This window comes from Taudactylus pleione, unplaced genomic scaffold (assembly GCF_031769625.1).
Source record: "Taudactylus pleione unplaced genomic scaffold, aTauple2 ptg000481l, whole genome shotgun sequence".
Classification (NCBI taxonomy): domain Eukaryota; kingdom Metazoa; phylum Chordata; class Amphibia; order Anura; family Myobatrachidae; genus Taudactylus; species Taudactylus pleione.
The window spans coordinates 565,457-709,635 of NW_028284883.1; the positions used below are offsets into that span (position 1 = coordinate 565,457).

Here is a 144,179-nt window from a genome sequence, read left to right on the forward strand (position 1 = left end):
ATAGCATTCTATATACTCCCATCTGCTGAAAGTCCGGTCATCCTGGGTCTTCCTTGGCTCCGCAAGCATGCCCCCATTTTATTTCATCTGTCAAACCTCCACACCGTGCCATTCGGAGTTCAGTTTTCTCTCCGGAAGATCTGCTTCCAGCCCCATATCAATCCTTCAGAGATGTATTAAGCAAAAAGGCCGCTGAGATGCTTTCTGCCCACAGGGAGTGGGACTGTGCTATAGACTTGTTAACTTGGAAAGTGCCCCCTCTAGGAAGAATTTTTCCTCTCTCACTTCCCACATCCCAGTAAGTGACAGAATACATTAAGGAGAATCTGGAATGCTGGTTTATTAGGTAATCTTAATCCCCTGCCGGAGCTGGCCTATTTTTTGTTAAAAGAAGGATGGAGGATTGTGACCATGCATTGATTACCAGGATCTGAACACAATTACCATCAAGGACCGTTTTCCCCTACCTTTGATCTCTGATCTCTTTGATCGGACAAAGGCCCTCATTCAGAGCCGTACGCTCTGAGCAGAGCGCACGCTCTGAATGAGGGCCGCCCTCCATAAAAATGGAGCGTCCTCCTGGACGCTCGTATAGCTGTGGGTCACCACCCACAGCCTATACGAGCGTGCATTTTGATGGCCGCGATGGTCGTGACTATCGCGACCATCAAAACTGCGAGCCGGAGCCTGCGGTTGAGGTTTTCAACCACAAGCTCCGGAGTGATTTTGGCTCTATCACAGCCAAAATCACTCCCACTGACATCACTAGTGATGTCAGTGGGCCGGCTTCTGACGGGAGGCGTTCCCGTGGGAACGCCCCTGTCAGGGAGGCACGCCCCCGGCACGCCCACCAAAGGGGGCGTGCTGTCAGTCAACATCGACAGCACGCCCCCTTGGAAGAGACACTACGAGCGAAGAAAAATCCTTCGCTCGTCGCGTCTGGCGCATGCGCACGACGGAGCTCCCTCCGTCGTGCGCATGCTCAGTGCAGAACATCGACCCACTTGCGAGCGGACAGCCGCTCGTGAGTGGGTCTGTATCAGGCCCAAAATAGGCAAAGATTTTCACCAAGCTGGACCTTCATGGGGCCTATAACCTAATCAGAATCTTATCTGGGGATGAATGGAAGACAGACTTTAATACTCATGATGGCCACTACAAATAATTAGTCATCCCTTTTGGTTTAAGCAACGCCCCAGTTGTTTTCAAAAGTACATGAATTACATCTTCCGGGACTTATTATACAAGTATGTAGTGGTATACCTTGATGACATCCTGATATTTTCTGAAGATACAGTGAGTCATCGCCAACATAAAGTGCTTTCACGATTCAGGGCCAACCAGCTTTTCTGCAAGCTGGAAAATTGTTCCTTCGAGCAGGAGGAATTGACATTTCTGGGATACATCATTTCAGGATCATATCTTCAGATTGATCCAGAGAAGCTTTCCGCCATTGTCAACTGGCCTCATTGAGTTGGGTTGAAAGCAATACAATGCTTCCTGGGTTTTTGTAACTTCTATCGTCAATTTATTAGGAGCTACTCTTCCATTCCTTACCAGGAAGGGTAAGGATACTCGAGTATGGCCTTCTGAGGCAGAGGAAGCTGATTGTCCTTGGACTCACATTTCCATGGACTTTGTGCAGGATCTACCTTCATGCCAAGGGTTCAACACTATCCTGGTGAGGGTGGACAAGTTCTCCAACGCCACTCATTTTGGTCCAATAAAGTGTCTACCTTCAGCATAACAGTTGGCAAAAGTATTCATAAGATAAATTATTAGGTTACATGGGTTCCCTAAGGACATTGTTTTCGACAAAGAGGTGCAATTTACCTCTAGATTTTGGAGAGCATTATACAGGTGCTTTGGCATCAAACTGAGCTTCTCTTTCTCCTATCACCCCCAGAGTGATGGCCAGAGAGAGCGAGTAAACCAAGATTTGGAAAAGTTCATTTTGGATGTATGTTTCAGCCAATCAGGATGACTGGGTCTCTCTATTGCCTTGGGCTGAATTTGCCCACAATAATCTGTATCATAAGTTGTCAGGGAACTCTCCATTTTTTACTCAGTACGGTCTGTGGACCTGATTCGGACCAGCTAGCAAGGGCTTGAGCGCTCGCAAGCAGGTCAATAGTGGGCTCTGCGCACATGCAGCGGTCGCACTGCACGTGCGCAAGCCCCGGAGCGAGAAATTCTCTTGCTTCGTGGCTCACTAGAAAAGGGGTGGCTGTCGATGTTGATCGACAGCTCGCCCCATTTGTAGGCATGGTGGGGGGGTAGCTTCACAAATGGAGGTATTCCCAAGCGAACACCTGCCTTTTGTGGGCGACCCCACTGACATCACCTACCACAAGGGTCTCGTCGCAAGCCCCTATGGTCGTGATGGTCTTGACCATCACGAACATCATCCTGGCCACTCGCAATAGCTGTGGGTGATTACCCACAGCTATGCGAGCGGCCAGGGGGCCGCACACACAAGAAAAAAAAAATGCCCTGATTCAGAGCGAGCGCTCTTTCAGAACATCCGTCTCTGAATCAGTCCCTGTATCCGGTGTTACCTGACTTACCAGGTCTTCGATCAGTGTCACTTCCAGCCATTTGTGGTACAGTGAACCATTTTTTTTAAATTTGGAAGGAGGTAAAGAGAAATTTATGCAAAGCCTCCTCAAGGTATAAACTGTTTGCAGACAGGAAGAGAAAGGGTCTGGTACTGAGTCCTGGTGATGAAGTTAGATAGAGTTCCCACGATGAAGTTCACTCCAAGATACATCAGTCCCTTCCAGATTCTTAAGGTGATTAGTCCAGTGGCATTCTGTCTAAAACTTCCTGGTACACTTAAGATATCCAATGTATTTCATATGTCCCTCCTAAAACCCCTGGTGCTTAATAGTTTTCAGCACCCTGCAATCCTACCTCAGCAATTTCTGTAGACCATCAGGAAGAATAGGAAGTGAAGCAGATCCTGGACACCAGGATTTCTAGGGTATCTGTTCAGTTCTTGGTAGACTGGGAGGGGTATGGCCCTAAGGAACATTGTTGGGTGAAGGCTTCAGACATTCGCGCACCTCAACTTCTTCAGAAATTCCATCAGAAGTTTCCTGGCAAGCCACTTTTAGCATGTTCAGTGCACACCCCTAGAGGAGGGGGTAATGTCACAGTGCGCCAGACACCGGCAGGCACTTACCGCATCTGGCGGCATTGTTCTATGGCAGGGCAGTGGTTGGGGAGTCCCCGGCACCCACTGCTATGTAGTGCTCCTACCCCCCAGCATCATGGTACAGGCGGGCACGTACGCCAACCTGAAAGTATTTAAAGAGATATACACTCCTCCGTGAGACATCACAGAAGGCGCCCTAATTCAAGCCCTGCCTCTATAAGGAAGTCCTGGGAGCACTCCTGTACCAGAGTATAGGCTCTGAAACCTTACTCCAGCGTTCCTGTGTAAACTCATTGCTTGATCCTGACCTTGGCTTTGCTCATGACCCGATTTCGTCTGCTCCCTGGTACTATGCTTGGTAATCCAGTTTTGACCTTGGCTATCCTTCGTGACCTGTATATGTCTGTTCCCTGGTACTGCACTTGGTAATCAGGTTTTGACCTTGGCTATCCTTCATGACCTGCATATGTCTGCTCCCTGGTACAGAGAGCATCAGGGCTATGTTTATGTAGTCTCCAAACCTTAAAATATTCCCTAAAAACTAACCTCTTCAGACAAGCTTATCAGATTCCAGAACCTACCACTTAACCTTCATAGCTTCCATATCTAATTACATCCCCTCTTACAGTCCACACATAACCTCAGACATTTTCTTTCTTCACTTTTATATCCTCCTGACCTTTGGCCAGCATCCCTATGTGGCTGGATCATACAGCCCACAAATAACCTCTGCAATCAGGCTGGGCCAATATGCGATATGTAGCACTTATCCTTGTGTATCAATGCCTATTTCTCTATAGATTTAAACTTGTGAGCAGGGCCTTCCTTCCTCTATGTCTGTCTGTTATTACCCAATTTTGTTCTATTAATGTCCCCAATTGTAAAGCGCAGCAGAATATGTAGCGCTATTTTTGAAACTGTTAATAAAAAAAGAAATGAAATGGTGGCGGGTTTCAGGTGAAGATTTAACGCAGCATTAACATCTTGCTGGGCTTTACGCTTAATATTATTGTGCCGCTTTAAATTCTCACCTAAAACCTGCCAAGAAGCAACGGCTTCTTGTGTGACTGTAACACTTTTGAGAAATTTTTACTTAAAAATGTGAAGCAAAACCTTCGATCATAACTCTTGCATGTTTGATCCTTATTTCTGCACATGCCAGGTGTTCCAACTTGGCCACATTCTGCATTTAAAATTAGATCAGCAAGCCAGGCAATACGTGCAATTTTTTAAGAGTGCTTTGTACTTTTGAGTCCATCTCAGCATGGGCAGCACAGATGGTACAGTATAATGCAGTGATTGTCAAACTCAGTCATCAGGACCCCACACTGAACACGTTTTCCAGGTTACCCAGCAGGTGCACAGGTGTATTCATTACTCGCTGACACATTTTAAAAGATCCACAGGTGGAGCAAATTATTTCTGTGAGGAGACCTGGAACACATGAACTGTTTGGGGTCCTGAGGACCAAGTGTGAGAACCTGTGATGTAATCGTTAGCATTACTGCCTCACAGCACTGAGGTTGTGGGTTCGACTTTCACTATGTCCCTAACTGTGTGGAGTTTGTATATTCTCTCTGAGCTTGTGTGGGTTTCCTCCGGATACTCTGATTTCCTGCCACACTCCAAAAATATGCTAGCATGTTAATTGGCTCCTAACAAAATTAACCTTAGTGTGTATGTATGTGTGCGTGTGATAGGGAATATAGGTTGTAAGCTCTACTGGGGCAGGGACTGATGTCAATTGGCAAATATTATCTGTAAAGCGAGTGCTCGCTCTGAATGAGGGCAGACACTTTTTTTTAAAATCTGGCCTCCTGGCTGCTAGCTAAGCTGTGGGTGACCACCCACAGCTTTAGCAGGCGGCCAGGTGATGGTCGCAATGGTCTTGACCATCGCGACCATCGGGTAGGTGGTAGGGTCTCATCTGCCGCAAGCCCCAGTGAGCTTTTGGCTCTAATAGAGCCGGAAGCTCACTACTGACATCACTCGTGATGTCAGTAGGGCCGCCCCCAAATGGTAGGCGTTCCTTCTGGAACCCACCCCCTCCCCACCTACAAAACGGGGCAAGCTGTCGATCTACATCAACAGCCACCCCGTTTGTAGTGAGCCCTGGAGCGAGAGAGTTTCTCTCTCACTCCGGGGCTTGTGCACGTGCAGTGCACATGCGGCACGTGCGCAGTGCCCCACCATTGACCCACTTGCGAGCGCATATAGCGCTTGCAAGCGGGTCTGCATGAGGGCTTATGTGTGCACTAAATAAATGGTAATAAATAATAAGCCCCATTATTTGTTTGAATCACTAAAATCTCACACCATTGATTAAAGCTCCCCGAGTATCTCCTCAATAACTCTATTACCCTTTTGAGCAATTCAGGTCACAATTTAATTTATTAATCACAACCAAATCCCCATTAGTAATATGGGCCAGTTTATCCAAAGATTAAAGTATAGTAAATTGATTATTTCCACTTTATAACTGTTTAGTGTTGAATATAACTTACTGTTCAAACTAAACAATATCAAAACTTTGAGAGGATTGTATGGATGCTGTATAATTCAGTCTTTATTTTTAATGTGCTTATTTTATTTTATATTTACTCTAATTATAGTGATAATTCTTACACAAATTTTCAAAAAATTAAACAAAAGGTGGAAGTTGAATAAAGATATATCAATCCAGCGACAGGCGTCTCACAAACTTTAAAGTTGAAAGTGCACGTGCAAAATTTAAATAAACATAAGTGAAATATAGATACAATCTAAATTTTAAAAAAAAATGTATTCAAGAATTCAGACAAAGATAATGAAAGTATTTGATATATAAATAAATAACACATACAGAAATTACCAGAAGCTTAAAAATAGCTTATCTTGATAGCTCATTCAAGGCAAGAGTTCAGCTTTCTCAACGCGTTTCAGCCAATGGGACTTTTTCAAGGGATACTAGCTGTCACAAAGGAACTCATATTTATACTAGACTTAACAGGACTCATTATGCATCGTTAGGTGAAATGATTACATCACTTCCGGCGATCATGGTGCAATGTAACCATGGCACCCTTAAAAGAACACTATAAATTCATCACCAAACTATATCATAAACCAGTGATCTGGTAACTTGCATACATATGAAAAAAATTTATTACGAGTGATTGTGAAAATGAATTAAATATCTGTCCAACGGTGCTTCTGTGCCTCCGGAGGATGACTTCCGCCCTTCTTTACCGCTTCTGCCCTCATCGTAGTAAGATCGACTTCCGTTTGCTCTGTGTCATGCCGTCCTCTCTCGATGACCATGTGGTGCCCGGCAGATGACTTCCGCCATCCTCGTAAGGACTCCAGCACTCAGATCACCCTCTGCTCGCTCCATGCAACTTCCGCCCTTTGTTCACATAGTACCCGGCAGGTGGGTGAGCTTCCGCCCAACTCGTAATGTCATCGCGTGCCTTCAACGGGATGCCGCTCGCTGCAGTACACACCTATCTGCCTAGAAGGAGCCAATTGCATATTTTTAGTAGATGTTAGCACTCATGAGGTTGCGACCACCATATTTGAATAGGTTAATTTTTGCCCATATTACGTTAAAAATAAATAAATATATATATATATATATATATATACAAAAACTGGTATCGAGTTCAATAAATGTAAAATGGGACTATAGATGAAGGGGGGGTTATCAACATATACAAACAGATATAGACAGTAACCCAAGTAAATAAATATGAAATAATATATAGTATCAATTACAGCTTCTACAGATTGTTTTAATATAGATGTGTACAGCTCCACTAGTCATAGTATATCATTTACTAGGATAAAACAGTGAATGTATAGCATTAAAAAGTTGATAATTAAAAAATAAATGATGAAAAAATGAGTGAAAAAATATATGAAAAAAATGGAAAGAATGCTTATAACAGTATTCAGAAAATGGATAACAGCTGGGGAGATCTTGACTATGACCAAACAGCATCTTCTTGGATTTCATGTTCTTCCAAGGATTGAGTGGAAGTGTATGCCCTTATCTACGTATGTATGTATGTATGGACTCTACAACACCTGGTATTCCCAGTAGGTCTCCCATCCAAGTACTGGCCAGGCCCACATATGCTTTGCTTCCAAGATCGGACGAGATTGGGCATATACACACTGGTGTGGTTGTAGGTCACTATTTATACATATGCCTGCCAACTTGTCCTTTACAAGAATGGAGCAATTTCATAGCTGTCGTTAAATCCTCTTGCTGCCATAGTGTTGAGTTCAAAAATCCAAAACATTTCTCTTCTTGAAAGTTTTTTTTCCCAGATCTCCCCCTCTTTCTCCCAATGTCACATGTTCTATCACTTTGAAGGTAAGGTCCTCAGGGTTTGAGTCATGTTGAGCTGAAAAATGCTTCAATACCCCATGCTCTTCAATTTTATTCTTAATATTGCAGACATGTTCCTGAATCCTCAGTTTCAATGGTCTCTTGGTCTTGCCTAAATATTTAAGTCCGCATTTGCACTCCAAAAGATAGATTGTGGATGTGGTATTACAATTCCTATAGTTTTTTATTTTATATTCTTTGGAGTTATCAAAATTGCAGAAGATTTTCCTACGTGGATGAATGAATTTGCAAACATTGCAGTGCCCACACTTAAAACAACCTAGACATCTTGGTATAATCTCATTATTCCTGGATACCTCATCCTTAATCATACTTGGTGCAAGTAGGTCCTTCAGATTTCTTCCTTTCTTAAACAGAATGTCAGGCCTTGGGGGAAGAGCTTCTTTCAGTACTGGGTCCATAAGAAGTATGTGCCAATGTTTCTCTAATGAGCTCTTTATTCTATTTTCATGTCCGTTGTATGTGGTCACAAAAGGAACAAATTTATTTTCCACGTTCTTAATTTTATAGGTCATCAAATCATCCCTTACTAAACTCTTTGTTTTCTCTGCCGCTTGTGTGAGTAAATCAGTAGGATATACTTTGTTTAAGAATCTCTCAGTGTATACCTTGATTTGTTCTTCACAGTCCTGTTCCTATGTGCAATTGCGCTTTATTCTATGAAACTGGGAATAAGGAATGTTTTCTTTCCATTTTTTCAAATGGCCACTTTTAAAATGCAAATAGCTATTAGTGTCCACTCCTTTAATAAAGTTGCTTGTAATAATCTTCTCATTCTCATGGGTTAAAATCAAATCTAAAAATTCAACTGAAGTATTACTAAAATTGGACGTGAACTTCAGGTTAAAATTATTTATTGAAATGTGATTTAAAAACTGTTTAAAAAGACTTTCAGGCCCTTCCCAAATGATTAAGATGTCGTCAATGTTCCTTTTATAAAGTTTAATATTCTTTAAAAATGGGTTATTCTTATACACATAATTCTCCTCCCTGATTGCCCATAAAAATATTTGCGAAGCTGGGTGCAAAACTGGTACCCATAGCCGTGCCACAGATTTGTTGGTAAAAGACATCTAAAAATTTTAAATAATTGTGAGTAAGGATAAAAGACATCAAATAACATAAAAATTCCCGATGGATTGGGCTAATGCAAGCATCCACCTCTAAAACTTCTCTACAAGCATTAACTCCTTTTTGTGCTCGATGCAGGTATACAAAGCCTGTATATCAGTTGTGACCCAGGAATATGATTGTTGCCATGTAATCTCTTTAAGACATTGTAAGACATTAGTAGTATCTTTCAGGTATGAATCCAGTTTGATGACATATTTCTGTAAAAACACATTCACATACTCGGAAAGATGGGAGGTGAGAAAGTCAATGCCTGCCACTATTGGGCGACCTGGTGGTGATGTCATAGATTTGTGAATTTTGGGTAAGAAATAAAATATGGGGGTAATAGGGTTGGTCTGCATTAAATACTGGAATTCTTCTTTACTTAGAGTCCCCTTATGGAGACCATTAATCAATAGTGATCTCAACTCCTCCAAATAATCTTCCAAGGGGTCTCCTTTTAATGGTCTGTATGAATTTGCATCACTTAATAATTTTTCTGCTTCCTTAAGGTAGGCTGCATGATCCATGATGACCAACCCCCCCCTTTATCAGCTTGTTTTAAAATGACATCTTTATTCCTTTGTATTTCCTTTAAAGCATGTTTCTCATCATTCTTTAAATTAGATTTTTTCAATTTCTCCCCCTCCATTTCACATATGTCCTTTTTCACTTTTTCATAGAACACGTCTATATGGCTGCCTTTAGGTTCTAAGGGATAGTAGGTAGATTTGCATTTTAAACCTGATTTAGAAGGTGTATTTATATAATTCCTTATCGGTGCTGTTTCTTTCCTCATAAAATGTCTCTTTAACGTCAGATTTCTCACAAATTTATTAAAATCGATATATACATCAAACTTGTTCATATTTGATATGGGCGCGAAATTGAGTCCCTTGCTTAATAATTTAATCTCAAATTCTGTCAGTGCATGGCTTGATAAATTAAAAATGCCTTGTTGTTTGAGGTCTACTAGAGGTGTCTTCTTTTGAGGTAACTTCCTCCTGCCGCCCCATTTTCCTCTTCTTCTCTTAGTCTTCTTTTCAAAGGTGACGCTACTGTAGCTGTTTCTTTCAACGGTGGTTTTCTTTGATCATTGGGTGTATCTGGGCCCGGAAATAAAAAAATAGGCTGATGTGTGTCCACTTCACTATTGGAGTTAATTCTTTGTAGAGCTGTAAATCTGTTCCTTGTATATGTAGTTCTGTATCTTGGTGATGGTTCATCCCTGAAATTACTGTATCTCCTCCTTGGGACTTGTTTCCAGGTTTGATTAGTCCTTGTAGGTGTGAAATGGGATGTCTGATTTGAAGTCTGGAATCTCGTCCATTGTTTAATTCTATTGGTTTCATAGTCCTGTTTGTCCCTAACAAACTTTCTCTCTTTGCCTTTAATTACCAATTCTTCTGTTCTTTCTAATTTTTTCATTAGTACCAGGTGAAAGTTGAACTCGGGACAAAGACAATCTTGTATTGTGAAATATCTTGTTTGTGGCTTATGCAACTATTCCCTGGCATCCAGCACATTAAGCCTGACAACAATTTAACATTCTCAGAGAAAACTGCAACTTTAGATTGATAGATTCAGAATAAGCGTTTTAAGGTAAGTGACCTGATATGTTCTCTAAGTTTGTCCTTTTCCAGCCACAAGTTAGGTCACGTTAGAAATGTAATATTTAATTAAAGGCTGTTCCCGGCAATTATGAATGTAATGACAAATGTCAGATCAAAATACTTTTGTTCCCTACTGTTCCTTCCCTTCCAACTGTCATATTGAAATCATCTATGCTTAGAATGAATGAATGTGCCAATATATGCCATTTGTTATTGTAACCAAGTACTGTGGGCCTCATTCAGTAAGGATCACAAGTGCTAAAGTGCGCGCAGATGGCCAATGTATGCGTTCTGCGCATGCGTATGCATCGCAGTGCGCAAACTCTTCACTGCAATCAGGAAAGTGATGGCAGTGAGTATGATGTGGGGTGGTCAGCAAAACGAAGGCGTGCCAGTGTGTTTGAACACCGTTACAGGGTCATGCATAAATTAGCCACTGCAATGGCATACACAGCCTGAGCTCTCACTGCGTACAGGAAGTTTAGCAATTTCTGAGTAAGGTCTAACCTTGTGTAAGTGTGCAGGAGGCTCAGATGTTACTCGATGTTCCCGATGTTTCTGCAGACTTGCTAAGTATTATGAAAGTAACCCCATCCCCCTGTGATTACCACATTGCGATCACATTCACTTGCATAATTTTGCAGCAGAACTGCTATCTTACGATCCGTGCTGAATCAGGCCCTGTGTTTTGTGGATCCAGCCATGTTCTTGCATAAGTCATACAGCAGATAAATACATTGTCCAGGAACTAATGAATGCTACTTATAAGCCTTTTCCACTGCTGCAATAACCAGGGCCAGACATAGGAATGACCCGGGTAAGGGGCAGTGTAAACAGGTCACATGGGTGCAGTGTGACCGGTGCCAACCCGGGAATAACCCAGGTCAGCGCGGTGAGAAAGCGGTCTATCTCAGGTCTGATCCATTTTTTTTAAGCATGTTCTAAATCCCGGGTTGGACCCAGAATTGTGGTGGCAAAGGGGTATTACATATCCTGTGAGTGGGCCTGATGATAAATGGATTATCTAATCAGTGTAAATTGTAATTTTCAACAGACAAAATGTTATGTCTCTTGAACTTTGCTTAGATTGATCCAACTGTATTGTGCTCTGAATCTATGGGCATGATTTATTAATAATCACAGATTTGACATGATGGGTTTATGCTATCACTTTACTTCTGGGTTTGGACCTTGCCCATTAGCTAAGTTGAGTGGCTCTTAATTGTTCTAAGTTTGAGCAAGATAGACAGCCTGTAAGCATAACAGCACAGGGTTAGAGAAAAAAAAATTATTTTGTAATGTCTCCCAAACCAGCCCCTTTCTTTTCTTCAGCCAATCCCAGAAGAACACACCCAAATCTGCTTGGAAAGGGACAGAATAATTTGGGAATTTAGACCTTTTTAAAAAGGAAGGAACTTGAGAGTGAGGTTGCTGTTCCTGAGGAGGAAAGCGGAGTGTGGAGGGTGGTCTCCTATCAGTTAGAGTGTGCAACACAACCCTACAGTAAGGAGAAGTCTAGTAGGCTTCTGCTGGACTAAGAAACTCGCACATGCCTCTACAGATTATTGAATATAAGTGTCTTGTTTCTGGAGAGAGTGAATTTATCTGTCAGAATACTGGAACGTAGAGTGCTGTCTCCTCCCAGGTGAACTGTGTAGGTAAGATCTTAACTAGGTTTTTTTTTTAACCCTATCCTGACTATTGTTTAGTTTACTATTTACTGTTATATTGTTGCATTGTTACTTTGACATATATAAAATATACCATTGTATCTTCCCTGTTGTCTGTGCAATCTTGAACTTTAGGGTACTCCAATTGGAATAGTGAGCCCTTTCCCTAAAACCTGCCTCACAGTTTATGCGTTTTTATTTTACTTTTACATTTTTGGATTGAAAGCCTTGAAAACATACGGAACCTGCCTTGGATGTAGTTGAGTAAAAAAGGGGTGAATGAGGGTTTGTCTTGGGTCATTTTTATTAAATTTAAATACTTCTTTTACCTAAAGCAGCATGCTTTTGCAGTCATAATTATGCTGGTATTTATAGTTCTACAATAGTATATCATCATACTTTACTAGAACACATGTACAGTTCTTTATTCTGAGTTGAGGCTCTGCATATAGGAGCATACACACTATTTTGCGTATGCATTTTTCCGTGTAAAATATGGTCACTTTACATAACACTCTGAACCTGATTCAGACCCGCTCGCTAGATGCGAATGCTCGCTGGCAAAAGGGGCAGGATATGTAAATTAAGCGCTCGCACTGCATCGCATGTGGACGCCCACTGTGTGTTAGCGAGTTATGGCAAAGTGCGCTCACAAGTGTCTGAAGACGCCCCCTTGCCACTCGCAACACACATCATCTCCGGGCAATGTAGGATTAATCGGGACCATCGTGAGCCATTTGAGCTGCTCGCAACCCTTGGGGTTACCTTTCCCCGTCTCAAGCACTGCGATCAGTGTGGGCTCAAATACATGCAGGTGACGTGTACAATGAGGCAACTATGCTAATTATGCACGCCCTTTAAACAGCGTTTTGGCAGGCAGACACGCCTGCGTTCGCAACACCACTCCCCTGTTCACATGCACTTTCCCCTGTTCCCACCCACAAATGGTGCTGTCTGTCACTCAAAGCAGCGACCTGATAGTGGCTTACGAGCTACCAAAATCAGATCGCAACTAAGGCTGCGAATTATATGCATGCGCAGATGGGTGAAAATCGCTCACAACGAGCAATTGTGCCTTAGCAAACGGGTCTGAATCAGGTTCTCTGCGTCATGTCCCTTTATAGTAATTATATAGTGTATTTTACAAATCATATTTTTTTGTGCAGACTCGGATTAGTTACATTTTTCCCGCCAATATTAGATTTTTCCCGCCATAAATTGGGTCTCGGAAAGAGGCAAAACGTCATCTTTCATGAACAAACATCATCTTTCCTGGACAAAAGTCCAGGAAAGACCTGATTTTTGGCAGGAAAAATAGGAATTTGGTGGGAAAATCTGACCTAATCCGAGCCTGTACATCTCTATATATTTTGATTTCTCCAATATTAGTGTTATCAAGTTTGAATCTAACAGTGTACACTAATGTACCATTCCTAGGCTTTTCACAATAAATCCTTTAATAATAAAGTAAACAGGTAATTGTAAGGAAGACTGAGACTAGGGGCTTTATTTAGAAAGCAGGTGAAAATTAAAAATGGCACATCTCTACCTATAACACAGGATTCTTCTCTATATTGTAGATGGAATGATGAATTATTCTCAATAATTATGAATTATGCAATTAAAAGATATTCAAAAGACTGAATTTAAGATCTGTACCTATATACAAATTATGAAAACAGTACTGTATACCTTTAAAATGTAGGGATCTATGTACTAAGCAGTGATAAGTTACAGAGTGAAAAGTGATAAGTCTGTGATAAGTGCCAGCCAATCAGCTCCCAACTGTCATTTTTCAAACACAGCCTGTGAGATGACAGTTGGAAGCTGATTGGCTGGTACTTATGACAGACATCACTTTTCACTCTGTCATTTATCACTGCTTAGTACATAGACCCCATAGTCTTGTGTGCGAAGTTGATGGGTTTTCCATGTAAATGTACATGAATGAAGTTTCGATAGAATGAGATGGAATTTCAGTATAAGTTTCTAAATTTTTCATATATATCAGAAGTGGCATTTATTTTGAATAAGTAATCACTTTAACCATCTGCATTATTACCAGGTTCTAAGGCGTACTGTCTGACTGATTCACTATCTTCTTGACACCAGCAGCTGAAGCACACCGTGACAGAGGGGAAAGTGAGGTGGATTCTCCCTTTTTCCAGACACATTGATCAGGCTTTGTGAAGACACAACACTATTTTATTATAGTTCAAGTGATACAAAGTAAATTAGAATTTGCAATAGATTACTTCTCTCAGACTCATGCCCAGCTAAAGCAAGTTGATACAATTTAAAACAGTATCACGTAACTTAAAACAGTAATTTACGATAACAATTTTGACACAGTGGTAGAAATGATCGCGTGTCGGGTCAACCCTTGCTTCCAAACACTTAACTGACATTTTTTTCTGGCAAAACGGTCAGAACGGGCCAGGTCCGCAGGAGAGTCCGGGGAGTCAGAGGAGATCTATTCTGCACATGTGTAGAATGGATTTCCTCTGCAAAAGCACAGCAGGGTGGTGTGGTCGCACCTTGTCTGCTGAAGCACAGTTGACTGCGTTCGCATCCCATGCGATCACGTAGAACTGATGTGCAACCTCAGCTGGCTGGAAAACAGAAATAAAACCGTCAATTATGGCTTAATATACTTGCACAAAGACTAGAAATACGGCAGGGCACAGCCACTATAAAGCTGCTTTAGGCAATTCGAGCATGCACATGTAGAAATGACACAAAGCAGGCCTTTGGCAGATGAATGCTTGTATAATGGCGTTGTTTCCAAAAGATGATGAAGCGATACCACTATGTAGATTGCTTGACAATTTAACACACACACTGACGGAAGTGATTTGCAACAGGTCTCGAGCAATAGCACTTCAGGTGGGTATAGGCTGTTTTCCAAATGCCAAACAGAGTCTCTTTGCAGTAAGCATAGCAGGTATACATACACAATGGTGGGAACAATATGCCACCAACTTTAAGCAATAACAGTACAAGTGAATTCATGCACTGTTTCTAAAGAAAGACCTGGCAGAGTCTATTGTGTAGCTTGCCAGGTGTACACACACATGAGTAGAAACAACAATTAGCCAGACTTTGACAGGTGAATGCAGGTATTGACAAAGCAATGTCTCTAGGCAGATAGCTTGACAGGTATGCACAGACAATAGTGGGAAAAATATGCAGCCTACTTTAAGCAATAACAGTTTTAACAGTTCCCTATTACTGTTTCCACCAGCTGAGGTTCACACAACAGAAAGCGACCAGGTGATAAAGACAATTAGACTCAACCAGCAGACAAAAAGCCTAAGGTAATTCAAACAAAAGTAATAAATAGCAAAGGCTGGCAGATTGCAACACTGATTAGCATTTGTATGTAATTCTGGAATATCAAGACAGCATTGCATTAAATCTCATATTAGCATAAAACACTAAAGCTGGTCACACACTAGACCAACTTTCATCCAACCATCCAACTAGTTGATTGGTTGGAATGAAAATCTGGTAAGGAATGGTAGTAACTGATGATCAGCAATTTGCTCCTAAATGCCAGAAAACAGATGAAAATGGTCGTTCCGACAAGTTTGTTAAATGTTTGATGTAAACAATTTGTTCAAACAACAGTTTTTGTCCATTTTCCGGCGTTTGGGAGCAAATTGCTGATTATCATTTGCTTTCATACCTTACCAGATTTTCTTTCCAACCAATCAACTAGTTGGCTGGTTGGATGTAAGTTGGTCTAGTGTGTGGCCAGCTTTACCAGGCAGTAATGCAACTTCAACTAGCATTAGCAATTAGCATAAAACATTAGCAGACTGATTTGAACACTGTGACATAAAATGACTAGTAATGCAACGTCAATTAACATTAACATAACATAACATTAGCAGATGTTTCACACAATAACCTTAGATTATTAATAATGCAAATTAAATTGGCAATTAGTATAAAACATTACCAGAATTGCACCATGAAAACCCAGATCCACACCTAACAAACCACCATCACTTCCCACATGACACTTCCCACATGGCCTGGCACATGTGCAGTGCTTAAAGGTGACAGGATTGCAGTTACTCTAGGATCTTGCTCCTGTTCAGCTAAGTCCATCCGGCAGGTGCCTATGGGACGCCTAGTATTGGCTAAGAAACAAAGGCTACCAAGGTTTAACAAAGGCAGCTAAAGTTAACCCCTAAAGTCCCACAGAGTAAAAAGGGCAACGGTGCTCCTAATTGGACCAAGTTAGCCTGCCCTGTGCTGTGGAAAAGGCTACTACAGGGGCACCAATATTGGGGAAGAAAGAGATAAAACTATGGGGCTTTCACCACAAGCAGGGTTTCTTCCACCCAAATCAATTCCTGGGTATGCCATCCGCGAGCCCAGGATGCACTGCACCGCAACAGGCTGCACTATGTCAGAAGGCCCACAAGCAGGGTCTGGTGCTCGACCAAAGCAAGGGAGGGGATCCTGAGTGGAGGGTGACAGAAGTATCCTCAGCGGGGTCCCAGTGGCAGGCACTGGATGGGTGGGCATTCCTCTGAATCTGGCAGCACAGCTCCCTCTGGCGGCTCCTCCACTGGGTCTGGTCAGCAACAGCAGCTTCCCTCACAGCGATGGGTACCCTTCACAGGCGCTGTGGATCCTCTCGCCATTAGTCTGGCATTAGTCTGGTCTCTATGCTTGCAGGCAGGTAGGTGTATGACTTTGGTGCTCTCACTGGCTTGAAGCGGGGGTCCTGCAGGATCTCCGATCAGCAGGGGCTGTCCTCAGTGGGTCCAGTAAGCTGGGGCGTTTCCTCCAGCAGTCAGGTGTGTGGCGACATAATCCACAGGTCCCTGGTCTCTCCACATCTCCACATTGGTCACTCTGCGAGGTCCTTAGGGCTATTTTACATGCAACCTGATGGTTTTTTCCTGTGGGTCAGTCACTTTCACATACAATGGTTTTGTGCCATGGGTGATGTTTTTGCCGTGTGTAATCAATCCTTAACACTGAAACTGTGGACGGCAGCCAACCTAGTCAGTGGATAAAACGGCTGTAAAATGGTGACTGTGCCGTGTTCTTGCTGTTTTTGTGCAGTATGGAAGCCCTTATCTATTTTTAGCATCAATTAAAGTTTAACAATGGTAAAAAAAAAAGTAAATTTTTTTGCTGACAGACAAAACCGTTGTGTGTGACATAGGTCTTTGGCTTTTCTCTTTACTGTCTCCAGGGGGTCCTTCCTTCCTCGTCGGCACTGGCTGTGTTGGCAGTGCAGTTGTGCCAGTGGTGTCTTTAGTGCAGGTTTGCTGGCTGTGTCGGCAGAGTGGGGTTCCTGATGGTGTCCTCAGTACATGGAATGGCAGTGCTGCGGTGATGGCAGTATCCTCAGTGAAGGGTACCGGTGATGTCGGCAGTGCGGGTGTGCCAGCGGTGTCTTTAGTGCAGGTTTGCTGGCTGTGTCGGCAGTTCGGGGGTGCAAGCGGGGGTGCCAACGGTGTCTTTAGTGCAGGTTTGCAGGCTGTGTTGGCTGTGCGGGGGTGCCAGCAGTGTCTTTAGTGCAGGTTTGCTGGCTGTGTCGGCAGTGCGGGGGTGCCAGCAGTAACCTCAGTGCAGGTTTGCTGGCTGTGTTGGCAGTGTAGGGGTTCCAGCGGTGTCTTTAGTGCAGGTTTGCTGGCTGTGTCGGCAGTGTGGGGGTTGCTTGCGGTGTCCTCAGTACATGGAATGGCAGTGCTGCGGTGCTGGCAGTGTTCTCAGTGAAGGGTGCCGGCGGTGTCGGCAGAGCAGGGGTGCCAGCGGTGTCCTCAGTGCATGTGTGCTGACAGTGTCGGCAGTGCAGGGGTGCTGGTGGTGTCCTCAGTGTGGGAGTGTCGGCAGTGTGGGGGTCGCTGACATTGTCCTCAGTACATGGGGCTGCAGTTCAGGAGTGTAGGCAGTGGTGGTGTCAGCAGCAGGGGATGCTGCCAGTGAGGGTGCCGGCGGCTTCGCTCAGATGACCCCATATCCCCGAAATTTGGGTGGGTACGGATCTCTGAGATCTGAACCTGCTTATCTCTAATTTTAATAGGACTTACAGAAACATGAAAGGCATTCTTGCTCTTGTATTGTTTGTTTGCATAATAGAGAGAAGAAATAAAGAATGCGTAATAGATACTGATATCCATTTACAATCATTATATTCTGACAGTATCGCCAGGAAGAAATTCTTAGATGATTTATGGAGACTAAAGCACATCTATTTTATTAGCATATTATTTCTTTCTACTTTTCACTATTTATTTTACACGTTGCTGGCCATAATTAATATTATACTAATTAATATTATACATGTTTAATAGAAGCAAATAAGATTAGATTAGTGCCCCACAGCTGAAATGTAGTTTTCTTGTGTGATAATTGTGAATACTCCCAAGTTTAGGCAGTAGCAGCTCCACAAGTCTAAATCAGTAATTGGCCACTTACAGTATACTTTTTGCTTGTTAATAGGAGTGTGGCAGTGGCAAACGCAGGATTTCTAGAAGGGGGTTTCCAAATGCTTCATTTTAGAGCGAGTGTGGCCAGTCCAAGAAGAGGGCATAATTAGCACTAATTCAACTTTAATATGCATCATACAAAGTGTATTGTGTGTCATAATTCCAGCATATACAGGATCACAGGAAGTCATTAGATGCAGCAGTAGGGCCATCCTGCCTGAGTTGAATGTTTTTATTTTAGATGTGGGCACCATTCCAGAGCATTGGAGCAAGTCTGGGAGCCTGGAGGAGCAGCAGAAGAACCTAGCACTGCACTGGACATATATGTACATATTGGGCTCTATAGCAGTGCATCCCTAACAGTGCATGTTTTCCAGATCTCCTAGTTGGTGCACAGGTTATTTATCACTGGCTGATACGTGTTAAAAGATCCACAGGTGGTGCTAATCATTTCATTTGTGATACTAAGAACATGTAGCACTAGTAAAATTCTATTATGTTACTATTTCTACTGAGGTCATGGTGTGGGCTGGGGAGGGGGGTTTCCAGGCAGACGGAAACCCCCCCTGCGTTTGCCTATGTGTGTTTGTTGTATGATGACTTACATACATTGATGCTGTGCACTTTTATGGTAGTGTCACAGGCGTGTCAGTGATAGAGGCTGTGATCCCAGTTGCACACTGTAGCTGCTTCCACAGATAGAGACACTGCACTTACCATAGGGCTGCTGTAAGTGTCCATGGTGTACTCAGTGGTGTATTGTTTGGAAGGAATTGGATTGAAATGCCGACGGTTCAAATCCTGACAGTGCATGCCCGACAGGATCAAGATCCTCTAATCTCCCCTGTCCCACCCCTAACCCTCCCTTAGTGGTGCCTAACCCTAACCTCCTCCCCTAGTGTCTAACCCTAACCTCCCCCCATGGGTACCTAACCCTCCCGGGGGGGCACCTAACCCTAACCCTCACGCCTAGAGGATCCTAACCCTAATCTCCCCCCTAAAACCTAACCCTAACCCCGCTAGACTCTCTAATTCTAACCCTTCCCCCGCGGCTAATGCTAAGGTCATCCTGGACTTACCTTCATTCGGGATGTCATCCTCTGCGTTCCATTAGTGGGATTATGATAGGCATTGGTATTTTGATGCCTATCCTAAATCCTTAGCCAGGCATTCCGCTGTCGGGATTGTGACCTCACATGACTACATCCCGTTTGGTATCACAGGCAGTGTTACTGTGTGCATGAGAGCTGAAAGTGGGCATCTCAGGGCTTGCACATACAGGCGCATGCTAGTACGCCTCTGCTCCACCTCTGAATCAGGCCCTCAGCAAAGATACTGTAAGTGACTTGATATGTTCTTTAAGCTTATCCTTTTCCACAGTAAAGGTAGAATAGTCAGTATTAAAATCACATATTTTGTAATTGCACCTTGATGTTTATAGTAATAAAGTCCTGAATACGGTATGTTGACATCCTGGAGGTGGTTTCCAGAGTGTTGTGGCACGCTACAATGGGGTTCATTGTTGGTTGGTGAAAATGGACGGTGTTAGCTGCTAAAGGCTATACATGAACATACAATTATTAACAGTTAGTATATACTGCATACAGTAGGTTTGGTGTTGAATAACTAATTGTAAACTGTGGATATGATTCAGAGCCGCTTGCTATTCGCTCTGAATCAGGGTGGGGAGTATTTTTTTTTTCCTGTCCGCTCGCTAGGCTGTGGGTGCCCACTCTTGCATCCAATCTGGGAGACACTGCGGCAATGTCTGTGGGTAGATCGCTGAAACAGGAGTACAGGCAACTTTATTACTTAAACTGCCACTTCAGGATAGAGTTTTCATTGTTTTGGCACTATACTCACCATTCTCCCAGGGTAGTTTAACCCTACTGCTGAATATATGTTATGTTAACCCTACGACTCTGTATACATTTGGTTAACACTACTGAGGGATATATGTTAGTCCTATTGTTACTTTTTAGTTCATTAACCTTACTTCTGCTGAGGGGTAACTACAGCTTCCCTAAGCCTATTACCAGTGGTGTCACATGGGAGTGTGTGGGGGGTGTGGGCCGCACCCGGGTGTCACTCACCGAGGGGTGACACCAAGATGCAGGCTCCCCCTCAGTGACAAGAGCTGGGTGCTGCACTGTAGAATTAAGTGCAGAACTCGACTCCTGTCATAGTGAGGGAGACGGCACTGCCCGCACCTCCGGCACTCCCACCACCCCATTGATAACCACTGGCTGGGGACCGGTTTCGGGCAGTCAGCCCACGCCACCTTCCCCAAGGCCACGCATCCTTTGTGGCGGCATGTGCATGTCATCCCTCCCGCACCAGGTGTCACCGTGGGGAGGGGCACCACTGCCTATTTCTATTTACCATAGCATTGCTACCCCATTTAGTTTGTGTTAATCCTGCACTATTCTTCTATAGCTTAGGCAGGTTTATTATTTTGTTTATTATTTTCTTTTTATATACCCTATTACAATTTAGGCAGGATTCAGTTGCTTGATTAGTTTTAGTATAGCCACCTATACTATTCCTTAAGTTAGAGGACATTTAAGCAGACTTTTATATTGTACAAATTGTTATTTTCTCTGTCTGTTGTCTGCATGTCAGGGAAATCAGAATTGTCTTTCAAATAAAAGTAAAGTTCTTCTGCTGCATTGTTTTATGCCTATTCCAGATATGGAACAAAATTAACCAAGGGTAGCACAGAGCCAGGGGCCATCTACGCAGTCTGTGAGATGGAGGCTGTGGACCTGCTGTTAGGTGGTTCAATGTATGAGTAGGTGATTTTGGAGTAGGCCAAGTCCATGGCTCAAGCCATCGTAGAACTTACAAGGTGGGTCCCTTGTCAGTTGGAGGTGAGTGACTCCCCTCTTTATTGTGCCTAGTAGAACCCAAGTCTTTGCCTTGGCAGTTTCTTTCAGATCTATTTGGTTCAGAGCATGGGATGCTGACTCAGAGTCAAAGTATACTTTAGAGACAGTCCCCTTTGAAAGGAAATTTCTCTTTGGTACTGGAAGCAAGACATTTATCTTCCAGGCTCAGCTCCTAGGGTGAAGACATGCAGATCTCAGTCCTTCAGAAGCATGTCAGTTTACTCTCATAGGGGAGCATTCAAAGGCTGTGGCTCCACAAATTCTAGCTGACCTGGCCCCAATATGACATAGAAGCAAATGGCATGATGCCCAATCCCATCCTCAGGTGGTAGGAATCCACTTGCTCTGATTCATGGCTACAATCCATTCCATACCTCTGGGTGAGCGTCATTTTGTCTAGAGGATACATCATCGATTTGGCAAGTCTCATGCCCAGGAGATTTTCTGCCATTCCTCTTCCCCAAGATCCAAACAGACATCCCTTTTGGATGCAGTACATTCTCTTTTAGATTTTGAAGTTATTGTTCTGGTTCCTTTCTACCAGCAAGGGCTCAGGTTATACTCAAAACTCTTCCTGTTAGGATAACCAGATGGGTCCTTCCATCCAATACTTAAATTGATTCAAGATGTCGTCATTAGTCATTAGTGCAAGAAATTGAGAGGAATCTCTTGCATCAATAGACATAAAGGATGCATACCTTCATATTCCCATCTGGAGGCCATAATCAATTCCTCCATTTTGCAGTTGGAGACCTGCATTTTCCATTCCAGGCTCTATCATTTGGCCTGTCCAATGCTCCCAGAGTTTTCAAAAAGGTCATAGTCCATATGGCTCCTTGTTGAGGCACAGGGGAATCACCATCATTTATGACAAAGGCCCCTTCAAAAGCCATGCTGCTTCAGCATCTGTAGGTGTTGGTGGACACTCTAGAGGCTCACAGTTGGAACTTAAATTACCAAAAGTTAAACCTCATTCCTTCACAGAGGATTGTTTTCTTGAACATCTTTTTCATCACTTGGTGTCAGAAGGCTTTGCTCCCTATGCAAAAGACTCAGAATCTTCTGTCTTCTGTAAGGTCACTTCTACAGTTGCCTCAGGTTTCTGTTCTCCAGTGACTTACTTCAAAGAGGTTAAAATTTCCAAATTGCATGGCAGCACTCTACAGAGGTAGTTCTTACATTGTTGATCCAGGTCCGGATCCGGTGTGGACAGGCAGCTTTTCAGACTGTCCCATCAGACACACCAGTCACTTCTTTGGTTGCTCCATATCCTAAATCTATCCAAGGGGTCCCAATTCTCAGTTTGGGACTGAGTACTGCTCACAACAGATGCCAGAGCTGTCATGCTAGGCCTACATCTTCAGGTTCTTTGGACTGATACAGAATCCACCCTCTCCATCAACATTCTGGAGTTGAGGCAGTCAGTAACACCCTGTTCTAAGCTCAGCATGTCTTACAGGGATGGATATAGTTGTACAATGCCACAACTATGGCCTGCATAAACAAACAGGGCTAGACATGCAGTCTTCAGACACTGAAGGAAGTGTCTCGCATTCTTCTTTGGGCAGAATGTTGGATTCCTAGCATTTTGGCCATCCACATTCTGGGGTGGACTACTGGGAAATGGGTAATGGGAACTTCACCAGGAGATGTTCCAACGGATTGTGGATCAGTAGGGGATGCCCAACATAGATCTCATGGCCTCCTGGTTAAATAAAAAGTTTCCCAAGTACAGATATCACTGAAGGGATCCCCAGGCACTCTTTGTGAATACCATGACAGCTTCTTGGTCTTTCTAGCTGAGGTACCTGTTTCCACCAAAATCCATGCTGGCCAGGGTACTTCAGCAGGTACGATTGGAAGGTCTGAGAGTAAATTCTAATAGCTTCAGACCAGTTTCATTGTAATGGTTTGCTATCCTTCAGGACAGGCTGGCTAAAGTTCCTTACTGGCATCCTCTCTGACAGGACTTGCTGCAGCAGGGCCACTGTCTACATTCAGATTTGTCTCATCTGGTTTTGATTACATGGTTCTTAAGTCCCAGATCTTGAAGGTTTTTCCAGGTGGGTTATCCAAAGCATGATTTGGGCTTGTAAGCTGGTAAGTTTTATATCTCATGTTGTGAGTGTCAGGTCCTCTCATCAGCTTGAGTTTTTAGACTACCATGTCTTTTGGCATTCCTTCAAGATGGTGTTGGTGGTGAAGATGGCAGGTGCTTGGATCTAGCAGAGAGAAGGGAGCTAGCTGATGCTGGACTGCTTGTTGTTACTTTTTTGCTAAAATGTATGAATTTTGCAAACATTTTTGATGGACGCTGTAGATGATGTAACATGGAGGAGGTTCCTAGATGGTTAAGATCCTTACCTCTACTTACTCTAGCTTTACAATGTGTACAGATGTCTTGACAATTGCTGTCCCAATTTGGGTAGAAATGATTCCACACTTAAGAAGTGGATTTTTTTTGTCTTATGTCCAGGCATGACAATTGGCTTTCCATTATTGTGGGCAACAGCTGTTTCCACTGGTGCCTGATTACACATACAACATTCTCATCAACAACATCCTCATCATCAACATCCTTAGTGTCAGCTACACAAATATCCTCCCCATCCTGGTGCACTTCCACAGAAGCATCCTCGATTTATATGTCAGCATGTTCACTTGTGCTGCTCATCCTCACATTTGCAGAGTATGCACAAGTGGTGGAAGGAGGCTCCTATTTGAGTACAGTGTTGGAAAGGCCAGGCTCACATATGGCACCCGCTGACACACTCAGGGATTTGGGTCATTTCTGAGCACACAGTTAGTTCCTGTGCCAATACTATTTCATGTTTTTGAACCGTCTACAGGTAGAAGGGCTTACATCATCATAAGAGGCAGAACCACCAGTCATAAATAAAGGTCAAGGCCTTAGCCTTTCCTTGCCACTTCGTATGGTGAAAGGCATATTGCCAATTTTAGTCTTTCTGCAGCTAACTTTCCCTTTGATGTTGTTTCTTTACCACTGTAAAAGATTGCTTCTTTGTTTTTAGATGCCCTGACTTAAGCCCTTGGGCATCGGCCTTCATAGGTGACGTTGATGGCCTTGTATTTTCATCATGCCTGCTGGCAGCAGTTGTAGCACTAGTATGTGGTTCCTGCTCTCCTCTCATTTGATCAACCTCCATATCAACAAACTTAAACTGCGGACTGGCCGACAGTGTCACCAAAAATAATAGCATAGCTAACACACACACACACACACACACAAAAAACTTAAAAAAAAGATCTTTTATTTTTAATTTTTTTGTGGATAGATAATTTTATTTATCTTTTATGTTTTTTACACTGGGGAAAAGCACCCCTGGATGAGGCACCACACCCTTGATGAACAACACAGCATGCCTTTATGGACAACAAAGCACCCTTGCGGAGTGTGGCCGGACCACCTGCAGAGTCACAAATTCGTGGAAGATAAACTGCGGTCTGGCCGGCAGTGTCACCGCACAATAATAGCATAGCTAACATACACAAAAAAACAGCAAAATATTTTTTTTATTTCTTGTGGAATGATCATTTTATTTAACTTTTTAATTTTTTTTACAGTGGGGAAGAGCAGCCTTGGATTGACAGAGCACCCCTGGATCACACAGCACCCATTTTTGTACTGCAGTCCTAGCCCCTTGATGGACAGGACAACACAGCAGCCCCCCTTTATGTACTGCAGCCCTAGTCCCTTTATGTAAAACACAGCAGCACCCCTTTATGTACTACAGCCCCTATTTATGCACTGCAGGCCCCCTTTATGTACTGTAGCCCCAGTACCTTTATGGACAACACAGCAGCACCCCTTTATGTACTACAGCCCCTATTTATGTACTGCAGCCCCAGCCCCCTTATGAACAACACAGCAGCACCTCTTTATGTACTGCAGCCCCAGCCCGACAATACTGCACCCTTGAACAACAGAGAGAGAAACAGAAAACACGTGCACAGACAGAGCAGCACAGAGCATGTCTGTTCTGTACACTCTCCACAGCTGTAATGAAAATGGCGCTGAAAATGGCGCAGATCACCGGGACCTTTATATATTACAAAACCCACGAGAATCCGACAGCGGGATGATGGCATTTTGCCTCGTTTTGGCATCCGAGTTAGGCAGGAAACCTTGAGCCGGACTTGGGATCCCGGCCTGTATCGGGAAGTTCGGGTGGGTCCAGTTCTCAGAGAACCGGACCCGCTCATCTCTAGTTTGGTTGCTACGGGACTTTACATTGCACAGATAACATCACTGTTTCTGGCTCTACAAGGATTCCTCTGAGATTGACTTTTGTAGCAGTGATTTTATATTTTGCAATTATAGTGCTACCATTACAACAGACTTGGCTACCACATTTTTTAGTTTTTAATTCCTATTTATTGGATGTTAACTAAAATACACCCACTGCTGGAGTGTTTCTGGACTATGCTTTGCTTTTAATGGAGTATGAATTTATAATGGCTTGAGATAATACAATATATCTATTGTGTGTATTTTATGCATTATTAGTTTAGGTGTACATTATATGTAATTTTTATTAAATAAATGTTCACTGATCTTTTTATTAACTTCATTGCTCCTTTTAGGAAGTTATTATATTTGATATGTTTGATACAGCTGACGTAATATTAGTCTTCTAAGATAACCATTCCCATTTTTGTATTGTTCTGATAATTTTTTTTGTGGGGGGGAGGGGTGGGATAATTGGATTGACCCCTGATCTAGGAGCTGCTATCACTCAGCAATGTTCTACTATTATAGTTATTGGTGCCCCCAAATCTATTTCTGATTTGTATATTATTGAGAGTTTCTAAAGTGATGAAGGAGCGTGGTAGGTACACTTGTGACAGTGTGCACTTACAGTAACAGAGACTGAAACATAAATAATTATAGGTGAATGACTGAGACAAAGCACAGTGAGTAGGAATGGGAGGAAGTAGGAAGTGGAGTATGGACTAAAGTGGTAAGAGAATTAAAAAGTATTGAATGAATAGATTGATGAGGGTAATGGTCAGATAGAAATGCAGCGGTAATGGATAGTTACATGGGGTAGATACAGAGGTAGAGGTTTTGACCTTAATGCTGTATTTATTAAATAATCTTATTGTTATTAATGATGTTATGTATAATTTTTCTGTATTAATAACAAGTACAGTATGTTAATTTAGCAGATATATTGTAATGACCATATTTACTGTTCAAATTGTAATATTTTTATATTGAAGGATAATATAATAGTTATAGTATTTATACAGTAGTATGTTTTGATAGTCTCTATATGTTTGTAAACTCTTATATGTTATAGTTAGAATTACTGATAATTGTGTCTTTTGAAAAGACACCAGGAATAAGATACCATTTGGTTATACTGATCCCATTTGATATGTTCTCAGTGTCCTCTGAACGATACTGATTGCTTCACAGTGAAAGCAGCTGGGGAAAGACTCAATTTACCAGACAAAAGAAGTGGTCATGTGCATGGCATGCAAACAGTTGATGAGTTAATGAGGTTGACATCCACACAGGAGAGGAGCAATAAAGCTGGCCACACACTAGACCAACTAACATCCAACCAGCCAACTAGTTGATTGGTTGGAATGAAAATCTGGTAAGGAATACAATCAGCAATTTGCTCCCAAACGCTCGAAAATGGACCAAAACTGTTGTTTGAAGAAGTAGTTTAGCTCAAACATTTAACAAACTTGTCTAAACGACCATTTTTATCTGTTTTCTGGCATTTAGGAGCAAATTGCTGATCATCATTTACTCCCATTCCTTACCAGATTTTCATTCCAACCAATCAACAAGTTGGCTGGTTGGATGTAAGTTGGTCTAGTGTGTGGCCAGCTTAAGGATGGCAATCAAACAGAAGAGCACATAATGGGGACAATAATCATAGAGAAGAGAGGACAGTAAGGACAGTCAAGGATAGACTGGCCCACAGATACTGTATATAGGGCAAAGCACTGCTGGTGGGCTCAGTGCCTGATGGCCCTACCTTCTCCTATAGGGTCAGTAACTTGGTGGAGCAGGATCATGAATTAACTTGGGTGCTTGGTTTGTTTCTATGGAAACTACACCATGATTATCTATCCTACAATGTGGTTAGTACTGACACAACCCTGTTCCGTCCTTTATAAACTAGCCTTGTTGTTTGCATGTCCTCTGTAATGGTTGGCCAAGTACATCTGGGTGGCTAACCACTCCCCCTCTTGGACCCCTACAACTTCTTTCCCTGGTGGGCCCTTTGTGCCCCAGTCCAACACTGCTGACAGTAGATGGGCAATGTGGATTACAGTAAAATGGAAGAGGGGGCAATGAGGATGGCAATCAGACACAAGAGGGGTTAATGAGGATGGGAATCAGATAGAGGAAGGATGTCAATCAGACAGAAGAGGGGGCCATGTTGATGAAGACCAGATTGGAAAGGGGACAGTGAGGAAGGCAATCAAACAAGTATGAATGAGGACGACAATCAGACAGGAGAGGGGGCAATATTGATGGCAACCAAACTGAAAAGTGAACAATGAAGATGGTAATCAAACAATAATATGTGCAATGAGTATAGTAATTAGGCAGTAAAAGGATCAACATCTTGTAATTTCTAGTGGTTTCACTAAGAACATACACTGATAATGATTGTCTGATCTGTGTTGGCAGGATGGATTTCTACTCACTATGTACAGTACTCCTGGTGTTTCTCACCACCTGCTTATTGGTTACATATTGGAGGATGATGTTGGAAAAAGCCAAACTTCCCCCTGGACCAACTCCTTTTCCCATCATTGGAACCCTTTACAAGATCAATGTCAGCAATATGGTACATTCACTACTAGAGGTGAGAGAGTTACATATCCAACTGCAGGAAAAGTAATGGCAACCAATAAATATATCGTACTTAGAGTAACATGCGCAAGTCTGGTCAACACTGTATCTGATTCACTGCTAGATGTTACTGAACTTGTTTCCTATTACAGTGTTTATAAATAAATAAATAAAACAACAAGACACATTTTAACTTTCATCTCAGCTATATTCACAAAGTAAAACTACCTGAAGCAGGACATATTCACATGCCCCTCCTATAAAAATTGGATATTACCTCCTCAAGAAAAAAGAAGTGATTTAAATCCTTTGGGGCATTTTTGTAACTGCAAGATGGAAGCCAATGGTGTAATACCTCTACAGCAAGTGCTTGTGACACATGATAGGGCTTATGTAATAGGGTGTTAACTGAAGTCATTGCAAGAACTGTGAGTCTTGGTGTATTTTTAAAGCGGCAATCATTTTAAAGGTAAAACCAAGCTGGTTTTACCTTTAAAGTGATTACCGCTTGAAAGATACTGGAAGACTTGCAGGAGTTCCCACAGCAATTGCAGATTGCAACCCCCTATTACATAAGCCACAATGTCTTTAAAGTTCTGAAAGTTACAAGTACTCTATCTCTTGCAGAATAGAGTGTCCCAATATAGAGACAGGTGTCAGAAACATTGCTAGTTTGGGGCAGCAGAGACGTAACACTGAGCATTTACTTTCTGGAAGGCACAGCATTTAATAGTATAGACGAAACCAGACTGTACTGCCCCGCACTAAGTGTCTGACAAATTTGGAGCAGCCAGCATAACCAATACTCTATTTTCCAATAATCCAGTCAGATGTGATCCGAAGAACTGAGTTTATTATTCGATAGAGGTATTTGCGTGGAAATGATAAGTAATGATATGACAAGTGATGTGATGAGTGATGATAAGTGATGACAAGTAATGTGAAGTAATGTGATTACTATATGTACATGGGAATGCAAGGCAAACATATACATAACATGGGATATGCAAACAACATGAAACATACAGTATGCAAAGTACAGGCTGCAATGTCACATAGTACAGCTAACATATTACTGACTAAGCAGATCTACAATATGATGGCACAGTTGAAGCTTAGAACTCACCATAGGCTGCTGGACCAGGTTGAGCATATGTAATGATGACTGTCTGGGACCATGTGAAAAGGAAAATGGCTGCTTACAGCTCCTTTAGCCCAAAAATGCATTGCTAGGCTGCTATGGAATGTTAAGAAGGACAAAATAGATCAGATTTAAACTGCTGCTGTCCGGACCACTAGGTGGGGCTGCTAATGTGAATTAGTGCAGCATAACAAACCCTATGCGGAAGTCATGACACTCCCCGTCTAGTATCGTTGATACCACAAATTTAAACTCTAAGTAGGTAACAGGAAAAACAGTTCAGACACTGGTCTGAGAAACAACTTAGTCTATCCTTGCTTACAGATCTGGACCTCGACCTTACAAACTTTTCTGTCCTTGCTCGGGAACATCTTGGTGACAATACTTAAAGGCCACTCGTTACATTGTGACTGACAATCTCTGACAAGCACAATGTCACCAGGTTTAGGTTGGGTTTGGCAACTTGCCACTTGGTCCTTGGCTGCAGGGTAAAGATATATTGTCTTTTCCACCTGTCCCAAAAGGTGTTTGCTAGGTTTTGAACTTGCCTCCATGGTCGTTTGAAATAGTCTTTGTTGGTGAACTTTCCAGAAGGAGCATAGATAGTCCCGGTCTTCTGAGTAAGAAGAGTAGCAGGAGTAAGTAGAAGCAGATCTTCTGGGTCATTAGAAACTGAAGTCAAAGGTCTGGCATTGATGATAGCTGAGACTTCAGCCATGAAAGTTGTTAAACTCTCGCAAGTAAGTCTTGCAGTACCTACTTGTAGGAATATGGAATCAAGGATTCTGGGTATTATGCCAATCATCCTTTCCCATGTACCTCCCATATGAGAAGAATGAGGTGGGTTGAAAGTCCATGTACAACTTTGTTCACTGAGGTATATCTCTACACTTTTAGTGTTGATGTTTGAGTGAATTTGTAGTTCTTTGGTTGCGTAAATATTTTGACAGTGATGCCAACCTATACATTCAGTCACTCTTAGAGATATGGCATGTTTAAATGAATGGGCTATATGAGTTAGGCAGGTAATTGGTCTAAGAAGTGATTTCCAAGTAGAGAATCTTTGGAATCTGTGTGGCTCAAGTTGACAATGTGAGATCATGGTATGGATCGTTGTCACAGCTAGCACTGCAGCACAAAGTTCTAGCCTGCGTATGGTATGCTCTGGAAGTGGTGCTAACTTCGCTTTGCCCATGACAAACCCAATATGACACTGGCCTCTAATATCCACAGTTTTAAGATATGCAATGGCGACAATTGCTTGGATTTAAGCATCAGAAAATACACATAGTCTCTGGTTTTGTACTTCTGTAGAAGGCACAGGAGTATATGAACGTGTAATATAAAGGTTGGTTAAGGTGGACAGAGAACTTTTCCACTCATCCCACAAATCTCTTTTCTGAGGAGACAGTGGCGTGTCCCAGTCGGATGACTCGCAGGTTAGGACTCTGAGCAAGGCTTTACCTTGGATAGTGACAGGAGCATCAAATCCTAAGGGGGTCATACAAGCTGTTTATAACAGACAAGACACCTCTGCGGGTGTAGGGTCTTTCCTCACTGTTCACTTGTAAGGTAAAGGAATCGGATTTTAAGTCCCATAAAAGTCCAAGGCTACGTTGAGCTGGTGGAGAATCAGTTCCTAAATCTAAATCCCTTAAGTCACTGGTATAATCTTGAGAAGGGAAGGCTTCCATCACTCTTTTGCTGTTGGAAGCTATTTTGTGAAGCCTGACATGAAAGCAGGCAAGCATTTCCTGAGCTCTCTTGAGGAGGCTGATTGCTGTCTCATCCGTTGGCATAGATTTTAAACAGTCATCTACATAGAAATCTTTTTCCACAAGTTGTCTAACATCAGAACCATACTCTAGCTCACCCTCTTGAGCTGAACGTCTGAGTCCATAGATGGCAATTGCAGGGGAAGGGCTGTTACCAAAGATGTGTACCCTCATGCGGTACTCTGCAGTATCTTTAGAGGGGTCATTGTCTCTGAACCAAAGGAATCTTAGGAAATTCCTGTCACTTTCCCTCATGAGGAAGCAATGAAACATTTGTTGAATGTCAGCTGTGAAAGCAATAGAGTCCTTACGGAAACGTATGAGTACTCCAAGGAGTTTGTTGTTAAGGTCTGGTCCTGTCAGGAGAACATCAATAAGGAGATGCCTTCGAACTTGGCACTGGAATCAAACACGACTCTGATCTGACCTGGTTTCTTTGGGTGGTATGCTCCAAACATTGGTAAGTACCAGCATTCATCTGTGTCTTTAAGAATGGGAGCTATCTCAGCATGACTGTTCTCAAATATTTTGTCCATGAAAGAGAACAAGTGATCTTTCATTTCTGGCTTCCTGTGAAAGTTGCGTTTTAGTGAAGATAAGCGTTTAAATACTTGTTCTCTGTTGTTAGGTAGGCGCTGTCTGTGTGTTGTAAAGGGTACAAGTGCAACCCAACTGTTGGCAACATCTTTGACTAGTCCCTTTTTCATTATTTCCAGGAATAGATTGTCCTCTATGGACATTGCGACTTGGTCATCCCTTTTTGTTCTTTGGAAGACTGTGCACCCCAAATGTTCTTGGTAGCTGTGACAGATGTGGTTGTCACTAGGAGAGTCTATGACAGTGCAGTGTGGTAGTTCCTTTATGAGGAAGTGATTGTGACATGGTTGAAATAGAGAAGGGCGTCCGTTTTCTAAAGTACAGGCAAGCATGCTGTTGACAGTAGCTGGTTTATGCACATTTCCAAGACATACTTCTCCTATTATGACCCATCCTAGGTCTAATCTTTGAGAATAAGGAGCATTGTGTGGACCATTAATATGACTTCTGGCTTTGTGGACTCGTAAGATATCTCTCCCAATGAGTAGAATTATCTGGGCTAGTGGGTCCAGTTCTGGTATCAGATGTGCTATACGTTTCAAATGTGCATGATGGATAGCTACGTCTGGTGTAGGGATTTCAGATCTATTATCAGGGATCTCATTGCATTTAGTGATAGTGGGTAAGGGAAGGCATGGCTTTCTGTCTAAGGACTTGACTTGATAGCTGATTGTTCTTCTCCCCATTGTCTCAAAACTCCCTGCACAAGTCCTTAAGGAGTATGGAGTGCTGGGTCCTTTGATATTAAAGGTCTCAAAGAATGTTGATCTAGCTAGAGACTTGTTGCTTTGGTCGTCTAGGATTTCATAAAGCTTGACAGCTTTCTCTGGTTGGCCATTGGGGTAGACTCTGACCAAACAGATTTTGGAGTAAGATCTGCCACTAATAGTGTCTTTGCAGACTTCAGTACATTGTGAACTTATCTCTGGTATGACTGCAGTAGTGTCTCTTTGCTCCACACTGAGCTCCCAACCATGCTCTGTGTCACCATAACTGTGTTGTAAAGTCAATGGGGAAGGTCCAGGGTGTAGAGCTGTGTTGTGTTCTGTGCTGTGACATTCTATGCAGTTAACACTAACCTTACAATCCTTGGCAAGGTGGGTTGTAGAAGAGACAGCACTTGTAGCAGATGTCGTTTTCTCTTAGGAATGCTTTGCAGTTCTCCAGGGACTTTTCTCTGAAGGCTCTGCATTTCAGGAGAGGATGCAGTTTGTTATGCAGGGGACACTGCTTGGCAGGATCTTTATCTTTGTTATCTTGATGAGTAGAATAGGTAGACCTGTGGGAAGAATCTGTATAGTGCACATTAGTCTTGTAAACTGCGACTGACATTTTGAGGGGGTTAGGTAGAATAGGGCTTGAGCTAGTCAGGGTAAAGGCAAAACTAGGATCTTTGCTGGTATTAGCTTGTTGGTGCACGAAGTCCACAAAAACAGAGAATGGTGGAAATGGCACATTGTGCCGCTGCTTATATTTGGAACCATGGGTGAGCCATTGCTGCTGCAGATTGTAAGGTAGGTTTTGCACTATAGGGTTAATGCCTCTGGCTGTGTCAAGAAGGCAAGTCTTGGTAAGTCTCCCTAACACTTGGCTACTTGAAGCTCCATTAGTAGGTCACTTAATCCTCTCGGTCTCTGATAGCTTTTGTTAGGTATGCATTAAAAAAGGTATTAATAGTCTGTGCACTTCACGTATAAAAGAGAAATGCTTCAAAAGGTTAATCATGTGTGCACCCACAGTACACCATAAATTCAATAAACAATACACAGGTAAACCTTGCGCAGAACCTCAAATGGGGAATTACTCTCAAAAAAGTGGTATGCTTGCAATCACCACAAAGTCAGTATATGAAATCCATAAATCAAGTGTTACTGTATTAGTTCTTCTTAATATAATAATTACATGCGTCTGAAACCTCTTCAAAAGAAATACAGGTCTGCCCAAATATCAAAATGGTCACTTGTTAATTTCTTCAAACACACTAAAGGGCCTCTTGTTCCTCAAAGACAAATAAGGGAAAAAAAAGGCCACAATAGTGTGATACAATTTTATTTCAGTGACAATATGTTAAAATAATGAGGCTGCATACCAGACATTAAGGTGTATATTAACACCATCAAGCATAACGGGTCATAATAACCGGGTACCTCCTGGGTTCAAGAATCCACCCTGTCTGCCTTAGTCTGAAACCTACGTAGACCTTCAAAAATTTGTGAGAAAAATTTCCCTAAAAATGTATTTCCTTAATCAACAAGGAATTGAGGGCCTGATTCAGAGCCGGACGCTCTGACCAGAGCGCTTGCTCTGAATCAGGGCCCTCCTCCATGAAAATGGACTGGCCTCCTGGCCGCTCGCATAGCTGTGGGTGACCACCCACAGCATATGCGAGCGGCCAAAAAGATGGTCGCGATGGTCTTGACCATCGCGTCCATCGGACCATCGGACTTGCGACGGAGACCCTGCGGTATCAGAGCCAAAATCACTCCCACTGACATCACTAATGATGTCAGTGGGGACGGCTTCAAACGGTAGGCATTCCCATGGGAATGCCTCCGTCTGGCTGCCACGCCCCCGGCACGCCCACCAAAGGGGGCGTGCTGTCAATCAACATTGACAGCATGCCCCCTTTGGTGCCAGACCCAGAGCGACAGCTCCCTCCGTCGTGTGCATGCGCAGTGGGGGAACATCGACCCATTTGCGAGCGTCCTTTGCTCACGAGCGGATCTGAATGACCCCCTGAGAGTGGTAAAAGAGAAATGTTTAATCCTAAATCAAGTTTCAATCCCACGTACAATTGTGGATGTTTTATTGAAAGTTTCCAAAAAGCCATTTGTGAAGAGCTAGATGAAATTAAACCGACTTGGAATAAGATTAAAAATAATTGAAATAAAAAAGAAAGAGAGGCAATAAAAGTCTACAAAGTAATGAGATGATTATGATTAAACCCGTAGACAAAGGGGGGAGTATTGTCATCATGGACACAAACCAATATGAGAAAGAAATTCTACGTCAATTGAATTATAGAACTACTTATAAACTGTTAAAAACAAATCCCAGTGATCGAATTGAGAAAGATTTGGTGAGATTGGTAGATAGATATAAAGAAGACAATACCATCACGGAAAATGAGGCAAAATATATCATTAAAGAGAATCCCTCTTTTCCAGTCTTCTACACACTCCCAAAGATTCATAAAAGTATAACTGACCCCCCGGGGAGACCCATAGTGGCGGGCACGGAGTCTGTGACCTCTAATTTGTCACACTACACGGATTCCCATCTACAACCCGAGGTCATAAAATGTAAATCTTATATCAGAGACACCACTGATATTCTCACTAAAATTAAGGATCTGCAATGGCAAGAAGATTACATTTTAGTAACAGCAGATGTGAGTAGTCTCTATACTATTATTGAACACACTAAGGGCATAGAGGCCACAAAATTATTTTTAAATCAGAGCGACATGAGTGTGAAAAAAATTGATTTTATTCTAGACAGCATTAATTTCATTATAAATAACAATTTCTTTTGGTATGGTGGAACTTTTTATGAACAGAAGAGGGGGACCGCTATGGGAACCCATTTTGCCCCCTTGTACACTAATCTATTCATGAGTTTATGGGAAGAAGAAAATATATAGATGAATAACGAATATAAAGATAACATTAAATTTTTATCTGGAGAGGGAAAGAAGAAGAATTAACAATTTTCTGTGAAAAATTAAATCAAAATGATTTTAATATCCAGCTTTTATTTAATCATAGTAAAACAGAAATTATATTTTTAGACCTTAGTATTTATATCAACGAAAATTGTATTCATACTAGAAACTATACCAAACCAACAGATAGTAATGCATACATAAGCATGAAGAGTAACCACCATCCAGTTTGACTTAAAAATATACCAAAGGGCCAAATTAGGAGAATAAGATGAAACTGCATGGAACAAGAAGTGTTTTTAGAACAAGCAGAAGTCCTACAAAAGAAATTTTTAGCTAAGGACTACTCCAGTAGCGAGTTAGAAATTCCTATCAAAGAAATGGAACAAATCAATAGAGAGTCTTTATTGGTATCTAAAACAAGAAATACAGATCAAAGGAAATTAGATATTCCTTTTATCACAACTTTTGTTTTGGAGAAATTGATTAGAAAATATTGGTACCTTTTACAAAAAGATCCAGTTTTAAAACCATGCATTTCAGATAAACCTTCTTTTATATATAGAAAGGCTGATAATTTAAAAAATAGATTGGATAAGAGTGTGGTCCCATTAAAAAGGACCAATAGAATAAAATCAAAAGGATTTTACCATTGTGGGATATGCCAGATGTGTAAAAACCATCTGACACAACCAAACAAATTAGAAAAATGTAGCTCAAATAATACTGGAGCAGCGTACGACATTACGCAATTTATCACATGCAACAGCACCAACTGCATATACTTGATTGAATGCAAATGTGGTCTTCAATATATAGGACGTACCACCCATTCTTTAAAAGAAAGATGGTCTGAGCTTGTAAGACATATTAAGAAGGGGTTTGATAAGCACTCAGTATCCAATCATTTTAAAGAACACCACAATAGCTCTGTCAAAGGGATAAATAAAGTGATGGGTATAAAAAATAGTTGAAAAGCACTGGAGAAAAAAGAAAATAGATAATAACCTAGCTCAAACAGAAATGAAAATGATCTCTGAATTAGGAACATTTCACCCAAAAGAAATGAATATGGATTTTGAGCTAAAGGGTTTTTATAGCGATCTTTTTCTATGAATTTTAGAATGGCTTTTCATCATTGATTTTTATAAAGATCCCCTATATTAGAATTTAAATATTTTTTAAGGTTTTTATCTATTCATGCTTTGTTTCCCTCTTTTTCCCATGCTGCTAAAATCAACCTCTCCTTGTTTGATGAATTTTATTATTCTTATATATATTTATATACACTAATGCACTTTATTATCTGTAATTGCATGTTCCATCTAATTGGTTGTTTTACATCTAATAATTATTTCAATAAGGACTTCAAATATCCACCAATGTATTATGGTTAAGGTTTAGAAGTTATAGTGGTGCATGGGAGACTCCTGACACCATCATCATTATTTTACAACATTGGTTGCCAGGTAGCGCAGAAATTCTTACAGCACCATGGCAACTGAACAGCTTCTGGCAAAAACACCAGAAGCCTATGCGTTCCACGCAGTGGTGCAGTGGAACACTGTGGAAACAGGGCAGTTCCGGAGGGTGTAATTATAGAAGGCCCTCCGGTAGTGGCTGGAAACACATGCGTTCCACACAGTAGCATCTGTGGAACGCAATACAGAGAGGAGTTGACAACTTCCAGGAGAAAATATCGGAAGTGTGTGCGTTCCACGCGGAGATCGCGGTGGAATGCACACGAACACACTAAGATTTCTAAACAATACATGTTCTCTTTCTTCACACAACTAATGAGATTGGGACGCACTAAGTGTTTAATGTTAAATGTATCTGGAAAGAAGTATTATCCCCATTTAATATAGAGGAAATGTATGAACCAATCAAAATGTATGAGGGGGGATATAAAGAAGGTTAATGGTCTTGCCTAAGCACACCTTGACAAACGCTCTTTGAGAGCTGAAACGCGTTGGTGATCATTTTTGAGGAGTAGCTGTTCCAGACTAAGGCAGACAGGGTGGATTCTTGAACCCAGGAGGTACCCGGTTATTATGACCCATTATGCTTGATGGTGTTAATATACACCTTAATGTCTGGTATGCAGCCTCATTATTTTAACATATTGTCACTGAAATAAAATTGTATCACACTATTGTGGCCTTTTTTTTCCCTTATTTGTCTTTGAGGAACAAGAGGCCCTTCAGTGTGTATGAAGAAATTAACAAGTGACCATTTTGATGTTTGGTCATACCTGTATTTCTTTTGAAGAAGAGGTTTCAGACACATGTAATTATTATATTAAGAAGAACTAATACAGCAGCACTTGATTTATGGATTTCAAATACTGACTTTGTGGTGATTGCAAGCATACCACTTTTTTAGAGTAATTACCCGTTTGCGCAAGGTTTACCTGTGTATAGCTTTTGTTAGGTAACCTAGGGAAATCATCAATTCCTTTGAATAGTGCACTTTCTATTATCTTTGGTGAGCCATAGCACTCATTTAATCTATTCCAGATCATTTTAAGGACATTCTCAGGGTGGTTAATATTGATCACTCTTAACCTTCTAGCATGTTCAGCGGATTCATTCCCAAGCCATTTAATTAAAAGGTCTATCGCTTCGCTATGTCAAAGGCCTAACCCTCTGATTACATTTTGGAAAGAGGATTGCCAGGCTCTGAAGCTCTCAGGGTGATCATTGCACTTTGAGAGTAAGTTTGTGACCAGCTCACGGTGAGCAAGAAACTTGACAAAGTCTAATGTGTCTAATGTGTCTTGATTGGCTCTTGGAGATACTGTTTGTGCATTAACATGGTCAGTAAATGGTGCGTGGTCATACCTGTTAGGATTGTATGGTTCCTGTTAGCTTGTATCATACCACCTTTGTGTGCGGGTAGTTGTGCCTTTGTTGTAGTTTGCGGAGTCAGACACCTGGTGTGGGGGAAGGTTGTCCCTCATGGGTTCCCTGTGTCTAGAATTCTCTTTTTTGCAAGTTTGCAGTTCACTGTTGACTAGTGGGGGCGCTGCACAGTGTGTTTGGCTTGTTTCACTGACAAAATCTGAATGCATGCTTTGTACTGATTGAGGTTTGCTGTCCATTTTGGATGCTTGATTGACATATTCTGGTGTGCGTTGCAATGAATTATGTTATCCAAGCTCTGCGTCAAGCACATTGATCTTCATTATATTAATAAGTTCTACAGACTCTAAGAAATCTGCTTCAGCCATGGCGCCTGCCGCTTCCTTCTCTGCAGTGAGCTTCTCACTAATTGCTTCTAGGCATTGTTTTCTCCATAGCTCTTTCTGCTTCCAGACGTGACCTCTCCATGTCTCTTTCTGCATCCCGACGTGATCTTGCGTGGAAATGATAAGTAATGATATGACAAGTGATGTGATGAGTGATGATAAATGATGACATGTAATGTGAAGTAATGTGGTAAAACTGTAAACAAACAATAAAAAGCGATTACTCTATGTACATGGGAATGTAAGGCAAACATATACATAACATGGGATATGCAAACAACATGAAACATACTGTATGCAAAGTAAAGGCTGCAATGTCACATAGTACAGCTAACATATTACTGACTAAGCAGATCTACAATATGATGGCACAGTTGAAGCTTAGAACTCACCATCGGATGCTGTACCAGGTTGAGCATATGTAATGATTACTGTCTGGGACCATGTGAAAATGAAAATGGCTGTTTACAGCTCCTTTTAGCCCAGAATGCATTGCTAGACTGCTATGGAATGTTAAGAAGGACTAAATAGATCAGATTTAAACTGCTGCCGTCCTGACAACTAGGTGGGGCTGCTAATGAGAATTAGTACAGCATAACAAACCCTATGCTGAAGGCATGACACAGACAGTCTGAGACATATTTCCAGTTTGAAGATAGCTTTTAGATCTTACACCTCACATATTACAGTGAATGCTATTAAACAATTGCCTTTGTACTCACAGCATACCCCTAAAGTATAACCTACTCTATCAAAATGTACTAAAAAAGCCACTCACTGTAACATTAATGAAGCAGTATCATTACAACTGTATACTCTTAGTGAGGAAACCGGACTTACTCAGTGCTAGCTGGTCAGCCTTAAGGCAGCCACATACTGTACAGTATGTTGGCTCAGTCTACCTGGTACCTTTAGGAGTTCAGAATCACTTAGACAAACAACTGGAAAAACACAATTGTAATTTATTTTGTATCCAAATAATACTAAGACACACAGGATAATAATAATATACACAACAAAAGGCTAGAGAGACTCATAAACAACCCAACCCTAAAAGGTCTGTAGCAGAGGTGGAACTACCAGTGGGTCAGCTGGTGCATTGCCACGGGAAACATGGCAATGAAGGGACCCAGAGCGGCTTTGATGACAGTGCACTAATATTGAGCAAGACTGACTTATTAAGTGCACTAAGGCTGGCTGTGGGCCATAACATAGAAAAAAGAGGTGGTCTGGCTGAGGAGAGGAGGGGGCCCATCTCCTCTCCTCCTCTTACCTCCTCCTCTCTGACACTGCTGTTGCTGGGGTCCTACATCAAAACCTGAGGGGAGGAGCCTGATCTGCCTTTCTACACCTTGCACAGTCATGCATGCCAGTCCGGGTGTCCTCCATCACTCATTGAGCCCTGGATTTGCCAATGCTGTGTTGGCCAAGGGAAAATGCCTGCTGTAGAAAGATTCTCTGCACAAAGACTGGCTGAAAGGTCAGTTCTTCACCCACCATACATCCTGATTTCTTTCCTTTTCTCCACTGACTATTGCTTACTCTCCACTTTCCTGACATGCCTTTTCTATCCCCTGAATTAATCCACTAGTAATGTCTTTCCTCAGCTCTCATGTAAAACCCCTTGTTTCTGCTTGTCTTCCTACTGATACTTTCTCCACATCCCAGTGAACCCTTTAAAACCAATTTACCCCCTTTACTCCCTCCTATAGAGACCTCACATACTCTCTGCCTCTACCATTCACACTCTGGCTGTCACCTTCTCCTTCTCCCCATCACCAACTGACTGTCACCCTCTGCCTCTCCCTATTATGCTCCCCCTCTCCTTTTCACCCTGTCTTCGTCATCCTCTGTCTCTCTTTGTCATCCTCTTCTTGTCACACTCTTCCTTTCACCCATTGCCTCTCCCTGTTACCCTCTCCCTTTCATCCACTCTCCATCACCCTCTGCCTCTCCCTGTCACTTACTGCTTCTCCCTGTCACTCTGCTTGTCACCCTCTCCCCATCACCCTCTTCATGTAACCCTGTCTCTCCCTGTCATCCATTACTTATCCCTATCACCCACTGATTGTCACCCTCTCCCTGTCACCCACTGCTTCTCCCTGTCAGCCACTGCTAATCCCCATTACCCTCATCAACTCCCCATCACCCTCTCCCCTTCACCCACTGCATCTCCCTTTCACCACTCTCCATCACTCACTGCCTCTCCCCATCACCCACTACATCTCCCTTTAACCACTCTCCATCACCCTCTGCCTTACCCTGTTACACTCTCCCAGTCGCCTTTTCCCTTTCACCCACTCTTCATCACCCTCTGACTCTCCCTGTCACCCACTGCTGTGTGGTATATTATGAACTTGGGGTGGAGCAGAGGGGGGCCCAAAGCATATTTTTGCACCCGGGCCCACCAATCACAAGTTCTTCCTCTGTTCTGTAGCCACCAATTCCCTTAGAGTGTTGTCATTTTCACTGAGCCACACAGTTCACTCCTCTGTCAGTTGGGCAGGGCTCAAGTCTGATGTCCTTCTGCTTTGACAGGTACACAAGGTAAGGTCTTCAGAGACTTGGCGATCCTGGATCTATCCAACAGGAGCCATAACAACATGTCAGCACTTTCCTCATTAAGTACACCCACACAGCAATGTGTGATCTTTATATAAATCCCAAACTAGCCTCCATAATAAAGACAAAAAAATCACTTGAAATATCGCACCAATCACAGTGGAAGAGAAAGGTGGCCAATCTTGTACATGGGTAGACTACACTGAGCCAACCATTGTGATCATGCTCAGCTCATTTCTTACCTGACAATCAGAGAGGCAGAGCTCTGTCTATGCCTGCAGAAGGACTGGCACAGAGAGATTACATATTAATTAGAGACGAGCGGTTTGGTTTTACTGAAAACCTAACTCACCCAAACTTTGGGGTTCCAGTCACATAGAATCCTGACTTGGGTTTTCCTGTAAGTTTGGAACTCGGATCTACAGTAGAAACCAGATCTTGGGTTTTGGATTGCATGTAAACAGGTACAAAACACATGATTTTAGCTGTTTAATCAATTTTAAAGAAATAAAAAACCAACACCAAACCAAAAACTGAACCAAAACACTTGAGGTTAGTTTTGCCAAAAGCAAAACATGGGGGTTCATGCACATCTCTAATATTAATATGTATTATTAGAGGGCATATCTAGTCATAGGGAGCAATACGTATCTAAACTTAGGATTCAAACAATGTATAACAATAAAATATACTATATAGTAATCTCAAATTTAACAAAGAACTTATTTTATTTTCCACACTGGCACACAGGCATCCTAGTGGGCATTCTAGCCATTTAAGATAACTCTCTCCCCTGCCCACAGTACAGTAGCTGAGACAAGAGGCTCATTATATCTGACTTCCTGTGTTCATTATCACACAATATGTTGTTGGCACTCACGCTGGCAAAAACCTATTTGCATTGGCACTATGATATATCAGACATGCTCGGTAACTTTATATCTGCCAACATTTAAGTATAATGTAACAAAGAGCACATAGAATAATACATTTTTAACAGATATAAGATACTGTATTGGTGAGAGGGGATACCAAGCTGGCACAACATTTATTTTAACTGGTCTGCCTGAAAATCCTACTTTTGCCTCATACTTCCATGTCCCTTGCTGTAAAAATAGCATTACAGTGTACTGTATCTAAAATATATATATATATATATATATATATATATATATTGGTTCTCATTTTAGGATTTGTGGGTGGAATTAAGCAAACCTCTAAAAGTAACCAAATTACATTGTATTTACTGTACCAATTTTGTTTGTACTTCTAGATGCATAAAACCTATGGAGATATATTTACTATATATCAAGGGAACCGTCCTTGTATTGTGCTGTGCGGATATAAAGCTATAAAGGACACTCTGATTGACAAGGCAGAAGAGTTCAGTGGTCGGGCTGATTACCCTGTAGTCCTGGAATTTACCAAGGGAGATGGTAAGTATTTGACCCATTAGAACATGTAGGGAATGTGAAGTTCTTTCCCATTTTCCTCCTTAACCAGATCATCTTGTCTTGTTTAAGGTGAGGTTCATGGGTAGTTTAGCAGGCTATGAATCCAAAACCAAATCAAAACACATGAGGGTGGTTTTGTAAAACCAAAATCAAAGCACAAATACAGAGTTCTATGTACATCTCTAGTATTAAAGTAATGAATGATAAAGTAATTGGACATATGCACAAAAAAGAAGAGTGTCCGCACAGACCTACAAATAAATCATATGTTTTTAACATGTGTTGACAAGTCAATATTTCCAACCTGGGATGCAGTCAGGAAGCCGACAGTCAAAATGCCGACCGCCAGCTTCCCAACTGTCTAAACCCAGCAGGGGTCTAATGACAGGGGTTGAGATACCCACGCCTGTCATTTTACCTACGCCAGGAGCCCGACGCCCAGCATACCGATCGAAGGTAAGCTGGGAGCTGGGCACGGACAGCCGCGGGAGGGGGTAAGGTTAGGGGCTCCCGAGGTGGACTTAGGGTTAGGCACCCCCCGGGAGGGTTAGGGTTAGGCTAGGTAAAGGGGGGGGGTTAGGGTTAGGGTTGGGCTGCAGCACTGTAAGGCACTGTGTTCTGTGTTCAGGGCCAGGCACTAATAAATGCCATTAGGAGCACTGTGTTAAAGGGGGCACTGTGTCATTTATAAAAAAAAGCCATAAAAGCTCTGTGAGGTACTGTGTTGTATGCTCAGGGCCAGGCACTAAAATCACCATTAGTGTGCCATTGCTAGGAGTGCTGTGAGGCACTGTGTTATGTGTTCAGGCACTGTGTTAAAAATATAGTAATTAAGGTGCCATTACTAGGAGCACTGTAAAGCACTGTGCTGGGTGTTCAGTCACTGTGTTAGAAAAAGACCATTAGGGTGCCATTAAAGTGAACGTGCCCTTTTTTTCTCTTAGAAATCACTGAAGTATACTAAATTGTTTGTCATTTGCCCCAAAAATAGTATATTCTAGTATATTCAGATGAGTGACACAGCGTAATTTACTGTTCTGTGTACAGTAGTGTCCCCACCATCTACACCCCAAAACAATTCTTAAGTGTTAAAAATGTATTTCTTGGCTGGTTCCAAAAGTAAAACCAGTCATGTATCAGTCAATAGAAGAGCAGGAACAACCTGATAGCACTTCAGCATCTAGTAAAGGTGGTCAAGCAGAAACATGGTTTAAGAAAGGGCACCTGAAGTCTAAACAATATTTCACAATGTTTCACAAAGAAAAAAGCCATCACCTCTAACAATAAAGGGAATATTAATTTCCAAAGAAATTAAAATTGCCAACATTCCATACACCACATGCAGTGCCAAGGAAAGGTTTAGACAAAAGACTTTCTTTGTGAGTGGTGGTCCTGCAACTGCTTTTTCATGCACTAGAATGTGGAAGCTGGGGCCAAGCACAGTCAGGCATCTCTTTACCTCACACGGAACACCTTCTTGCTCTGAGACTAATGTTCTCACCTCTAAAACCAGCAAATCAGTACACAAAAAAATCCTAAGGCAGCAGAACAAACTGTGTGTTCACAAACTTCATAAATCCCTGAGGAGAGTCTAATGGTGTCCATGAGTGCTATGTGCGAGTCTGATATTTCTGACTCTGTAATCCTAGAGAAGCCTCCTTCCAACATTTTTGCACCCTCTGCAAATGTAAGGATGAGTAGCAGTAAAAGTAAAGATGGTGACATAGAAATTTGGAAGTGTAACAGGTTGAAGGGGATATTTGTGTGTCTGACTCTACTGAGGATGTTGATGATGAATGTGTTGGACAAGAAGAAGCTGATAAAATTCAGAAGGAGGATGTTGTTTGTATCAAACTAAATCAGCCACCAGTGGCAGCAGTTCTTGCCCATGATAAAAAGAAGGCAATTGTTATGTCTGAAATTTAGACCAAAAAAGCCACCTCTTTTGTGTAGAATTATTTTTATCCAATTCCTGACAACATTTGTCAAGCCATCTGTACCATCTGTGAGGCCAAAGTAAGTAGAGAGAGGGACATTAACAATCTAGGAACCTCCACCCTATTATTTGCAGTGATTTCATGTAAATTATTTGGGAAAATCTCAACAATCCTGTAAAATTATAACAAGCAGTTCAGCATCAGCTATCAGCAGCATGGATAGATCCCAGCACATGCAATCTCCACCACCATTACCTTCATCATAAATCTCCTCATAATCAGAGGTAGAACTCCTGCATTCAATTTGCAAAGGCAACTCACTCCTCCCCTATCCAGGATTCCCCAGAAAAATCCTTGTATGCTAGGGCTGCTGTTGCTGGGGGTGAATCTTCAACTCAGAAGGGTATGAAGAATACTAGTAGTAGTTCAAACAACAATTGACTGGGAAACAATCCTTTGCAAGAGGAAGCAAGTAGGAAAACTGCCATCCAGTTGCACAGTGGATCACGGAAGCAATGATGGCTATACTAGCATTAGCTCTGTGCCCAATATCTGCCATCAATGCATCTGGTTTTAGACAGTTAATTAAAGTCCTGTGTCCTCGCTGTCAAATGCAATTAAAATTTTATTTTACCAGAACAGAAATTCCTCGTATGTACCAGGACATTAAAAAAACCTTATTCTTGGCCTAGAAAATGCAATGGTATCCACTATCCACTTAATTATAGATATGTGGACAAACAGTACTGGTCAAATGAAAGATTACATGACTGTGACAGCAAACTTTGTGAATGTATCACCATCAGCGGCAGCAGTATCTAACAATTGGTTATAGACAGTGGTTGTGAACCGCGCTCATACAGTGTGAAGGTACTGGGTAGGGTGGGGGAGGGTGTTGTGAGATGATGTGGGGAATGGAGGGTGGTGGGGCTGGTCAGGGGAGGGAGGCAGTGGGGTGGGGTTTGAATGGGGTGGATGTCAGGTGGGTGGTGGAGGTGGGGGTGGTGTGGGTGGCTGGGGCAGGGGGGCTTAGGAGTGGCTGTGGGTATGTGTGGATGTGCTATCATGGGGGGAGGGAAGAGTGCTGCACCTGTGGTAGGAGTACCTGTTCCTACCTAGAAAAGCAGAGTGAAAAAAGGGGTGGGTCAGGTGCACTATTTGGACCTTCAGGGTATGGGTGTGCGCATGTGATGTGGTGTTTGTGTGGAAATAAGGAATGACAAAGTGGTATAGGGCCAAAAATGTTTATTGCAGAGGCACAATGCTGCTCTAGATTGGTCCTTGGGGGGGTTGCAACAAGTGGCTGGCTCGGGGGGAAGGATGGTGGACCCTTTTAGTGGGCTCCGTACCATGCGGTTCATGACCGGCACATCTTCCCTGCTGGACCTTTGGTCTACAGTCTTGGTAGTCATAGGATTGGGCACAGGGACCGCACCTCCACACAGCTACCGCCATCCACGGGACACCACCATTGGCTGTGCACAGACTGATACCCATCCAACCCTGCCCAAGGGGATACCACACACCTCTCTCGTGTTGCAGATCACAGCATCATCCACACGGCGCCGGCACCATCTGCCTCAGCCAGGATTAGAATTTTGATCAGCCCCACATTTCACACCCCACCTGCAATGCCGAATCCACAGGCAAACTACTGGTAGTTAAGTTGCAAGCATGCCATACTGAGCATGACGCTGCCACAGCATTCCACACGCCTGACCCACACACCACCAATCCTACAGCTGCCAAGACTGTAGACCAAAGGTCCAGCAGGGAAGACGTGCCAGTCCTGAACTGCACGGTAAGGAGCCCCCTAAAAGGGTCCACCAACCTTCCCCCCGAGCCAGCCACTTATTGCGACACCACCCCCTGGAAAAAATCCGAAGCAGCATTGTGCATCTGCAATAAACGTTTTGGCCCTATACCACTTCGTCAGTCCTTATTTCCACACAAACACCACATCACACGCACACACCCCTACCCTGCACGTCCAGAGAGCACACCTGACCCACCCCTTTTTTCACTTAGTATCTAACAAATGCCTACTCATTCACAGGCATGCTACTCTCTGTATCACTGGTGTCACTAAGAGGTATACCGATGTCAACCTGTTGGAAAAACTTAGGGATGTGATAGAAAAATAGTTGACCCAGCTAAGAATCTCTTCAGGATTTGTCATGTCCGATAACATAAGTAACATTATAGAAGCATTACAACCATGTTTTGCACACACAATAATCTTGATGGTTCAGATTTTTTTTTTAATTGACAGGCACGTCACAAGATGCTCTCTGTGGCCTGTAAAATTTTTGGCCATTTTCATCATTCAGCAACCTCATATAAAAGATTGCAGCAGCTGCAAGATCAGTTAAATTCACCATTCTATCAACTGAAACAAAATGTAGTAACCAGATGGAATTCCACTTTTTATATGCTTCAGCAACTGGAGAAACAGCAAAAAATCAACCAAACCTACACTACAAGCCATGATTTAGTGAGAGGAAAGGGAATGTACCTTGTTCCTGGACAGTGGAGAATACTCACTCTTTTATGTAAGATGCTGAAACCATTTGAAATAGTAACTAATGAAGTGAGTTTATACACTGCCAGTCTGAGTCAGGTGATTCCCTTAAAAAAACTACTGGAAAACAGCTAAAGAAACTGAAGGAGGAGACAAAATTAGGTGATTCCACTAAGTATGTTGGACTTGCAGTTAAAATGATTTATTCCGTTCATCAGGATTGAAGGGTATGAAAGAGTGATAAAGCTCCCTGTGGGAGCGAAACATGTTAGATAAGGTACTATATTTAGGTTGTTCTTCCTACCTGATCGCTGAAGGAGGAATTTGGAATACTGGGTCTCATTCAGACCCGCTTGCGAGCGCAGGACGCTCGCAAGCGGGTCAATGGTACCCAAATGCGCATGCGCACAACGGAGGCTGCTCCGTCGTGCGCATGCACGAGACCCGGCGAGCGATTTGGAAGCCGTCGCTCGGGTTCTCGCACCAAAGGGGGCGTGCTGTCGATGGTGATTGACCGTCTGGGTCCGGCCCCACTGACATCACGAGTGATGTCAGTGGGAGTGATTTTGGCTCTGATAGAGCCAAAATCACTCCAGGGCTTGCGGCAATGAGACCCTACCACAAGGGTCTCATCGCAAGCCCGATGGTCGTGATGGTCTTGACCATCGCGACCATCATCATGGACGCTCGCATAAGCTGTGGGTAGTCACCCACAGCTATGCGAATGGCCAGGAGGCTGCACCAATTTTAGGCAGGCCGGCCTTGATTCAGAGCGAGCGCTCTGGTCAGAGCGTCCGGCTCTGAATCAGGCCCTCTGACCGCTAATTGTTTTCCGTAACCAATATACATTATGTTAGTCTATGTTTAAAGGAGCAGTGTATCATCACACACTACTATATACCACCTCACCAGGTGTGCAGTCCATTTCCTGCAAGCAGCCACCCAGGCAGCATGGCTTTGAACAATCACAGCCTTACATAACAGACTCGTGTGTCTAGCCCCTGCAAATGAATGCTCATCAGCTCTGTTGGAGCAAGCTAAAACTGGGACATAGAGCACTGTAAGGTGATCACTCCTTTGCATATTAAAGGCTCACAGTTATATCTGTATGTGCAGAAGCAAGTACTATACTAATATGTCAAATGACCAGAGGAGCAGAGCCATATCATGCCAGTCATTCTGGCAAAAACTCCACAATGGGTCTCTTTGGTCCCCATACCAGTGCGGTCATATCAGTGTATCTATTATCATACTATATAAACTTCTACATCAGTTTGAGAAGTAGTTTATGATTCAACTATTTTTTAATATTTACTGTTGCTGAATTGTTAAAAATACTTAGAGGGCGCAAATTACTGAAATGTCTTTTATAACACCAATTGAAAAGGGAGGGTTTCAGACGTTTGATGGTTCAGAATGCACACCAATAAAATATCCGATAGGATTCCTTTATAGGAAAATCTCATTCACGACAAGTCACTTTTTCTCTTTAATGTATTGGACCGACTTCAATGTAGATGATGGTAGATTCCATAGGCTCCAAATTAATCTTTCTAAAAAAGACCCACTCACCAAAAAGACACCCAAAAAATGGCCCAATGGCCCACTGTTAGATATTATAAACAATTAATTTATTAAAATTTCTTGTCAATTTGACATAAAAAAGTTTTTTATACATAAAAACTGCTTACACAATTTCTTCAATGATTTTAACAGAAGAAGGCAATATATATCCTGCTGTTAACCCATACATGGCCAAAATCTCAATAGGCAGGTTTCTCCCTTCTGATAAATGAATTCATACATACCAAAATTGGAAAATACACATGATCCGGTAGAAAACTGGCAAAGTATTGACCCTAAGATGGACCTATACTTTGAAATATGTCCATCATATAATGCAATCTCAAAGAACAATAATCACAATTTATATCAATATAGGAAATCATTCCTTAATAGGTTAAATATAATTTATCACATAATATAATTAAAACATCCTTCTGCATAATATTATCCTTATCCTGGTTTTTACAGTCTTCATTATAGATATATATATATATATATATATATACCAATAGTGAATTTACAAATTTCATCATGTACTGTATATGACAGTAGTAAATTGATATAGTTATCTTAAACTGCAAACTATGTGACCATTATTATATACCAATAATAAATTTATAGTTATCTTAAGCTACAAATTATTATTACATAATATGATTATATTATGTGATAAATTACATTTAACCTATTAAGGACTGATTTCCTATATTGATATAAATTGTGATTAATGTACTTTGAGATTGCATTATATGATGGGCATTTTTACCATAGGCACTTTTTTATAATAAGACCCCACACCTTTTATTTGTTAATTCTTTTATTTTTTCTGATTATTCTTCAATTTAAGATATATATGCTCCTGATGAAGTCCTAACAGATGAAATGCATTGGGTTGAGATTCTGGCTCTATATGGGTTAACAGCAGGATATACATGGCCTACTTCTGTTAAAATCATTGAAGAAATTGTGTAAGCAGTTTTTATGTCTAAAAATCTTTTTTATGTCAAATTGACAAGATATTTTATTAAATTCATTGTTTATCATATGTAACAGTGGGCCATTGGGCCATTTTTTTGGGTGTCTGTTTGGTGAGTGGGTCATTTTTAGAAAAATTAATTTGAGCCTATGGAATATCCAATAAAACAACACTGAAGTCGGTCCAATACATTAGAGTGAAAAAGTGACTTGTTGTGAATGAGATTTTCCTGTAAAGGAATCCTATCGGACATTTTATTGGTGTGACTTCTGAACCATCAAATGTCTGAAATCCTCCCTTTTCATTTGGTATTATAAAAGACATTTAAGTGATTTGCGTCCTCTAAGTATTTTTTGTATTTTTAGAATTATTTGTTCCCACTAGCAGGGGTTCCACTTGAGGTGCAGCATTTACATCATAGCGCAAAATAAGGGCATTTCTTTTTTTGTATTGCTGATTTGTATTTACATTTTTCTTGTTAATGAATGCAGGTGCTTTTAATATGTTTTAAAAAGGGGGGAAAGGGTAAAATATTACCCAACTCCTGGCGCTAATATAAATGAATGTAAAATTGTCAATCGTGATTAGCTGCAGCTGCTTAGAGTTTTGTGTGAACTCTAAATATAAACACATATACAACAACACAGGCACTGCGCTGTGATCACATATGACTAAATAAAATTTTCTTGTATACAATGGGACACACACTGTATAATAAAAATATTTTTACTTCTGAAAAATGAATGCACACAATACAAACAATTCATGAAACATGTAGAGACACTGGACATAAAAATGGAAACAAATAAATGGATGAATAGTAGCAGCATAGATATTTGTATCAGAAGGTAGATCTTCTATTAAGCATGTGTCTGATAATTAGAAACACATCCGTTCCATTGTATCACCTCAAAAAATGAAATAATGCTGAATGTGTCCTTGTACATGTAGTTCAAAAATACTGCATTCTGACACCTGAAATGAGTAATTGGTATAGTTGTCTTTATCCTGTAGATGTAAGGAGTGGTATTAGGTCCTGCTGGCGTCCCAGCAATAATAGATTTAAGTAGAAACCAGGTGTAATGTAAGACTTCTAGTATATTGTGAAGTCTCCCCGTGGGAGAGTGTGTCCGTTGGCACAGATGAGAGTTAAGCGGCAGACATGATATATCCTTCTCTCCGTGTGATTTGTATAGGGGAGAGTGTGTCTTACCGCTATCGCCTGCTGGATGGTAGTGCTCTATCAGACCAATGAAGTCACTGTGGGTGGCTGAATGATAGCGCTCTGTGAGACCAATGTCTCCGCTGTCTGTGGCTTCACGATCGGCTCCAGAATCTATCCCAGGTACAGGTGTATGGAATGCAGTAGAAGGACTTGGCAGGCAGTGACGTCAACGCGTTTCGTCTCTCTATTATGGAGACTTTTTCAAGACTGACATTGCAATGGTAGATGCCGTATTTATCCTTCAGGAAAGTCCACCTTTGTAATTATCATTTATTGTGTCTCAGATTTATCATAATTGTCTACTTCAGTCCTTCTGACTATCCCCCTTTGGTATGATGCCCAAAACAATTTCTCATTTCTCATTTCATCTAAATATTTGTATATTTACACCTTTATTCATTTACTATATATCATTATTTTCATTTTTTATTTTTATTGTAAGTTTATATGCAGGTTTATGGACCTGCACATTTATAACTTATTCATTTTTGTAGTATTTACATATCACTGTCGTAATATTTGTATCAGTTCTGTTGGAAAACAACCAAATCTATACAATATTTCCCATTTTGTATTTTATATAGATTACATATTTTATATTCATTTCCGATGTATTCACTATTTTACACATAGTATTAATCAATACCATTATTCTTTATCTCGTTTTTCCATATTTTATCTTCTCCATATTAATATATGTATATATATATATATATATATATATATATATTCTTTATATATATATATTTCTTTTCACTTATCATTTAATTTTCAGTGTTCATTATTTGAATAATATTAATTATATTATTATGTTTATGTATATTTTTATGCACATGTTTTAGTATTTTTATAACATTCCTATACAGTGTCATTATACATTGACAAAACTGCTATTTTAGATGTCTAAGAGTTATTATTTTTCTTTATACTATATGTAAACCTAAGGAATTGTGAAATACAGCTGCTAAACTTATTTGAATACAACCCAGCTGTCCATAATCAAAATAATTACAAAGGCGTACTTTCCTGAAGTTTAAATACGGCATCTACCATTGCAATGTCAGTCTTGAAAAAGTCTCCGTAATAGAGAGACGAAACGCGTTGACGTCACTGCTTGCCAAGTCCTTCTACTGCATTCCATACACCTGTACCTGGGATAGATTCCGGAGCCGATCGTGAAGCCACAGACAGCGGAGACATTGGTCTCACGGAGCGCTATCATTCAGCCCCCCACAGTGACTTCATTGGTCTGGGAGAGCGCTACCATCCAGCTGGCGATAGCGGTAATACACACTGTCTCCTATACAAATCACACGGAGAGAAGGATATTTCATGTCTGCCGCTTAACTCTCATCTGTGCCGACGGACACACTCTCCCACGGGGAGACTTCACAATATACTAGAAGTCTCACATTACACCTGGTTTCTACTTAAATCTATTATTGCTGGGACGCCAGCAGGACCTAATACCACTCCTTACATCTACAGGATAAAGACAACTATACCAATTACTCATTTCAGGTGTCAGAATGCAGTATTTTTGAACTACATGTACAAGGACACATTCAGCATTATTCCATTTTTTGAGGTGATACAATGGAACGGATGTGTTTCTAATTATCAGACACATGCTTAATAGAAGATCTACTTTCTGATACAAATATCTATGCTGCTACTATTCATCCATTTATTTGTTTCCATTTTTATGTCCAGTGTCTCTACATGTTTCATGTATTGTTTGTATTGTGTGCATTAATTTTTCAGAAGTAAAAATATTTTTATTATACAGTGTGTGTCCCATTGTATACAAGAAAATTTTATTTAGTCATATGTGATCACAGCGCAGTGCCTGTGTCGTTGTATATGCTTTTAATATGTATCTTTTTTAATGGAATAAAACATACAATTGCATTTATTAAGTAATACATGCGTTTTTTGGAGAAAATCTTTCAGCCAAGATAAACATTTAGTACATGTGATGTACAATTTAGCACAATACTTATACATTTTGTATTCGATATTAATGTAGTTTTATGGAGTAATATGCTCTGTTTTCTGCAGAGATGGTATTCAGTAATGGTGAGAAGTGGAAGGAGCTGCGGAGTTTTACCCTGGTAACGCTGAGTAATTTCGGTATGGGAAAACGTAGCATTGAGGAGCGGATAAATGAGGAGGCTGGATATCTCATTGATTTGCTCAGAAAAACCAATGGTAATGTACATGGGCACAGAACTATATAATGAGGGTAACTCTATATCACATTCATACATTATTATTATTATTATTATTATTATTATTATCCTTTATTTATATGGCGCCACAAGTGTTCCGCAGCGCCGTACATAGAACTAATAGGTGAACAAGAAACAAGTAACTTACAGTACATCACAGTGCAGGACAAGGACACAACTTATATACATTGCTGAAATAGTGATAAAAACACTCACAATAAGCTGCCGGGAGTTGGCAGTCCATACATTGAACCATCTCAGATGTTTTCTGATATAGGTCACATAAGTACATTCATACATGATAAACAGTATGTTGCAAAGCCACAAGTATCAAAATAAAACTGACCTTGCCGACTGCCTGCATGAAATATAGCTTGGCCGACAGTTACCAATGGGAATCAGATAGTCACACTTGTTAAACTTTGCCACTGTTCTGCACTAATATATGCCCTAGTACAGTATCCTGCACTAATAAAGACTCTGCTGCTCTATATTTGTGAAATCTCCAGCATTAGGATAATGTTACATAGTGGTGATGGTATGCAGTCAGGAAACTGACGGTCGAAATGCCGACCGCCGGCTTCCCGACTGTGCAATCCTGATAGGGGACTAATGATAGGCATTGAAATCTCAACACCTGTCATTATCCCTATGCCGGGAGCCCGACGCCCGGCATACCGAACGAAGGTAAGCCAAGCGGCTGGCGTGGACAGCCGTGGGGGGAGGGTTAGTTTAGGGGTTCCCGGGGGGGATTTAGGGTTAGGCACCCCCCAGGAGGGTTAGATTAGGGAAAGGGGGGGTTAGGGCTAGGCACCCCCGGGGGGAGGTTAGGGTTAGGCGCCCCCCCTGGAGGGTTATATTTAGGCTGTGGGGGGGGGGTTAGGTTTGGGCACTTACAGGGGGGTTTAGGGATAAGCACTAAGGGGGAGGTTAGGGCTAGGCACCCCTAAGGGAGGGTTAGGGTTAGGGGGGCAGAGGGTTAGGTATAGTTAATAAACTTACCTGTCGGGATCTCCACTGCTGCCGGCAGTCATTCATACTGATCCCAGCGGTGATAGATAGAATTATACAGAAACTTCAGTTTTTGCATAATTTTATGAATACTCGGTATGATAAATTGGCCCCCAAGTAATTAATTTCATTCCTTGTTATTAAACTAATACAATGTTATCAAATAATTCCCTGTAACAATTATTGTGGACTGATCAATCTTTTTTTGTGAAAAAGGGATGCACATGACTAAATTATGTGATCTTATTTTAGTGACTGTTACAGTTTGTTAATTCTTTCATAGTAGCTTAGTAAGTGCTCTTTATGATACTGTGGGTGATTCTTTAGGAATAAAGTTAATCCAAATAAAGTACAATCACCACTATATTTATGTAAGTAGTTTTCGCAGTAAGGGCTCTATTAATTAATATTATTTTTACTAAAATAAAGAGAAAATGGGTGTTTTCACACCTTTTTCACATTATTTTAGTATCACATACATTTTCTAAATCGCAATTGGAGTGGAATTGTAAAATTATACTTCAAACCCTAATTTTCGCATATTTTTAGTAAGCAGATCACATTTCTCATAATTTAGTATTTTGCTAAAAATAAATTGTGAAAAAATACTGGGGGAAGCCCTGTAATAATAATGCAACCTGGAGATGGCGTTATCCAGGGTCTAACAGACGGAGCAGAGCCGAGATCCAGGCCCCATTGATCAGCTGTGTGTTCTTAATAGACCACAAGCTGATCATTGCAAAAAAAAAAGTTACAAATAAAACCACTTACCTGAGTCCAGGGCCAGAACAGCTGACAAGGGTCACAGTTTAGGAGCCAGGAGACCAACTGATTGGAGCCCCAGAGGACATCACCGGAGCACCAATCACTGGAGGTAAGTGTAAATTGGGGGAAGGGGAGGTCGCAGGGTGGTGATGTGTGTGCGATTGCTGGGGGGTGCGATCGCGGTGGTGGGGGTGCAGCAGCCAGCGGCACATGCGCGGACACAAACTTGCTGTATTTATTGCGGAAAATACATTGAAAGTATGTGAAGGGGATTCCCAGGTACAGAGCTTTATTGCAAGCTCTGTTCCTGCAAGCGGATGTTAGTACATCCGTATGATATTTACTGAATTTGCAATACAAGTTTAGTCAGAAATATCACACTACTACTACACTGTGGATTGTAGTTAATAGAGCCCTAGGGGTTCAATCCAAATAGGTGTGAGTTTGCAAGTGTCAGTTTGTTTCTTAGAACTTGCACACTTTGCCCGAATGCTCGCTCCCAAGAAACACGAAATCCAATTAGAAATGCCAACTCGTGCTAGTTGTAGTCAGGGTCTGCTAATTTTAAAAAAACTTGAGTAGGGAGAAGTGCATGTTAAAGTGGACCACAAATCTTGGACCACAAAAAAGTAACACTTTCGTTGGACCATATAGAAGGCTGTCAGTGGACATAAGGAAAGTAATGGAGGTTTTGATTTGAGTCTAATTTTTTTAATTCCCAAAAATTATGTAATTATTGGGCCAATTAAGCTAATTGAAAACTTGTAAATGGCTGATTAGTAATTTAGGGGGTGTCCAAGGGGTTCTGCACTGTGGTCCTTAATTTTTATCTTTGAATAAAGATTTTCCCTACCATCTCACACCCTCAGGGGTTATGCACCAAAAAATTCCTCTGAAAAAAAATGTGAGTTTGGTAATGGATTGCATCTGTACTTTGTAGTGCCAGTTGGCCGTGAGAACTGTTTGCACAATCCAACTCGCACCTAACTGGATTGACAGGTACGGTTACAGGAAACTCATATGTCATGCATTTAACACTGACTTGCCAAACTGGTTAACAAAAGATACACTTTTGCATACAATGTTTATAACCACATACTGACTGGAGCAGAGGATAACAAATGCAGTAAAACAAATGCTTTTATTGGAAGAAATACAGGAACATGGTATATATAAATATATATATATATTTATATATATCAGAGGCAGCACCGGGTGTGGCCCGTGGGCATAACCTCGCTGCCCCCGGGGACTAGATCCTGCACCCACATAGTGATGCCACATATATATATATATATATACATATATATATATATATATATATATATATATATATTATATATATATACACAATAACTTATGGTTTGGCACTCACAGTTACCACGTAATCAACTTCAGCCTTTGCCCTCACAACAACAAGTAGGTATAGATTGGAGACGGTGCAGCACTCAAGGCATATATGAACAAAACTTCAAAGGCAGGCTCCAGTGTCAACGTTTCAGTTTTTATAAACTGTCATCAGGATACAGATAACATACATGTGTCATACCTTATATACACCTCACCACAAGTGACCAAACCTTCGGAGCTCGGGACGGCCCTCCCGGCCACCGGTCAATGTTGATGTCATCATGCTATTTGCGTGCCTCTGTCAATACCATGATGTAACACCATCACCATGGAAACATATGTAAACAGCAGACGCTGTTGAAAAAAAGATCACAGCGTCTCAACATTTACAGTGTAATGCACACAATATCAGAATCACAGAAATGTAAATAACAGACGCTATTTAGAGAAAAGATCATAGCGTCTCAGCATCTAAAGTATAGTACACATACTATCCTAATGTAGTCACCAAAATGACAAAAATATTAACCAAGACAAATTAATGAAGCCTCATATTTAAGTAAAACATGAAAATTAACTGCTTTCATTTAACCCTGTGGGATATAAAGTATTGAGACTTGCTATCCAGCGCGTCTCACATTGAAGTATCTTACCCTATTACAACCCTTTGTTAACGGGGGGATATGATCAATCATCCTGTAGCGAATGCTAGATACAGGATGACTCAGTCCTGCAAAGTGCCGCGCTACAGGTTGTTCACTTGTGCCTGTACCAAGCGCAGTACGGATTGCTGACCTATGAGCGGCCATCCGCTCCTTAAACTTTCTTTCCGTTTTTGCCGATGTAACTCCAACCACAAGGGCAGGTAATCTGATAGCTCACATAACTTGAATTACAATTTAAAAGATGTGGGAAATCCTATTGGAACACTCACGGCGCAGATTCCAAAAAAAGGCAGCAGCTCTAAAACTTTATCTGATCTTGCCCAATACAAGAAAAATTTACATATAATAGAATATAGATAATATCACTGAGAGGGAGTCCTTGGACTGAGCCCATTGTGAGAGGGACAGGGAGCCCGGGGCACAGGGGGATTGCATGGGGCGGCCGCGTCGCCCGGCCAGTCAGGGGCTCTCAGCCGCCGGGACTCAGTGTCTTCCTCCCCAGCCGTGACCCGGAGCTTGGTGCGGACGCACTCGCACAGAGCCTCCTCAGTGCTGCCCGCCGCTGTCGCCTTACGACCTCCGGTGCCTCCGCCCGGGCCTGGTCGTCGGCGTGATCCCCGGAGCTCTCATGGCGTGTAGGGCCGTGGGCTGCCGGTCCCGCCGCGGTCTCCTGGGCAGCCGGCTCACCAGCGGCGTGCAGTGGCCGCCGTCTTCTGTGACATCACCGCGGCCACGGGCGGGAGCAGCGGCACAGCTCCTCTCCTGATTGGCGGCGTCTTCCCCTGGTGGAGACGTGGATTCTTTCCCTGGCGGCCAATCACAGCTGTCAGCAGGGAAAGGGGCGGGGTGTTTCTGTCAAGATATTGAATGTTTGAAGAGGATCCTCCGGAAAAAAAGTGACAAGCAATTTAAGGACTACCTTCCAGCTTAAGTATAGTGTGGTTGATTAGCGCTCTTATGATACAATTTAAAAGATGTTTAATATAAATTGTTTTACCACTATGTGGATGTGAAAAAGAATTACCTGTAATCAAGTATTGACAGGTCACGCATGAACATTTAATGCAGCCTACTTTTTTAGGGAACATACTGAGGCCTGTAGTAGATTGATTAAATTTTGATATATCTGTATTAACTAAACGATCTCTCAGATTGAGGCCTCGCTTGTAGCATGGCATTAGTTGTTTATTAGACAAATGGAGACTAGAGTCTGATTCCACAATGGGCCTATATTACTTAGTAATTCGATCAATTACAGGGGAAGCAGTGTTATATCTGTAACCCAAGGTAACTTGGACTTAGCTATACACTTAGCATCCTCTTTACGAAGAAGAATATTCCTATCCAGTGTCAAAACTTTCACTTTAGTTTCCTCAAGTAATTTACGAGATTAACCCCAGTAAAGAAAACAATGAATTAGTTCATCAATTTGCAATATAGCGATATTTCTATCACTATTGATTCGTAGCACCCTGACCATCTGTGAATAAGGGAGGCCTCGAATGAGGCTTCTTGGGTGACTACTTTGTGCTTGTATATATATATATATATATATTATGGATGTGTAGGCTCGGTTCTACTCGGTTCCGTTCGGTTCTTTTTACCGGATCTTATTGGGTTTCAGCTGTCACGAGTTTTGGATAGCCAATAAGATTCGGTAAAAAGAACCGAACGGAACCGAGTAGAACCGAGCCTGCACATCCCTAATATATATATATATATATATATACACCTAGATTGTAAATCTCAAAGTCTGAAGGCCGGATAGAGAATCAGATGCAGGTTGCTGTGAATATACCCATTATGTGCAATTAAAACATATCCAGGATATATAATAATTTGGTAACAGAGAACAGAACGATGATGTCACTTTTAACTAGGGTTGTGCACCGGCCACTTTTCGTGTTTTGTGTTTTGGTTTTGGATCTGGATCTTTCTTCGTGTTTTGGATCTGGATTGGTTTTGCCAAAACCACCCTTCCGTGTTTTGGGTTCTGGGTTTTGTGTTTTGGATCTGTATTTTTTTTAAAAAAAGCATAAAAACAGCTAAAATCACAGAATTTGTGGGTTTTTCTGCTCCTATGCTATTATTAACCTCAATAACCTTAATTTCAACTCATTTCCAGTCTATTCTGAACACCTCACACCTAACAATAGTGTTTTTATATCCAAAAGGTTGCACCAAGGTAGCTGGATGACTATGCTAAGAGATACGAGTGGGCGGCACAAACACGTGGTCCATCTAGGAGTGACACTGCAGTGGCAGACAGGATGGCAGTTTGAAAAACTAGGCCCACAACAGTACATAATTCAAAGAAAAAAAAGAGATGCAAGATGTAATTGTCCTTGGGCCCTCCCACCCACCCTTATGTTGTATAAACAGGACATGCACACTTTAACAAACCAAACATTTCAGCGCCAGGGTCTGCCACACGACTGTGGCTGAAATGATTGGTTCGTTTGGGCCCCCACAAAACAAGCTGGCAATTAATCTGTCCCTGCACAACCTGGCTCTACAGAGGCAAGATGTCGTCCTCATCCTCCTCATCCACCGATTCCTCACCCTCTTCAGTGTTGTGTACATCCTCATCCTCACAGAGTATTAATTTGTCCCTGCTGGAATCCACAACCACAGGTCCCTCTGTACGTTCTGGAGGCTGGTCTCCCTGGAAGAGTTGATAATTCATTTTATGAACATCATCTTCTCCACATTTTGTGGAAGCAACCTCCTACGCCTTTCGCTGACAAGGTTCCCGGCTGCACTAAACACTCTTTCGGAGTACACACTGGAGGGGGGGCAACTCAGGTAAAATAGAGCCAGTTTGTACAGGGACCTCCAAATTGCTTCTTTTTCCTGCCAATACAGGTACGGACTGTCTGACATGCCTACTTGGATGCTGTCACCGATGTAATCCTTTAACAGACAGACGCACGCTTGTCGCTGCTGCTTTATGGATGCAGGTGCGGCTACAGCCCACACATTTCACAAAGACAGAAAAAAAAGAAGAATATTTTTATTGTTTGTGGAGCACACTTTGAGGGTGTCACCACCCTTTAACAGACAGACACACGCTTATCGCTGCTGCTTTAAGGATGCAGGTGCAGCTACAGCCCACACATTTCACAAAGACAGAAAAAAAAAGAAGAATATTTTTATTGTTTGTGGAGCGCACTTTGAGGGTTACACCACCCTTTAACAGACAGACGCACGCTTGTCGCTGCTGCTTTGAGGATGCAGGTGGAATCTAGATGGGATTTGGAACCGGGGACACACTACCTCCATCAATTGTCTAAATCCCACTGCACTAATGGTGGATACCGGACGCACGTCTAAAACCAATATAGCAGTCAAGGCCTCAGTTATACGTTTTGCTTCAGGATGACTGCTGTCGTACTTCATCCTCATCGCTAAGGACTGTTGGAGGGTCAATTGTTTAGTAAAAGTAGTGGTGTTCCTACTTCCTCTCTGGGATGATGAACAACTCCCAGCAGCAGCAACAGCACTAGGAGGAAGTGGTTCTTGATCTTTCCCTATTTTATTTTTATCGGAGAAAGTTTGGTCCTCCATTTATGTTATATTGATATATACGTGCGGCTAAGGCGCACACAAACACAGAAAATATTTTTTATTTTTGCTGGAGAGTAGTGCACTTTGTGGGTTACACCACCCTTTAAGAATTGAGCCAGCCGGCTCTTTACTTATGGGACACAGGCGCACGCTTGGCGCTGCTCCTTTGTTGATGCACGTGCAGCCACAGTGCACACAATTCACAAACACAGAAATTTTTTTTTATTTGGTTTGAAGTGTACTTTGGGGGTTACAGCACCCTTTAACGGTCAAGCCAGCCGGCCCTTTACTTATGACACAGGCGCACGCTTGGCACTACTTTGTTGATGCACATGCGTCTACTGCGCACACAATTCACAAACACAGAAAATATTTTTTTATTTGGTTTGGACTGGAGTGTACTTTAGGGGTTACAGCACCCTTTAATGGTCACGCCAGCCGGCCCTTTACTTATGACACAGGCGCACGCTTGGCACTACTTTGTTGATGCACGTGCGGCTACTGCGCGCACAATTCACAAACACAGAAAAAATATTTTTTTTTTAGCACTTGGGGGGAGCACCCCTGATGGACAGAGCACCCCCTGGACAACACTACAGCAACCATTTAGGACTGGGACACTGCACAGGACTTTGGAGTGGACACAGCCCCTGTGGACAACTGACTGCACAACACAGTCCAGCCAGCCCCTATGGACTTTGAAGTAGTGGACACAGCCCCTATTAACAACAGCAGCACAGCACAACACAGCCAGCCCCTATGGACTTTGAAGTAGTGGACACAGCCCCTATGGACAACAGCAGCACAGCGCAGCACAGCACAACACAACACTACTCTGCACTACACTACACTACACAGCCCAGCCAGCCCTAACTCCCACCCTCCCTCTTCACTATCCACAGCCGAGTGAGAAAATGGCGCCAACACGGGTACCTTATATAGGATCCAAAACCCGCGAGACCCGGAAGGCGGGATGATGACGTTTTGCCTCGATTTCCGATCCGAGTCAGGCGTGAAAAGTCGAGCCTGTCTCGGATCGGCCTCGGATCGGGGGGGCTCGGGGTGGTTCGGATTTCTGAAATCCGAACCCGCTCACCCCTACTTTTAACCAGAGATAGCCAAGGTCAAAAGTTATTATTGCTGAGCAATGGTAAAAGTATGATATTGCTCGCTAAGACATAATGAATTAATCACAAACACACAAGACTTCCCAGCAATACATTAAAGAAATTTTCAGCATTGCTTTCTGGAATCAGATGTGAATGCAGAATCCAATAGGCAGGTTCCTCTGAAATACAGACTCTAAAGGTCCTCATACATCTGGCAGCCATTTCATCGTTTCGCCGATTGGATCAGGTACCACTGATCCACTGGTCGAAAGTGCCGACCAGTGATCCCGATTTGCTGATCTCGATCATATTTTGGTCAGGATTGGAAATCAGGGAAATCCAACATGTTAGATTTCACTGATGTCCCAACCCCACTTTTTGGGGATTGGGAAATTAGCTCAATTAATTGAAGGTGTATGGGGGACTTAAGTGCAAAAAGTCCACAAGGCAAAAATAGTGATAAATATAAGGTGGCTCTCCCACCAGTATTTCCACTTTCAAATGTTCCGATTTTCTGGTATATACCAGTTTTTGTCCTGATTTCCTGGCACATTTTTTTTAAATAAAATGTTGTAGCTATTACATAACCAGAGAGTTGACGAATCTGGCTGCAATGAAAAAAAACTATTAAAAGCTAAAAAGGTAATTCTATCTGACCAAGAAAAAAAATCTAAAAGGTGATAACAGAATACTGTACTTTACCATTGCCAAAACCCCAGGAAAAACGTAAAATAAATCCATTAGAGCAAACACTTCTACAAATCAGGAAAGAAACGGGAAGTAAAACCCAAAAGTGGAAACACTGGGCCTGATTCAGAGCCGGACACTATTTGTGGATGGTCGTTCTGAAAAAGGGGCCGGATATTTAAATAGAGCACTCGCTCTTTGAGTTCTGTTGACGCCTCTATGGGGGTCATTCAGACTCACTCGCGAGCAGCAGTATGCTCGCAAGCGGGTCGATGTTCCCCACTGCGCATGCGCACGGCGGAGGGAGCTCCGTCGTGCGCATGCGCGAGACCCGGGAAGCGACGGGCTTTCCATCGCTCCAGGTCTCGCACCAAAGGGGCGTGCTGTCGATGTTGATTGACAGCATGCCCCATTTGGTGGGCGTGCCAGGGGCGTGCCTGCCAGACGGAGGCGTTCCCATGGGAACGCCTACCGTCTCAAGCCGGCCCTACTGACATCACTAGTGATGTCAGTGGGAGTGATTTTGGCTCTGATAGAGCCAAAATCACTCCAGGGCTTGTGGCAGGGAGACCCTACTGCAGGGTCTCCGTCGCAAGTCCGATGGTCGCGATGGTCAAGACCATCGCGACCATCTTTTTGGCCGCTCGCATATGCTGTGGGCGGTCACCCACAGCTATACGAGCGGCCAGGAGGCAGCTCCATTTTCATGGAGGAGGGCCCTGATTCAGAGCGAGCGCTCTGGTCAGAGCGTTCAGCTAAGGCGCACACAAACACAGAAAATATTTTTTTATTTTTGCTGGAGAGTAGTGCACTTTGTGGGTTACACTACCCTTTAAGAAATGAGCCAGCCGGCTCTTTACTTATGGGACACAGGCGCACGCTTGGCGCTGCTCCTTTGTTGATGCACGTGCAGCCACAGTGCACACAATTCACAAACACAGAAAATATTTTTTTATTTGGTTTGGAGTGTACTTTGGGGGTTACAGCACCCTTTAACGGTCAAGCCAGCCGGCCCTTTACTTATGACACAGGCGCATGCTTGGCACTTCTTTGTTGATGCACGTGCGGCTACTGCGCACACAATTCACAAACACAGAAAATATTTTTTTATTTGGTTTGGAGTGTACTTTGGGGGTTACAGCACCCTTTAACGGTCAAGCCAGCCGGCCCTTTACTTATGACACAGGCGCACGCTTGGCACTACTTTGTTGATGCACATGCGTCTACTGCGCACACAATTCACAAACACAGAAAATATTTTTTTATTTGGTTTGGACTGGAGTGTACTTTAGGGGTTACAGCACCCTTTAATGGTCACGCCAGCCGGCCCTTTACTTATGACACAGGCGCACGCTTGGCACTACTTTGTTGATGCACGTGCGGCTACTGCGCGCACAATTCACAAACACAGAAAAAATATTTTTTTTTTAGCACTTGGGGGGAGCACCCCTGATGGACAGAGCACCCCCTGGACAACACTACAGCAACCATTTAGGACTGGGACACTGCACAGGACTTTGGAGTGGACACAGCCCCTGTGGACAACTGACTGCACAACACAGTCCAGCCAGCCCCTATGGACTTTGAAGTAGTGGACACAGCCCCTATTAACAACAGCAGCACAGCACAACACAGCCAGCCCCTATGGACTTTGAAGTAGTGGACACAGCCCCTATGGACAACAGCAGCACAGCGCAGCACAGCACAACACTACTCTGCACTACACTACACTACACAGCCCAGCCAGCCCTAACTCCCACCCTCCCTCTTCACTGTCCACAGCCGAGTGAGAAAATGGCGCCGACACGGGTACCTTATATAGGATCCAAAACCTGCGAGACCCGGAAGGCGGGATGATGACGTTTTGCCTCGATTTCCGATCCGAGTCAGGCGGGAAAAGTCGAGCCTGACTCGGATCGGCCTCAGATCGGGGGGGCTCGGATTTCAGAAATCCGAACCCGCTCACCCCTACTTTTAACCAGAGATAGCCAAGGTCAAAAGTTATTATTGCTGAGCAATGGTAAAAGTATGGTATTGCTCGCTAAAACATAATGAATTAATCACAAACACACAAGACTTCCCAGCAATACATTAAAGAAATTTTCAGCATTGCTTTCTGGAATCAGATGTGAATGCAGAATCCAATAGGCAGGTTCCTCTGAAATACAGACTCTAAAGGTCCTCATACATCTGGCAGCCATTTCATCGTTTCGCCGATTGGATCAGGTACCACTGATCCACTGGTCGAAAGTGCCGACCAGTGATCCCGATTTGCTGATCTCGATCATATTTTGGTCAGGATTGGAAATCAGGGAAATCCAACATTTTAGATTTCACTGATGTCCCAACCCCACTTTTTGGGGATTGGGAAATTAGCTCAATTAATTGAAGGTGTATGGGGGACTTAAGTGCAAAAAGTCCACAAGGCAAAAATAGTGATAAATATAAGGTGGCTCTCCCACCAGTATTTCCACTTTCATATGTTCCGATTTTCTGGTATATACCAGTTTTTGTCCTGATTTCCTGGCACATATTTTTAAATAAAATGTTGTAGCAATTACATAACAAGAGAGTTGACGAATCTGGCTGCAATGAAAAAAACTATTAAAAGCTAAAAAGGTAATTCTATCTGACCAAGAAAAAAAATCTAAAAGGTGATAACAGAATACTGTACTTTACCATTGCCAAAACCCCAGGAAAAACGTAAAATAAATCCATTAGAGCAAACACTTCTACAAATCAGGAAAGAAACGGGAAGTAAAACCCAAAAGTGGAAACACTGGGCCTGATTCAGAGCCGGACGCTATTTGTGGACGGTCGTTCTGAAAAAGGGGCCGGATATTTAAATAGAGTGCTCGCTCTTTGCGGTCTGTTGACGCCTCTATGGGGGTCATTCAGACCCACTCGCGAGCAGTATGCTCGCAAGCGGGTCGATGTTCCCCACTGCGCATGCGCACGGCGGAGGGAGCTCCGTCGTGCGCATGCGCGAGACCCGGGAAGCGACGGGCTTTCCATCGCTCCAGGTCTCGCACCAAAGGGGCGTGCTGTCGATGTTGATTGACAGCATGCCCCATTTGGTGGGCGTGCCTGCCAGACGGAGGCGTTCCCATGGGAACGCCTACCATCTCAAGCCGGCCCTACTGACATCACTAGTGATGTCAGTGGGAGTGATTTTGGCTCTGATAGAGCCAAAATCACTCCAGGGCTTGTGGCAGGGAGACCCTACTGCAGGGTCTCCGTCGCAAGTCCGATGGTCGCGATGGTCAAGACCATCGCGACCATCTTTTTGGCCGCTCGCATATGCTGTGGGCGGTCACCCACAGCTATACGAGCGGCCAGGAGGCAGCTCCATTTTCATGGAGGAGGGCCCTGATTCAGAGCGAGCGCTCTGGTCAGAGCGTTCAGCTAAGGCGCACACAAACACAGAAAATATTTTTTTATTTTTGCTGGAGAGTAGTGCACTTTGTGGGTTACACTACCCTTTAAGAAATGAGCCAGCCGGCTCTTTACTTATGGGACACAGGCGCACGCTTGGCGCTGCTCCTTTGTTGATGCACGTGCAGCCACAGGGCACACAATTCACAAACACAGAAAATATTTTTTTATTTGGTTTGGAGTGTACTTTGGGGGTTACAGCACCCTTTAACGGTCAAGCCAGCCGGCCCTTTACTTATGACACAGGCGCATGCTTGGCACTTCTTTGTTGATGCACGTGCGGCTACTGCGCACACAATTCACAAACACAGAAAATATTTTTTTATTTGGTTTGGAGTGTACTTTGGGGGTTACAGCACCCTTTAACGGTCAAGCCAGCCGGCCCTTTACTTATGACACAGGCGCATGCTTGGCACTTCTTTGTTGATGCACGTGCGGCTACTGCGCACACAATTCACAAACACAGAAAATATTTTTTTATTTGGTTTGGAGTGTACTTTGGGGGTTAAAGCACCCTTTAACGGTCAAGCCAGCCGGCCCTTTACTTATGACACAGGCGCACGCTTGGCACTACTTTGTTTTTGCATGTGCGGCTACTGCGCACACAATTCACAAACACAGAAAAAATATTTTTTTTTTTAGCACTTGGGGGGAGCACCCCTGATGGACAGAGCACCCCCTGGACAACACTACAGCACCCATTTAGGACTGGGACACTGCACAGGACTTTGGAGTGGACACAGCCCCTGTGGACAACTGACTGCACAACACAGTCCAGCCAGCCCCTATGGACTTTGAAGTAGTGGACACAGCCCCTATTAACAACAGCAGCACAGCACAACACAGCCAGCCCCTATGGACTTTGAAGTAGTGGACACAGCCCCTATGGACAACAGCAGCACAGCGCAGCACAGCACAACACTACTCTGCACTACACTACACTACACAGCCCAGCCAGCCCTAACTCCCACCCTCCCTCTTCACTGTCCACAGCCGAGTGAGAAAATGGCGCCGACACGGGTACCTTATATAGGATCCAAAACCTGCGAGACCCGGAAGGCGGGATGATGACGTTTTGCCTCGATTTCCGATCCGAGTCAGGCGGGAAAAGTCGAGCCTGACTCGGATCGGCCTCAGATCGGGGGGGCTCGGGGGGGTTCGGATTTCAGAAATCCGAACCCGCTCACCCCTACTTTTAACCAGAGATAGCCAAGGTCAAAAGTTATTATTGCTGAGCAATGGTAAAAGTATGGTATTGCTCGCTAAAACATAATGAATTAATCACAAACACACAAGACTTCCCAGCAATACATTAAAGAAATTTTCAGCATTGCTTTCTGGAATCAGATGTGAATGCAGAATCCAATAGGCAGGTTCCTCTGAAATACAGACTCTAAAGGTCCTCATACATCTGGCAGCCATTTCATCGTTTCGCCGATTGGATCAGGTACCACTGATCCACTGGTCGAAAGTGCCGACCAGTGATCCCGATTTGCTGATCTCGATCATATTTTGGTCAGGATTGGAAATCAGGGAAATCCAACATTTTAGATTTCACTGATGTCCCAACCCCACTTTTTGGGGATTGGGAAATTAGCTCAATTAATTGAAGGTGTATGGGGGACTTAAGTGCAAAAAGTCCACAAGGCAAAAATAGTGATAAATATAAGGTGGCTCTCCCACCAGTATTTCCACTTTCATATGTTCCGATTTTCTGGTATATACCAGTTTTTGTCCTGATTTCCTGGCACATATTTTTAAATAAAATGTTGTAGCAATTACATAACAAGAGAGTTGACGAATCTGGCTGCAATGAAAAAAACTATTAAAAGCTAAAAAGGTAATTCTATCTGACCAAGAAAAAAAATCTAAAAGGTGATAACAGAATACTGTACTTTACCATTGCCAAAACCCCAGGAAAAACGTAAAATAAATCCATTAGAGCAAACACTTCTACAAATCAGGAAAGAAACGGGAAGTAAAACCCAAAAGTGGAAACACTGGGCCTGATTCAGAGCCGGACGCTATTTGTGGACGGTCGTTCTGAAAAAGGGGCCGGATATTTAAATAGAGTGCTCGCTCTTTGCGGTCTGTTGACGCCTCTATGGGGGTCATTCAGACCCACTCGCGAGCAGTATGCTCGCAAGCGGGTCGATGTTCCCCACTGCGCATGCGCACGACGGAGGGAGCTCCGTCGTGCGCATGCGCGAGACCCGGGAAGCGACGGGCTTTCCATCGCTCCAGGTCTCGCACCAAAGGGGCGTGCTGTCGATGTTGATTGACAGCACGCCCCCTTTGGTGGGCGTGCCTGGGGCGTGCCTGCCAGACGGAGGCGTTCCCATGGGAACGCCTACCGTCTCAAGCCGGCCCTACTGACATCACTAGTGATGTCAGTGGGAGTGATTTTGGCTCTGATAGAGCCAAAATCACTCCAGGGCTTGTGGCAGGGAGACCCTACCGCAGGGTCTCCATCGCAAGTCCGATGGTCGCGATGGTCAAGACCATCGCGACCATCTTTTTGGCCGCTCGCATATGCTGTGGGCGGTCACCCACAGCTATACGAGCGGCCAGGAGGCAGCTCCATTTTCATGGAGGAGGGCCCTGATTCAGAGCGAGCGCTCTGGTCAGAGCATGTCTGAACGAGCGAACGAAGCATGCGCTCGCTATTTTGTAAAGACGCCTCCTGGCCGCTCGCATCATACGTCATCTCCGCTATTTATTAGATTAATCGAGTACATCGAAAGGCGTATGAACTGCTCGCTATTCTTGTGGTAGCATTTTCCTACCGCAATCATGCGAGCAGTTCAGGCTAAAAGACAACCAAGTGACGTGGTCGATGACGCTGCTTTGTTAATTATGCACACCCTTAAAACGCCCGTTTTGACCGTTTGGCACGCCTGCGCTCGGATCTCCACTCCCCGTTTTCAAGCACCTTCCCCTGTTACCACCCACAAACGCCTCATCCTGTCACTCAAATTAGCAGGCATTCACTATTTTGCGAGCACACGATTTCTGACCGCACTGACTGGTTGGCGCATGCGCATTACAACCCATATGAATGCGCAGATGTGCGAACATCGCTCGGAGAGAACGAGCGGCCGCTTACGAGCGGCTCTGAATCAGGCCCTCTGTCTCCAACACACCTCTATTTAAAGGAATATCATTAATACATGAGCTACATGATTACTGAGACTAGTAACAGCTAAACATAGTGGCCACTGGTGGTAGAATTACTGAAAGCAGATCCCAAGTACAGTTCAACTTCATAGTAGCCACTAGTGGTGGAAGTAAGTAAACCGAATTCAAAGCAGGACTATGACAGTGACAGCTCAATTCTCATCTGGTTCAATTCACATTTATGTTTTTTTATTATATATAGTGTGGGTGAAGAGAAATTTGTTTTTCAAACCATGGATTAGTAAGCCATCAAAACAGATAGCATAATGGTCATATTTAGTGGAAATATGGTAATCGTTATCCACATTGATAGCATACTCAGCAAATATATATTACTACACAATTGAGGGATATCTATGCAACAAGAGATAACATTATGGGCCTGAATCAGAACCGCTCTCTAAGATTCATACTCTCGCTGCTGCCGATGGTATGCAATGTGTATGCATCGCAGTGTGCATACCTTAGCGAAAGTCCACAATGTAATCATTTGCTGCGCATACACAGCCCAGCAGAATGAGTGACAGGGGAAGCCATTTGTAGGTGGTAACAGGGGCTGGCCATTAAAAACGGTGGAAGTGGAGGTGCAAACACAGGCGTGCCTGAGCATCTCAACGGCGTTTTATAGGTGTGCATAATTAAAAGACAGTATCATAGTACACATCACCCGGCTTGTTTTTACACTGAAGTGCTCGCAGTGCTTGCGGCAGGGTATGGTCAACCTCAAGCACTGCAATCGCATCCGATGTTACCCGATGTACCAATGGTTGCATACAATTCCTGGACATGACGTGCACAAGTGGGCGTCTTAAGACAGGCTGGTGGGTGTCTGCATACACTATGTGATCGCTCTCTAAGAAATTCTGGGCGTGCTAATGCATTGCACTGCCTAAGCAATTTGCATACACATCGACAGTATGCATCTTATCGAGCGGCTCTGAATGAAGCCCTATGTTCAAATAGTTCAGTGTGCACAAACAGTTCAATATGGTCAGTCAATCCTTTGTCTGTGATTAGCCACTATGTAAGAATATCACATTCATGCATAGAACCACAGTCACATCTCTGTTCTTCTCTGATATAGGTCAATGTAGCCTGTAACCATATTAACAGTGCATGATCAGTAACCACAGTAAACCTGGCCCCACAAAGATAATATCTCAATGACTCAAGAGCCCATTTTATAGTGAGGCATTCTTTTACTATTACAGAATACATAGTCTCTCATGGGAACAACTTTCTACTTAGATATAGAATCGGGTGTTCAATGCCATCAAACTCCTGACACAACACTGCCGCCATGCCCACATCTGAGGTGTCTGTTTGTATGACAAAAGGCTTGGTAAAATCTGGAGACTTTAAAACCGGGCCTTTACACAAAAGCTGTTTCATTTTGGTAAACACAGACTGACAGTCCCTAGACCACTCATGTTTCTTTGGAGCAGAATTTTTCAAACGATCTGTTAAGGGAGACACTAAGGTAGAAAATTGAGGCAAAAATCTCTTGTAATAGTCTGCTAAACCCAAGAAGGACCTTAACTCTTTCTTGGTAGTTAGAACTGGGGCATCAGTTAGTGCCTGTACCTTACTTACAAGGGGCTTCAGACACCCACTGCCCACCACATACCCTAAGTACTTGGTTTCATTTTTAGTTAGAACACATTTCTTCAAATTATCAGTTAAACCTGTCTCTTTCAAAACTGAAGAACAGCCCTAAGCTTATTAACTGCAGACTATTTATGACAATATCATCCAAGGATGCTTTAGCATAACTCTGATGAGGACGAAGCACCTGCTCCATTACCATCTTAAAAGAGGCCGGTGCACCATGCAAGCCAAAATTCTTTGTTTTCCACTGAAAGAAGCCCAGCGGAGTAGAATAATCAGTTTTCTTTCTAGCTTCCTCTTTCATCTCAATTTGCCAATATCCCTTCGTAAGATCAAGGGTAGAAATTTGGCATGAAATTTGGACACTGCATTAACTTTGCGGGAAGCCTTTGCAGAATCTTGTAGAACCATCTGGCTTTGGGATCAAAACAATGGGGCTACATCAGTCACTAGATGACTCCTCAATTACCTCTAACTTCAACATTTCTTGTATTTTCTTGATTACGTGCACTTGTGTTTCCCTTGGAAGCCTATACAGTCTTTGTTGAACTACTATGCCAGGTTTGGGGTTATAATGTCACGTAAGACTAAATTGGTCCACAATGGTTTATCAGAAAAAACATCTGAGAATTATTTTATAAGGTTCCCCAAAGAAGGATTCAACTTGTATGAATTCAAAGGTTCAAGGAATGGAGAGACCCCATTGGACTGAGGAATCTGTTGACCAAGCTCCCTATGGCCATTACCAGGGTCTACAAAATACACCTCTTGATCCTTCCATGCTTTTAAAAGGTAAACATGGTAAATCCGCCTCCCTCTTCGGGAGTCAGGTTGAGAGACTTTATACTTTACTTTGCCAACCTTTCTAATTACTTCAAATGACCACTTTGCTAGTAATTTACTTCCCTGAGTAGGTAACAACAAAAATACTTTATCCCAAGGTGAAAAAACTCGAGTTCAGGCATTACGGTTATAGAGAAGCTTTGGAGCCTCCTGTGCATTTAAAAAGGGGACCCCTACAATCAGAAGTGGGATCAGGTGGGCAGGGGTGGTCAGTTTATTGTTATCTTTTGACACTCTGAACAAATGGAACAGAACCGCAAGACCTCAGCATAAACACCTGGCCAATAGAACCAGGAGGATATTCTCTCCACCATCTTATCCCATCCTAAATGACCAGCCCAAGGAACTGCATGGGTTAAAACCAGAACCTGTTTTGTGAAAGGGCCTGGGACCACCAATTATCATATCACCTCCCCCATTTGTTTGTGCTTGTCTAGTTGATATAAAACCTCTCTAAGCAACACAAAATGGGGATATTTTACTTATGTTACATATGATAATAGAACACCATCCACTGAAAGAACCTGTTCAAAGGCCCTTTTTAAAGCAGGATCTTCCTGTTGGGCTATTCTTAAATCAGGCTAAGTTAAGTGTTATTACCTTTTCATTAATTCTACTTAATTGAACCTCAGCATTATTCCCCGTGCTACATGGAATAGGCGGGTTGTTAGACACAATGTACCTAGAACTCTCAGCATTACCATGGACATCAGCATGCATAGGCACATTAGTAATTACAGGTTCATTAGAATTATCAGATACATTGACATGAACAGGAACATCGGCATTTACAGGCACATTGCGAGTAATAGCATTATGGAAAGAGACATTTTTTCCCAACAAAACATCATGAGCAAGCCATTCTCTGTGATCCCTTCTCCTTTATTGCTTAGATTTAGGAGCCTTTACCCAAGACAGAAACAAATCAGAGGAGAAGGGAAATGTATCTCCAAGGGTTGCTGCAGGCACCTGTTCTTCCGGGAGAACAAGAGCCATGAAGTGAAGCCAGTCACGACATATAAGTACATGGGATGGTAACCAAGGACACATAACCACACATAGTTTGGCAGTCTTTCCCCTGATATCAACGGGACCATGGCAACAGGAAAGCTCCGAACATCTCCATGCACACAATAGATGCAGACTAGTTCATGAGGCAACAACAACTCTGGGGACAACAAATACCTTTGTATCAGCATAGTAGCAGAGCCAGAGTCCATCAAACCATCAAACTAGTCTATTATCAACTTGCACATGTACCTGTATTCTAGATGAAAGAGGGCAGGTCTCTATAGCTGCAAAGACACTGGAAAAAGCAATCCATCTGTGGACATGCCCATTGTTGATGTCCACCTTGGCCACATGAGGAACACATGTGATCTCCAACTTCTGAAAAATGGACGGCCATCACCTTCCCCATAGAAATACTTTTGGGCCGAAAACACTCTTTACGTGAAGAGAAGGCCGAAGCTGTGGGCTTCAATTTCCCCAGAGCCATTGTCTGTGAGAGGTACTGGTGCCTATCCGAATCAATATGTGGGTGCACCTTATTCTGAGACCATGCCCTCTGTGGAGACAGGTGGGGAGACTCATGCAATGAGAGGCATATAGGTGTTGGCACTTTGGGAACAGTGCATAGCTTGCAATGAAATACATTGAGTAGATATACTAGAGCTCAAAACCAGACAGTGAGTGTATCAGATTACACACATGCACATAGATTGTAAATGTAAACAGGCGAAATTGACACAACAAATTGCTCTAGTGCAGAGTCTAAGACATCCCACCAGACTTTACCAGGAATCCTCACAGGAGAATATGAACTTTACTCATTGAGGTCCCAGGTCATGGCCCAGTGTAGTTGGTTGCCACTGTGAAAGCAACAGGGTGCTTAACTGGTATGAGTACTCTGCCTGGAACAGGGGCATCTTAACAGAGGAGGGGGCCTGTGTGCACTCCCTGTGTGGCCCTCTCCTCTCTCTGCGGTGGCCAGCAGCCGACTGATGCTGCTGGCCAGCCACCGGAGCGTTAGTAGACTCTGGGCACTATAGTGTGCCCGGAGTCTACTGCGCATGCACAGAACGCCGGGAAAATGGCCGCGGCTGCCATTTTCCGGTGTTCTAAGCAATGCTGAGACCCGCCGCGGGACCACGGACAGGTAAGTTTAAAATAATATGCGTGCAGGGTGTGCTGTGCTGGGCCCCCCTGGACCATTGTAGATACAACACTGGCCAGGAAACACCACAGATGGAAATGCGGGTGTGGATGTTCTGCTGTCGAGGAGACCAATCAATGGTGTTGAAACAACACTGGAAGCAGCAAACTACCCATGAGTCATAGGTACTGAAGATTATTGGTGACACTTGAGAGAAGTGTTATGTCATCTCTAACCTGAGGCTGAGCCCAGCCAGGTTCTGTTAAGGATTCTAATTGAAAAGTCCAGCAATTAGTAGTGATCAACATAAAATGAAAGGGCAGAAGTTAAAGAACCTACACCAAAGATACTGTAGTTAGTATTCCAGGTGGATTGTGCAGTGACTTCAGATCCTTAGGAAGATAATAGAAAATCTGTGTTTTTCAAAAATAAAATTGATATTTATATTTGGAGTTCACCCCATCCACCAGGACAATGACCAACAGTTCTTTCATCTTTTTTTGTCATTCAATGGTAGGATTCTATTTCAAATGACAATATTAAACAGAAAATACACTCCATCTTTAGCACTAATAAAATATCCATAATATAACTGTCTATGAATTTCTTGGTCGACTTCCCTTGATTTTATTTTTTTTCTTAACTGCTATTTATGTCTTAGGTTCCTTGATAGATCCCACACATCAATTACACAGCTCTGTGTCTAATGTCATTTGCTCTATCCTGTTTGGGGAACGGTTTGACTACCAAGATGAAGATTTCCAAAAACTTATGCATTGTGCCCAGGAGAACTTCAAAATCATGAGTAATCCTTGGGGACTGGTATGTACTTCCTCAATACCAAAGAGGAAATAATTAAATATTTAATATAATAAAAAGTGTTAGATTAATTCCACAATATATTAACTACTGTACATCACCACAGTGGTTTAAACAACTAGGTAGCAACTTAGTGTTGGTGTTGTTGAGTATATCATGTGGTGTAAATGGAGGAAAGTGACTATGGTGGAAGTGGATGGTGGCAGCGGTGGGGAATGTGGATGGTTTTCACATGTGTATGTGTAGTCGTGTGTTTTTTATGACTGAGTTTATCAAAAATCTGAGTTTGTGTCTTGTTTATTTAGTTGTACAACATCTATTCAGAGTTCATGAATTACATACCAGGACCTCATAAGCAACTCATAAAGAATTATACATTTATGACGGATCATATAAGGAAAAGAGTGGAACACAATATGAAGACTTTGGACAGGAATAACCCAAGGGATTTTATAGACTGTTTCCTGATCAAAATGGAGAAGGTACCATCCTGTTATTAGATGTCAGATGAATGTCCCTCCTTTAACACCTTATAATACAGTACTTACATAAGATTTACATACAACCGCTCCAACCTCAATATCATTAACATACAAAAATTAACAATTGGAGCACACCCAAGCACAATGCCTGTTTTTAAAATGTCATATTTTATTGTCTAAAACCCTGTGTCAGTATTGTGTAATCATTTGTAGACAGTGGGTATGGTTCAGAGCTGCATACAATTCCACCTGTGGGTGGATTTCACTATTTTTCATAAACCGTCTATGCATCAGAGCTTGGATACACAACTTAGAGCAAGTGCAGGCAATTCAGAGTCATATGGATTTCATTTGTGTCTTCCTTGTGCCTGAGTGTGTGTACGGTAACTGGGTACCACATTTTCATTTGCAAGTACGACACATGTGTGTAACCAGGATTTCAGCATGTGATTCTATGATGATGGTGGTGGTGGTGTCCATCTTTTCATCTGGGGGTAAATTTATTAAGTAACATATGTGCCTTCTATTGCAATCCTGAAACAAAATAAACGTTCCATAGAAGGCGCTCAGATGGCTTTACACAGACCTTATAGATAGAGTTAAAATATCAAGGTAAATCCTCCATGACATACATAGTTAAGGGGCCTATCCATCACACACATTTTTGCACGATCCGTACAGAAAGCCATGTAATGGATAGCCGGAAAGTAGCAGCGATGCGCGTGCACGCTGGGTTCTTGCCGACCCCAACTATCTACTGAACATGCCCTTCAACCTGACGACGATCATCAGGTTCAGCATATTCAGAGATAGGAGGTCGGTCTCCTGCACTGAATGTCATTCAGTGAACGCTGTTCAGTGCGGGCACCGCACCTCGACAAACTGAAGGTCTGAACGCTAGTCGTTCAGTCTTTCAGGTCGCCTAGAGGAAAGGTCCCTTTAATCATGCAAGTTCCATACACAATGGTATTACTGCAATGTTTCCATTCAATCCAAATAGTTACGGTCTTGGACTTTTTCTTAATTAGGTGGATGTAAGAAATTGATTTTTACACCTCCTTATTATTTCACCAAATCAAATGCATAAATGAGTTGTTCCTCAATAGTAAACAGAAAACAAAAATAGTGCAATACTGTTTAAAACAAAAATTACACTTTATTACTCTAGAACACTCACATTAAAAACAATTGAAAAAGCATATAAATCACCAAATGGGGTGAAAATCCCCCTGGAACTTCTTGCTTCTAGGCTGTTATCAGTTCTAACATGGACAGATGATGTAGAGTAAGTAAGCAGGCTTTAAGATCCTGAAAACCCAATGTTAGCATTCACAGGTCAGTAGGAGACATCCAGCACCACAGGCATCCAGAGGTCCAGTGCCCCAGCCTAATGCATTTCATACCTCCTGTTCCTTCCGCAGAGGCATGGTGACTGCACCACTGTATGCCCATTATATAGTAGAAGTAACTATACTAATTACTTCCTCCTGTGGTCAGCAGCAGTTGCTTGTTTGTGTTTCAACATGCGTTCCAATGCGTTCTGTCTTATATTTCTTTTGAAATGGGCCAATTTCTTTCTTTTTTTTATGGTATATTAGCTTCCCAAATGTCCTTCTTTCATAGATAATCCTCATAATTCATCAGGTTCAATATAGAATAAAATATAAAAATAGCAATAGTACTAAAAACTTAATCAGACATATCACAATACAGTAACAATAGAAAGCCTAGTACAAGAAAAAAAATCATCAGAATAAAAAGATAAATCGTCAGAATAAAAAGAGATAGATATCTTATAAAAAGGAGATGAAATCCCAAATCTCACATACTGTAACTTCAAAACATGGGGCTTTCTATAAATAGGCTTTGGGCGAGTCAGTAGTTTCTTTCTGATAATTGGGTCCTTTTTAATAGTACTGTATTCCAATCTTTTCTAAAAACAGATTCAATCTCTTTAAAATGGGAATTAAAATGACAAATAAAAGCCCACTCTAAATTATAATTTTTATTGTCGAATTTGTTCTTTTTTTTTTTTAAGTAATAAATTCCTATCAATTTCTCTGACTTTATTTTTAGTCAGTCCTTATACATTTAGGGTCATTACCTTTTTTTAATGAAGCGCTCTGCCATATCTTAGATTTGTGTCTCACGTATTTCATTTTCAGTGCAGTTTCGCTTCACCTTTAAAAATTATCCATAAGGTATGCAGTCCAAGCAATGTTTGTGGTGTTGACTGGTCCTATATAGCTTTTGGAGTCCATCATTTTCCTGTGGTTTTTTAGAATGTACAGTTCCCTCCTTAAAATAAATATTCAGATCTACAAATACAATTTTTTTTGCTCATAGAAAAGGATAACCTAATGTTAAAATAATTTACATTAAGATTCTGACAGAGGGGCCTATTCATCATCACTTAATTTTCACAAAAGCAGGTGAAAATTAAGATTTTCACCTAATTTTGTGGAAATTATGTGTCAGCCCCATTCATCAAACATGTAACGCAGGAGATATCACAGATATCTCCTGGTTACATTTGTGCATCAATAATTTCCACAGTCCCCATACTATAGTATGGGGATGTGGGAATTGTGGTATTCATCAAGTTCCAAAAAAGCATTTTTTTCGGAACTTGACAGTGATGCTATTCGCCACTCTGAGGTGGCGTTCAGCATCCGATACAGCAGAGGGATCTGAACAGATCCCTCCCTGCTGTGTCCACTTACCTGCCTGACGCTCCCTCCCGGCTCCCAGAGCAGTCCTTCTGTGAGCTGGGGCCAGGAGAGAGCACAGCAGCGGCAGCGGTTATCCTACAGAGGCAGCTGGTATGACAGGGGCCGGCTGTCTCCGGCAACAGCTTAGGCGAGTAGGTCTCCCACACAGCAGCGGCGGCGGGGGCCCTACTCGGTCAGTGTGCTCCCATGTACAATAATGATTTTCTTAACCAAAATGTCTCCAACATGACTCAATCACCAGATTCAATATTCATTTGTATGGGAGACTTCAATAATGTCATGATTGTCAGTTTAGATACAATAGATGAAGGTATAGTGGGATGAATGTTCCCACTAGGCAGACACATTTTACCAAGCTAGCCAGTGATATGGGGCTGACTGATGTTTGGCAGTTTAGGTTTCCAGTGTTCTGCTAGTTTTCTTGTCTATCCTCTTTCCATGATGTATTCTCATGCATTGACTACAGTTCCACCTCACTTACTCTGGATCCTGCAGTTCTTGCTGTTGACTACTTCCCCAGGGGGATATCAGACCATTCTCACATGTTGCTATCTATAAATTTCATGGAAGACAAGGTTATCAAATTTTGCAACCTTAATCCATTCTGGATCACATTGATGAGTGCAGGGTCTTTTTCCAATCTCCCCCTCTTTCTCATATCTCTCTCCCCCACTTCCTCCCAAAATTCCTATCAAAATACTAAACTATCTACTGTATGTAGGTATAGATTATATCTATATATGTCCACATGTAACTGTGACTCTTCATGTACTCCTAACACTGCCAATTATAATAACATTTGGAGAATGTTATTTTTCAAAAAGTAAAGTAATTCAAACTAAACTATGATCTACAATATCCCAAAAATGTTTGGATAGCTTCGTACTGTTAGCAATTGAGGGAACTGCACTGGACGATTGATACACTAATGATTATCTGGATTTGTTCTGCAAAATTGAAAGCTTACAAAATAATTAGAATAAGATAAGTGTTGTCATTTCATGTTACATATTTTTTGTGTTTTTTTGAAATGTCATAACATAATATATTTTCAAAACTATGGGGCACCAAAATCTTAAGTCACCTATAGTTTTATTATTTTCACACCACTCTTAAGCTTTAACTAAATAATAAATAAAGACACGACAACTGTATAAATTGCAAAATAGAGGTCACAGCCAAATTTATTAATAATGAATTAGAATTAGAATTAAGCCTGATGGCGAAAAAAGCAGTGCTCCCTCGGTCCACAGCCCATATAAGGATTTATTTACCAAAAATGGGGTGGAGTTTCCACCCCGTGCGCAAACCATCCTGGGTAGTACCACTTCCTCTTAATTAAACAAAAAGGGGTTGATAATCCGATCGCTTCACGTATATGAGGGAAATGCTTCAACAGGTTTAAAAGGTGTATGCCCAACACCAAAGAAATACAAATAACAATACACAGGTAAACCTTGCGCAGAACCTTCAATGGGGAAATCACTAATGGTATGGTGATATATTTGTAACCACCACAGTAGTCAATAGGTCAAGTCTGAAAAATGGATATTACTGTATGTTCATATCAACATAAAATTCATGCTTCTAAATCCTCTTCTTAAAAATAAAACTGGTCTGCCCAAATCGTCGCACACGTCACTTGTTGATTTCCTCACACCCACCGTGGTACCTCCTTGTTCCTCAAAGAAAAAAAGGAGACAAAGGAGGGCCACAATAGTGTGATACAATTTATTCACTGACAATGTGTTTAAAATAATAATGCTGCGTACCAGACTTTGGGGTGTATACTAACACCATCAAGCATATAAAGTTGTTACAACCGGGTACCTCCTGGGCTCAGGAATCCACCCTCTCAGCTGAGGTCTGGAACAGCACTTCCTCGGAATAGTCACCAACACGTTTCAGCTAGCAAAGCCTTTCTCAAGGTGTGTTGATATGAACATACAGTAATATCCATTTTTCAGACTTGACCTATTGACTACTGTGGTGGTTACAAATATATCACCATACCATTAGTGATTTCCCCATTGAAGGTTCTGCGCAAGGTTTACCTGTGTATTGTTATTTGTACTTCCTCTTAATTAGCCCAGTGCTGGTCCCTCCTTAGGATGGAGACCTGGTCCTCTCATAAAGTAATGACCAACTCGCCTCTCTCAAAGGAGGAATGCTAGCCAAGATCTGCTGCGCTAAATTGAGCCACCGATGAGCACTGATTTCCTCCATACAAACGTGGACTCTGACCATGACATGCCACCAAGACCCTAAACGCTTCCACTCTATGCCAAACAAGACAGAATTGCTGTGACAAATATGTCTAAACCTTCCTCTATCAGGCGAACCCCATCTGGCCTATACAAATGCTCCTCATCATAACGAAGATGCGGGTGCCTCGGAACACACCCGTTTAAACCAACTACAAACCTGGACCTGCAGTATTTCTCCTAATCCGATCTATAGCTGGCCCACTGTGCGTACCCCACCAAAACCTGCGTGGGATGACCTCTGACCAACAGAGCTGAACTTGTGGCCAATGTTCAGCAACTATCTTCAGATTCCGTTTAATGGGAAAAATCAACTCCACTCCTGTACAAGTACCCAGATCATTATCACCTAAATGTACCACTAAACAATCCGGGGCCCCCCACTTACTCTCTGATTGCCAAAGAAGGTACAAAAGACTGCTCCCCTTAAACTCCCTCAACCCAATTCAGCGGATTCTGCAAGGACCTGATCTGGCACAAGGGTGTCTGCTAGACCAGAAAACAAAAGAAAGTCCTACAATCCACACCCAACAATGTTTTCTCAAAAAACATGTGAATGCGAAAATTTATAACAAAGCATTAATAACGTATAATCATTAACTTATAACCAAGGCAAGGGAAAACTGAGTTACTTGGGTGACCCAGATGGAGGGCAAAAGTGAAAAGAACAAACCCGCAGGGAGCGCCATTACTTCTGTAATTTGTCACTTCTTAAATTACTTTTTAACACTGAAGACTTCCACTTACCTAAATGTTTAATTGACTCAGAACAACCTGACTCTGCCACACATGTGCCGCCCCTATCCTGAATGAATGAGTGCCGTAATGTTCAACTGGCAAGCCCAGAGCTATCAGGCAATTATTCAAAATGCTTTTGAACTGGAACCTAGATAGCGGAGAAAGATCCGCATGTGCTAATCATTGTACCCCTCCCCTAGGCCTGCATTTGCTGTAAATGACAGCCAAAGCTACTGGGCATATGCTCGGCTCCGGATACGATGGGACAGAGGCCCTGATTCAGAGCCGGATGCTCTGAAAGAGCGCTCGCTTTGAATCAGGGCACTTTTGTTTGTTTTTTTTGAAGCGGCCTCCTGGCCGCTCGCATAGCTGTGGGTGAACACCCACAGCTATTGCGAGTGGCCAGGATGATGGTCACGATGGTCAAGACCATCGCGACCATCGGGGCTTGCGACGAGACCCATGTGGTAGGGTCTCGTGGCTGCAAGCCCCAGAGAGCTTCTGGCTCTAATAGAGCCAGAAGCTCTCCCACTGATATCACAGGTGATGTCAGTGGGGCCGCCAACAAATGGCAGGCATTCGCATTGGAATTCCTCCATTTGTGAAGCCACCCCCACACCACACCTCCAAAACGGTGCGAGCTGTCGCCGGCTCCGACGTGCTAATGCGCAATGACCTAATATCGACCCACTCACGAGTGCATAGCGCTTGCGAGCTGGTCTGAATCAGGCCCAGAGATCCAACACCCTCTCCCCATTTGATCTGTCTTTGATCTATGTATTTTTAAAATAATCAAATCGGTTTTAACTATAACGTTATCTAAATGAATACCTGTATTAATGGACTTCTTATTAACTGCTATTAACTCCCCCACCCTTAAAGCCCCCCAAAAATGCCTAGGTAAAAGCCAAACTGAACAAACTGGACTTATAATCTTCTTTAGCTATACCGGAAGCTGCTACTACCAAATCCTTTAGCATCCCCATATTAATAGGCCTATGAGAATCACCCAACCTCATTTGTTCCTTTGCCCATCCATTCTGCGCTTTAGAGATAATAAATTACTTGATTGGATCCACCAAACCATTTAAACAAGCAAAATAAGAAATTCCTGCTAAAACCTCTGACATAGATGTCTTTGAATGCCCGCTCTCATGCAAACACCAGACAAACTCCAACGTAACATACTAAATGCTCTTACCCTCCTCTTGTCTGCAATGAAGGTCTGCCATTCGCTCCAAGCCACTGGATAGGATCTCAAAGTACCTGGAGCAAATGACCTCAATGCGAGTCCTTCAATGCCGGCCTTATGATCTGCCAAACATAATCAGGGCAAGACAAACCATAAACCTCCACTGTAGGTGCAAACACTCTAAATCTCTCCCATTGAAAATGAGATAAAGCATCAGCAATATCATTCTCAACTCCAGGAACATGTTTAGCTGTAAAATCGATATTCCTAGACAGACAAACAAAAACCAAATGCCTAAGTAGCCTTATCACCTGCTGGAACTGACCTTTGATTATTGACGGCCTGCACCACCCCCAGGTTATTGCACCAAAATATGATTCGACAATTGCTAAGTTTTAAAGCCCAAATCTCCACCGCTACAACAATGGGAAACAGTTCCAAAAGAAGTAAATTGCCCGTCAAACCCTCAACCCGCCATGACTCAGGCCAAGCTTCCGCACACCACTCCCCTTCAAAGAATGCACCGAAGCCCAATGACCCTGATGCATCCGTATACAACTGTAGCTCTGCATTGGCCACTGGCTCCGGAAGCCAAATACGAACCCTGTTAAATTCACGTAAAAACCTCAACCAAACCCTAAAATCATCTTTCACTTCAGCAGAAAGGTGAATCATGTAATGGGGCTTTTTTACACCCGCTGATGCTTGCTCCAATCTTTGACAGAATACCTTGCCCATTCGAATGACTCAACACGCAAAATTAAGTAAACCCAGCAAAGACTGCAGCTGCTACAAAGAGACATTTTTAGCTGAGACCAAACAACAATAAATCACTAAGTTTCTGCACCTTATCACAGGGTAATCTGCACAGGCCCAAATCGGTGTTGACTTCAATACCTAGATAAGACAATCTAGTAATCGGCCCTTCCATCTTTTCCGAGCGATGGGAAGAAAAAGCCTGAACCGAAAAAATCAGCTCATCACAAACATCACTATTACTTGGCCCTATTAATAAAAAATCATCCAAGTAATTCGCAACTCCTGACTGATTAGTAACCGCCTGAATACACCACTGTAAGGAGCAAAAACACTCAAAAAAGGAGCATGAAATAGAACAACCCATAGGTAGATATTTGTCTACATAGTTTGAACTGCCCACCTTAAAACCCATATAACGAAAGGAACCAGGATGTAGGGGAAGCATTCTAAAAGCAGACTCAAAATCTATCTTTGCCAACAAAGCCCCTTTCCCAAAACCCTGCACGATACTAAGGGCATCCATGAATGACTGGTAAGTTACGCTACAATCTGCTGGATCAAAATCATCAGCTTGTCCCTCTAGCGCATTGTGCATTGTTAAACGCTTAACACTTTCCTCGTCCCACTGTGTTAAAATATGAGATATGGTAAGAACTTACCCTTGTTATCTCTATTTCTACGAAGTCCATAGGGTTCCACAGGATACCTTGGGGTATAGGTGTGACGTCAGTCGCAGGGCACCAAAGAGTTAAGCTTTCAGCCTCCCAGGATGCACTAGGTCCCCCTCCTATACCCCGCCCCCGGGCCAAGGCACCTCAGTTAGTTACCAAGCCATAGGCCGGAGGAGGAGAAGGAAGAGAGAGAACAAAGATCTGGACACATACAAGAATCACATTCTCACCAGAGGGAGACGGAAAACCGGTGACCAGAGCAAAGCCCATCTGCAGCACAGGTGCGACAGGGCGGGAGTCCTGTGGAACCCTATGGACTTCGTAGAAATAGAGATAACAAGGGTAAGTTCTTACCATATCTCATATTTTCTACTTCAGGGTCCATAGGGTATCCACAGGATACCTTGGGGATGTCCCAAAGCAGTATCCTTTAAGGGTGGGGACGCTCCTGTGCAGAAAGGAGAATCCGCCGCCCGAAGGAAGCATCCTGAGAGGCGAAGGTGTCAAACCTGTAATACCTCACGAAGGTATGGACAGAAGACCACGTAGCAGCCTTGCAGATCTGAACTGCCGAGGCACCACGTCGAGCTGCCCACGAAGGACCCACAGACCTAGTGGAATGAGCCTTCAGAGAAGGAGGGACCGGTAGGCCTTCATGAAGATAAGCTCCAGAAATAGCCATACGGATCCAGGCTGCCAAAGTTTGCTTTGAAGCAGGCCAACCCTTTTTACGGAAGCCAAAGAGGACAAACAAAACGTCCGACTTCCTAAACGAAGAAGTGCGGTCAACATAAGTCCTTAAGGCCCGCACAACATCCAAAGAGGCCTCACCCACGGAAAGACCCGGTGAGTTAAAGGCCGGAACAACTATTTCCTCGTTAATATGAAACTGGGAAACAACTTTGGGAAGAAACTCGGGCCGAGTGCGGAGCACTGCCCTGTTCCCATAAAAAACCAAGAAAGGGGGTCTACAAGAAAGAGCCCCTAACTCAGAAACACGTCTGGCCGAAGCAATGGCCAGAAGGAAAACAGTCTTAGCTGTTAGCCATTTAAGATCCACTGAGCCCAGTGGTTCAAACGGCGGTCCTTGGAGAGCCCTCAGGACCACAGCCAAATCCCAAGGCGCCACAGGTGGAACAAAGGGCGGCTGAATGCGGAGAACACCCTGCATAAAGGTGCGCACATCCGGGATTGTAGCAATCCTACGGTGAAACCAGACAGATAGGGCCGAAACCTGTACCTTCAAAGAAGCAAGGCGAAGCCCATGATCTAGTCCCGCTTGCAGGAAGGCGAGAATCCGAGACAGACGAAACTCCCGCGGTGCATAACCTCTCGGTCGACACCACTGGAAGAACGTATGCCACACGCGATGGTATATCCTCGCGGAAGACGGTTTCCGAGCTCGCAACATGGTACGCACCACAGAGCTGGAAAACCCCCGGGACCTCAGCATGGCCGTCTCAACAGCCACGCCGTCAAAGACAGCCGAGTCAGGTCCGGGTGAAGGCAAGGACCCTGAGACAGAAGGTCCGGTCGTAGCGGCAACCGCAGAGGAATGTCCACGGACAGACCCTGAAGGTCTGAGAACCAGTGCCGTCTGGGCCACGCGGGAGCTATCAACAGGAGCGTCCCTCCTTCCTGTTTGAATTTCCGGATTACCCGTGGAAGAAGGGAGACCGGAGGGAACAGGTATGCGAACCGGAACGTCCACCGGACGGACAGAGCATCCACCAGAGACGCCCCTTCGTCTCTTGTGCGAGACCCGTACACCGGCAACTTGTTGTTGTGCCGGGACGCCATGAGGTCGATTTCTGGAAGACCCCACCTGTCCACCAGTAGTTGAAAAACGTCCGGGTGCAGGGACCATTCCCCCGGATGAACGTCCTGGCGACTTAGAAAGTCCGCCTCCCAATTGAGCACTCCCGGGATGAAGACCGCTGATATGGCCGGAAGATTGCGCTCCGCCCAAACCAGGATCCGAGAGACCTCTACGAGAGCCGCCCGACTGCGAGTTCCTCCTTGCCTGTTTATGTAGGCCACGGTGGTAGCGTTGTCCGACTGGACCTGCACCGGGCGACCCTGGAGAAACCGCTGTGCCTGCTGGAGAGCATTGAAGACCGCACGGAGTTCCAAGATATTTATTGGAAGCTCCGCTTCTGTCGGCGTCCACCTGCCCTGGAACAAGTGTGGACCCGAAACTGCTCCCCAGCCCCGAAGACTGGCGTCCGTTGTCAACAGGACCCAATTTGGAACCCAGAACGGACGTCCCTTGTTGAGGTGGTTCGTCTGTAACCACCACGTAAGGGACAGGCGAACCTCCTGGGTGAGCACAATCGTCTGGGACTTCAGAGACTGAGTCAGCCCGTTCCACTTGGACAGGATCAGGTGCTGCAGAGGTCTGGAGTGAAACTGGGCGTATTCCACCATGTCGAACACCGACACCATGGAGCCCAGTAACCTCATCGCCGAGTGTAAGGACACCCGGCGGCTGTGCAGACAACTGCGCACCCTTGACTGTAAAGCAGAGATCTTGTCCTCCGTCACGAAGATCCTTTGCTGTCCCGAGTCCAATAAGGCTCCAAGATGCAGAATCCTCCGAGACGGGATTAGAGTGGACTTCTGCCAGTTGATTAGCCAGCCGTGCCGTTGCAGCAGTGCAATGGTCAGGTCCAAGTGGCGTAACAGGAGCTCTGGAGATCCTGCCACCAATAACAGGTCGTCCAAATACGGCAACATGCGGACTCCCTGCAGCCGCAGAGAAGCCGCCATGACCGCCATCACCTTGGTGAAAACACGTGGTGCTGTTACCAGGCCAAAAGGTAACGCCCGAAACTGGAAGTGGTCGCTGCTGATTGCGAACCTGAGGAACTGTTGATGGCGCCAAAGAATAGGGACATGCAGGTAAGCGTCCTGTATGTCCAATGACACCAAGTAGTCCCCAGGTTCCAGCGCCAGAATGATGGACCGTAGGGTCTCCATCCGAAACTTCGGGACCCGCAAAGACTTGTTGAGTGCTTTGAGGTTGAGAATCGGACGATATGACCCATTGGGTTTCTGTACCAAAAATAGATTTGAATAGAAACCCTGGCCCCTCTGGGAGAATGGAACCGCCACTATAACTCCAGCCTGGAGCATAGTGTGCAATACCTTCCGCAGCTCCGTAGCCTTGTTCCGGTCTGATGGGAGACCCGTGGTGAAGAAGCGAGCCGGGGGTCTGTGCCGGAAGGAGAGGGCGTATCCGTGAGAAACCACCTCCAGAACCCAAGTGTCTGTCGTAGTGGTCGACCAACACTGGGCGAACTGTAGCAGGCGGCCTCCCACCCTGGGATCCCCCAAAGGGAGGCCCGGACCGTCAGGCCGCAGGCTTGTCATCTGGCTTGGGGGCCGGACGTCTGGTACTCCATGCCTGCTTCCGGGGCTTGACCGATTTCTTAGGGCCAGCCTGTCGAGGAAACGACTGTGGTTTGGGCCTGCCCTGGGCCCTAGATGACCGAAAGGACGATGGTCCCGAACCAGAAGGAGCAGCGGCCGACGGGAGACAGGCAGATTTGGCTGCCGCCAGCGTGGCCACAATCTTATCCAGATCCGGACCGAAGAGAACTTCTCCGGTAAACGGCAACGCTTCCAGACCTTTCTTGGAATCTGCGTCCGCCTTCCAGGATCGCAGCCACAAGGTGCGACGAGCAGCTACCGCTGCTGAAGAAATTCTAGACACCAGAGTACTAATGTCTAGAGCCGCCTCGTTGATGTAGGTGGCCGAATCACGGAGATTGCCAATCAACTCCGCCTGATCGGCCGGACAGTCGGATTCAAAAGAAGCCTCTAATGAATCCGCCCAGCGCTCCATCGCTCTGGCAACCCAGCAAATGGCCATAGCCGGCCGTGCTGCCCCCCCTGCAAGGGAATAAGCGGACTTCAGGCAGATTTCTACCTTGCGGTCCGTAGCATCCTTAAGGGAGGACATGGATGGCATCGGCAATGTGGCACTACGGACAAGACGGGTCACGTGAGAATCCACCTGTGGAGGGGATTCCCACTTCGCAAAATAATTATCCGCGAACGGATAAGCCACCGCCAGGCGTCTCTGCGGCTGGTATCTTTTGCCAGGTTGTTTCCACGCCTCCTCTAAATGGTCCACCAACTGACCCGAAAGAGGAAAGACTGTGGCATCGCCCTTCACATCTTTGAAAAAGGCATACTTAGATTTAGCCGCTGGGGGAACTTCGTCCTCAATCACCAAGGCTGTGCGGACCGCCCGAATAAGTCCAGGAATATATACTTTGGACTTAGCATCAGCGTCCTTAGTATGGAGAGGTTCCTGATCGTAAGGATCTAGAATCTCCCCATCATCAGACGTCCCTTCGTCATCCTCATAAAGAGCGGACAGAGACGCCACCGGCCGTTTATGAGGCCGCATCACAGACTCCCCTTGCAACACATCCGACAAGTGCTGTACAGAACTCGTCAGGGAGTTAACCCACGCTGGCTCCTGAGAACCCGGGAGCGGGGAAATAGGGAGACTGTGGGGTACCACCAATTGTCGTGGGAACCCCTGCATGGGTGACGACACCACAGACTGCTGGGACAAACCCATCGGAGTAAACGCGGGCTGCGGAGCTAACTGGCCCACTAAAGCTGTTAACGCCTGAGCGAAACAAGCCCAGGGCGGCTCCTGTACCGGTGCTGTAACCGTAATAGGCCGCGCCATGGACAAACACTGCCGGCAAAGGCCCTCCGCGCTACCCTCCCCCTCCGCTAACGGTACTTTGCACGTGGTACACTGTAGCCGGAGGGGAAAATCACTTTCAGACATGATGGCACCACGTATGTGACCTCTCTCACCAATTAAGTATTAAATAGGCGAGAGACCACCCTGCAGCACCGCACCGCAAGGGCTTTAGCAGAAAGAACAGGGACAGTAATAAAGCTGACAGTTTAGATGAAGAAAAGATTACAGGCAGCAGCGCTAGCACAGTCACATACAATGCAGAGAAATAACAATTCCTGCACTAACAGCTCTGATCACTCAACTACACAGACACAGGGCCTGGTAGGACACAGCGCTGCATACACAGACCTGACCACAGCGGAGGAGAGGTATGCGGGGGGACCCAGACCACGATGCTTCCGTCCAGCGCTTCCAGCAGCGTTCACCATGCGTTCTGGAGAAGATGGCCGCCGAGGAGCAGAGAGGAGGCTGGCCTGGGGGAGGAGCGCTGCCACAGGACCAGTCGGCAGCATGCAGAGAGGGCTGTGTGCAGCGGGGGAGGCGCCGGCTGTGAGACAGGGAAGGCGCGCTCCCCTGGCATGCATTTAACCCCTGGGACGCCGCAGTGCTACCGCTCTGCTGCGGTCCGCTGTCCCAGGGGGTAGTGGAAGCGCAGGTTGGTCGCCTGGCTCCACGCTGCAGCCAGTCCCCAGGGAGCCCCCTGCCTGGGGACTTAGGACCATGTGATCAGCGGGGACCCACCGCGGGACCCCGCTGCTTACCTCTGTCCCCCTTGAATCCGGCCATGGTCCGGAGCATCTGGGGTCACCGCTAGCTGTGACCCCAGACGCCCACCAGCATCCCCGGATCAGTACCGGCGTTCTGGTACCGGCGGGGTGTAGGGAAGACAGCATGGACGTCAGGACTGACTGTCCATGCTGTACATCCAGTTGTGCAGCCACAGCTGCATGAAGAATAAGCTTCAGGGGCTCTTCTAGCCCCCACTCCAACAGGTGCACCCGACTCCGGCCGGGCACCAAACTAAACTGAGGTGCCTTGGCCCGGGGGCGGGGTATAGGAGGGGGACCTAGTGCATCCTGGGAGGCTGAAAGCTTAACTCTTTGGTGCCCTGCGACTGACGTCACACCTATACCCCAAGGTATCCTGTGGATACCCTATGGACCCTGAAGTAGAAATCCCATTTGTACCCAAAAGGGCTGCTTACACCCCACAGCCACTTCGGTAGTGGGCCTCGCATGCTAGGTGACCTCTAACTAGGGGTGAGCGGGTTCGGATTTCTGAAATCCGAACCCCCCCGATCCGAGGCAGATCCGAGTCAAGCTTGACTTTTCCCGCCTGACTCGGATCTGAAATCGAGGCAAAACGTCATCATCCCGCCTTCCGAGTCTCGCAGGTTTTGGATCCTATATAAGGTACCCGTGTCGGCGCCATTTTCTCACTCGGCTGTGGACAGTGAAGAGGGAGGGTGGGAGTTAGGGCTGGCTGGGCTGTGTAGTGTAGTGTAGTGCAGAGTAGTGATGTGCTGTGCAGTGCTGCGCTGTGCTGCTGTTGTCCACTACTTCAAAGTCCATAGGGGCTGGCTGTGTTGTGCTGTGCTGCTATTGTTAATAGGGGCTGTGTCCACTACTTCAAAGTCCATAGGGGCTGGCTGGACTGTGTTGTGCAGTCAGTTCTCCATAGGGGCTGTGTCCACTCTAAAGTCCTGTGCAGTGTCCCAGTCCTAAAGGGGTGCTGTAGTGTTGTCCAGGGGGTGCTCTGTCCATCAGGGGTGCTCCCCTCAAGTGCTAAAAAAATAATATATTTTCTGTTTGTGAATTGTGTGCGCAGTAGCCGCACGTGCATCAACAAAGTAGTGCCAAGCGTGCGCCTGTGTCATAAGTAAAGGGCCGGCTGGCTTGACCGTTAAAGGGTGCTGTAACCCCCAAAGTACACTCCAGTCCAAACCAAAAAAAAAATTATTTTCTGTGTTTGTGAATTGTGTGCGCAGTAGCCGCACATGCATCAACAAAGTAGTGCCAAGCGTGCGCCTGTGTCATAAGTAAAGGGCCGGCTGGCTTGACCGTTAAAGGGTGCTGTAACCCCCAAAGTACACTCCAGTCCAAACCAAAAAAATATATATTTTCTGTGTTTGTGAATTGTGTGCGCAGTAGCCGCACGTGCATCAACAAAGTAGTGCCAAGCGTGCGCCTGTGTCATAAGTAAAGGGCCGGCTGGCTTGACCGTTAAAGGGTGCTGTAACCCCCAAAGTACACTCCAGTCCAAACCAAAAAAAAAATTATTTTCTGTGTTTGTGAATTGTGTGCGCAGTAGCCGCACGTGCATCAACAAAGTAGTGCCAAGCATGCGCCTGTGTCATAAGTAAAGGGCCGGCTGGCTTGACCATTAAAGGGTGGTGTAACCCCCAAAGTACACTCCAGTCCAAACCAAAAAAATATATATTTTCTGTGTTTGTGAATTGTGTGCGCAGTAGCCGCACGTGCATCAACAAAGTAGTGCCAAGCGTGCGCCTGTTTCATAAGTAAAGGGCCGGCTGGCTTGACCGTTAAAGGGTGCTGTAACCCCCAAAGTACACTCCAGTCCAAACCAAAAAAAAAATTATTTTCTGTGTTTGTGAATTGTGTGCGCAGTAGCCGCACGTGCATCAACAAAGGAGCAGCGCCAAGCGTGCGCCTGTGTCCCATAAGTAAAGAGCCGGCTGGCTCATTTCTTAAAGGGTGGTGTAACCCACAAAGTGCACTACTCTCCAGCAAAAATAAAAAAATATTTTCTGTGTTTGTGTGCGCTTTAGCCGCACGTATATATCAATATAACATAAACGGAGGACCAAACTTTCTCCGATAAAAATAAAATAGGGAAAGATCAAGAACCACTTCCTCCTAGTGGTATTGCTGCTGCTGGGAGTTGTTCATCATCCCAGAGAGGAAGTAGGAACATCACTACTTTTACTAAACAATTGACACTCCAACAGTCCCTAGCGATGAGGATGAAGTACGACAGCAGTCATCCTGAAGCAAAACGTATAACTGAGGCCTTGACTGCTATGTTGGTGTTAGACGTGCGTCCGGTATCCGCCATTAGTGCAGTGGGATTTAGACAATTGATGGAGGTAGTGTGTCCCCGGTTCCAAATCCCGTCTAGATTCCACCTGCATCCTCAAAGCAGCAGCGACAAGCGTGCATCTGTCTGTTAAAGGGTGGTGTAACTCTCAAAGTGCTCTAAAATATAAAAAACTATTTTTTTAATGTGTTTGTGACTTGTGTGCGATGTAGCCGCACTTGCATCCTCAAAGCAGCAGCGACAAGTGTGCGTCTGTCTGTTAAAGGGTGGTGACACCCTCAAAGTGTGCTACACAAACAATAAAAATATTCTTCTTCTTTTTTCTGTCTTTGTGAATTGTGTGGGCTGTAGCCGCACTTGCATCCTCAAAGCAGCAGCAACAAGCGTGCGTCTGTCTGTTAAAGGGTGGTGTAACCCTCAAAGTGCTCCAAAAAATAAAAAACTATTTTTTTAATGTGTTTGTGACTTGTGTGCGATGTAGCCGCACGTGCATCAACATAGTAGCAGCGCCAAGCGTGCGCCTGTGTCATAAGTCAAGGGCTGGTTTGGACATCTGGTCCAGACTGAAGGACGTGCCAACAATTTCTGACAAGTCTACTGTCATTGCATATGATACTGTCCTCAAAGCAGCAGCGACAAGCGTGCATCTGTCTGTTAAAGGGTGGTGACACCCTCAAAGTGTGCTACACAAACAATAAAAATATTGTTCTTTTTTTTTCGGTCTTTGTGAAATGTGTGGGCTGTAGCCACACCTGCATCCTTAAAGCAGCAGCGACAAGCGTGCGTCTGTCTGTTAAAGGGTGGTGACACCCTCAAAGTGTGCTACACAAACAATAAAAATATTCTTCTTCTTTTTTCTGTCTTTGTGAATTGTGTGGGCTGTAGCCGCACTTGCATCCTCAAAGCAGCAGCGACAAGCGTGCGTCTGTCTGTTAAAGGGTGGTGTAACTCTCAAAGTGCTCCAAAAAATAAAAAACTATTTTTTTAATGTGTTTGTGACTTCTGTGCGATGTAGCCGCACTTACACCCTCAAAGCAGCAGCGACAAGCGTGCGTCTGTCTGTTAAAGGGTGGTGACACCCTCAAAGTGTGCTACACAAACAATAAAAATATTCTTCTTCTTTTTTCTGTCTTTGTGAATTGTGTGGGCTGTAGCCGCACTTGCATCCTCAAAGCAGCAGCGACAAGCGTGCGTCTGTCTGTTAAAGGGTGGTGTAACCCTCAAAGTGCGCTCCACAAACAATAAGAATATTCTTTTTTTTTTTTCTGTCTTTGTGAATTGTGTGGGCTGTAGCCGCACTTGCATCCTCAAAGCAGCAGCGACAAGCATGCGTCTGTCTGTTAAAGGATTACATCGGTGACAGCATCCAAGTAGGCATGTCAGACAGTCCGTACCTGTACTGGCAGGAAAAAGAAGCAATTTGGAGGTCCCTGTACAAACTGGCTCTATTTTACCAGAGTTGCCCCCCCTCCAGTGTGTACTCCGAAAGAGTGTTTAGTGCAGCCCGGAACCTTGTCAGCGAAAGGCGTAGGAGGTTGCTTCCACAAAATGTGGAGAAGATGATGTTCATAAAATGAATTATCAACTCTTCCAGGGAGACCAGCCTCCAGAACGTACAGAGGGACCTGTGGTTCCAGCGGGGATGAATTAATACTCTGTGAGGATGAGGATGTACACACTGAAGAGGGTGAGGAATCGGTGGATGAGGAGGATGAGGATGACATCTTGCCTCCGTAGAGCCAGTTTGTGCAAGGACAGATTAATTGCCAGCTTGTTTTGTGGGGGCCCAAACGAACCAATCATTTCAGCCACAGTTGTGTGGCAGACCCTGGCGCTGAAATGATTGCTTTGTTAAAGTGTGCATGTCCTGTTTATACAACATAAGGGTGGGTGGGAGGGCCCAAGGACAATTCCATCTTGCACCTCTTTTTTTTCTTTGCATTATGTACAGTTTGGGGCCTAGTTTTTCAAACTGCCATCCTGTCTGCCACTGCAGTTTCACGCCTAGATGGGTCAGGTGTTTGTGCCGCCCACTCGTGTCGCTTAGCATAGTCATCCAGCTACCTCGGTGCAACCTTTTGGACATAAAAACACTATTGTGAGGTGTGAGGTGTTCAGAATAGACTGGAAATGAGTGGAAATTAAGGTTATTGAGGTTAATAATAGCATAGGAGCAGAAAAACCTACAAATTCTGTGATTTTAGCTGTTTTTATGCTTTTTTTCAAAAAAATACAGATCCAAAACACAAAACCCAGAACCCAAAACACGGAAGGGTGGTTTTGGCAAAACCAATCCAGATCCAAAACACGAAGAAAGATCCAGATCCAAAACCAAAACACGAAAAGTGGCCGGTGCACACCCCTACCTCTAACCATACCTCCACGTCTTTGAATCCAAAATGAAACATTTTTTGAACATCCTGCTTCTTTCTAAAAAAGCTCATCATATTGCCTCCAGACATTAAACCTAGCAGAAACATAAATGCTTTGCACCAAATGCAAATATTTAACATATACAAACACTCAGCTGGCCGTGTTTCGATGTAACAGGCTGCAAACATGTAAATCCCAGAAAGCCAATTCTGGTAACTCCTCCTAGCCTCCTCTGCTGCTGGACCCCCAGATTTCGCTAAGTTCAATGCTTTCTTAGCATCATGAGTACGTGTGAACATGTTGAAATACCGACCTTTTCTTATTCCCTCTCTAACCTTGGACCTAACCCCTCTCAAAATTGCGGTATTGGAGCAGTGAACCGCATTCCCCGTTGCATCCAGAGCCGAACTGGCTTCCACGCTACCCACTCTTTTAGGACTCTTGCCCTTACCCTTTAGTTGTTGCACAAAGTATTTCATCAGCTTGCGCGGCTTTTCCACGGAGCAAGAAGAATCAGAAGATTCTTCAGAACGCGATAACTGAGAGCTAACATTAGCCAAAATGTTCTTCTCACCTGATCCTGTTCTTGAAGGGACCACCGACCCAACCGCAGATGAAGAGGCCTGCACTTTGTGCAGGCCTCTGTACAAAGTGCTCCCACTGCAATTTGACATGTCGACAACTGATCCTCCATGACGGGATACGTTTAGGAAGCCGGCGACCACAATACCGACCGCCGGCTTCCTGAATCCTCAATCCCGGCTAGGGTTAAATGACAGGCATCTAAAATCTAGATGCCTGTAATTTTCCCGACACCGGGAGACAGGCGCCCGGCATCCTGATCGAAGGGATGCCGGGCGCCGCAAGAGGACAGCCGTGGGGGGGGGGGAGGGTTAGGTTTAGGGTACCCGGGGGGACTTAGGGTTAGGCACCCCCCTGGGAGGGTTAGGGTTAGGCACCCCACGGGAGGGTTAGGCTAGGGGGAGGGAGGGTTAGGGTTAGGCACCCCCTCGGGGGACTTAGGTTTAGGCAGCGGGGAAGGGGGGGTTAGGGTTAGGCACTTAGAGGGGGGAGGTTAGGGTTAGGCACTTGGGGGGAGGTTAGGGTTAGGCATCCCTAAGGAGTGTTAGAGTTAGGGGGGTTGGTTAGGTTAGTTTTTACTTACCTTAGGGACGATCGGGATTTCCAGCACTGTCGGGCTTCCACTGCCAGGCTCTGCTCTTTTGTGAGGCTGCTGCTGCCGGGAATCGAACTGCCGGCCAAAATAAAGAATGAAAGGAAAAAAGGGGTAAATGTAAAGTAAAAAAGAAAGGGCAAGGTATAAACAGCTTAGAAAATAAATTAGAAAAGTATATACGGACAGAAAAAACACCACACAATATATCTGAAGACACAGTGTACTTATCGGACCAGATCACAATCTGGAAAGATGAAGCTAAACCCCTCCACCACCCTTCATATAGTACTGCTAAACCCCGCCTAGACGGAGCAGCTAATAGGATATCAATTTGACATTCACAGACAATCAATCATATATTATCAACACCAAACCAGCTCTAACTAGTATTGCGTGCTTATATCCTCTCAAGCTTATACAAGCATTTGAGTATTTATATTATCTGTCTAAAATAATTAGGGTCAGGTCAGCATTGGGTATTCCAACAGGTATGGGCACATGAACAATGAAATGTAAAATCAGATAATGTAACCTATTCAGTCATTTACCATTTATCTTTATGTTATTCCTATTCTGTTTCAGGAATAGATATTTGCTTTTGTGCTGCATGTGTACTTTTGTGGACATATTCCAGTTCAGAGTAGCTATGTGCCTGGAACATGTCTTTACCATCATCATCATATTCCTTGTAGGACATGTTCCGCATGTTTGCAGAAGTTGTGGCAGCAGATACTGCAATCAATGAGTCCATATACAGTAGCTTACCAAAAGAAGGATATATATTTGACAGCAATGATAGTTGAATGCTCTGCCCCGAAGCCAAATGGAGATAGAATTATAAATCTTCAAAACAACCCTGTCCTTGGTGTGATAATGCTCAGTTGCGTCAACCTAAAATGTAACACTGATTTCACAGTTTTTGGGATATAGGGCACATATTTTGGAAACACAAATAAGGAAAATGAAATTATAAAAATATCTAATTTGAAATTTTTCCTAACTTCTGAACAATGTGCTTTCATCCAACTAATGGTATTGTATTCTACTTAATATCAGGACTTCTGTTATAAATCTTTTAGAAGGACTGACTGCTCTGTTGAACTATATGTGGGGAATTTTTTTCTATATAATTTTTTGAATGTTAATTTACTATAAAAGGCAGATTTCCATATGACTTGTTCACTTACCATAATCAAGTTATAACATAGTATAAAAGTATTTTTTCCAAATTGTTATTTTGTTTTGTCAAATGATGTTGGAAAGGTTATGTGTCTTCAATTACAGGTTTCCAGTTGTGTGTTGTGCCTTTTAGGCAGACAAAAAAATCTGTAGATTAAACTACACTAGGTGCTCAACATTGTTGTGGTTTGCAATAATTGCTGCTAATCCATAACCCTCTATATATCTCCTATTAATCACTGTATCCTCCCTTTTCCCCAAAATACAATTTACTGTACCTACTTTAGGAAAAGAAAAACAATGCCTCCTATTATAACCACAACACTTTGTTGATGAGCATCATGATCTTGATCTTTGCTGGGACTGAAACAGTGGGCAATACACTCTGTTACCTCTTTTTACTTCTCTTAAAATACCCCAATATAGCAGGTAAGTACCAAGTACAAGAGATGTGTCTATGTTGTTTTGATAAGATTCTCAAAATGAGGGTTTCTTGAAAGATTGTTGTGTCATATTCTGTATCCACAGAGAAGGTCTACCAAGAGATTGATGATGTCATTGGTTGTTGTTCTCCCACTTATGAGAACAGACATAAGATGCCTTATACTGAAGCTTTTATACATGAGGTTCAGCGATATGCTGATGTTGCCCCATTGAGTCTTCCACATGAGCTAATCAAGGACACTGAGATTCGCAATTATACATTCCGTAAGGTAAAAGTCAGTTTGGAAAATCAACTATAGGAAATGATACAATAAAATATTCTAACTAGTGATCTCTTCTAATTTTTTCACACCACCAGGGAACCATGTTTCTCCCATTACTGACAGGAGTACACTATGACAAGACCCAGTTCAATAACCCAAAGGATTTTAACCCAAACAATTTTCTGGATGAAAATGGGAAATTTAAGAACAACAATGCCCTGATGCCATTTTCAGCAGGTGAGTGTAATTCTGTATCTGCTAACAGGGTGCAGTACAGATAGTATGTATGGTATGATTAATATGCAGCTAGGTATCCCACATGTCTAAGCTCTGATTCTACCAGTGGTCCATATTGGGAGGAATGGATGGGAACAGAATTCATATGTGTTTTGGCTGCATGTTCTATATACAGTATACTTGATTAAGTTACTTTAGCATATTCATATCTTGGAACAACTAGACTTTACTGCATAATCTTGAAATGTTAACTCACTTTCTATATAAGAGCATAATGGTGTCTGATCTCCAAGTTATACAAGGCCAAACCGCATTGGAATACTGCACATAATCTGACTTTCAACTACGTCCTACCTGCAAACTGATTAATATGATACCTGCACACAACACCAGAGCTGGAGTAACAATACACCCTGTTGTTAATCCCTGGTAGCAAGCTGAGGTCAGCAGCAATACCACCTGCAGCCTCTCTAGTCGTTCCAGCTGGGTCCAGGACTACCTGTTATCCACACCAGGTGGCCATATGCTACCTTGCTAGTGACTGCTGTATAAATACTGGGGCAGAAGGCTGCAGCTCCAATTGTTTAAGATGAGTCCTTGTGAGTGCGCCCCACATTTCCCCAGCAGTGTCACATTTGGACTCACACTGATGACCCTCTCAGCCTTCCAGACACTGAGTCCAGCATTACCACCAGCAGGAGGGTTGCAGGAAGGGTTCTTGTGGCTACTTCAGAGTCATGGGTGAGATCATCTCCCAACCACCATCTAAGAAGTAATCCGGGCCTTGCAATTGGAACCTTGATTTTATATAGATGGCGTTGCTTACCAGAAGCCTATGGGATTCTTAGCAGTGACTTACAGTAGAGGGATCCAATAGGATCCCTCCCAGTATTCCCCGCATCTTGCACATATGTAGGATGGTCGCCCTGCATGCACAGAAGGACTCCTGGGTCTTAAAACCAGAAGTTCTCTCCTCAGCCAGGGACAGCTCTTATCAAACGAGCTAGCCCATGCATAATTAGTCATGCATATGGCATTAATAAATATAGCTATGCATGCAATCAGTGGCATCCTGCCCTAGGAGAGATATGTCACATATAGCCAAGACATTGATGGAAAAGAAATGTTTTCTATTCCTAAAAATAGATTAATTTCTTACGATGTAACTAGGGTAAAATGAATACCATCCATTGATCGAAAGCCAGCACTTTGCTGGAACTGCTGCTTTAAGAGCACACAGGATTCATCATCCAATGGCTGTTGATGGAAATGGTTAGGATGCTACAAGAATTCCCATGATACCAGCTTGATTATCCAACTGGACGCAGTTTCAGACCTGCCAGAAGTCACTGCCATCCAGACACACAGAAATGGAAATGACCAACAATTTGCTGTGCAGATGCCGATCATTGTCCCTATGACATTCTGCAATTCACAGTGCGTCCATGACGACAAAAGGTTCAGGTGAAAGCACAGATCTGGCACTTGATCTGGCATTCCCAAGAGACTTACATGTGACCTATTATAGTTGCTTGCCTTTGAGGTGGTGACATATTTGCCAATAACACTGGCAACATCAGCTATCAGCTCCTATACTGTATGTCATAAAAAAAAACAAAATAATTTTTTTTTGCTTTAAAGTACTGTATGCCTTCAATGAGAAATAATTAAATGCAGTGGTGGCTCCAGAGGTGAGGCTGCAGCGCTGTCCAAAATTCAAATAGGGGAGCCACACCAACTGCCAGTGAGTCCAAGCTGGCAATGTTTGGCAGTGTTTGGAAAGGCAGTTGGTGTGACTCCTCTATTTGAATTTTGGACTGCGCTGCAGCCCCAGCTCTGGAGTCACCACTGGTGAAATGCAAATAAACCACTTTTTGTGGTGAGAAACACAACACATGATTACAATTATGACAAACTGTATATAACAAACACAAAAGACACAAATGTATAAGGCAGAGGTTCCCAAACAAGGTCCTCATGTCTCCCCAAAAATTCAGGTTTTAGAGATAGCTATGGTTGAGCACAGGTGGTTAAATCAAATTGACTGAGGTACTAATTAAGGCCCTCATTCAGAGCCACTCGCTAGCGGCAGTACGCTCGTTCCGAGCGATGTTCGCACATCTGCGCATGCGTACGGATCGTTATACGCATGCGCGAACCAGTCAGTGCGGCCGAAATTCATGTGCTCGCAATATAGCGAATGCCTGCTATTTTGAGTGACAGAATGAGGCGTATGTGGGTGGTAACAGGGGAAGGTGCTTGAAAATGGGGAGTGGAGATCCGAACGCAGGCGTGCTTAAAGGTCAAAACGGGCATTTTATGGGTGTGCATAATTAATACAGCAGCGTCATTGACCACGTCACTGGGTTATTTTATAGCCAGAACTGCTCGCAAGATTGTGGTAGCAAAAACCAACCACAAGAATAGCGAGCAGTTCATACGCTGGTCGATGTACTCGATTAATCTAATAAATAGCGGACATGACGTATGGTGCGAGCGGCCACGGGGCGTTTTTAACAAATAAACGAGCGTATGTTTTGCTCGCTCGTTCAGACTTAGAGGTGTGAACAGACTGCAATTTGCGAACGGATCATTTAAAAAGCCACCCCTTGTTTTTAAACGAACGACCGCAAATAGCGAACGGCTCTGAATCAGGCCCTAAGTCAGCTGTGCTTAACCATTGATATCTCTAAAACCTGAACTGTTGGGGAGCCTTGAGGACCGCATTTGGGAACCTCTGGTGTAGGGTAATAATTGCTCCCATCATGATTGTCCTAGTAAGTTTCAATCCCTGATTTTTCTTGATTTAAAAAGGGAAAAAAGCAGTTTGTAAATATGAGCTAAGGAATTATAATCAATAATAAAAGCACACTCAAGAGTAGCCAGATAAAATGACAATGATATTGAATACAAATTAGTATGTGTGTATTCTTGCTCTGCAAGTATGAAGGTGTGTAAAAAAGTAATAACATTTGCATACCAGATAGAATGCTTCAATTCTCTTCCCCAGGATTAAGATAGCAAAATATTTAATATATGCGGTGCAATGTACTAACCGGAAAGTTGAAGTTTAGTTAAACATACTGTACCTCAAAACAATTAGATCTTATATATATCTCATTGTTTATTTGTTTGTCTGTCTGTCTGGGTATGCATTTAGACACCTCTGCACAGGGGCGGGCTGGGCCGGGGGGCAGGGTGCCATGTGCCCCCTGGGCCGCACCGTCACTTGGTGTCCCGGGCCGCCTCCTCAGCAGAAATAACCTGGTGGTCCAGTAGTTCATGTGGCCGCAGCCGAGATTCGACTTGTCTGTCTGCATTTATGGCCGCGCGATGAATTCCAGTAACCGGCGGCAGCTTCCAGTTACTTTATGTTCTACAGGGCTACGGAAGCCCTGTAGAACCAAAGTTAGTAACAAACCAGGCTGTGATACGGCCGCGCATAGGCGGACGTATCACAATGGCTGAGTGGAGAGACAGGAGGGCGACTGCTTGAGCTGTGCTCAATGCTCAGACAGTGACAGCCTGAGGCAGTGCACAGCCACAAGCAGGAGGGGGCCTGACAAGCAGTTCGCGATTTATATTAGTGACATGGCCACTCTACAGTTATCAACAGTGTCAATCAGAAAGCAACTCCGTCCTTTGTACTTCCTTGTGGAATTAAGCTCGGGCAGCGCTGTATTGACACTGTATTGCAGCAGTGTCAGTGTTAATCCCAGGGCCAGTTCTTCCCCTCCCTCCCCTGGTAGAGCTCCTCCCTCCTCAGAGTAGGGGATGATTCTGGCCTGGCGCTGCATAGCCTGCCCTGCCCAGTATGTCAGCACAGCCTGTGCGCTCCACATGCGTGCTGCCTGCACAGCAGATGGGGAAGAGCAGCAGAGTCTCTACTTGTGGCAGTATATTTTGCAGACCTTCCACCTGCATGCAAAGCCTCCACAGGTAGGATGTCACACAAAAGCACATAACCTATCATATTAGAGTGAATGCTATGCTGCATTACTAGTCAGGACCGGTGACCATCCAGTCAATGCTGCCTGGCAGGGAAGAGGTTACATTACAGGAAAGCTGATAATGCACAGGAGACAAATGTGTTCTGCGATCCTTTGCTGCGATCCTGTGCTCAGGACAGGATGATTGATGAAGGGGGAGATCGGAGCCTGTGACACCTTGTTTACACCCTGACCATTGCACAGCCTACTCACAGCACATTTCTCTGCATTAACTGTTTTAATATAATCAAATACTCCTTATTAGCCATAATGTCTTACAACAGTATGTCCCTGCTCTCAGAGTACAATATATCACCTACTCAGCCACCAGTAATTAAGGAGGGCTGGCGCAAGTTACTATATGGAAGCATGTGAGTGCTGGCTTTTTGAAAATTTTGGGTCTGATTCAGCAGAGGACGCTAATGGGACCGCAGCCGCAATTTCACACAACGCAGCTGCAAAAATAAGCTAATACCTGCCTAAGCTCAGCTGGCTTAAAGGCCCACTGCTGCTTTCTCATATCCGTCCAATGTCGCTGTTCTGTGTAAATATCGGTACCATTGATCCACATCAGCCAGTCCCCAGCATTTACAACAAGTCTGAACTGCAAGTCTCATGAGCTCTCTTGCTGCGTATGTAATAGAAATAGCTAATTTATGCACACCCATGAAACGGAGTTCAAACAGACAGACACGCCTGCGTTTTTCCATCTCCACCCCCAAAATGCTGACAGTCTGTCACTCATTTTGCGATGGATTCTTCTGTTATTGCAAAACGATTGCTGTGCATACACAGTACGGATTATACGCATGCGAGATTTCAAATAATTGCTCGATCTGTGTCCGCAGCTGAATCAGGCCCTATGTATGTGTATATGTATATATATGTATATAAGCCATATATGGTCCGGCACTCATATACTGCTGTAACTGCGCCCAGTGCCTCCACAAATAATAACAATAAGAATTTCCAAAGGTGCGGCACTCCAGGCTAATTTCCTGATAACAATCTTAATAAGAGTGAAACGTTGAAATTATCTCCACGTGTCTGAGTCTATTTGTACATTAGCCTGGAGTGCTGCACCTTTGGAAATTCTTATATCTATATATGTGTGTGTGGGGGTTGTTGCTTATGGGCCAGTCCTCTGGACTTGCCCCCAGGCTAAAAGTTGCCAGCGAGCCCCTGCACCGATTGGGATGAAACCAACGTGAGGTGGTCCGGGCCAGGTTTTAAGGGGTTTGAGGTCCCGTTTATACCTCCCGTTGGTGTATACTGTGCAGAACTTTGACCTGGGAGCCTGTTCTGGGCCTTCCACTGGATGGATTTGGATGAAATCTTCACAGAGGGGTGGCAATTTGTTTGGGATACCTAACTCAATAACTTGTAGATTAGGTCCTGGCAGGGCCTGACAGGAACTAAAAATTGGCCCTGGCATTTAAAGCACATAGGCCCACCTCATGTCAGCATCTGGCTCCAGGCACAGACTCCTCCCCTTACTATTTCTGACTCCTCCCACTTAGCTTATGCCATTGCAAATATAATTAATATTACAAAATGCAAGTGTACATCAATATCTGTATTAAAATACACATACAGAGCTGAGAGCTCACCCTGCAGGGGATTCAAACATGTGCCATAGTCAGACATTTACGGCGGCATATAATAGAGATCGATTTTGCCGAAGGTGCGGGTTGCCGGCTGATCACGATCATTTTTTTAAAGTTGCAGTCATTTACAAGGCAAACCTGAACTGGCTTTGCCTTGTAAATGACTGCAACTTTAAAAAAACGATCGAGATCAGCCGGCATCCCGCATCTCCGGCAAACTCGGTTTCTATTCCATCCCGCCCTTGGTTGGTTCTGTTAGTCAAAGATGGCACTTCTTTGATGTAAGTGACACCTGTGAACCTACTGGGTGACCTGGAAAACATCAACTGTGTGCCGGATTCAAGTACCGGCGATATCGCAGATTTTTCGCATCTTTCATGTAAAAATGTAGAAAACTTTTCTCCATTTTGAGAAATAGGGAAATATTAGCAAAATCTCTATTTTTGGGTAAAAATGTGGAGATTTCTTATAGAACCCTTTGGACAGCCCCCCTAATGATAGTTTATCGGAAAAAAAATTGTAAGTTGCGTACTTTGGTGAAAAATTACCGCTGAAAAGGTTGTTTTTTTTGTTTCTTTTTAAATGCATTTAACATATTTAACGTATTGGGTCTGGTATTTCAGAGGGTCATAAAGAAGCGCCAAGTGTTTTAAACATCGCAAGTAACTGGCGCAGGTGTTTTTTTTAGAGCTTTGAAAAAAACACCTGCGCCAGCCAAGTGCGATGTTTAAAACACTTGGCGCATCCTTTTGGCGCTCCAAAATACCAGACCCAATATGTTAAACGCATTTTTCATGAAAAAAATAAGACATTTCAGTGGTTGTTTTTTGCCAAAGTACACACCTTACGAAAAATGTTTTTGATAAAGTATCATTAACGGGGCTGTTCAAAGCGTTCTGTAAGAAATCCCCACATTTTTACCCAAACATAGGGATTTTGCACATTTTTTTTACCTGCCCTAGGCTGGAGAAAAGTTTTCTCCAGTTTTTAGGCGGAAAACGGAAGTTTTTTCGACGTCGTTGGCAAAATCGGACGGCTGATTTTGCCTCTACTTGAATTCCCAACTGTGTTGGGTCCTGAGGACCGAGTTTGAGAACCACTGGTGGAGGTCGCACACAAAGAAAAGGGAAGGCATTTTGCCAATTGACCAAGCCCTAGCTTAGCAGTTAAAAGGATTAGATGATGATCACTGTAGGAATTGTTTAGAACAGAAACAGGAATGCTGAACACAGAGAAGGACATATCTGTGCACACCAAAGCAGAGCCGTAATGCCACATTCTGGTGCTTTGTGTATATGAAGAGCATTGGTGCCCTCATACACAACTGAAGTAGGGAGAGACAGCGGCGAAGGTAGAGTGCTTGCCACAGGCGCGCGGTGGAAATATCTGGTGTGGTCTCACTGCGAAGGGGCATGATCACACAATAGTACCTCCAATTCAAATTATGCCACACAGTAGTGCCCCTTCATCACATTACACCCATACTTGCCAATTCTCCGTCATTGTCAGGGAGACTCCCTGAAACAGTAGTAATCTCCCCAAAGAGCCTAGCAATCTCCCTGATTGCACCTTACCCCCATTATGTAGCTGTTATATACTTGGGAAAAAAAAAATCAGAGATATATACATTCAAATGGGATTATCAGTACCATGTCCCTACATTTGTTATAAGGCACAATGATCCCAAAAGGATGTAGTCGGCATCCCGGCATGTGGGATGCCGACGGTCTAAATACCGGTGCCGAAATCCAGACAGCATCGGGATCCCAGTACCAGTATTCCTGCTGCCGGCATCCCAAAGGTAAGTATCGCCATTTAGGAGAGGGTTAGGGTGCAGGGTTAGGGTTAGGTAGCAGGGTTAGGCACTACGGTTAGGCACCGGGGAGGGTCAGTATTAGGGGAAGGGGAAGTGAGGCTTAGGCACTGGGGAGGGAGTGTTAGGTTTAGGGTGTGGGGAGAGGGAGGTTACGGTTAGGCACCGGGCAGGGAGGTTTGATTTAGGCACCGGGGAGGGAGTGTTAGGTTTATGGTGTGGGGAGAAGGAGGTTAAGGTTAGGCACCGGGGAGGGAGGTTAGATTTAGGCACTGGGGAGGGAGGGTTAGGGTTAGACTTACCTTGTTTTCTTATGGGTGTCAGGTTGCCGCTGTTGGTATTCTGACCAGTGGCATCCCAACAGTTGGCAATCCATACCCAGCCCGATCCATATGGCTACATGCATTTTCATATAAGGTTTCTTGTGAACCACTTGTTAAATGCAATGCTTGTAGATCTTACTAACTGCTTTATGGCTCATTAACATTTGGATGTAAGTGATTATTATGACATGCCTCTCAGATATACCGTAGCAGTATACGTCCACTTTAACGCTGTGCTCATAGGTGTTGTTTTCACAATCTTCCTGAAATGCTTTTTCAGAAGTAGGCAAGTATGATTACACAGCACAGTTGTGTCAGTGTCCCTTCATCACAATACACCACACAGTAGAGCCCCTTATCCACGTTACATTACTCAGTAGTGCCCATTATCATTACACCACACAGAGCCCATTCACATTATGCCACACAGTAGTACTCCTTATACACATTATGCCACAGAGTAGTAGTGCCCCTTATACATTATGCCACACAGTAATGCCCCACACAATAGTAGCGCCACTGATGTTATTAGCCCATCAGACAATTCATTGTGATGATAGGAGAGCTAGCCTATAACACAATAAAATGAAGTCTTGCAAGCAGTGAACCACATATGAAATTCACCTGACCTTTTAAGGATTTTTTAAGGAATCCTCTCCCAACTAAGTTTGCAAAGTGTAGCCCTTAGGCTACAGCGAACTGACGCCATCTTCAGATGGATTGGTTACTCTTATAGCATAGCATCCCCCCTTAGTAACCTATGGGGATTGTGGCTATAGGCAGGAATGGAGCAATAAGATTAACCCTATGTATGACACTATTCTTATTGTACAATAAAGCTTATATATTAAAATTGGCATTTTATTTCTAATGAAAATAATTTTATGTTACTGTATATTCTTTAATTTGCAGTAATGTCACATGCAAAATCTTATAAAATCACATACATTTCCCAAACGGATTGGGTACAGGATGCCAGTGCTCAGAATCCCAAAGCCAGAATCCCAACTAGGTGAGAATGCCAACACCTGCAGGTAAGTATCCTGGTGTCAGGATTCTGGCGTAGGCATCCTGAGCACCGGGATGCCAACTACATCCTGTCCCAAACATACAATATTCTTTACACAATATGCAAATATTTATATAACTTATAGCCACTATATTTCAGGAAAAAACTAAACTTAGATAAAATCTTTAACAAGAAAAAAGGGGTATATGTGTTCTGCGCTTTAATTGTAAATGTAAGCAGCTCAGTATGTATTGAATATGACAAGAAAAAAGGAGGGGAACTAAGCGCTATTGGGGAAAGCAACGACTGGTCCAGAAATACACATACGAAAAATTAAAATAAATAGTAAATTAACATAAAATAAATAAAAATAAAATGACATTTTTTTTTTCTTATGTGTATTTCTGGTCCAGTCATTGCTTTCCCCAATAGCGCTTAGTTCCCCTCCCTTTTTCTTAGATAAAATTTTGTTATAAAAATTCAATAAATGTCCAGCTTCCTCCATTTCCCTAGACTATAAAAGTAAGGGTTAAATATTTTTTTATCCAGCTGTTAAGTTAGTCCCTCAATGTCTTTAGAGCTTTGTAATTATCTGCCTTTATTCTCACTAATACACAAATGTCAGTGGCTGGACTTTCTGATTTGGGGAAACTAACTTCTACACTAAAGGTGCATATCCACTAGGCGATATTAATGAGCAATTGCACGATTATGACATTGAATCGTGCAATCGCTCATTAATCGTACACGAATCATGCACTCTAATGACAGAAACGACCAGTGATACATGCTCCCGCTGGTCGTTTCCGACATCAATCATCACCTGAACATGCCGGTCAATCTGCCGATAATGACAGATTGACCATGTTTGGGGATGACGGAGGGTGCCTACACTGAATGGGATATCATTCAGTGGATGGGGAACGATGTCGTAATCGTACTGTATTCCCTGGGTTGCATAATGGATGTGCACCTTTAGGAGTGCCAACTTCTAGATGCCCTTTACCAGAGCCATAACTAGACATTTAGGTGCCCTGAGCGAGAAAGAGTATTGGTGCCCACTGACCTCCGCCCTCCCTTCCGCAAGCTGCTCCTACAATACTCACTCAATAAAGTTCAGAAAATGTATTGCTTTTACCATATTAAGGAACAATCAAACATCTACTCCTGAAGCACATCACTTTGTAATAAGCTGATACCATTTATTAAAAAATAATTAATACCCCCCCAAACACTCACACACATCAGATGTCTGCACAGAATACAGAGAGTGAGGGGTTGTCAGTCCTGCAATGGGCAGAAAAAAGGGTATATATATATATATATATATATACATATAAACCTCCAGCATGGAGAGATCCAGCTCTCTGGTTCTCATTAGAAGCTGAGACCTACAAAAGGCAGCAGAAGGGAGGGGGCACAGAGCAGAAAGCAGATGGATAGGTGGACCCTGGGGTGTCAAGGGATGGGGCTGCCTTAATAATGGGTGGGGGATAAGCGGTGGCCACATTGTTCCCGGTTAAGTAGGCAATGACATTGGTGGGGGGGCGCACTGGGCTGGATGAGCTGGGGTGAGGGGGTGTGATACTTGAGAGGGACACTGGATTGGGGCACTGTGCTGGATGGGAAAGGGAGGTAGATGAGGTTGGAGAAGAGGGCACTGGCATGAATGTGGGCACTGAGTGTGCTGGCTGAAGGGTTCTAGGTGGTGAGCAGTGAGATAGGGGCACTAAGCTGCTTAGGGAGGAACTGGGGGAGAATCTGGGCTGGGTGGGTGGGTTGTGGGAGACACTGGGATGGGGGTCAGTGAGATGGTGGAGGACACTGGAATGGGGAGAGAGGGGGCACTGGGCTGGACATGGGGGAGACACTGTGATGGGAGGGTAGTGAGATGGGGTAGCACTGAGCTGGGGGGAGAACGGAGCACTGGGCAGTGAGGATTAGAACACTGACCTGGTGTTCCAGAAAACAGTATGCTTGGCCCTGCACTTCAGCTCCAGCACCGCAGTGCGTACAGTCACAGCAGCCTCCATTGCTGAGCAAACCTGGGAGGCTGGACCTTGCTCACAGGCACTTGGGAGGCAGAGTCACAAGAAGGGGTAGGCTGTGGCTGCTGTGCAATTCAGAGCTGGGCACTGTGCATCGCATTGTAAGTAGCAGTGCCATATAGACAGATGGGGGATCTAGCTGCTTCCATAGACAGATTGAGGTAAGCGTACAGATGTCACTACGTCATGATGTGGCCGGACTGGCGCATTTGGCCATTGGCCCTTCTGGCATTGCCAGAAGTGCCCGATGGCCAGTCCGGCCCTGGGCCCTGGTCAGGCCTGCTGATGGTGTATGTAGGGCTTAACAGCCGGAGAGCCTATACTGGGCTTTCCACTGGATGGATTTGGATGAAAACTTCACAGAGGGGTGGCAATTGGTCTGCGATGCCTAACTTAATAACTTGAAGATTTAAACCCAGGGAGCGCTGGGAACTACAATTAGTAGGTAATAAATTTATAAATGGATATAACCATTTGTCTCCATCTTCTTGTATCTTTTCAGGCAAGAGATATTGCCCTGGAATGAGTCTGGCAGTTATGGAAATTTTCTTGTACACCACCACAATGCTGCAAAACTTTACCATCAAGTCACTGGTTCCCCCTGAAGAGATCTCTATTGCTCCAGTGGGAGTGGGGCTTGCCCACATCCCTCCCAACTATGAGTTTTGCCTTTTACCTCGTAACTGAATAAAGGATTAATAAAAGATTTTGGATAAATCTGAGATTGTGGCTTGTGCTTAGTGAAACTTTCAAGATTGTAGGGGCCAGTAAAGTATATCATATACATATGCCAGAAATGGACTATCCTAGTGTTTGGTTCTTGTGGTTTGCAGATAATAGCTTCACTGAATGGATTTATGGATAAGTTAATATCGGTAACTCGGCTTGGCCAAAGGGAATAATTGTGTTATTTCAATCACTGTAAAATATATATTTTTAGTTTTGTTTCCTAAAGCTCAAGTCTGCCAAGTCATGAGTAAAATGCTTAATTTAAGGATGGAGCAACCTGTTTTAGAGTATTAGAGTGAGAGAGATGGAATTATCCTGGCTGTCGGGATGCCAGGACTCAAAATGCCAGTCCTGGAATCCTGACACCTGTCATAACAGTGCTGGCATCCTGACCATCGGCATCCTGACAGTAAATATTGGGGTTAGGAGGACAGTTAGGGGTTAGAATTAGGCACTAGAGGAAGGGTTAGGTATAATATATGGGGAGGCAGGGTTAGGGGTAAGGGTAGGGGAAGGAGAGTATACTTACCTTCTGCTGTTGGGATTCTCAACCTGTCTGGATGACAGTGTCGGGATTATGACTGCAAGGATCCCGAGTGCTGGCATCCCATACCCAACCCAAGAGAGAGCAGTATTAGATAAAAGCAGGGTTTCTGGCTCTTGATCAATTTTTTTGGGGGGGGAGGGAGCAGATATGGTTAATATAAAATTGAAAATTTCTATACAATTATGGATTTATATTTTTATTGCTCTTTGTTATAATAGATAAATAGATGTATAATTTAACTTGTAAGTAATCATACAAATAAATAATAAATAACTGGAAATTTATTTTCACAGAACAATGCTCTAAGCATTTTAAGGGAAAATAAACGTATGCATTAAATTATAAAGTCTTCAATACTGATATTTATTTAAATAGTATAAGGAGATGATGGGCCAAATGTAATAGGTAGTCTGTTTTGGTAAATTGCGAGTTTGGTGCTAAACTCGAAATTTTTCACAACTCTCCAATGTAATAGGGTGTCTGTTCACTAAAACTCGCATTTTTCAGAGTTACTGAAACGCTCCATTCTCAAACTCGCATCCAGATGTTTTCACATTGAAAACAATCAACTCGCCCAATGTAATAGGGTGTCTGTTTCAGACTCGCAAAAAAAAGATTACCAAAAGTCCCCAAATAATAGACCTGCTTCAGGCTAGCGAGTACATCCTGAGCAGGTCAGATTAACACAGAAACATGCACATATCCATGAGATATGTACATGTTTCTGTGTGTACTTCTGTTAAATGTTATAAAAAAAAAAAAATTGACGTGCACCCCCTCCCCAAAAGCATAACCAGCCCCGGGCTTTATAAAGCCTGTTCTGGTTCTAAAAATACAGGGGCCAGAATGTGTAGAGGGCCCCTGTATATTAAGAACCAGCACAGGGCTTTGTTGAGCTGGTTCTGGAAAATCAGGGGACAAAACGAGTAGGGGTCCCCTGAAAATTCCTAAACCAGCACCGAACTCTTTCTAGCAGGGGGATAATGCCACAGCCAGGGAAAACCTTTCACCGGTTTCCCCAGCCAAAGCATTATCCCTGACTGCTAGTCAGTCCAGGCCGGGGATCCCTGGGGAGCTGGGTACCCCCCCAATAAAGGGGGACCCCTCTCCAGGGCACCCCAGGCCTAGACTGATAGCCCGGGGCTATCCCCGGCATCCTAGGGCGGTGGGTGCCGGGTTGATAGTGTAAAGTGAAAGTGTAAAATTAAATTTACCATATTGTCTTTATTTGTAGAACCACAAGTACCAGCAAGCCTCCCCTGCATGCTGGTATTTGGAGAACCACAAATACCAGCATGCGGGGCATTACGGGCCCGCTGGCACTTGTAGTTCCACAACTAAAGAAATACGTAAAGAAACAAACTTACACCGTGAAAGTATAATTTTAATAAAACATACATGCACACTCACACTCACACTCACACATACTCACCTAGTATCCGAAGTAATCCATAGGGGTGTACCTGAAAAAAATAATCCATACTCACCTCTCCTATGCGTAGATCACGTCCTCTTCTCCAAGTAGGCAATCCAGGGGTTAAAATAAAAAAACGAAAAAAACCCGATCCATGCCGGACTGAGCAAAGGTATGTGTGTACACATACCTTTGCTCTGCGTAAATGACCGGGGCACACGTGTGCCCCATCAGTGCAGGGGCCGCCAGCCAATCAGGGAGCATCTCTGTTGGAGCAGCTCCCTGATTAGCTGAATGCGGCCAGCCTCTGTCTCCCTTAGACGTCTATGGTGAGAAATCCCCATAGCCGTCTATGGTGAGAGCCGCTACATAGTAACCGCAAGATTAATTGATGTTAATCTTGTGGTTACATCAATGATACAATGTCGCGACAGGGGCATATACAGGGGCCCCCTACGCATTTTGGCCCCTGTATTTTTAGAACCAGAACAGGCTTTATAAAGCCCGGGGCTGGTTATGCTTTTGGGGAGGGGGTGCACGTTTTTTTTTTTAAAACACACACAGAAGCCATCACGGATCTCACTGATCTGTGATGGCTTCTCTAAAACTCGCACCTTTTAATGCTACTCGCATTAAAAGGTGTCAGTTTACATAGTCCTAAACTCGCCTGCACTCGCAAATGCAGTAGCCTCGAGCTGAAAAGTTCGCAGGCTATTGAATTTGCAAGTTTCAGTACAAACTCGCACTTTCTAAAAGTGCGAGAAAGTGCGAGTTTGTACTGTTACTAAAACTGACTACCTATTACATTTGGCCCGATATGATAGATGATGGGGAAGGGACCAGGATGACATGTGAAGGGTTGCACCTGACAAGAAAAAGCTTTGCAAATGTTTTTAGAAATGTAGAAATTAGAAAGTATGGGAGATTAGCACCCATTAGCCCCATGGCAGTGCCGCAGGTCTGTACATAATAACGGTGATTAAAAAAGAGAAAATAATTGTGAGCTAAAATGATGAAAATGCAAGATAAAAAAGAGGTTGGATTATCAGAATAAAGGAAGTGATGTACTGCTTTCACACCTGTGTGTGTGGGATGTTTGTGTACAGTTATTTACAAATACATGCTCTAGAAATAATACCATATTTACTACTGTAGGTTGGAATTTTATACATGTTATAAATTGGGTGGTTTCTCATATGAGTGACCTCAGGGAAACATCCAGCGACTGGATATGGGAGTCTACATAAAAAGAAAGATTAGAAGAAAGGGACAATAAATGCAAGGTGATGGGTATACCAGGAGGGCACGTGAGGGATTTGTGAACATTGGAAGGTAATGAGAAGGAATGTTGGGATTATTGGGAGGAAGAAAATGTCTTTCTTCTCTGCATATCACCCCATCTGAAATAACTGTATCAAGTAATGTTTTTAGCTCCAAATAGAATTTGAGAGTGGGATCTGATTATGTATAGAAGGTTTTGTCATTACTTTAACAGTAAACTGCAAGATAATCAATCCTATTTTGAATAATCAGACCCCTACCTTTATTGGCACATTTGATAATGATGGATTGATTAAACATACAATATTTTATATACTCTGAGTCTAGAAGAATATGTGTCGTAATTCTAACTAATAAGTTTATTTAAGAGCAAAATAATGCTTCCAGCACAAACTATGTAAAAAGTAATTCAGCGTAAAGAATTTGGTTTAGTAGAGGGGCAAATTTTAACATTTCATTAAGAATTGAGTTGAAATTTCAGTAAGATTTTTAGATGACAGCTCACAGCAGCTGGCTGAATAGCATTACATTAATGCTCCCATCGTGTTCCTCACACAGAGGCGCCGGCCACATGATGACGTCATGACCCGGCCGCGCATAGTAAACAGATGCAAACTTGTTGAGCATGGCGCTGCCCGGGAGACGGTGCTACAGTGTATAGTTACTAAAGTGGGGGTTTCTAGAAGTGGAAATGTTGCCCATAGCAACATTTCAGTTTCTCCTTAACATTTATCTAGCACTTTCTAGAAGAGCTAGAATCTGATTGGTTGCTATGGGCAACATCTCCATTTCTAAAAGCCCGCATTTTAGTAAATATACCCCTAATGGCTGGATACAATTAGTGGCAAAATTGGCAGATTTTTGCCAAATAACAGGTGAAAATAGGCAAAAAAGTTAGAAAATTATGTCTGTACCCCAACAAATGGCTAACGTACATGAGAAATTAATTTAGAAGTGTATTATTGGCCATAATAAAAGTATTTAGGGCACTTAAATTGTGTCAGTTGTAGGGGTGTGCACCGGCCACTTTTCGTGTTTTGGTTTTGGATCTGGATCTTTCTTCGTGTTTTGGATCTGGATTGGTTTTGCCAAAACCACCCTTCCATGTTTTGGGTTCTTGGTTTTGTGATTTGGATCTGTATTTTTTTTTTAAAAAGCATAAAAACAGCTAAAATCACAGAATGTGTTGGTTTTTCTGCTCCTATGCTATTATTAACCTCAATAACCTTAATTTCCACTAATTTCCAGTCTATTCTGAACACCTCACACCTCACAATAGTGTTTTTATGTCCAAAAGGTTGCACCGAGGTAGCTGGATGACTATGCTAAGTGACACGAGTGGGCGGCACAAACACGTGACCCATCTAGGAGAGATACTGCAGTGGCAGACAGGATGGCAGTTTGAAAAACTAGGCCCCAAACTGTACATAAAGAAAAAAAAAGAGGTGCAAGATGGAATTGTCCTTGGGCCCTCCCACCCACCCTTATATTGTATAAACAGGACATGCACACTTTAACAAAGCAATCATTTCAGCGCCAGGGTCTGCCACACAACTGTGGCTGAAATTATTGGTTCGTTTGGGCCCCCACAAAACAAGCTGGCAATTAATCTGTCCCTGCACAAACTGGCTCTACAGAGGCAAGATGTCATCCTCATCCTCCTTATCCACCGATTCCTCACCCTCTTCATTGTTGTGTACATCCTCATCCTCACAGAGTATTAACTCGTCCCCACTGGAATCCACCACCACTGGTCCCTCTGTACGTTCTGGAGGCTGGTCTCCCTGGAAGAGTTGATAATTAATTTTTATGAACATCATCTTCCCCACATTTTGTGGAAGCAACCTCCTACGCCTTTCGCTGACAAGGTTCCCGGCTGCACTAAACACTCTTTCGGAGTACACACTGGAGGGGAGGCAACTCAGGTAAGTTTGTACAAGGGCCTCCAAATTGCCTCTTTTTCCTGCCAGTACAGGTAACGACTGTCTGACATGCCTACTTGTATGCTGTCACCGATGTAATCCTCCACCATTCTGTCAATGGTGACAGTATCATATGCAGTGACAGTAGACATGTCAGAAATTGTTGCCAGGTCCTTCAGTCTGGAACAGATGTCCAAACTTGGTCCTGCCTGCCCTGTATCACCACCAGCGGGTTGCTTAGGATACCTAAGTTTTTTCCTGGCAGCCCCAGTTGTGGGAGAAAATGAAGAAGGAGCTGTTGACGTGTCACGTTCCGCTTCAGCTGACAGTGTGTTCACCAGCAGGTCTTTGCACCTCTGCAGGCTTGTGTCGGCCGGAAAGAGAGATACCACATAGGCTTTAAACCTAGGATCGAGCACGGTGGCCAAAATGTAGTGGTCTGATTTCAACAGATTGACCACCCTGGAATCCTGGCAAAGCGAATGAAGGGCTTCATCCACAAGTCCCACATGCCGAGCGGAATCGCTCCATCTTAGCTCCTCCTTCACTTTCTTCAGCTGCTTCTGCAAAAGCCTGATGAGGGGAATGACCTGACTCAAGCTGGCAGTGTCTGAACTGACTTCACGTGTGGCAAGTTCGAAGGGCTGGAGAACCTTGCACAACACGGAAATCATTCTCCACTGCGCTTGAGTCAGGTTCCTTTGCCTATGTCATAGGTGGATGTATAGGCTTGAATGGCCTTTTGCTGCTCCTCCATCCTCTGAAGCATATAGAGGGTTGAGTTCCACCACGTCACAACCTCTTGCTTCAGGTGATGGCAGGGCAGGTTCAAGAGTGTTTGCTGGCGCTCCAGTCTTTGGCACGCAGTCGCTGAATGGCGAAAGTGGCCAGAAATTTTTCGGGCCACACAAAGCGTCTCCTGCATACCCCTGTCGCTTTTCAGAAAATTCTGCACCACCAAGTTTATTGTGTGAGCAAAACATGGGACGTGCTGGAATTTGCCCAGATGTAATGCCCGCACAATATTGGTGGCGTTGTCAGATATCACAAATCCCCAGGAGAGTCTAAGTGGGGTATGCCACTGGGCGATGATTTCCCTCAGTTTCTCTAAGAGGTTGTCGGCGGTGTGCCTCTTACTAAAACCGGTGATTCACAGCGTAGCCTGCCTTGGAATGAGCTGGCGTTTCTGAGATGCTGCTACTGGTGATGCTGCTGCTGTTGCTGCGTAAGGTGATACATCTACCCAGTGGGCTGTCACAGTCATATAGTCCTTAGTCTGCCCTGTTCCACTTGTCCACATGTCCATGGTTAAGTGGAAATTGGGTACAATGGCATTTTTCAGGACACTGAGGACACTTTTTCTGATGTTTCTGTACAGTCTCGGTATCGCCTGCCTAGTGAAGTGGAATCTAGATGGGATTTGGAACCAGGGACACACTACCTCCATCAATTGTCTAAATCCCACTGCACTAATGGCGGATACCGGATGCACGTCTAACGCCAACATAGCAGTCAAGGTCTCAGTTATACGTTTTGCTTCAGGATGACTGCTGTCGTACTTCATCCTCCTCGCTAAGGACTGTTGGAGGGTCAATTGTTTAGTAAAAGTAGTGGTGTTCCTACTTCCTCTCTGGGTTGATGATGAACGACTCCCAGCAGCAGCAACAGTAGCAGCGGCAGCAGGAGGCGTAGCAATGCAGGATCCTCCGGAGAAATCCCGGATAGGAGAGTCAGTCATGCCAGTGACATGGCCTGCAGGACTACTTCCGATCCTGACTAAGGAGGAAATTGACGAGGAGGGAGTTGACGGTGTGGTTTGCAGGCGCTTGGATACAACATGACAACGGGATTTAGGTGTCCCTGGACTGCTTACAGTCTTAGCCAAAGTTTCTGAACTTGACAGTAACTTTTTATGAACGCGCTGCAGGTGCCGTATAAGGGAGGATGTTCCTAGGTGGTTAACGTCCCTACCCCTACTTATTCCACCTTTACATATGGTACATATGGCATGACATTTGTTGTCTGGATTTGGATAGAAATATTGTCAGACCAAAGAGGTGGAATGTTTGGTCTTCTGCCCAGGCATGACCGTGATGGGCTTTTTCATCCCACGGACAACAACTGTCTCCCCCAGAGCCTGATTTAAACAAACCACATCACCATCAGAATCCTCCTCACCAACTTCCTCCTGAGCGCCAGCTACACCTGTATCCTCATCCTGTTGTACTTCAACAGTGACATCTTCAATTTGCATATCAGCAAGTGGAATGTGGGTGCTCCTTTCAGCACTTGCAGGGGGCGTGCAAATGGTGGAAAGAGCCACCTCTTCCCGTCCAGTGCTGGGAAGGTCAGGCATCGCACTTGGACTCTCCTTGGGGATTTGTGATATCTTCTTAGAACGCACAGTTCTTCGCTGTGCTTTTGCCAGCTTAACTCGTTTGATTTTTTTAGTGGGAGGAGGGCTTCCATCGTCATGTGAAGCTGAACCACTAGTCATGAACATAGGGAAAGACCTTAGCCATTCCTTGCCACTCCGTGTCGTAAGTGGCATATTGGCAAGTTTACATTTCTCTTCAGATGATTTAAATGTTTTTTTCAAGGTCATTTTCCTGAACTTTGTCATTTGGGATTGTATGTGCCCTCTACTATGACATTGGGCATCCTCCTTGGCAGACAACGTTGATGGCATGTTATCGTCTATGTCATGACTAGTGGCAGCAGCTTCAGCACTAGGAGGAAGTGGTTCTTGATCTTTCCCTATTTTATTTTTATCAGAGAAAGTTTGGTCCTCCATTTATGTTATATTGATATATACGTGCGGCTAAGGCGCACACAAACACAGAAAATATATATTTTTTTTGTTGGAGACTAGTGCACTTTGTGGGTTACACCACCCTTTAAGAAATGAGCCAGCCGGCCCTTTACTTATGGGACACAGGCGCACGTTTGGCGCTGCTCCTTTGTTGATGCACGTGCAGCCACAGTGCACACAATTCACAAACACAAAAAAATATATTTTTTTATTTTGTTTGGAGTGCCCTTTGGGGGTTACAGCACCCTTTAGTGGTCAATCCAGCTGGCCCTTTATTTATGGGACACAGGCGCACGCTTGGCACTACTTTGTTGATGCACGTGCGGCTACTGCGCACACAATTCACAAACACAAAAAAAAAATAATTTTATTTTGTTTGGAGTGCCCTTTGGGGGTTACAGCACCCTTTAATGGACTTTACTTATGGGACAGAGGCGCACGCTTGGCGCTGCTCCTTCGTTGATGCACGTGCAGCCACAGTGCACACAATTCACAAACACAAAAAAATATAATTTTTTATTTTGTTTGGAGTGCCCTTTGGGGGTTACAGCACCCTTTAGTGGTCAATCCAGCTGGCCCTTTATTTATGGGACACAGGCGCACGCTTGGCACTACTTTGCTGATGCACGTGCGGCTACTGCGCACACAATTCACAAACACAGAAATTATTTTTTTATTTTGTTTGGAGTGTACTTTGGGGGTTACAGCACCCTTTAATGGACAAGCCAGCTGGCCCTTTATTTATGGGACACAGGCGCACGCTTGGCACTACTTTGTTGATGCACGTGCAGCTACTGCGCACACAATTCACAAACACAAAAAAATATATTTTTTTATTTTGTTTGGAGTGCCCTTTGGGGGTTACAGCAGCCTTTAATGGTCAATCCAGCTGGCCCTTTATTTATGGGACACAGGCGCACGCTTGGCACTACTTTGTTGATGCACGTGCAGCTACTGCGCACACAATTCACAAACACAAAAAAATATATATTTTTATTTTGTTTGGAGTGCCCTTTGGGGGTTACAGCAGCCTTTAATGGTCAATCCAGCTGGCCCTTTATTTATGGGACACAGGCGCACGCTTGGCACTACTTTGTTGATGCACGTGCGGCTACTGCACACACAATTCACAAACACAAAAAAATATATTTTTTTATTTTGTTTGGAGTGCCCTTTGGGGGTTACAGCACCCTTTAGAGGTCAATCCAGCTAGCCCTTTATTTATGGGACACAGGCGCACGCTTGGCACTACTTTGTTGATGCACGTGCGGCTACTGCGCACACAATTCACAAACACAGAAATTATTTTTTTATTTTGTTTGGAGTGTACTTTGGGGGTTACAGCACCCTTTAATGGACAAGCCAGCCGGCCCTTTATTTATGGGACACAGGCGCACGCTTGGCACTACTTTGTTGATGCACGTGCAGCTACTGCGCACACAATTCACAAACACAAAAAAATATATTTTTTTATTTTGTTTGGAGTGCCCTTTGGGGGTTACAGCAGCCTTTAATGGTCAATCCAGCTGGCCCTTTATTTATGGGACACAGGCGCACGCTTGGCACTACTTTGTTGATGCACGTGCGGCTACTGCACACACAATTCACAAACACAAAAAAATATATTTTTTTATTTTGTTTGGAGTGCCCTTTGGGGGTTACAGCACCCTTTAAAGGACAAGCCAGCCGGCCTTTTACTTATGGGACACAGGCACACACTTGGTGCTGCTCCTTTGTTGATGCACGTGCAGCCACAGTGCACACAATTCACAAACACAGAAAAAATATTTTTTTTTAGCACTTGGGGGGAGCACCCCTGATGGACAGAGCACCCCCAGGACAACACTACAGCACCCCTTTAGGACTGGGACACTGCACAGGACTTTGGAGTGGACACAGCCCCTATGGAGAACTGACTGCACAACACAGTCCAGCCAGCCCCTATGGACTTTGAAGTAGTGGACACAGCCCCTTTTAACAACAGCAGCACAGCGCAGCACAGCACAACACTACACTGCACTACACTACACTACAACACTACACTACACAGCCCAGCCAGCCCTAACTCCCACCCTCCCTCTTCACTGTCCACAGCCGAGTGAGAAAATGGCGCCGACGTGGGTACCTTATATAGGATCCAAAACCCGTGAGACCCGGAAGGCGGGATGATGATGTTTTGCCTCGATTTCAGATCCGAGTCAGGCGGGAAAATTCGAGCCTGACTCAGATCGGCCTCGGATCGGGGGGGCTCGGATTTCAGAAATCCGAACCTGCTCACCCCTAGTCAGTTGGCGGTAATTTGATTATATGAAAAAAAATAAAAGAATTACACAAAGCAGTTTTTTCCCCAGGAAATTACTGTTCCACGTAAATTGTGGGTACATTAAAATGGGTGCAAATAAATTTTTGTGTTGAAATTTTACTTAAAAACCATTAAAAAAACACCTGCTGCAGCCATGTGTAATGTTTAAAACATGTGATGCATTCATACAGCCCCCCCGCCCGAAATACCAACCAATTTTCATAATTTTTTTTCACCCAAGATCGGTTGTTTTTTTTGCCAAATTACAAAAAAGTGTTTGGGGTAAATTTTTATTATGGGGGGTGTCCAAAGGGTTCTGAAAGAAATCTCCATATATTTTGGCAAAAATAGGAATTTTGTATTTTTTTTTACCTGGTCTGGGAGGGTGAAAACTTTTCACCTGTTTTTTTCACCCTTCTCGTTTTCGACTGTTTATTTTTGCGAAAATCGGCCGATTTCGCCACTAATTGAATACGACCCTAAGTACACATGTGGTTTCAGTGAAATTCATCATTTTTTTTGTTACATATCCTCCTTTTGTGTCTCTACATTCTGGTCTAGTTCTTTTTAGAGTATTTTGTCTTGGGACCTTAATTCTGTTTGTGGTATGAAAATGCCTTTCCCTCTAATGATTTGGATCATTTGGGTTCAGTAGCTAAAAAAGGGCAAGTTTTATGATTCTTTTGTGTTCTAGGTTTTTTGGTTTGGCATCTTGCCAGAGTAGTGTATTCAGAGAGGGAGGATGTAAGGAAGGCTGTGTATTGGACATCAACAAAAAAGGCTACTTCATCTGGTTCCAATTCTCCAGTACCTCTCCTCACTACTCCTTGAAAGGTTTAAGATGTTAAATGTGTTGCTTAACCTGATCTCTGGGGAATCTGTTCAGGAATGACTGGTAAGGTTAAATTATGGCAAAGGCATACCAAGATCTGTAGCCTAATGAGAAAAAGGGGCTCCCACCAGATCCCTTAAAGACAGGAAAAAGTGGCCAGGTCAGGGAAATAACTAGGGCAGTGCGACCAGTGCCATGGCACAGAGCACCACAGGGCATGGAGCATTGTTTGGGCCTGTCAGTTTTCTGTTTATAATCATTCTCACTTGTAGATTCCTCTTCTTTGATGCCCAGCATCTCCTGGCCCCCCTAATTATTCCCTGGCCCTTCCCCATGAGGCCATTGCCCTTTTTACGGGGGCATATCTTATGTCCCTATTTCAAAAATAGGGGTGGGGTGGGAACCAATGCTCTTTCCGGCACAGGGCACCAAAAAGACTAGTTATGGCTCTGGGCCTGGTTACGTAAAATATGTTACAGGACTATAGGGCCTAATTCACTGATGGACGCAGTGTCGATTTTGGTCACAAGCAGTCAAAGTTTTTTCAGTCAGCACAAGTGTCCCAATGGTTTCCGCTGGGGGATGCAGAACTATTTTGCACAAAAGAGATGTCTGCATTACTGTCCACCTCTGAATCAGGCCATAGTGAGATCAATATTTTTATATATATAACTTTTTATATATATAACTGCCCAACTGGTTCCTGAATATAGTTATATTAAGTATTTACTAGCTATTTTCCCATGTTGGGTTGTTTACATTATGCCAGATGTAATTGTTATTCTATTGCCTGTAGGATCACACTATCAGGGATTAGTTTTATATGGAAGACACCTCTTCACTGTTATCTTGAGAATGACCAGCAGAGTAGGAAATTCAAAACAGCTGAAGGGTGTGTGACCTCACTGTGACAATCTTAAAATTCAATTTCCAGTTATCATATTTCCAAAGGTTACTGCTTACTCACTAGTGATAATTATGGTTAGAACTTGCTGTGAGTTTGGGAGGCATTCATCATGCCTCCTGCCCTAAACGATCACTTCTAAAAACTTGCTGTTTCTGTGGAGTCAGTTTTTCGGAAGTGACAGACTTTTCTCCTGCTCCGCCGGTCTTCCTTTTGTTTTCACAGCCTGTCTTCAAGCTGCACATGCGCTGCATGAAGACAGGCTATGAAGATTCTCAGAAGAACGGGAGAGCAGGAGAAAAGTGAGAGGGACTGGCCAAACACTGACACCCTCCACCTGCATGAAAATTCCTTTCATGCAGCAGTGAGTACAGTGGAGGCAGGATGGGGGAAACTGGCAGCCACAGTCAGCCAGAACACAGCAAGGAAGGATCTGAAAAGATCCCTCATCTGCACAATACTATCTGGGGTTATATGTTATCTCAGGATGGCATACAGAAACAGTCGATTTCCGAAAAAATTAGATTTTCGGAAATTGATGAATGGAACTGTCCCTATAAAATAACATACTATAATATAATATGTAAATAACATAATATAATATGTAAATTACAAAAAAATATGTTATTTATAGGCTAATAAATGGACCCCTAAGTCATTGGTCTCCCCAGAAGAAATTTCGGTTGCTCCAATGGGATTGGTGCTTGCAGATATACCTCCCAGTTGAGTTTGTGTTTTACCTTATTTCTGTTTCCAAAAACAAAAAGATTAAGGGATCATTTTGAATAAGTCTGAACATTTTGTTTGTGCCAGTTTAACTTTCTTGACTGCAGGAGGCCGGTAAAGTAGTATATTATTTTTCTTGGTCAAATAAGGGCTACATTGTTTTTTTGTTTTACTCCAGAAAATAGCACAAGTGAAAGGGTTGATATATGATAATTTAAATTTGGTACATAGGCTTTAGCCAGAGGGAATAATTATGCTATTACAATGTTTGCACAATTATTAACTTCATTTTTTTCTAAAAGTTCCAAGTACAGGAATGTGTGAAAATAATGTAATTATAGAAGGGAGTAGCCTGTAGGAAACATTAGATATAAGCAGGTTTTCTTGTTTTTCTGGTTTGTATTTTCTAAGGGTGGTTGGGAGGATCCAGTTTCTATAATATTGAAAAGTTCCATATAATTTAGCATTTATCTTTTATTGATCATTTTCTTAGATTTCTGTTTGTTATATCAGTCAAATAGATGAATATATTTATTGCAAAAAAAATGTAACCAAGTATTCACATAAATTAACATTTAATAATAATAGAAGTATATTTTAGAGAAATAATGCTGTAAACATGTTTCAATTGAATAACGTTATACATTGAATTTTATAATCTCCTGTGTTGTTGTGTATTTAAATATTATATGAGGATAATAGATTATGGGAGTGGAAGAGGCAGTTTTAGACAGCTGCCGATGCTGGGATCTGGGTGCAACCAGAGTCTCCCATGTATCACAATATTAAGGATATACTAAATGTAGGTGGTTGTGGAATTTCTAACACAAAGCCTGCTCATTTCACCTGTAGGGATGGTAAGTGAGTAATGATAGTAGATTGGGTTGTGTGTGGGATCGTTATGAATGACCGCCGGCTAAAATCCCAACAGCAGAAAACCGGCAGGCATCCAAATCCCGATCGGTAAGTAGACTAACCCTAATCTTCTCCCCTCCCAAACCCTCCCTTAGTGGTGCCTAACCCTAACCTCCCCACCTAGTGTCTAACCCTAACCCCCTTCTAAGTGCCTTACCCTAACCCCCCCGCTCCCACAGTGTAAACTTAAGTCTCCCAGGGGGGTGCCTAACCCTAACCTCCCCCCACGGGTGCCTAATCCTAACCTCCCCTTTCCCTAGTTTTACCCTAACCCTCCCAGGGGGGGCTAACCATAAGTCACCCCGAGAGCCCCTAACCTAACCCTCCCCCCTGCGTCTGTCCGCACCCGCTGCCTAGCTTACCTTCATTCGGTATGCCAGGTGTCGGGCTCCCAGTATAGGTAAAATGACAGGCATTGGGATTTCGACGTCTGTCAATAGAACCCTGCCGGGATTAAACAGTCGGGATGACGGCAGTCGGCATTTCGACCGTTGGCATCCTGACTGCATCCTGTGTGTGTGTGTGTGGGGGGGGTTCATTAGGCTCAAATTTTGCCAAGGGTGCTAAGAAAGCTTGCACCAGCCTTGTAGGCACCGGAATGTAGCTTACAAATGTATTTAGCAAATGTACCAATTTTGAAAGAGATTTGTTGAATTCTAACTAATGCTCCCAAATGTTGTGAAATGTTGATAATATTGTTTTTAGACATGAAGTATATTCCATGGATGAAATGTATCAGATATGATTAATTTGTTCATTTATAGTTGTGTGTGTGTTTGTTCCAATCTCTTGCTATGTGATATTTTGCTAGATTACATATATTTACATATATTTGCATAAAACTACTTAGATTTTTCAATGATTTGCTCAGCAATATTACCAATGGATGATGTGGAGTCTAAATATCTGTGATTTTTTTCAATCAGATTTTTGGTGTCAATGTGCAGTATTTTAGGCCAATTTTACAATATATGGCAGAAGGTTCTCACTTCTTCACAGTGTCTCCAACATAGTTTTGAGGAATATAGGTAATTGCTAGCAATAATAACACAGGTCTGCGATAAAAAAGCTTTTTTAACGAATTTATGTGATACTTATAGATTTTTGGCTTTTGAACATGAAAATGAGTCCTGATTTTGGATATCACATTATGTTTTCCTGCAAAACATGTATTTATGAATAAGTCATTATTTTCATATTCTTTAAAGTACTGAATGCATTCTGCCTACATTTATTATAAAACATTGTCTTAATTTCATTCACTGCAAAATATATATTTTTAGTTTTTTTCCCTAACGCTCAAGTCTGCCAAGTCATGAGTAAAAATGCTTATTTTAAGGATGGAGCCACCCGTAGTCGATTAAGAGAGTATCCTGGCTGTCGGGATGCCAGTGCTCAAAATGCCAGTCCTGGAATCCTGACACCTGTCACAACAGTGCTGGTATCCTGACCATTGGCGTCCCAACAGTAAGTATTGGGGTTAGGGGGGACAGTTAGGGGCTAGGATTAGGCACTAGAGAGAGGGTTAGTTATAGGATATTGGGAGGTAGGGTTAGGGGTAAGGGTAGGGGAAGAAGAGTATACTTACCATCTTCTGTTGTGATTCTCAACCTGTCTGGATGACAGTGTCGGGATTATGACTGCAAGGATTCTAAATGCCAGCATCTCATACCCAACCCAAGTGAGAATAGTATTAGATAAAAGAAGGGTTTCTGGTTCTTGAGGGATTTTTTTTGGGGGGAGGGAGAGAATATGGTTAATATAAAATTGGAAATTTCTGTACAATTCTGCATTTATATTTTTATTGCTCTTTGTTATAATAGAGAAATAGAAGTATAATTTAACTTGTAAAAGTAACTAAGTAAAGTACAAATAAATAATAAATTACTTGAAATTTATTTTCACATAACAATGCTCTAAACATTTTAAGGGAAAATAAACTTATGCATTAAATTATAATGTCTTCAATACTGATAGGTATTTAAATAGTTACTTCTGATCTAGTATAAGGAGCGGAATGATAGGTGATGGGGAAAGGACCAGGATGACATGTGAAGGGTTGCAGCTGACAAAGAGAAGCTTTATAATGTTTTTAGAAATGTAGAAAGTAGAAAATATGGGAGATTAGCACCCCGTTAGCCCCATGGCAGTGCCACATGTCTGTAAATAATACCGGTAATTAAAGAGAAAATAATTGTGAGATAAAATGAAGGAACACAATAAAAAAAAGGTTGCATTATCAGAATAAAGGGAGTGATGTACTGCTTTCACACCTGTGTGTGTGGGATGTTTGTATACAGTTATTCACAATTACATGCTCTAGAAATAATACCATAATTACTACTGTAGGTTGGAATTTTATACATTTTATAAATTGGGTGGTTTCTCATATGAGTGACCTCAGGCAAACATCCAGCGACTGGATATGGGAGTCTACATAAAAAGTAAGATTACAAGTAAGGCACAATAAATGCAAGGTGATGGGTATACCAGGAGGGCACGTGAGGGATTTGTGAACATTGGAAGGTAATGAGAAGGAATGTTGGGATTATCGGGAGGAAGAAAATATATTTCTTCTCTGCATATCACCCCCTCTGAAATAACTGTATCAAGTAATGTTTTTAGCTCCAAATATAATTTGAGAGTGGGATCTGATTATGTATAGAAGGTTTTGTCATTAATTTAACAGTAAACTGCAAGATAATCAATCCTATTTTTAATAATCAGACCCCTACCTTTATTGGCACATTTGATAATGATGGATTGATTAAACATACAGTAATTTATATAATCTGAGTCTAGAAGAATAGGTGTCGTAATTTTTACTAATAAGTTTATTTAAGAGCAAAATAATGCTTCCAGCACAAACTATGTATAAAGCAATTCAACGTAAAAAATTTAGCTTGGTAGAGGGGCAAATTTTAACCATTTCATTAAGAATTGAGTAGAAACTTCAGTAAGATTTTAGATGATAGACTAGGGGTATATTTACTAAAGTGTGGGTTTCTAGAAGTGTAGATGTTGCCCATCACAACATTTCAGATTCTTCTTAACATTTCTCTAGCACCTTCTAGAAGAGCTAGAATCTGATTGTTTGCTATGGGCAACATCTCAATTTCTAAAAACCCGCATTTTAGTAACTACCCCTAATGGCTGGATTCAATTAGCGGCAAAATTGGCAGATTTTTGCCAAATAACAGGTGAAAATAGGCGAAAAAGTTAGAAAATTATGTCTCTACCCCAACAAATGGCTGACGTACATGAGAAATTAATTTAGAAGTGTATAATTGGCCATAATAAAAGTATTTAGGGCATTTAAATTGTGTCAGTTGGCGGTAATTTGATTATATGAAAAAAAATAAAAGAATTAAACAAAGCAATTTTTCCCCAAGAAATTACTGTTCCACGTAAATTGGGGGTACATTAAAATGGGTGCAAATAAATTTTTGTGTCATAATTTTACTTAAAAACCATTAAAAAACACCTGCTGCATCCACATGTAATGTTTAAAACATGTGATGTATCCATACAGCCCCCCTTTCTCCCCCGAAATACAAAACCAATTTTCATAATTTTTTTTCACCCAAAATCGGTCGTTTTTTTGCCAAATTACGAAAAAGTGTTTGGGGTAAATTTTTATTATGGGGGGTGTCCAAAGGGTTCTGAAAGAAATCTCCATATATTTTGTCAAAAATAGGAAATTTGTATTTTTTTTACACCTGGTCTGAGATGATGAAAACTTTTCGCCTGTTTTTTTTGCCCCTCTCATTTTCAACTGTTTACTTTTGCGAAAATTGGACGATGTCACCACTAATTGAATACGACCCTAGGTACACATGTGGTTTCAGTGAAATTCGTAATTTGTTTTGTTACATATCCTCCTTTTGTGCCTCTACATTCTAGTCTAGTTCTTTTTAGAGTATTTTGTCTTGGGGCCTTAATTCTGTTTGTGGTATGAAAATGCCTTTCCCTCTAATGATTTGGATCATTTGGGTTCAGTAGCTAAAAAAGGGCAAGTTTTATGATTCTTTTTTGTTCTAGGTATTTGGTTTGGTATCTTGCCAGAGTAGTGTATTCAGAGAGGGAGGATGTAAGGAAGGCTGTGTATTGGACATCAACAAAAAATGTTACTTCATCTGGTTCCAATTCTCCAGTACCTCTCCTCACTACTCCTTGAAAGGTTTAAGATGTTAAATGTGTTGCTTAACCTGATCTCTTGGGAGTCTGTTCAGGAATGACTGGTAAGGTTAAATTATGGCAAAGGCATACCAAGATCTGTAGCCTAATGAGAAAAAGGAGCTCCCACCAGACCACTTAAAGACAGGAGAAAGTGGCCAGGTCAGGGCCATAACTATGGTAGTGTGAACAATGCCATGGCACAGGGCACCTTAGGGCAGGGAGCATTGTTTGGGCCTGTCAGTTTTCTATTTATAATCATTCTCACTTGTAGATTCCTCTTCTTTTATAACCAGCATCTCCTTCCCCCCCTAATTATTCCCTGGCCCTTCCCCATGAGGCCATTGCCCTTTTTACAGGTGCATATCTTATGTCCCTATTTCAAAAATAGGGGTGGGGGGGCAACAATGCTCTTTCTGGCACAGGGCACCAAAAAGTCTAGTTATGGCTCTGGGCCAGGTGACGTAAAATATGTTACAGGACTATAGGGCTTAATTCACTGATGGACGCAGTGTCAATGTTGGTCACAAGCAGTCAACGTTTTTTCAGTCAGCACAAGTGTTCCAATGGTTACTGCTGAGGGACACAGAACTATTTTGCATGAAAGAGATGGCTGCATTACCGTCCACCTCTGAATCAGGCCATAGTGAGATCAATCTTTCTATATTAATGATACTGAATTTGAACCTCTATGCACTCCTACCTATACCTTCTACAGCCTGCCTATAAGCCTCTAAGATTGACGCTTACTTGCGTACACAGTCATACAGTAAATAAAAACCTTAGACCTTGAACATGTGTTTCCAAAGCACAAAGTATTAGTAAATGTACAGTCAGTTACACACTATGATCTAAGTACAATGTAGTGCAAAGAAATTATACTGACCCAAGTACAGTTATACATACGCAAGTGCTCTAGACCAGATACCGGCATCAGCAAGAAACCTCCATCAATCAGCATTCAGCAAGAAGACTCCAGACTGGGGTCACAACACACACATTTATACCCTCACAGAAACAGCCAACACAATAGAGAGGAGTGTTGCTAATGCCATTGGTTCCCAATACAGGTGCATCTGTTACAGAGCATTTAACAGGTTGATTCAAATGGACACAGAACAGCCTCTAACAGCATGTTGCCTCCATTTTCCCGCCTCATGCAAATCCTAACAGTTGGTCATACAATGTACATTTCGGTGCTTTAAGTCTCTGTGGTCCATAAGTTGAGAATGCATTTTGCGATCTTCACAACGATGATACCGGAATGCTGTTGAAAGAGTGCAGATCAGTATAATATCAAACACGGCTTACTTATCATGTATTAAACCTTAGCTACCAAATAACCTTTATTTCACAGCAATTATAATAAATGAACAAACTTGAATCTTATACTTTAAAGCTTATGGAACCTTTTATGTGAATATGTAATATGTAAGTATTTGGGGGGTAATAAAAAGACGCTAGTTAACTTGGGGCAGATGCATGTGCATGAAGCCAATAAACAGCGTTTTCATACAGGATCCTATGCATTCGCTACTGTGTGACTAGTTAACAGCGCAATTGTGCGTATTTATGTGTGAATGAGAAATGGTGAAAGATGCAATCGCATGGTGCTAATAGTAACATTGCCATATATACTTAAGTGTGAGTTTATCTAAAATGGCGCTTGGGCGGCCATTTGCAAAATGGCGTCTTGCAATCTCATTTTCCAAAATGGCATCTTGCGGCCAGTCAACAGATGGCATCTTTACGATCTAATTTTAAACTGATCTTGTCTTAGCCAATTATCCAGCTTCGACAGTCCACCCTTTGATAGCGAATAACATGCTATCACAATCTGATTTTCAAATTTAATTTAGGCTTACATTTATATATTATTTAGTGTTATTATGGGATGGCACAAGCTGTTCTTAATCCATCAATAATGTGTCTCTGAATGGGGACATAAAACTACTATTATATATATGATCTTGGAAGATCATGGGGGTGATGTGGGGATGCATCAATCCTATAAAGGCAGTCTTGAAGGGGAATTGAGACTTTAAGTTATCTGAGGTGTTTTAAAAGTAACATTTCAATAATACATTCTATGCACATCTAAATATAATACATTAAATGATGGTATTTCCTTGTTCAGGGTTGTAATGCAGTTCTATATTTACTTCAGTAATCATATTGTCATTACTGACCACCATCATAATTTCATTCTTTCGTATTACTCTATTTTTACATTTTCCACACTTCAACACAATAGGAACACATATGCAAATTATTATGATGACAATCAGTATAAGGATCAAGAATTTGCCTATGCTGGCGATCACTTCCTGGACCCATTCCCCTAGACCTGAGAACCATTTCACTGGGTTCAACCATGAGACCCATCCTTCTATATTTTCCCCTACTTCAGCCACTGAAGCATTATGGTTCTTACAAATTTCCCATTTTAGCTGCAGAATTTCATCCACCTTCCGGTCTATCACCTCCTTGGGGTCGCTGGTATCATTGGTGACATAGGTGCAATATTTTACTCCAAATTGGGTGGCCAAAATTATGCAATACCCTCCAGTAACAGCAGTTAAATAATTTAACACTAGCCTGTGTTGCACCAGTTCTTTCTTGTACGCTTGTAATTCTCTCCCTGTATACCTGAATGTGTCAACATACATCTCAGTGATATTATCTATCAGTTTAGCAAGTTCCTGAATATATATAAAATTTAATGTACCCCAAGCGATCCTGGTGGGATCCAGTGTGACTAAAACTTGGAAGCCGGTTGTCTCACTAATTAACTGTGTGGCTTTATGCACATCACCAGGTATCATATTTCGTTTGTCTCTGTGTTCATATTGCGTGTGAAGGTATGGTGATGGTGTGTTTTTATGGATACCAAGCATTTCAACATGTGTGAGGGTCATAACTTCTGGGACTACTCTTCCCAGGTAACACAAACCTTCGGAAGTTGAGGAGAGCCACTTATACGCCTTTCTTCCACATATAAAATACACATTATCGGGAGAACATAAGGAATGGTATGCATCATTATCATTAAACACATTTCCCTTGCAAACAATCCTATCCCAGGCTTTTCCATCTGGTATATGCAAGTTTCTGGTTGTATTATTTTAGCACAATAACCATCTGGTACCTTACCAATAATTTCTTTGGTGGAACTCAATGTATGCCGGTACCTAAAATGTCTCCAACTAGATTTATTTGAGTGTAACAGATCATAATTTACGTATCATTATCATTATCATCATTATCATTCCCCATCACTTCCCAACTCCCGGGTTTATTGGGGTTGGTTATGTTCAAACACAAAAGTGATCTATCTACTTGGAATTGATAGAGTTTAAAATGAGGTGGCTTGGATGAGAGTAATTTTCCATCCAATGTTTTCCCTTTTTGCAATTCTAAAATTTCCATGATATTCAGTGGAAATGGCACCAACTCTACATTATGCTGTCCCTGTGGCACATGTGAACAAACCCAGCAATCGGTTTGATTTAATACTTTGCCTACCATGCTATGATAATCTTCTAAAAGATACCCACCCTAGTATGGGTTATATTTATGCTGGCACCGTTGAATACAGTTCTCATCAACTAGGGACCCACAAAGCTTACAAATACAGGAATCTTCAGACGATAAACTTCCACACCATCCCCGAGTATCCGGAATTACAGCTCTCTTAACAATAACAATACTAAGATTGGTCAGACACTCCCCTGATTCGCATTGCACTCCTCCTGACTCCACTCCATCAGCACTGCCATCAGCTCCCATCTCCTCAATCGGTCACCCATCACAGAAACCGGATATCCCAGAACCAACTAGAATGGTGAAAACTCTGGAAAAGAATATGAAAATGAACACAGCAGGCCAGTCCATTGTCACAACAAAGACCTGCAAATTTATTTTAGTTCAGGTATCTCACTACGACCTTTTCAATCCTCCTGCAACAAGCTCGCAATCGACAGGTCCACGCTATCAGCCTTGTCTCTGACTTGTTTCTCCACCGGTTGATTTACCTTTTTACAGTGAGTGGAATGGACCCAGGTATCTCTCTCAGCCACCTTCAAAGATGTAGTACTTGTCAGCAGCACCTGGTACGGACCTTCCCACCGATCAGTCAAACAACCTGAATGCAAGAAAATTCTGATCATAACATATTCTCCAGGTTCAACATCATGACAGCTAGTTTCAGGCATATAATGCGACAACAATTTCAGTTTCTGCTGTTGCTGTTTTAACTGTTTACTCATTGATATAAGATACTTTACAGTTACCTCATTGCTACCTGTCAAGTCTTCCTGTGGACTTATAATCAAATGAGGTTGTCTACCGAAAAGTATTTCAAAGGGGGACAGATTTAGAGGGGGTCTAGGAGTGGTCCTTTTACTATGCAGGACCAATGGTAATGCTTCTCGCCATCCTAGTCCAGTCTCTGCCATGATTTTACTTAACTTATTTTTAATAGTCCCGTTCATCCTCTCTACCTTGGCACTGGCTTGCGGTCGGTAGGGGGTGTGAAGTTGGCTATTAATACCCATCGGCTTACACATATTTTGAAAAACATCACCTGTGAAATGAGTACCCCTGTCACTCTCAATGATTTTAGGGATACCGTATCTGCATACAAATTCCTGAACTATTTTCTTTGCAGTAAAAGCAGCAGTATTAGTGGCCACTGGGTAGGCCTCAACCCAATTAGAAAATACGTCAGTGCACACCAATACATACTTGAGATTCCTGCAGGGTGGTAATTGGATGAAATCAATTTGTATCACCTGGAAAGGTCCATCAGTCGGTGGAATGTGGGACGGTTTGGTAGGGATCACTTTCCCTATGTTCTTCCTCAAGCAGGTCAGACAGGACATTGCTCTCTTTTCTGCTTGTGAAGAAAAACCTGGTGCACACCAGTATGCTCTCACTAATTTGCACATACCTTGCTTTCACAGATGAGTCAGACCGCGTGCTGCCTCAGCCAGGCTGGGGTAATATGCCTTGGGGCTACTGACTTACCTTGTCCATCACTCCAGAGCCAGGAGGACCCTTGCCCACATCCCTTGGACTTCCAGATGGACTTTTCCTGGATTGGACACAAATTTTGCATCTCAATTCATTTCAGCATATCAATTGTTTGAAAAGACATAATTTGTTCAGTTGGAGAAAACATTTTTAACCCTACTGCCCATTTTGCAGCTGTATCGGCTCTGTTGTTGCCCAGTGACACCGGATCATCCTCACATGTATGGGCTTTACACTTAATTACTGCCACCGCTTTGGGCAGTTGGATTGCTTTTAAAAGATGTTTTATGTGTCAGGAATGTGCAACTGGTGTGCCTGCTGCTGTCATAAAATTTCTCAGATGCCATAGAGCCCCAAAATCATGCACCACTCCGAATGCATACCTCGAGTCAGTGTAAATGTTAGCAGATTTGCCTGCTGCCAGCTCACATGCTCTACTTAGTGCTACTAACTTTGCCACCTGGGCTGAGAGAGGAGAACCAAGAGGTTCAGCTTCTATGATGTCTGTGTCATTTACAACAGCATAACCTGTATATAATTCACCTGTGTCTGTTTGTCTATGACAACTCCCATCTCTATAAAATGTCACATCTACATTCTCTAAAGGTGTGCCACGTATGTCAGGTCTAGCAGTAAAGGTCTGATTCAGATATTCCATACAATCATGTGCATCATTATGTCTGCTGAACTCACCTCCCACCAGCAACTCATCTCCTTCCACCCTTTGTACATCATGTTGTACATATGGTAAATACGTTGCTTGATTCAGCGTGCTGCAACGTTTAACAGTGATGTTTGCAGGTGCAATTAGAGCTAGTTCCCATTTGGTAAACCTAGCTGAAGAAACATGTCTGGTTTGGGCAGAGTTCAGCAGAGCAGATACAGTGTGGGGAGTGTAGACAATCATATTATGACCCAATACTACGTCCTCACTTTTACTCACCAATAGAGCAGTTGCTGCTACACTTCTTAAACAGGTGGGGAGTGATCTTGCCACAGTGTCCAACTGGGCACTGTAGTATGCTACGGGCCTACTGGCATCACCATGTTTTTGTGTGAGGACACCTGCAGCACAACCATCAGCTTCCGTACAATACAAATCAAAAGGTTTTTCATAATCAGGTATTCCCAATGCAGGTGCTTTTGTCAGACTATCCTTAAGATTAAGGAAAGCCTGCTCTGTTTCCTCTGTGTGTATGACACGATCGGGCTTTGAGGAAGAGACTAAGGCCCTCATTCAGAGGTGGTCGGAGGATGCAAGCGGTCGCTCAGAAACTGGGCGGCCGCTTGCATCCTGACCTCCCGCCTCTGTTTTGGTAGTTAGGCTGTGGGTTTACACCCACAGCTCTAATGACCGCTCGGGTGATGGTCGCGATGGTCAGAGACCATCGCGACCATCGGGGCTTACGACGAGACCCTAGGGTAGGGTCTCACTTGTTGGAGCCGGAAGCTCTCCACTGACATCACTTGTGATGTTAGTGGGGCCTCCCCCAAACGGTAGGCATTCCCATGGGAACGCCTCCGTTTGGGCTGCCACCCCCCGGCCCACCTTCCAAACGGGGCGAGCTGTCAATCAACATCGACAGCTTGCCCCCTTTGGAAAGAGACCCGCTACAACCAGCGCTGTCGGTCATAGCGGGTCTCACGCATGCGCACGAGGGAGCCGGCTCCCTCGTGCGCATGCACACTTGACAAACATCGAGGTGGCCGTGCGGTCGTAGACCATATGGCCGCCTCTGAATAAGTTCCTAAGTCCTGTAAAGGCAAGGTCAAAATAGAAAAACCTGGGATCCACATTCTACAGTATCCACACATTCCCAAGAAGGTACAAATTTGCTGCTGGTTCTGCAGCAGTGTCATGGTCTGTAAGGCCTGTATTCTGTCATTTGTGAGATGTCGTAACTTCTGAGTTAGGCAGTGTCCCAAATATTTTACTCTGGATAGGTACAGCTGTAGTTTGTCCTTAGCAACTGTGTGTCCTGTGTGCGAGAGGTGAAGCAACAAAAGTTTAGTATCATTCAAACATGACATAAACGAATAAGAACATAGCAATAAATTGTCCACATATTGAATTAGAACAGACCCATTGGCAGGTTGGAAAGATTGTAAACAGTCATGCAAAGCCTGGGAGAAGATACTGGGGCTGTCTATGAAACCTTGAGGCAACCGTGTCCATGAGTATTGTACACCTCTGTATGTGAATGCGAATAAATACTGATAGTCAGGGTGGAGAGGCACAGAGAAGAAAGCAGAACAGAGGTCAATGACAGTGAAATGGGTTGCGTTTGGAGGGATCTGCATAAGAATGACAGCTGGATTTGGCAATATGGGGAATTGGCTCTCTACCACCGTATTAACACCTCTAAGGTCTTGTACCAGCCTTTAACCCCTCCCACCACTCTTCTTCACCGGAAAGATGGGACTGTTGGCTACACTAGCTGTATGAACTAAAATTCCCTGTTGTAATAATCGCTCAATTATTGGAAAAACCCCTAATTCTACCTCCTGTTTTAGTGGGTACTGGGGAGTTTTTGGAGCTTGCCTACCGCCTTTTAAATTTACCATTACGGGGCTTATGTTTGCCATTAATCCAGTGTCCTGTCCATCCTTAGTCCAAAGGGAATCTAGAATGTGGGACAACATTTGATCTACCTGAGATGGATTTTCATTTAAACTGGTAGAGTGATACATTATCCTTTGGGGAGTGTCCAACATATCCCGCATCTCGTGTGCAACTCTCTCTGGGATATCTAGAAATACAAAACAGGGAAGATTCCGCACAGAACCATAACTAGAATTATTTTAACCAACCATCCATATCCATGAATAATTTATACATCATAAATTTATATTGGTGGTGCTCCCACAGCCTAAATATGATAGATTTATTAAAAAATAGAAAAAGTAAGGCTATTCTTGGGGCACACTTATATATGAATTCTTATGATTGAAATAAAATATAACTTTTAATATGAAAAGTAAAATATATACCAGGTACACATAAGGTCATAGGCGAACATATTAAAAGATAATTTCTGCAAAGTACCCCACACATACAATTTAGGGTAACAATTGTGTTAGAGTGTAGATGTTGCAATAAATACCATGGGTATTGGTATATAGGCTACACAGTGTGCAGTCCTATGATCCTCATTAAACAGTACAATATCTATCTACAGAACCTGGTATTCCTGAGTGGTCCCCCACATCAGTACTAACCAGGCCTACCACTGGATCGCTTCCAAGATCAAACGAGTTTGGGCATAGTCAGTGAAGTATGACTGTAGATTATCGCTACTGAAAATATATGGGGATTCACTTATGCACACGGTCTGAGCCTTTTTCAAAAATGTAGGACTACTCTCAAAAGAGAGGTCCAATTAATAATCAGTTGCTGTCAAGACAGGTGGTGCATAAGCATACCTTCCTTGTGATGCAATCAATTGACACATATGGCATAGACATGTATAGATTGTAACTTTAGGAGAACATCACATAGGTAATTTATCACAAGTTGTACTTAGTTCCAAGTATACAGAATAGGAACTCTACACAATAACATAGCCTGACAGAACACATAATATACAATCACCCCATAAACACAGAGCATCAATTTTATATAGATTGAAAATACATTAATTATGGTGGCTGCATAAATATGCTAATCCAAATGGTTCTCCTATGATCAAATATTCTCTATCAGTGAATATCTCCCACCAGAAAATGCTCCAAAACTTCCAAATCAGGCTGCAATAGAGTATAATAGCAGGCACTCTCATTAATCTAGTATATAGTAGGAATCACAGAGAGTACAAAAAAGGTTTTATCAGCCATACATAGGAAACGAGCTAAATCACAGGAGTAGGTCATATCCCCAAAATGCTAGAGAAAGAAATAGGAGATAGCAATTGGAAAAAGAAAATGACAGGCTAAGCCTGAACAAATCTATCTGGCTGACCAGACACAATCATCTGTCAGCCTATATGTTACCAGTGTGAGGTATAGTGGAGCTCAGTCCGTGCACTGACTGGGTTTTCCTTAACATCAGCAGAGTCTCATATGTAAACAGATTACGCGCATTTCGCCCGCATTGAGGCTTGATCACCTCGTGTAATAATGAATTAGATGGTAATCCTTTTAAATGTGTGCAGAGTGCACGTCATTTACCCGCGACTCAAGCCGCGGCTCACAGCTGTGCCATTAGTCACAGCGCAATGCAATCTCCCTCAGCTAAGCTTAATTCTATTGATTAGGGATGCGCTCATGGGGAAATAAGCCAATCACCGGGTCCCGAATGGGAGAGCTGCATAATGGGATATGTAGTTCAATACCCGGTTGGTTAAAATAGAACTCATGATACAGTGGGCCAATCAAATAGTTCCAATTAGACAGATTGCTTGTTGGGATATGTAGTTTAAAAGCGGCTAACTGATGTTAAAATAGCACAATGAGCATCACATTGCTCTTAAGCTGAAAATAACAAATAATGAAATGGTGCTTATGAATATCACCATAACTGTAAAATAGGGTAAAATTATCCATCAGAACAGAATTATTCAAGAAAATTATAGACTGAAATAAATCATAAGCTACTAACAAATATCATAAAGTGTAATCACACAGCGTCCACCAGTGTTACTATTTATAAATAAGTGAGTTTATGAACATATTCCTATTAGACACTAGTATTAATTAGAATACTATTAAATAACAATAAAAATATATATAATCATTGGATAGCATGTCCACTTAAATTAATATATATACACCAAATTACAGTGAACACAATAAAACGTGAAATTGATAAGATGGTACAAGACCAATATAAATTAAGATTATTATGATGAGATATACCCATACAATAAAAATTACAAAAGTGAAATTGTGACAATAAAAAATTATTAGAATATATGGTTAGATCTAACCATGGTGATTAGGTGAAAAATTGTGAACAAAGAGAAAATAAATATTATATATTACCAGAGTAAATTAGTGAATAAACAGTGTACTCATTATAAATATCAATTATCTAAAAATTGAATTTAGAAAGGATTTAGAAGAAATATATTATATACAAGGATTTATAAATATAATTACAAAAATACGCTGTAGTTGTTATACTCATTCATCCCTCTAGGAGATAGCGCCCCTAATTTGAATGTCCAGTAGCTTTCATGCTTCATTAATTGCTGCATGAGATCACCACCGCGAATCCCCAACAAAACTTTTTCCAGACCAAAAATGCGTAGATCATTAGGATTATCTTTATGGTATACATGAAAATGTCTCGCAACTGAAGTAAGTTTCTTAAATTTTGTTAAATCAGATCGAGCATTCCTGATAGTCCCAACATGTTCCAAGGTGCGCTGTCTGAAATTCCTTGTTGTAATCCCTACATATTTCATCTCACAGCTGCACATCAGGCAATACACAACCCCAACAGTGCTACAATTGATAAAATCTTTGATCGAGGAAGTGTTGCCATATTTATCTTGGACCCTATCACATTTAACCATATACTGGCATGCTTTGCATGTCCCACATGGAAAAGAGCCATGTATTTTGTTATCCTTCTTGGGAAATTTGATGTAATGGCTTTGGACAAGATTGTCACGCAGATTCCTAGATCTGCGCCAACCCATTGCAACTTTGGTGCCTAGTACTTCGGACAAATCCTCGTCCAGTAGTAGGACAGGCCAGTGTCTCTGGATAATATCCTGAATAGTCCTCCATTCCCTACTAAAATTACCAATGAAACGTACAGTTCCAGTTTCTTTATTGGTTCTTTTACCTCCAGGATAATGTTCCTCTTTCTTAAAAATCATAGTTTCCCTTTGAATGGAGGAAATACTGGCCTTGGCTTTTTTAATACTTCTCTTGCTATATCCTCTTTCTACCAGACGTTCGGAAAGTTCAACACTTTTCATCCTATAAGTTGATTCCTCTGAGCAATTTCGTTTAAGGCGAAGAAATTCACCTTTAGGCAAATTTTCCACCGTCGGCGGTAGCAGTCCTACATTTTTGAAAAAGGCTCAGACCGTGTGCATAAGTGAATCCCCATATATTTTCAGTAGCGATAATCTACAGTCATACTTCACTGACTATGCCCAAACTCGTTTGATCTTGGAAGCGATCCAGTGGTAGGCCTGGTTAGTACTGATGTGGGGGACCACTCAGGAATACCAGGTTCTGTAGATAGATATTGTACTGTTTAATGAGGATCATAGGACTGCGCACTGTGTAGCCTATATACCAATACCCATGGTATTTATTGCAACATCTACACTCTAACACAATTGTTACCCTAAATTGTATGTGTGGGGTACTTTGCAGAAATTATCTTTTAATATGTTCGCCTATGACCTTATGTGTACCTGGTATATATTTTACTATTCATATTAAAAGTTATATTTTATTTCAATCATAAGAATTCATATATAAGTGTGCCCCAAGAATAGCCTTACTTTTTCTCTTTTTTTAATATATCTAGAAATACACCATCAGGGGTGCAATATATGACACATCCCATCTTACATAACAAATCTCTACCCAGCAGGTTAGTAGGGGCTGCAGCAGCCAGAAGGAAAGAATGCCTGGTAGGCAGCAGCCCGATAGTAAACTCTGTGGATTTGTTATAGGATAATGTTGCACTTTACCTGTTACACCCATTGTTGGTACTGTCTCGTTGGTCACCTGTGAATTAACGCGAGATTTTATCACTGACCTGGTCGCCCCTGTGTCTACAAGAAAAGGATATTTAGTACCAGCTACATCAACCATCATGACTGGTTCTTCCCTAGTACTTCCCGTTAACCTGACTATCTGTAGACTACAGGTATGGCCTGACCCTAGTGTTGTCTTCCTTTCTCCAATAAAGCATTAACGGCTACAATTGGAGCTGGTGCCTGTTGGACATTTGCTGGTCTCTGTGCCTATCCCTTATGGGGATATGCAGGTTTTCCCTGATTTGGGGGTCCTACCCTTTTTTCCGTACAGTTTCTACTTAAATGTCCTCTTTGTTTACAATTAAAACATGCTTGTGGATCGGATGATGACACTGGTTGTTGTGAGGTTTGAGCAGGGGGGAAAGGTGGTGGATATGGGTAGGGATATGGAGGATAAGGGTATTGTGGGGGGTATGAAGTTTGTGGGTAGTATGGGACCTGTGGTTGTGTAGGGTAAGTGGGATAGAGCTGTGTTTGCTGTTGCATGGGATTAGTGAGGGCGTATAACTGTTCAGGTGTAAGTGTGTGTGTGGGTGCAAGTGTGTCTGCTGGCTGTGATGTTAATGTCACTCCTTTCAGAGCTTGGATACTGACATCCATTAGTTTTTCACTCTGGGTCTCTCTCTTCTTTGAGATGTTTTTATCATGTTCTATGGCAGATTCTATGAGGGTATCTATTGTGACTCCCCTCCAGCCAGGCTATGAGGTCTGAACCCGGGTCTTTAAGTTCTCTTTAAGACCATCCATGAGTACAGTGACTATCATTCCCCTGTGGTGAGTGCTATCTTTAATATCCTCTAACCCAGTGTACTGGGTGATAGCCTGCAGAGCCCGGTCGCAATAATCTTCTGCAGATTCACTTTCCTTTTGCTTTATGGTGAAAATTTTGTTCCAGATAATTACTACTGGAAAATATATACCCAATTGAGTTACAATGCGGGAAATGTTACCTTGGTTTACTTGGTCTGTTAACCACTTAACTGACAAATTCTTTCTCCAAAAACCACTCCGAAATTGTCGGTTTATTTTATGATTGAATTAGGTCAGGAACAGCTTATTAAAACTTATCCAACATAATTTTGTAAAAAAAAAAATGCTGTATACCATAAAAATGGCAATTTTTATGGTATATACTAGTACTGATGGCCATCGATTGAAACATTGATTGTAACCACAGCTGCCGATGTTTCCTTAACATCAGTTTGGGGCTGCCATCTATATACGTGTGTATGTATATATAAATATATATATATATATATATATATATGTGTGTGTATGTGTGTATATATATATATATATATATATACACACATATACATATATAGATATACGCATATATATATATATATATACACATATATATATATATATATATATATGTGTGCGTGTATATATATATATATATATATATACACATATAGATATATGCATATATATATATATACACACACACTATATATATATATATATATATATGTGTGTATGTGTATATATATATATATATATATATGCATACACACATATACATATATAGATATATGCATATATATATATATATATATATAATGGCCAGGGCTCTGATTTACACATGGGGGTGGGGCTTTCCACAATGGGGGAGAGGCTGCTGATAGCGGGGGTGGAGTGAGGGAAGGACAGCACTGATAGCGCTACCTTCCCTGCCCGGCATCTGCTGCTAGCCGGAGTTGGAGGGAGAGAAGGACAGCACTGTTAGCGCTGCCTTCTCTGCCCTGGCCGCCGGGCTGCGGCTAGCCGGCAAGGAGGGAGAGAAGGACAGCGCTATCAGCGCTGCCTTCTCTGCCCTGTCAGCAGCCGCTGGGCTGCTGTTCTCCAGAGTAGGGAGAGAAGGACAGCGCTATCAGCGCTGTCTTCTCTGCCCTGTTAGCAGCCGCCACTGCTAGGCAGAATAGGGAGAGAAGGAAAGCGCTATCAGTGCTGCCTTCTCTGCCCTGTCCTCACGGCAGCTGCCGGGGGAGGGGGTGGGTGCGCCGGTGCTGGGCTGGCCGATCACTGCAGTGATCAGCCCACGGGGAGGGACAAAGTGTGCAGAGGGACCAGGAGGTCCCTCTGTGATTGGCGGCTGCTAGAAAAGGATTTTCCAGCAGCCGCCCCAGAGCTTTCCTGACTGGTCGTATCAGATACGACCATGTCAGGGAAAGCCCAGTCTGGTATGGTCGTATCTGATACGACCATGCCAGGCAAGTGCTTAAGGGAACGTCACCATCCAATACACAATCCGTGATAAATTTTGTTACGTCGATATTGCGTGGTAGACAGGCCCTTAACACCACACGCCAATCTTTATTAGTTGGCTCATGAGTACTACCCAAATTTCTCAAAAATCTTTGACATTTGGCTAGATCCTTTTTGGGATTGGGGAAATCATTTATGATGGAATTTAGGCCCTGATTCAGTACGCTCGTTGCGTTCCGATGTTGACTAACCGCGCATGCGTCGGTGTTACACTGCGCATGTGCGTACGGCAGATTGCAAGTTTTTTTGTCTCGTTCGTCAAATAGCGTACAGGAAGTGACATGTCAAATGTGATTGACCGAACAGGGCGTTTTTGGGTGTTGACGAGGGAGGAGATGGAAAAATGAAGGCGTGGCGAGGCTTTTTTGGGGCGTACATACACTAACAAATGCGAACGTCAAATGTGTTCGTACCAACTCATACGTCACTGGATGATCCTCTTTCCCTTCAAAATGCTCGCACAGCTTAGGGTCTGGATTACTCGACCACATTGGCGATGGCCTTCTCCTCCGTCCGGCACTCCACGATGTAGCATCGATTAATCACGGCTTGTCAGAAAATCAATTAGTGTTGGATTGAAAACCGGCTTGGTATGTGTTTGGAAATCAGTTTTTTGGGTTAGCACAAAACCGAACGCAGGTGGAAATCATAGCTGGTAATGTCAGGATTACACAATCAATTTGCGTACATTTGTGGGGGTTTATTTTGGGCTCAATTTTTGGGTTTTAGACTATTGTAACAATAATGTCATCATGTTTAGGTTTTTTTGGCCATTTTGTTTTTGCCAGGTGAATTTGCATCCTTAGGTAAATTTTTAAACGTTCCTTAAAGAGCCCTTTTTTTTCCCATGTAAAATGTTGTTGTTGAACGTTGTTGCCTTGTGGGCCCGGATTAAATTTAACCCATTTTGACAATAATGTCAGAATACAAAGTCGTACATTTTATGTAAATTTATTGCTATCCAAAAAAAAAACCATGCACATATTTTACACAAACATTTTTTGCAGTGTTCATTCCACAATATTTAATAATTGTGCAAACATAAAAATTTTTGTAAACGTAAAGCAACAAATTAAAAACAATTCACAAGAAAGGAGAGGGAAGTTTTGGCCAGAAAGGAATATGAGGCAAGCACAGAAGGAGTGTGGGAAAAGTAGACAAATGCTGTCAACGTTTTTTACCACGTTTGGCTGGGGGAGGGAGGGCACCAGACCGGGTCCAGGATGTCATCGGGCTGGCCTGTCCAGAGGCAGATGTTGTGGCCTCTGGACTAGGCACAGGGCTAGGCACATTTGGAGGATTGGCTGATGTTGTGCCAGAGGTGGAGGATCCTGATGTTCCGGCAGGAAGGGAGGTCGGCTCCACCATGTGCTGGCGAACGAGCTGCTCCAGGGCATTGGCGATGCGGATGTTGGCCCTGGTATTTTCCGCCAGGGCCTGACCAATGGTCACGTTGGCTGCAGCATTTTGCTCCAGGGCCTCAGCCACCCGTACCAGACTGGCGTCCATCCTCTGCAGAATCTCCGTATGGAAATCCGATTTAAAATTGAGTTCTGTGAGGAGGGACACTGCCTGCGAGGGGGATTGCCCTGGACTGGCTTCTGCAGGGTCCTCAGCCGGATGTACTGGTTCCTCCTCTGCAGAGCCAGCAGAAATTCTGCGGCCAAGGCTCCCCTCTGGAGCAGACTCATCCGCCTGTGTCTCTGTTGGAAAAAAGAGAAAAGACTCACATTAGAATCTACACATTGGCACAATAACATTTCAGAGTTGGTGACATCACAATATTTACCTTGGACAACCTGAGGAGCCGCAAAGTCTGGCATGTCCGTATCCATGTTGGACACGCCAAACACCTCCACAGGCTGCACACACCCCTGTGCCAGCTCTTCTAAATCATTCAACTCCAATGACACAGGGGTGGGACCCCCACCTGTCCCCCTTGCATGCCTTGCCCTGTCCGCCAGTTTTTGCTTCAGGCGATATTTGAAGTCGGCCCATCTGTGGGTGAAATTGGAACCATTATCCTTTTGTTTTAAATGGCTTTTGGTTTTAGGGGGGTCAAGTGTTTACTTACCGCCATTTGACATCCCGGGCTAGACGGACATAATCACCCACCCTATTGACAGCAACGGCTACCTCCTCCCACATTCTCCACTTCTGGCTTGCACTCATATTCCTGTCTGCCTGTGGCAGGATGTCCACACACTTCTGAATCAAAATCTCCATCTCCTTTCTTGTGAATTGTGGCTGCCTTTTCTTTTTGCCAGCTTTGCCCGGAATACTGGGCCCAGCAGCCTCTTCCATGTCATCCTCCTCACCTATTTGTTTAAATGTTGAGAATTGTAAACTTCACAACTTGCACTATATTATGTTTCTAATTAATCATTGTGTCAAAATGCCTGAAATACTTACCGCCAGACTGTTGCCCATTGTTTTCCTGGTCTGTAGCCATGTCTGAACTCAAAACAAGAAATACACCAGAATGTTTGGTTTGGCTCGTGACGTATTTATACATGCGTCCTTATTTTTCGGCCGCATCATTGATTGTGCGTTCCTATGATCCCTCCTTAATTTGTGCGGGAAACTAAACACTATTTATGGCTTGGGGCGTCTCGAGTCGAGGTGGCATTTTTGGATTGTTGGAGGTTACGTTGGTCGGAGTTGATTGTTGGCGGGTTTTGGTGTTTGCGTTGGTGGGAGTAGTTTTTTTTTGCTATATTTGCATTTTGTTTTTACGTTCGCATTTTTTCTGTTAGATTTATTTTTGGCGTTTCTTGTTTTGGTAAGTTTTTGGAAGTCTAACTTTGGTTCAATTTGTGTCTCCTTCTTTTTCGGATTTTTCTAACGTTTTTTTTGCGTAATTTCATCTCTCTTAGGTTTTTTTTTGGCTCTGCCCCAAAGACCTTTTGATCCGGAATCTTATATATTATCTCTTGGTAAGTTCATTTTTTTAATTGTTTTGTAAATGTTCCTGTTTGTCTTTACGCAACTTTGTGTGGCCTTACACTTGTAACCTTGGTTTTTCTTAGTCAGAAATGTTTCTAAAATGTGTTTTTTTTTCTAGCTGCGTATTTTTTAACTTGTATTTGCGAACTAATTAGCGCATTTTTATCAGTTTCTATTGTGACTTGTATTTGCGAACTACTTAGCGCATTTTTCTCAGTTTCTATTGTGACTTGTATTTGCGAACTAATTAGCGCATTATTATCAGTTTCTATTGTGACTTGTATTTGCGAACTAATTAGCGCATTTTTAAATGCTTATTCAACCCGTTAAATTGTTTGTGTTTTCCCTTTAGCATTTGTTGCTTACATTTGGCCCCAATTTGACGTAGTGTGCGCAATTTCGTTTTGCTATTTGGGCAAATGTGTGTTTCTCCCCTTTTATGTTTTGTCTTGCACAAAATTTTGAAACATAAATCCCCAGCATAAAATGATGTATTTTTATATTGTGATTATTTACAGTTTGCACGTATCATGAAAATACCCCGGCATGTAAGCATCAATGTTTGGTATCATCAAGCTAAGTTATTTTTTTTTTTTTTGGGGGGGGTTAAAAAGCCTTACATTCAAATCTTGCCATTTCAGGTTGATCTGGGTCGGATTGTTCTGGCCATGCTCCCGGAAGCCGACCAACCTCAATCTCGTCCCAGGCGTAGGCATCGTAGGCGTGCAAGGCCCCAGATATTTCGAACACGTGTCACCCTTTTTGGAATGCCCGATGATGAGGTTTTAAGACGCTACCATCTTCCTCCCAAAATCATCATAGACACTCTCTCATTAATAGAGAGTGATCTTGAGCGGCAAATTGACAGTCCTACAGCAATACCACCACTTACGCAATTTATGGCGGTGTTACATTTCTGTGCCTCAGGATCGTTTCAAACAACGGTGGGAATAGTGGCGGGCATCTCACAATCCTCCTTTTCCCGGATCCTGAGGGCAGTGATGGAGGCACTATTCAAACACCTCCATCATTTTAATCAAATGCCTTTGGATATGGGTGCCCTTAGTGTGGCCAAGGCCAATTTTTACCAAATAGCTGGCTTCCCACACATCATAGGGGTTGTGGATGGTACTCACATACCACTTCAGCCTCCAGCACGGCTGGAGGCCATATTTTGAAACCAGAAACACTATCACTCCCTGAATGTAATGGTGGTATTTGATGCCTCCCTCCAGATCCTGTCCCTGAATGCAAAATTACCAGGAAGTGCACATGACTCCTTCGTCATCCGGCAATCAGGGATATGGCCCAAATTAACCAACCTACAAGCT

General features: G+C 43.1%; 1 protein-coding gene and 3 pseudogenes across 3 annotated transcripts; 2 read left to right on the forward strand and 2 right to left on the reverse strand.

Annotated features, from left to right (window-relative positions):
• Positions 1–7,210: 7,210 nt before the first annotated feature.
• Positions 7,211–7,329, reverse strand: LOC148502820 (5S ribosomal RNA; annotated as a pseudogene).
• Positions 7,330–11,697: 4,368 nt separating this feature from the next.
• Positions 11,698–108,034, forward strand: LOC148502821 (cytochrome P450 2F2-like). Of its 3 annotated transcripts, none has more exons than XM_088449263.1 (10): positions 11,698–11,934; positions 27,972–28,149; positions 42,399–42,561; positions 52,866–53,015; positions 74,069–74,229; positions 74,532–74,708; positions 95,867–96,008; positions 96,108–96,292; positions 96,382–96,523; positions 107,815–108,034. In XM_088449263.1, the coding sequence occupies exons 2-10, from the start codon at positions 27,973–27,975 to the stop codon at positions 107,997–107,999; spliced, it is 1,482 nt and encodes a 493-aa protein (XP_088305389.1). In that variant the 5' UTR covers positions 11,698–11,934; position 27,972; the 3' UTR covers positions 108,000–108,034. The 3 variants fall into 3 exon arrangements, with proteins under 3 accessions (XP_088305389.1, XP_088305390.1, XP_088305391.1); XM_088449264.1 differs by having other exon boundaries at positions 11,698–11,930; XM_088449265.1 differs by lacking the exon at positions 11,698–11,934 and adding an exon at positions 15,233–15,263.
• Positions 108,035–134,076: 26,042 nt separating this feature from the next.
• Positions 134,077–134,195, reverse strand: LOC148502822 (5S ribosomal RNA; annotated as a pseudogene).
• Positions 134,196–136,985: 2,790 nt separating this feature from the next.
• LOC148502823 (5S ribosomal RNA) lies at positions 136,986–137,104 on the forward strand (annotated as a pseudogene).
• The last annotated feature ends 7,075 nt before the right edge of the window (positions 137,105–144,179 follow it).

What these genes read in the sequence shown, in the direction of transcription:
- LOC148502821 (XM_088449263.1), top strand. Translation starts at nt 27,973, where the DNA reads ATGGATTTCTACTCACTATGTACAGTACTCCTGGTGTTTCTCACCACC. An exon ending in AAAATACCCCAATATAGCAG is followed by an intron (nt 96,009 to 96,107) that starts GTAAGTACCAAG and finishes CTGTATCCACAG; the next exon opens with AGAAGGTCTACCAAGAGATT. An exon ending in GCAATTATACATTCCGTAAG is followed by an intron (nt 96,293 to 96,381) that starts GTAAAAGTCAGT and finishes TCACACCACCAG; the next exon opens with GGAACCATGTTTCTCCCATT.